We start from the raw sequence: 144,179 nt of genomic DNA, 5'->3' as shown, positions 1-144,179 counted from the left end.
GGCCTCCACTCTGAGATATTGGACTGCCCTGCAAATTGGTCAAAATGCAAACACAATTTGGGTTGGTCTTTCACAGTCCAATCTACTTCCCGTGTAGCTTGGGAGAATTTGGTAACATGTGCCTCTGAGCATATGGTGAGTGGTGGCAGCACCTGACCATCTCCAAAGATGGAGAATTACATTTTTGTATGTTTGTTGGCGTTCTTCTTACTTTGCTTCTTTCCTGTGTTACTACTGTTTCTACAGAGAATCTAACTTAGAAAATTATATTTCTCTCATTATTCATCCTAGAAATCTGTGTCAAATTTATTTTTATTAATTTCAAAGCCTTTTTATTGGTGAATGTCATATGATGGTGAAGGCACACAGAGAAGGGCTTCCTAAGTCTTTAAATCTCCCCCACTGAAATCAAAAGGAGCTAGAACTTGCTTAACTGTGGCTGGATCATGCTGTTGTAACGTAGCACTTGACCGATAATAGCGCTTGAAAAGTTAACTTTAAAAAGGAACTAGTTTTAGTTCAGGTTCAATATGTCCAAAAAGAAATGAATCCCAGTTCACATTCATCCCTTTGCAAAATGAACGAGTTCAGTTCTTGTTCAATTCACAGCTCAATTCAAGTTGAGCCAAATGATCTTTGGCAAAAACAAACAAATAAACCAACAAAGAAAACAGCATTCAGAATGCTATGCTCTCCTGTGCTGAAGTATAAACTATACTTAAGAAGGGTAAGAAAACACTAAACACACACGCAGTGGAATGTGAACTGATTATTTCCCTCAGCAATTATGATATTTAAGCTTAAAGGCCCAAAAGAGTCTAAAGAGTTAAATGCCCATGTAAGAGAATGAACCAAGATAAACTGGAAATCATTCAAATTCTACCCCCAAACGGAACTTAATTTACGTTCAGTTCACTCAGCAATTCAAGTGTAGTTCAGAAATTAACTAATTCGATGAACTTTGTTAACATGAACTAGTTCGTTCCAAGCACTGGTAATAGTGAAGCTACTTTTCTGAAAATTGGCCGTCTATCATCAACATGATGGTGACGTTAGAGCAGGAATAGGGAATCTCAAGCCTAGGCACCAAATATGACCCCCCAGGCCTCTTGGTTTGGCCTTTGGAACTCTGCCCCGGCCACACCCCTCAATGGCCCTACTTCACACCTCAAGTGCTTTTACCTAGCCGGAATGTGTCCTTGCACGCTGATCCTCTTGCTTGTCTGGATGGAGGACTGAGAGGGTGTGTGAGTGCATGGAGAAACTAGCTTACTGTCCAGAGGTAATATTTACATTCATTGCACCACCCCCTTTTGCCTTTGGCACTGCCCACCACAAGCATGTGGCCCCTGGAAGATTGTCCAGAAGGAAATGTGGCCCTTGGGCTGAAAATGTTTCCCCACCCCTGCGTTAGAGGATATTTGAACATTTGTCTCAAGCATGATGAGTTTTATGTTGTTTGTTTTTCTCTCTGCTACAAAGAAAAGGCAAATCGGCAGGAAACTGAGGAGCAACGAATTGAACTGAAAATACATAAAAGAAAAGAAAATGCTCCTTTTTTAAAAAACGAAAACAAAATCTGAACGGTAGACCAAGTGGCCAGTTTGACCAGGTGGTGTTTATTCAATCAGCATTCAAGAGCGGTTGAGGGAGACCTTTGGCAAGGGGTTCCATCTGTGTCATTTGCTCCTCTTCCATCTCTTGATATCACCTCCTGCTGTGTCTCTTTCACCCAGCCAGATGCTAACTCTGTTTATTTAGCAATAGTTAGAGAGCACAGGCACCGCTGGGCAGGAAGTTCCTACATCAGCAGTCTTCTTGGGAGGCAAAGTGCCACACAGAGAGAAAGCAGCACTGTAAAGCAAAAGATACACCATGCAACTGGATTCCCTTGACAAGCACAGGACACGAACGCAACAGGTAGCTCATCTCATTTGGAGTACAGGCAGCTGCTGCCCAGAGATATGGCGGTGGATTGGTGAACTCTTGCACCGAATCACCTTTTCTTCATGTTAAAGAGCATGCAAGCTTTGAAAGATAACAAAAACCTTTGGGCAGAGGCTGGCTGACGCAAACATCGGTGATGATTTGCATGTCTCCATAGGTCATTGGAGATACAATCCCACAGACAGAATTTTGACAGGGTCTACATATGTAGTGGGATAAGATGGCAGAGCAAACTGCTCCAGACTAAAGGTGAGGTTGACATTTTTGAACGCTGCCGCTGCAAGGGTGCCACCAGACGGTTACCATTTGGTTGAGGGATTCGAGCACATACAGAAATATAGGTTTGTGCAATTAAAGGACTCTGTCAGTTGCTCTAGTGCAACAAATCCACTTTTTTTAAAAAAAATGGATGTTTGTGGTTGGAAAAATAAGATAAATGAATGATTAGCAGGAAGCAGAGATGTAAGAAGGCAGCAATTTCCATTCTGACAAGTATTTATCACAGTCCGTGCTGTTTCCAATTCACTGCAGTTTGGCTTCCACTAAAATTTACATTATTTCTCTCGGTGTCTGCTATTGCCAAATTTAACATCATGAGTAGCATCATTAATGACGTCAGTTACGTAATTCCACACAATCCAATGCAAAGAAAATGTTAGAAAGGGTTAGAAAAATGGGTAGAGGGGATGTCATGAATTAGGTAACATTTGTGGACTAAAGAAACAGCACCGATCATGTTCATTTGTCTGATTTCCATTCCTGACCACAAACACACAAACTGCTGCAATTTCTACTCCCACGCCCGCCGAGAATGTAATTCTCCACCATCTCTAGCAGGACGACATGTAAATCTGGATGGATGCTGGATAAATGCTTGTTGTTGTATAATCTCCTCATAAACAAATCAGAACAACTACTCACTGAAGAGCGGACATAGTCTAATCTCCGTATAAGCTTTGTACAAGCAAAAACCATTAAAAACCTAATTTTAAAAAAAATTGTTTGGGTCCTAACAATATATGTGCCAGGTGTCAAAGACCAGGGTAAAGAGGTGTGTCTTCAGCCTTCATCAATAATTGTACAGGGAAGTTGCCAGAAACATCTCGGTAGGGAGGGAGTTCCACAACTCAGGGGCCACCACAGAGAATACCCTCTCCCAGGCCACCACCACCACCAAATCCCAAGGGTGGTGGAACTACCAAAACAGCCCCCTTAGGAGGGCCCATCCTATTCTCCTCCATGTAGAGTCCCAAAGTTTCCTATCTCTCAAGTCCCATTCAGGTGTTTAGGAACATAGGAAGGTGCCTATGGTCCATCTAGCTCCCTATTGTCTACACTGATGGGCAGTGGCTCTCCAGGGTTTATGGCCAGGAATCTTTCCCAACCCTACCTTGAGATGCCAGAGGTTGAACCTGAGACCACAGGCAGATGCTCTAGCACTGAGCTATGGCCCTTCACTAACATGGCCCAATCTCTGCACATGATTGAGATTGTTTGGGGAGACAGTAGATCTGCATGCACCTAGCCTGCCATTGCACCCCCTGACAATCCCTCTCCCTGACACTGTCTGCAGCTGGCTAGGGGAAACTTTGGCCACTCCAGATGTTGCTGAACTACATCTTCCATCATCCCTAGCCTGAGTGGCTTGTGCCCCGGTCCCATTATGACTGTAATACTTATCCACTAAATTATGGTGTGTGTGTGTCAGTGTACCTTTCACTCGGGAGAGGAAATTTTATTTGAAATTTAGTGCTGTTGTCCCGTTAGTAAGATCCTCCATGGCGCAGAGCGGTAAGCGGCGGTAACACAGCCGAAGCTCTGCTCACGGCTGGAGTTCGATTCCAACGGAAGGAGGAAGTCGAATCTCCAGTAAAAGGGGTCGAGGTCCACTCAGCCTTCCATCCATCTATGGTTGGTAAAATGACTACCCGGAATATGCTGGGGGGTAAAGAAAGGCCGGGGAAGGAACTGGCAATCCCACCCCATATATACGGTCTGTCTAGTAAACGTCGCAAGACGTCACCCTAAGAGTCAGAAACGACTTGCACTATAAGTGCGGGGACACCTTTACCTTTACCTCTTGTCCCTTTAGTGTATGCTATTGAACTGTGTTGTTGAAATATGAGTTGTATTTTAATATGATTTTTTTCCCTTTTGAAATGGAAATGGACTGCCTTCAAGTTGATCCTGACTTATGGCAGCCCTATGAATCGGGTTTTCATGGTAAGCAGTATTCAGAGGGGGTTTACCATTGCCTCCCTCTGAGGCTGAGAGGCAGTGACTGGCCCAAGGTGACCTTCATGGCTGTGTGGGGATTCGAACCCTGGCCTCCCAATTTGTAGTCCAACACCTTAACCACTACGGAATTGTGGTAGCCTATGGCTTTGAGCAATAAAGATTCATTTCATTTCATCCCTAGCCACCGGCCATGATTGCTGGGGCTGATGGGAATTCCAGTTCAGCACTATCTGGAGGGCCAAATGTTCCCCACTAAAAGTTGTGGGCAGCTCTGAAGGGGGAAGGCTGTCCCCTGAGTGTGAAGGGTTCCAGCTCACAGGGACAGCCTGTACACATTTGGCAGGCTTCCCCCAATTCAGGGACAGCACGGAAGTCAGCCCAGTGTCATCTGTGATGGTGTGCATGGGGCAAGTGTATGTGACCCCACTATCTCTCATCATGTGATCTCAATTGCATAAAGAGAAATCCTTGAAGAGGGCTTGAGCGTCACCTCTACAGTCAGGATTGCATTACCAGTAGATATGAATTCATTTTAGCTCTAGCCATCCTTCCCTTGCGTTTGAGTTTGTGTTTTCTCAGCAAAAGCCGCAGGCTTAGAAATGCTCTAGAGTGTTCAAAGTGCATCGCAAAAACATTTGAGCAGTTATTACAGGAGCCCTGAAAGAAAGGGTCAGTGTTAAAGGGAGGTGCTGAAATGTAATGGCTAAACATCTCTCTGCATTTGAACTAGGCAATTCCAGCCCACATGCTCAACTAGCCACTGTGCTTACACCAGCCATCAGGATGCATGCAAGGAAAACTATAATACCTAACAGGAGGAAAAACGCAGCCTTCAATCATTCATTTCCATTCTGTTTCTACGGAGTGAAGCAAGACTGCTGGATTTTTTTGTGTGAATCCATGATGATGGTGGTGGTGGTGATGATGGTTGGTGTTAGGGATGGGGGGGGAGAAATTCAATTCAGTTCACATTTAAAGCTGAATCTATCAAATTTGCTCTTCCACAACAACATGTGAACCAAAATACAGGAATCCTTCAAAATTCACACATATGTGAATTTTGTGATGCAGTTCACCAACCAACCAATGTTTTCAGAAATGCATATATTAGGGGGCAATGTGCATAAAATGAATATATTAGTGAAAACATATTTAAAAAGCACTATATTAGGAGAACGTGTTTGCAAAAATGTGTACATTAGTCAAAACTGCATAAAATATGTTTATTAGGAGAAATTTGTACTAAAATGTTGAAGATTTTTCATGAGGATTTTTTTTTAAAAAAATAACAAATTGCTACAGAACTGAATTTAAGACTGGAAAAAAGAGAATCTGAGAGGACAGAGAAAGAAAAAGCAGTTTTGACTATCTGATTTGCTCACTTTTTTCCTACTAAGATCATGAAGAGAACACACTGCCATGGGTATGCCTGGGTAAGCATGGAAGGATCTGTCAGCTTTGCTCCTCCCAGTTTCTCATTTTTCCAGTCTTCAATTCAGTCCCTCACATTTCTGCAGGAATTTGCATTTTGTTTCGTCTTTTTACAAAATCTTCATGAAAATCCTACAGCATTTTATGGGTTTCTCATCATAACCACATTTTTTCTCTGCAGTTTTAACTAATGTACACATTTCTGCAAGCAGTTTCTCCTGACATAATGCATTTTTGTATTTTATTTTCACTAATACATTCACTACGGCTATACTACCCTGAACATGCCCAATGTCATCTGATCTCGGAAGCAAGCTAAGCAGGGTCAGGCCTGGTTAGTACTTGGATGGGAGACCGCCTAGGAATACCGGGTGCCATAGACTTAGAGGAAGGCAAGGTAAACCACTTCTGAATACCTCTTACCATGAAAACCCTATGAATATATCCAAAAAAGATTCATAGGGTCGCCATAAGTCATAATCGACTTGAAGGCATATAACAACAATACATTTACCAATATATGCATTTTTTTTCCTTTTATGTTGAGGCAAGCATACCAACATTAACAATCAATTATGCGGTTTAAACAAAGTTGAGGCACAATCAAAAATAAAAAGAACACTTATAGATCACATCGCTCAAGACGTGTGTATGTAACTCGGCCATAGAGAGTTATGAGTAGCTGGAGGGCATTTCCCTGACCCCTGATCGTTGATATAACTAAAGAACGGAAACCATATTTCATCACAAGATCATTTTTAGAAGTCACAGCGACTACTCTCCTGTGCTGTGCCAGTTTTTCTGAAAGGGCTACACTGCACACCTTGTCAAGCAATCCTGCCTGAGTCGTTCGCTTCTCTATGTGAGCTGCTGCTAGAAGCAAAGCAATAAGATCTTTACGTGCCATTTTTTTATTTTTGTTGCTTTCAAGGGACAGCAACACCAATTCTGGGTCAAGAGTTAAAGATTGGGCCATCATGAGTGCCAGGGCGTCAAACACTTTCTGCCAGAAGTCCTGTATAGCTCCACATTCCCACCACATGTGGTAGAAAGTCCCTTTATTACTGCACCCCCTCCAACACCATGGTGAGAAATCCTTCAGCCCTCGCAATAATCATATTGGGGTCCAGTGCCACCTTAACTGGAATTTTAACATAGCCTCCTGGATCCTTGAGGAGATGGTTTTTGAAAACATTCTTTGGTTGGAGAACTGCATTGCAAAATTCGGATAAGTGCAAATTTCAAATGATGACTGTATTTTGGTTTTCATGTTGTTTCAGAAAGTGCCCATTTGATGAATTCAGGTTTCAGGTGAACTGAATTCAAATTTCTCCCACATCCTTAGTCCTGGGGCCAGAGGACCATGGATCACTGGGCAACTGCAACCCCTTCCTCCCAAGAAGAACATCATGGCAAGTGGGAGACCAACCTGGGCTCATTCATTGACCAGAAAAAAGGAGCAGCTTGCTTCCCTGATCTCTGCCAGAAAGAACACTCTGCGCCAGCTGCCAGTTGTCCTCATACTGCAGAAGCAAGGGGAAAGGACATTCTGGGTCCCATCTATCAGCCCATGGAACAAGAGCCAACACTTGCTGTTCAGACAATCACACCTGCAAAGGCAGATCAACCTTGCACAAATTGGATGTAAATGCTTGGATCTCACCACATTGTTCTGGCCTTTACAGACTGATCTCCCTCCTCCACCTTTTCTCACCCCTTTCCTTTTTTGTCTTTTTAGTTTGCAAGAGGATTAGGAAAATTCATGGAGGATACAGCTATCAATGTTTACTAGCCATGAGGACTATGCTCTCCCTCCACTGTAGGAACCTGTATGCCTCTGAATACTAGTTGCTAAGAATTTCTGGTGGGGAGGGTGCTGTTGCTCTCAAGTCCTGCTTGCAGGCTTTCCACTGGGTCATCTGGTTGTGTGAGAACAGGATGCTGAAATAGGATGTGGCCTGATCCATCAGGGCTGTTCTTATATTCTTAAGCTTGAGGTCACAGCCTCTCTTTCTCTCTCTCCCCCTGTCTCTTGATGTCAGCTGCTTTGGAAGACAACATTTGTCTGGAAAATGTGATAAAAATATTAGTAGCAGTAGTGGTAGTATTTAGTCGCTTTTTCACAAAAGTGACTCAAAGCAATTTACAGAAACAGACATTTTAATATGTTTTTAAAACCTTTTTTTTAAAAAAATATGGTTTTTTAAAGATGTTTTGTTTTAGTATGTTTTTAAGGATGTTTTGTTGTAAGAAATTTTAAAGTCTGTTTTTATGATGCTTTAGTGTGTTTTTATTTTGTTTGCCACCCTGGGTTCCTACTGGGAGGAATGGCAGGATATAAATCTAAGAAATAAATAGTAAATAATAATAATTAAAAACAAGTGTAAAACCAGGAGTGAACAAGAGCTAAAATCTAGTAAGTAAATATATTGACAGTTCCATGTTTATCACTATTGCTATTATCTTTTTCCTACATACATCTCATTTCAGATCCATGAAAAACTCCTATAACTTTCCGGAGTTAATTCTCCCAACACCAATATTTACATATATGATTGCAGATGCCTCGCAATATTAACTAGCCAGAACTAAATATTTTGTTCTGTGTTAGTGGACAAACCCAAGCCGTTTCCTTCTTCCTGAATACCCGGAACAGCTTGAATTCCCTAACAAGCAGCCAATGTTTGCATTCCCAGCTGAGTGCCTTGTTCTAAAGCTGAGAAGTGTTTGAAAAGAGAGAGGGTGAGAGAACCATTTGGCAAAGAGAAAGGAAAATATTATTTTCCTCCAGCAAGAATCTGTCTCGTGCCTGCAGTGCCCCCAACCCAAGTGTTCTTTAAAATGTTGGCGAACTCACATCTTCAGCTCAGCCAATTATGGGGGATGAGGCTGTTTTCAGGCTCTGCTGGGGCCATGAAAGCACACAACAGATCTCTCGTCTCACATTCCGAACAAAGGGTGTGCTCAGAAAGGTGACCCATTGGAAAGGTTACAAGGCCAAACAATCACAGCATCCCAGGCTTGCTTGCTGCTTCTCTCCCTCCTCCCCAAAAATGTCACGGAACCGAAAGCCAACAACTTTCCTTTCCCTTGCCAGCAAGATGCCACCAGCCCTGGTTTGATGAGCTCTGACGGTCTTTCAGCTTGGGAAGCAAATGATGCCCCAGCCTCTTGTTTGAGTTCCAAAATTACTGGATGCCTCTCCATCATAAACAGTGGATGGATATAATATTGTTCCTAGGACTGATCCAACAGAAGGCTGCACATATAACAAAACAACGCAGAAGCACTTGGGTGAACACAAGGCACATCTCCATATTGCAAATTGGCAGCCCTAAATTGGGCTGTTTTGCACAGGAAACAGAGCCAATCCTACCATTAGGCAAAGTGAGGCAGATGCTGGGGGCAGCAGCCGTTGGCTGTTCTTCCTGAGCCCCTCTCCCTCCCCAGCTATTCCCCGGTGCTGCCACAAAGCTTGTCCTAAATCTGTTAATCTGGCCTGCTGCCTCAGATGTGCTGGAAGAGGCTGTCCCATCATTAGTGCTGAAGTACTATTCAACTGCTGCTGTACCTGCAACAAGGAGGAGGCACCATTTTCTTCGTCACCTAAAGCAGTAATATAGTTTGGGCTGGCCCTGGCTGAAAGACTCAAGCCCCAGCTTGGACACACATACACACTAATGGGTGGTATTCAATGCTAGTCCTACTCAAAGAAGACCCACTGAAGTTACATGACATGAGTAACCAGTAGTGTAGCAGCAAATTCAGAAGTACAGGTCCCTTTATGTTAGTCACAGTCACACACACACACACACACACACACACACACACTTCTTTTGCTACTGGGTTGAGAATGAGATCTTTGTTAATGCCTTCTCCCACAGCAACAGATCTCCCTAGGAGCCAATCAGCATGAAAGGGGAGAGTATTAGCTACTGAGAAGAGTCTTCTCAGTGGTTGACTCACCTCCTTTCACTCTGATTGGCTCCAATCAGCAGGAAAGGACAAGGAAGCAAGGTAGAAGACTCTTCTCAGTGGCAAAACACTCCCTTTTCATGCTGATTGGCTCATAGGATGCTGGAGACATAGGGACCCTGCTCCTAAAAAAGTAAGACCAAACCCCTGTGAGCAACTTAGGCTCATTAATATAAATGGGTGTACCCTGAGTAGGACTTATACAAACCATGCACACAGAGAGAGAGAGAGAGAGTTGTATTCAACTAAGTACTACTCAGAGTAGACCTATTGAAATTAATGAATCTACATTTTTGTTATGTGCCTTCAACTTGATTACGACTTATGGCAACCCTATGAACAGAGCTTGGAAATGTTACTTTTTGAACTACAACTCCCATCAGCCCAATTCAGTGGCTATGCTGGCTGGGGCTGATGGGAGTTGTAGTTCAAAAAAGTGACTTTTCCAAGCTCTGCCTATGAAGTAGCAACCTCCAATAGCATCTGTCAAGAACCACCCTATTCAGATCTTGTAAGTTCAGGTCTGTGGCTTCCTTTATGGAATCAATCCATCTCTTGTTTGGCCTTCCTCTTTTTCTACTCCCTTCTGTTTTTCCCAGCATTATTGTCTTTTCTAGTGAATCATGTCTTCTCATGATGTGTCAGAAGTATGATAACCTCAGTTTCATCATTTTAGCTTCTAGTGACAGTTCTCTCCGAGTTTGGATGCATCTCAGTCTGGTGTCTCAGCTTTGACCATTCCGCCTTGGGTGACCCTGCTAGGAGTCTAGCCTCTTGGTCTAGACTCCTGACAGCATTACTCTCAGCTTCTTCAACACTCTCAAACCCCCTCATCACGTTAAGGTGTGCATCCTAAAAGGGGAGCAACAAAGGAGATAGCAGTAAAATCAGTTTTGGTGTGTGTGTGTGGTTTTAGTCCTGGTCCTTCCAGATTCCTTTTTTGTTGTACATTCATGTGATTTGTGCTCATATCTGGGTAGTTCTACCCGATTGTGCTTTCTATACTGTTTGTGCCTGCAGACAGGGTGGACATTCAGCTTTGCTTCCAGTCCATGCATGTTCCATAACTACTCCCTTCTGTTTTTCCCAGCATTATTGACTTTTCTAGTGAATCGTGTCTTCTCATGATGTGTCCAAAGTTTCATCATTCTAGCTTCTAGTGATGGTTCTGGTTTGATTTGTTCTAACACCTAATTATTTGTCTTTTTCACAGTCCATGGTATGCACAAAGCTCTCCTCCAACACCATATTTCAAATGAGTTGATTTTTCTCTTATCCGCTTTTTTCACTGTCCAACTTTCACATCCATACATAGAGATCGGGAATACCATGGTCAGAATGATCCTGACTTCAGTGTTCAGTGATACTTCTTTGCATTTGAGGACCTTTTCTAGTTCTCTCATAGCTGCCATCCCCAGTCCTAGCCTTCTTCTGTCATATCCATTCATTTCAATGGATCTACTGTAAGACCACACTAATACCAAATGCAAAGATATACATAATACAGAGATCATTCGCTTGTTTATCATTAGCACTTTCTTATGCAGTGAGGTCAGATGAGCTTCAGTCGACACAGCTTGAGAATGTGGACAAGGTGTTTGGTAAGGTTTGTGCCACTACATGTGTCTTGGATCCTTGCCTCTCTTGGTTTATAATATTGGTTAGGGAGCTAATCATCAACACCTTGGCACAGTCATTAACCAAAATGGAGACAATAGTCAAGAAATCAGAAGAAGGCTAGGAATGGCGACAGCAGCTATGAGAGAACTAGGAAAGGTCCTCAAATGCAATGATGTATCACTGAACACCAAAGTCAGGATCATTCAGACCATGGTATTTCCGATCTCTAGGTATGGATGTGAAAGTTGGACAGTGAAAAAGGCGGATAAGAGAAAAATCAACTCATTTGAAATGTGGTGCTGGAGGAGAGCTTTGCTCATACCATGGACTGCGAAAAAGACAAATAATTGGGTGTTAGAATAAATTAAACCAGAACTGTCACTAGAAGCTAAAATGATGAAACTGAGGTTATCATACTTTGGACACATAATGAAAAGACAGATTCACTAGAAAAGACAATAATGCTGGGAAAAACAGAAGGGAGTAGAAAAAGAGGAAGGCCAAACAAGAGATGGATTGATTCCATAAAGGAAGCCACAGACCTGAACTTAGAAGATTCATGACAGATGGTCTTGGGGGTTGCTGATTCATAGGGTCACCATAAGTTGAAGTTGACTTGAAGGCACATAACAACAACAACAAAAGGGAGCTAATCAATGTTTCACTTCAAGAGGGTGTAGCCCCAGGCCACCTGAAGGAAGATTACATAAGACAGTTCCTAAGGAAACCTACCCTGCACCTGAAAGACACTAATAATTGTAGACCAGTGGCTACAATTCCCAGAGTGATTAACAATTAATCCCTCTTCCCAGGGAACTCTGGGGAATGTAGCTCTGTGAAAGGAATAGGGTTCTCCTAACAACTCCCAGAATTCCTAAGAAATTACAAGTCCCAGGATTCTTTGGGGAAAGTCATTGCTGTTAAAGTGGTCTGAGAGTGCTTTAAATGTATAACGCAAATAGAGCCAGATACTATTATGCATTTAATCGGTTTCCTTTCCCTCCCCCCCGCTACACAGCTTTCCCATCATGCATAATAAAATTTCCCTTTATCCTTAAGACCTGTGCAAGACCAGCAGGGCACAAGACGTTGAGGTTCTCCCACTACAGATTCTCCCTCCCACTCCCTCATTGGATTGTTTTGTTAAAGGAATAAATTACGTTTCAGTGGAGGCTGGTTGCTCCATGTCAGTGGAACAGTGGAATCCACTCCGGGGTTTTATCCATACTTTCAAAGAGGTGTCCAAGGTGCTTTCAGCTTTCAGTACCTTGGACAGTTCCCTGAAAATTCAAGTTAAAACTGTTAAGTTTAGAACTGACAAGAAAATTAGCATTGCATATAATTATTTTTCTCCAAAACTTCCATGTATATCCATTTTAAATATGCATGTAATCTTTTTTTTAAGTATGTAAAAGTAAAATAAAGACATTTTATGTTTGCTTCTTTCCCATGGCTTCCAAATTGCTGGAACTTTTACATCTATGGTAATAACTTCTGAACACCATCCTCCTTCTGCTGAATTTATTAAGCTGTCTTTAGACTGATTCAGGTAGCACAGAATCATCTAAGAGTGGAGCTATACAACATAACAAACTTCTGTCTGCCACTGAAAAGGGCAGCCCTGTGCTGTGTTCCTCCTTTTGTCATGTGTTGACCAATGTGTGTTGTGTCCCGACATTAAAAGTGTTTCCTTGAATTCACTGCTAGCACCCAATTGCATGGAACAGAGCAGGGACATACATAAAGTCATTTGCCATGCTCACCATGGCAAGGATCTCCCCCACCCCCAAAAAGCATGTTAAGAATTTACAAGGTGAAGCCCAGATGCCCAGACCATTCCCTTACCTCAGGGTTTACCTGGTAGGTCCCTAATGCTCCAGGGAGATCGGAACCCCTTTCCTCGTCAGGCTTCTCAGTAAACAAAAGCAAACGTCTGGCTCACCACTGGGCATCCTGCCCCCGGACCTCCTATTCAGCTCCTTCTTCCCTCTCATGTAGCTTCTCCTGTTCTTTGTTACGGTGCAAACTCTTTTTAATTCTTTTTGTTGGAGGCTTCTAGCCAATCCCAAATCCTCAAATTTCCCATACCTCTTTCTAGCATCTGTATGGCAAGCTCTCTCTCTCTGTCTGTCTCTCTCTTCTTCTCCCCTCTGCAATGTCCACTGCCCAGCTTTTATGCAAGCACTGCGCCTCACAGAGCATCCCCCTACAAAACCAGCCATCACTACAGGGTTCTCCCAACCTGCCCATCTCAGTATCCAGGCATGTCTCAAAGAGAATGCCATGGGAGCCACCACTTGGCAACATCCATCTCAGATGAGCCAACAGTAGGATAGCAAATCAGCTATACATACCTGCCACCTTACCCTCAAGTTCTTCCCGACACATATGATGAGCACCTGCCCTCCTCCTGAGCTTGGAGGTGGGGAAGGAAGTGTGAGGATTGCTCCTGAAGCTATGCTGTGCTTTGGAGGGACTCCAAACTATGAACTATGTGAACAAACAACCTGACCAAACAAGTTTTTCATTGGTATCTCCTCTGTGTCAATCAATTCTCTTGATTGTTCCTTGCAAATATTGTTCTCCTGGCCAGATCCTCTCTTCTCCCTGTTTGATCTGGGGAAGGAAAGCTATTGAACTTTTAGGGGACTCTCCGCTATGGCAGGTGTTGTGGGGTGGGGACAGGGCTGGTGAAACCATTCCTGAGGGCAGGACAACATGTGTCGCACACCCTGCAACAATATAAGCTTGGGAAACAAATGAGATTCCACCCCATCTCCAAAAAATGCTCACCATCAAAGCTCATAAATAATAAGCCAATTCTGAGATGAGATGAGAAAACTGTGAATGTGCACATGCTGTAATTTTGCTGCTTTCAGCCCAAGCTGCCTGCATGTTGTAACAATCTTCCAAGACATTTTTCCCACACATACTGTTTGGGCCCCTCCGAACTGGTATTTTCTTGCAAGCATATTCTGCAATAAGTCCTTGACACAATAATAGTGTGTTTATAGTGGATTTAATTAGTTAATTAATTAATTAAATTTATATCCTGCCCTTCCTCCCAGAAGGAGCCCAGGGCAGCAAACAAAAACACTAAAAGCACTTTAAAACATCTTAAAAACAAAAGACTTAAAATATATTCAAACAAAACATTTTTAAAACATACCTTAAAAAAAACTTTAAAATCATCTTTAAAAACAGTTCCAACACAGATACAGACTGGGATAAGGTCCCTGCTTAAAAGGCTTGTTGAAAGAGGAAGGTCTGGTTTAGTTTGTTCTGTGATGGTGTCCACTGCTACCACATTGGCCCCATCTGCACTAAACATTTAAAGTAGTATCATACCACTTTAAACAGCTATGACTTTCCATAAAATATCCTGGGAACTGTAGTTTGTTAAGGGTGCTGACTGTTGTTTGGAAACCCCTGTTCTCTTCACTGAGCTACAATTCCTAGAGTGGTTTAACAATCAATCCTTCCCAGGGAATTGCTATCCAGAGGGGCTATAATGCAACAAAAGTGAGATAAAAATAAACCAGAACATTTGTGGCATAAACAGTTACAGGATTTCAGCAGGAATTCACGGAATATGCCCTGACTGAAAAGGAAGCAGTGTGTCCACCCCAGAACTTTTGCAGGTGCAAACAGTATTGAACGTGGGATTGCATGTGACCACCTCAATAGCGTCGTGAGCACAACTCGTCATGAATGCACAATAAAAAGGACATCCGGAGAGGGCTTTTCTTTCTTTGACTTGTACCTTGTCATTTTGGGTAACGGCTCCCTGTAGCCTGTCTGCCAAATCTGAGTTTTCTTCCTGCTAATGCTGCTGAGAAGAAGATGGTGTATGATAATGATGTGTTTAAGAAGGGAGAGACTGCAGGCAGTACAATTCTGGATGATTGTCGCACAGTTGGTAATAGCATCATTAGACATGACTCAGCCAGCATTAACTGTATTTGTCTGTTCAGGCAGATAAGGATGTTTTCGGCTGTCTTGTGATTTATTCATAAACAGCCTGTGTGTAGTTATTTCTTGCAGATCTGTATTTACTGTGTAGCAGTAATTGCAAGGAAATTCATTTGGAGGAAATTTCTACTCCAGGGCCTGTGTGCAGCATCAGGCCACTTCAGTAGAATGCAGCCCCTGTCCTCTTGGCCAGCCACACCCAGTGAGGTACTGATAAGCCCTGAAGCACAGCAGGACAGCTCCCTCAGCCATGCCCCCACGGAGAGTAAAAAAAATGCAGGTAGCTACGTTGAAACATTGGCTGTACATATTTAAGAGCATAGGATGCAGAGGGAGAACAGCAGCAGCACATAGCATGGTACCCAATTGTTAAGATCAAAATGGAAATGGGCTGCCTTCAAGTCGATCCCGACTTATGGCTATCCTATGAATAGGGTATTCATGGTAAACGGTACTCAGAGGGGGTTTACCATTGCCTCCCTCTGGGGCTAGTCCTCCCCAGCTGGCCAGGGCCTGCTCAGCTTGCCACAGCTGCACAAGCCAGCCCCTTCCTTGTCCGCAACTGCCAGCTGGGGGGCAACTGGGCTCCCTGGGACTATGCAGCTTACTCAAGGCTGCATAGGTGGCAAGGCAAGTAACCCCTGAGCCACTCGCTGTGGGGGTGATCTTTAGCTAGCCCTTTACACCCAGGAGACACGAGCGGCGATTTAAACTCACAGACTCTGGATTCCAAGCCAGGCTGTCCTCCCCACTGTGCCATACCAGCCGTTGTTAGGATCAACATGACTGCAAACCTTTGCATAGTTTCCTGGGAGTAACTTCTAACTCATTTGGAATGTGGTGTTGGAGGAGAGCTTTGCGCTTACCATGGACCGCGGAAAAGACAAATAATTGGGTGTTAGAACAAATTAAACTGGAACTACTAGAAGCTAAAATGATGAAACTGAGGTTATCGCACTTTGGACACATCATGAGAAGACATGATTCACTAGAAAAGACAATAATGCTGGAGAAAACAGAAGGGAGTAGAAAAAGAGGAAGACCAAACAAGAGATGGATTGATTCCATAAAGGAAGCCACAGACCTGAACTTACAAGATCTGAACAGGGTGGTTTAGTTGCTATTGGAGGTTTCTGATTCATAGGGTTGCTGTAAGTTGCAATCGACCTGAAGGCATATAACAACAACAACAACCTCTATCTAACTCAGTGGTCCTGGCTTCAGACTGCATAGGTTCCATCTGCAAAACCCATTGGGCTTCAACACATGCTTTTTGCATTGTATCTCCCACTGTTCTTCTACTCATGCAACAGACTTCTGCTTGTGCAACAGAACTTCTATCCTCTGCCACCTCTCAGAATCTGCTCCAGAGTGTTGGGGAACCCTCTGGATAAGATTTTCAGGGCAGCATGCAGGGAGAGGAAAGGAAGGGGAAGTCCTGTTGTATGAGTAGAATTCTACTCATGCAGCCTTGGATAGAACCCATTCGTTTTTCACAAGAAATGCAAGCAATATTGTAAAGAAGTGTTACCATTTATACTGCTAGCATGAAGTGGGAACCCCATTGAAGAAAAGGAAAGAAGTATCCAGCCTCTGCTTGATAATTTCTCTCATTCTCTGACTTGTTCTATGCTCATCTGTCAGAAAGAAATTTGAAAGGCTCATTATCACTTCATTCACTTGCCAAAGTATGGAGGGCCTGTCAATTATCCTGATGCTCCAGCAGATGATGCCATCGCTTCTCCTCTGGAAAAACTCCTGGAGTTGTGCTCCCTGCATTCCCCCTCCATTACATCACTGGCCACACCACTGACAGCCCAGTAGCAGAGCACAGGCTTTGCACAGAGAAGTTTCAGATTCAGCCATGGCATCTCCGTGTAAAGGGGCCCCAGAAAGCAAGGATGAAAATTATCTTTGCCAAAAAAGGCTGGAGAGTTTCTACCAGTCAAAAATGAGAGGGTGTATAGTGGCTAAGTGACTAAACATCCACCAGTGTCCATTTGAAATGCTCCCTCTACCATCAGCTCTAATGTAACCTCAGGGAAGCTACTTTATCTCAGCTTCCATCTGCAATATACTGTCCTCCTCTACAAAGCAGTTGTGTGAGGGTCACTGGAGACTGGGGGCTCTGATGTCAGTGGGGCAATGAATCCACCTTGGACAGCTCTTCAAAGTTCACATTAAAACCTGGACCAGATTCATTGCCCCACTGACATCCGAGCCAGCAGTCTCCACTAGTGAGGATTACTGAAGTGCTTTGAACACTCTGAAGTGCTATATAAATTGTATTAGAACAAGTTCTTCTGGCACTCCTCTGCAATCCCATGACTTGTTTTTCATTGTGCAGATGCAAGCGGATGCACTAAGCCACGGGTAACCAATGTAGTGCCCTCCAGATGCTGTTGGATTACAACTCTCATCATCCCTGACCATTGGTCATGCTGGCTGGGGCTGATGGAATTTGTAATCCAACAAGTTCCAAAAGGCATCATGTTGGCTACCCCTGGACTAGGTATCACTGTGCAATCATCTCAGAGGCTTCTTGCATCATGGCATGACACCTTGATAAAGCTTTCATGACATCATGTTAAAAAAATAAAACTACACTGGGATATATGGAGATGCCCAGCGCATTGCAGACACCAGTAAGTCTCTGGCCTTTTCTGGTAGCAGCTGGATTTTATCTAGGGCTGAATTTGGTGGCATCTGTATTCAATATGACAGCTGTTTCTCAGCCAAGAACAGTGATGAACAAAAGATATACTGTGCTGGGTTAAACTATCTGAACATGATGCATAATTTATGCCAATTATGGATATGACACATATATTTATTATTTGCATTACATTATAATTATTCGTATCCTGCCTTTCAGGATCCAGATCCGTCCAAGGCAGCAAGTAACATTCAACTACATTAAAAAATAAATAAATAAATAAAACAGTATCAACATATCAAACATAGTTTTGCAGCACCTACCCTTTGAAATGCCCTCCCCTTATATATTAGGGATCGTCTCTGTTGTCTTTTAGGTGCCTACTGAAGACCTTTCTCTTTCAACAAGCCTTTTAAGTAGAGTGTTATCCCAGTCTGCATCTGCATTAGAATTGTTTTAAAGATATTTTTATTGTTTATTGCTTGTCATTTGCCATGCTGGGCTCCTTTTTTGGAGGAAGGTTGGAATATAAATAAATAAAATAAAATATCAAATGTCCAAATCTTTCCCACAGTTTGTTTGTTTATAAACATGTTTGTATACTGCTATTTCATTTAAATCAAAGTTGTTTACAACAAATCAAAACCGTATAGTAAAAACCATTAAAAATGCAGTAAAAACAAAGTAAACTATTGCAAAGAGACCTCTTCTTAACTGCCTGCATTAAGCTTACTGGAATATAAAGGTTGTCAGCAGGCGTTTAAAGGTTAAAACAGATGGGAGAGGGTTCATCCACATGGCAATTTAGTGTGTGTTTGGTGCTACTTGCATCCTTTTGTAATTCACATGGTTCACATGACGTTGCAGGCAAGAAGAAGCTAGAAAGCAGTTTTCCCCTTTAAATCTGTATCAATCCAATCCTATTATAATGCGAAAAGAAAATGAAAAACCATCTCAGCTTTGCTGCACTCCTCCATGTAAGCACTTTGCTTTGATTTTTTTAGTGGGCAGGCTGTCTTATGCCCCATCGCCCACTCTCTCTCTCTCTCTGCCACCCACGAAAGCTGCCTACTTTACCTTTCATTCACTCCCCCCATAATCAGTTTCATATAGTTTCATGTCAATTGCACCCCAAGGTCTCCCAATTGAGCTGGGAGAGGCATGCAATTGACAAGAAACAATGAAACTGACAAAAAAAACCTCCACTTCTCCATTAGCAATATCTATACTCTGGAGGAAGTAAACATGTAAAATGAGGAGCGGGGACACACGGAAACAGTGATACTACACCTTTTCAGAGGAACACCTACTTGTGTGAAAGGAAAACAGCAGATTGGAACCTACCAGTGAGCAAGAAGTGTGGACCTTAAAAAGCTATTGTGATGGTAAAAGCAGCTACTTTAGTATGAAGTTAGGCTCCAGTGTGGATAAGTTCAGAGAATTCCAGAGAACTAGGCTGATTACAATGAAGGCTTGATTTCATATCAATGTTAAATGAGCCTCACCAACTCGGGAGACAATCAGCACTGCTACTGCAGATTACCTCCATGATCAAGCTGGGATGTAAGGATTCAGTCAATTCCTAAGATACCCTGGACGTAATTTGTTCAGGGCTTTGTAAATTAATACAAGGACCTTCAACCTGGCTCAGTAGTGAATGGGCAGCCAGTGCAGATGTTTTAAGAATGGTGTCACATGTTGTTGGCTATGTGCCCCCATCAGCAATCCGGCTGCAGCATTTTGCACCAGCTGGAACTTTTGAACCAGGCCCAAGGGCAGCCCCACATACAACACATTGCAGTAATCCATCCTCAAGGTTACCAATGCATGGACTACAGTGGTCAGGCTATCCCTGTCCAGGAATGGCCTTAGCTGGCAAACCAGACAGAACTGGTAAAAGGCACTCCTAGCCACAGTGGTTACTCGAGCTTCTAGTGACAAAGACAAATCAAGGAGAACCCCTAAGCTATGGACCTGTTCCTTCAAAGGAAGCACAACCCCATCCAGGATAGGTAACTTGCCCATCACTTGGACATGGGAACCACCTGCCCAAAGAGCTTCCATCTTCTCAGGATTCAAGCACAGTGTATTGGCCCCCATCCAGTCCACTACAGCATTCAGACGCCGATGCAGAACATTCACAGCCTTTCCTGTGGCTCCAGATGTTATGGAGAAATAGTACTGTGGGTCTTCAGTTGGTCATAGAATGCCATGTAGAAGGAAAAGCAAAATACATCTGGAGCAAGATCTGAGGTGATCTTCACCTGACACCCTCTCTCTGCTAAAATCCTTCCCTTATGAAAGTTGGTCCTGACAGATGGGAGAGGAGAAGGTCAGCTAGATCAGGCCCTGAGGTGGTCTTATTTCTGCAGGGCACGACTGCTATTCAGATCTACATTGCAAAAACAATATACTCATTTTAATAGGTCTGTGTCCCAAATAGATAGATATAGATATAGAAAAATGGCGGGGTATAAATAAAGGCAATAATAATAATAATATATTACTGTATGCTGCCCTGATATTTTGCAAGACAGCGGTATACAAATACTTATATAAATATATAAATAAATATTATTCCAAGATCCAAATTATGAAAATACCTCTGATGACGCCAACCAAAACGTTATAAAATAGTGTGCAAGCTTTTAAGTTCCACAGAACTCTTCATCAGTTTAGTTTGTTAAAAAATACCCTTCATCTAGCCCAGGGGTGGGGAACTTGGTTACAGGGGCCAGATCTTTGTTTGGCCCCACCCCAAAGGCAACCTTTGACAAGTGTGGACAACCTACCTGTCAATCACATGGCATCAAAATCCTTTATGCAGGGTTCCCAAGCACCCAACAACCATGGGGAACCACAATGCAAGGGACGTTGCCAGCCCTAGACTTGGTGATTCAAGCCTGATGAAGACTTCTAAGGGGCTCAACAGCTTGCATGCAATTTGGAGACATTTTGCTTGGCTTAAGAAATGTATTGCCCTAATATGGACTTTGGAATTTTTCTTATGGGCCAGAGCAGCAGCCTTGACTCTTTTAGTTATAGTTGTTAGGCATCTTGTAAAACGTCTCTGGGTGTCAAATAAGCAATGCTAGGATGAAGAAAGAGAGAATGGGACCACTTTCAATATCTCTACGCAGAAGGCAATCTGTGTTTTGAGTGGCCTCTTCCCAAACCCACCTGCTTTGCAGAGCAATTTGCAGGCTTCCCGTAGACATCTGGCTTGCCAGTGTGAGAACAGGCTGCCGAATTAGGTGAGCCGTAGGCTTGACCCAGCGGGGCTCTTCATATGCTCTTAATCAGAGCTTGGAAAAGTTACTTTTTTGAACTACAGCTCCCATCAGCCCCAGGCAGCATGGCCACTAGATTGGGCTGATGGGAGGTGTAGTTCAAAAAAGTAACTTTTCCAAGCTCTGCTCTTAATTCATCACTCTTTCTTGGTTTCTCTCCCAATTAGCAAGAAGGAGGACAAATTGCTAAGCTGTCAGCCTGCCAATTATTCCCCAGATGTAAACATTAATTTCTAATAGGCAAACCACTTAGAAACCTTCAGCACACGCACTTCTTTATGTGGAGTTGTTGAGTCACCTTCCCACAAGTCTGTAATTTGGAAGAGTGTGCCAGCCGGTAAAAATAGGCTTAGCTTTATCAGATTCAATCACCTTCCCACATTCACATTCAAAGTACAGGTTGCAAATTCATAAGAGGGATGAATGCAATGCTTCTCGACGGGGGGGGGAAATCCCCAAGCCTGGGAGATTATAGTTATCTGTCATGCTGATTGCCTCAAGCTTTATGATGATGATATTGGGGCATCTTTGGCTGTTTCTAGGAGACAACGCTCATCAGCGTAGATTTCATATCTCTGGAGGCAGCCCAAGGTTCTTTCCATGATAAAAGTTCCTTTGGGGATGAATAGTATTCTTGCAGAAAAAAAATGACAAAAGCACTGGAAAGAGAGCTAGGAAATCACATACAAACAGGAAATTGCCTTAAACTGAGTCAGACCATTGGTCCATCTTGCTTAGTATTGTCTACACTGACTGGCAGCGGCTCTACAGGGTTTCAGGCAGGGGTCTCTCCCAGCCCTACCTGGAGATGCTAGGGATTGAACCTGGAACCTTCTGCATGCAAAACAGATGCTCTACCACTGAGCTACGGCCCTTCAAGTACATCACATCTGCATTCTGTACATAGCCAAGTGTCAAGCGATGCAGGTCTGGAGGCAGGAGCCCAGACAAGGGGTTATTTTGGGATCAGTGCTCCTCATGCATGCAAGGGTGTGTTTTGCTTTGTTTTTGCAGCATTCACATGACACTTAGATGGCTTTAAAAGAGGAACAGGCAACGTCATGGAGAATAAATGGCTATTAGCCGCAATGGTTCCCCCTTTAGGATGCACACCTTAGCGTGGTGAGGGGGGTTAAGAGTGTCGAAGAAGCTGAGAGCAATGCCGTCAGGAGTCTAAACCAAGAGGCTAGACTCCTAGCAGGGGCACCCAAGGCGGAATGGTCAAAGCTGAGACACCAGGCTAAGGTGCATCCAGACTCAGAGGAAGGCAGTGGTAAACCACCTCTGAATACCTCTTACCACAAAAACCCTATGAACAGCGTACAGATGCTATTGGAGGTCGCTGATTCATAGGGTCGCCATAAGTCGTAATCGACTTGAAGGCACATAACAACAACAACAAAGCCTCAATGGCTATGTGCTACCTCCATCACAGAAGGCAGCGTGCCTATGAATACTAGTTGCTGGGAATCACAAGTGGGAAGAGCACTGTGGTGCTCAGAACCTGCCTGTGGGCTTCCCAATGGCATGTGGTTGGCCACTGTGAGAACAAAGACATCATGTGTCTGGAAGTGTATAGAAATCCACCAATTATTTCTCCAACGCCCTCCTGGGACTTGCAATGCCATAGGGAAGAGTGGTGTACCAGTTAGCTTAAGACTATGAAGCTGCAACCTGTACCACAGGAGGTCATGCATCTTTTCCCTAGTACAGTAGGGCCCACTCATATGGTGGGTTACGTTCCAGACCCCCACCTAAAAGCAAAACCCACCATAAAGAGGAACTCATTCAATAGAATGGTGCCTGATGCCCGAAAAACGCCATAAAAGCGGAACAAGCGCCGTATGAGTGGGGCCTTACTCTAAAAGAAAGCCGCCGTATTAGTGGAATGCCAAACAGCAGGGCCCTACTGTAAATCATTTCCCACAAGACAGGAGCAGATGAGTCATGTGAGAGGTATCCTTTGAAGCAGATCGTTTGAAGTAGTCTTATCTAGTAAACAAGTCAGGAGTCCTCCTTTGAAGTCATACAGAGGGAGGTCAGCTGACCTGGACCAGCTGTGGCCCTTGGTCAGCTGACCTGCTCACTGCTTCCTGGCCATAAGGACACAGCATAGAGACAGAGGATTTAAGGGAGTAGGTCCAGAGATTCATAGACACCTACCTACATATCAGCGATATAGACTCTATGAAGACCTGGGAAGGGCATCTATATTGGCTCACCTGAGCCCCCCTCCCAACCAGGTAATTATATGGCCACGAGAATGGCTGTATACTATAGCCAGTGTGCATTTTTCACATTCCACAATGTTACATTGAAAATACCTCCATGCCATTCTGCTGCTTCCCATAAGCTCATTTCAAAACAAAATCTTACAAAGCTGACAGTCCTGAACTCAGGAACGCTTGCTTAACAACCCTCTAAATTTTCATGGGGATAGACAAAACAGTCAGAGAGAAGTGAGAGTTCAAAGTGTAAAACAAGAGAAAATATCTAGACCCCTGTTGGACTTTTTTCTGTCAGAGTTCTCATAATTTGTTGAAATTAATTAAAATCAGCTATGTTCACAGAGTACCTGTAATCCTATTACTGACCTCAGAGTCTATGATAGCGCAGGCATGGTCAGTAAGAACCAACTGTCGGTGATCTAAAAGCCAGACTCACCGCTGTTTGACTTGGCTAATCAGGGGGCCAGACCCATGCCAGACATTTATTTCACTTTAGATAGTCATGGCTTCCCCACAAAAATCCTGGGAAATGTAGTTTGTGAAGGGTGCTGAGAGTTGTTAGGAGACTCCTATTCCCCTGATAGAGCTCCAGTGGCCAGAATGGTTTAACAGTCACCCTTCTTCCCAGCGAATTCTGGTGACTGTGGTACTGTGAGGGGAATAGGGTATCTTCTAGCAACTCTCAGCACCCTTCACAAATGACACTTCCCAGAATTCTTTGGAGGAAGCCGTGACAGTTTAAAGTGAAATAAATGTCTGATGTGGATGTGGCCAGGGATAGCTTTGGTTTAATTTGGCGTGGGAGACTACATGTGTCTGCTGTAGAATAAAAAGGTGGGGAACCCCCCCCCCCAAAATGATACTGTTAACAATGTTTGGAAAGGAAAGGAGCTTCCCCTCTGCCCAGTGTCTACCCACCCAATCTCCTCCCATCCTTATCCCTACTCTTCCCCCCCTCTCTCCTCCACCTTCCTCCCTACCTCTCCCCTTCCTCCTCTCCCCTCCCTGCCCCTCCCCCCAGGTCAGTTTCACCTATCCTAAGCATGATTACAGAGGAGTAATTCCCACAGAACTCAATAAGCATGCAAATGATCAATCCATTCTCAGCAAACCTGCTCAGAATCCTGTTTCTTACCTCTAAGATTAAAAGGCAGAGAAATTCACTAATAGGAAAAAAAAACACCCCTGAAGTTTAAGAACGTTCCTATAGCCAACAGATATTTCTATCAAACTTTTAAAAGCAGAGAAATTGGGCAGCTATAGTGTATGCACCAGGGGATCAGGAGACCTGACCTCCTCTCTGAGATATTGTACTATTGTATTGTTACAAAATTATTCCAAGCTACACAGGAAGTGAATTGGACTGTGAAAGACCAACCCAAATTGTGTTTGCATTTTTACAAATTGGTAGGGAAGTACAATATCTCAGAGAGGAGGTCAGGTCTCCTGCTCCTCTGGTGCATTCACTATAGCTTCCCAATTTCCCTGCTTTTAAAAGTTTGATAGAAATATCTGTGGTACATTTTTAAACCGCAAGGTTTTTTTTGCCTATTAGTGAATGTATTCTTTGCTGTGAAGGGTCTTACATTTTATGCTAACGGTCTGGTATCTAAATAAAAGCCACATTAATTAGCACAGTTGATGTCAAACATTATTGCATATCTGACTGCATCATCAAAGAATATCTGCCCCCCGCTGCTAGGCATACACAAGGGGGTGACAGAACAGACTCTTCTTATGATCTTATGACACTGTTGGCATCCAAATGTCACTGTATTTTCCCTAAATTAAATCCAGATTTCCTCTTTCCAAGGGAAATCTGATAAGTTAATAAAAGACCCTGTTGCTAACAACCTGTTCATAATATCTCAGTGATTGATTTGCAATATTAATCCCCCATTTGGAAGCAGCCTGAATCGTATTTAAAGTGACTATCCGAACTATATCAACCGGCTTGATATTGTTGCTTCCTCCCTGCTAAAACAAGATCACCACCGCACATGTCTTGCTTCTGTTATCCGGGCTGATTGCAGGTGCCTCCACTCCTTCTGGTGCCCAGAGGATGGAGCTGCAGATGCCAGAGCCCAGCATCCAGGGTGGGCAGAAGAGAGGGGCCTTGAAGGCAGGGGGAGATGAGCAGACATTTAGGAGGGAGTTGAAGTTTGGGGGAGGATTGGAGGAGAGGTCAGACTCTGTTGTACTCTTGATTAGTGTTGTGCTGAAAGCTGTCCTCCAATTTCATAACAATTTTCTTTAACTGCAAAAGGAGCTTCTTCTATCTGCCTCATGCTCAGGGTGCCTTACATTTCTTCCAGTGCTCTGCAGCCTTCCCAGCTGCCCCACTTCCTGATGTGAAAAAGGCCCATAAGAAGAGTTACCAAATAACATCGTCCCCTGGGTTTTAATTGAAGCATGGGAAGCCAGGGAAGTTGGCTGGCAAGTGCCTGAGATTGTTGCACTTGATGGTTTTGTTTTTAAGGGAAGACATAAACAAAATTCAAAATGCTAAGCTGGACCATTGGGCTGAAAAGAGCAGAATTAAGTTTAATAGGGATAAGTGCAAAGTTCTACATCTAGAAAAAAGAAACTAAATGCACGGTTATAAGATGGGGGGTACTTGGCTCACCAATTCTACATGGGAGAAGGATCTTGGGATTGTTGTTGATCACAAGCTGAATATGAGCCAACAGTGCAGTGTGGCTGCAAAAAAGGCAAATGCTATTTTAGGCTGCATTAACAGAAGTATAGTTTTCAAATCGCATGAAGTATTAGTTCCCGTCTATTTGGCACTTGTTAGGCCTCATCTTGAGTACTGTGTCTGGTTCTGGGCACCGCACTTTAAGAAGGATGCAGACAAACTTGAACAGGCTGAGAGGAAGGCAACAAGGATGATCAGGGGACTGGAAACAAAACCCTATGAGGAGAGACTGAAAGAAGTGGGTGCGTTTAGCCTTGAGGCTAGAAAGGTTGTCACACACAGGAGGGCGAGATCTCTTCTTGATCATCCCACAGTGCAGGACAAGGAATAATGGGGTCAAGTTGCAGGAAGCCAGATTTCAGCTGAACATCAGGAAAAACCTCCTAACTGTTAGAGCAGTGGAACAATGGAACCAATGACCTAGGGAGGTGGTGGGCTCTCCAACACCGGAGGTATTCAAGAGGCAGCTGGACAGCCACTTTTTCGGTATGTTTTAAATTGGATTCCTGCATTGAGCAGGGGGTTGGACTCTATGGCCTTATAGGCTCCTTCCAACTCTACTATTCTATGATTCCTCCCCTTTACTTTAAAAAAAATATTTCTATACTTTTAAAGAGTATTTTTACTTTTTAAGAAAAGAGGCTTCATTAAAAAAAATAGTGAGCACCTTTCAAATGCATACTAGACAGCTTCCCCATCTGTCTATGCTTGCAGAAAAACCCAACTGAAGACATCATTAGGTTTTCAGGAACCACAGGCAGCCAAGAATGCTGCAGAGTGCAGTCCACCAGAGAGATTATTTGTAGAATGAAAGAAAAGACATTCACAAATAGGGATGTCAGAGAATTCAGCTGAAAGCAGAGACAGGAGTGGAAATTGCTGATGTTTGCTTATTCATGCCATGTCCAGAATGGAAATCGGTCCAGCAAATATTATTGATATTTGCTGTTGTGGCTGCTTTCAGTTCTCAAATGATGCATAATTGATTATGTTTTTCTACAGTTTGCAGTGTGTTTCCTTCACACTGAAATGAACGGAGGGGAATAACATAATGAAAATGTAACTTACATAATTTATGTAATAAATTTTATGTAATTAATTAATTACATAAATTACACAAGTTACGTAATTTTGCCACAGTAAACAGCGAGAGTAGTTTGGGGGAGAAGCCAAATTGAATGGAACGGAAACAGTGCTGCATGTGATGAATGTCAGGCAGAATGTAAAATGAAATCTCCTTGCTTCCCTATTCACAAACGCCACTTGGCCACTTGGAAAGTAAGGTACTCTCAACAAAATCCCTGCATCCCCCCCCCATGAAAATTTCAATCAAAGTTTCTCTTTGACAATTTTCGAATGCAATTTCTCGCTAATGGATGAAGAATGATTTTTAAAAAAAATGTAGAAATGTTCAGCAAGACTCTAATTTGGATCACCCATTCACCATGTTCCTGGTTCAATCCTAGCTAAAAAGCCCAGGCAACCATCCATGCAGAAGTGACCAATTCAGACATGCATGTAAATCACTCTACTCAATAACACTATCTAGTGGGGCACCATTCCTGCCAAATTTCCAACAGGTAGGAGAAAAAGTACCAGGTGTACAGTCAATCTAAAAGGGGCACATTCTATGGGCTTCCTATTGCTTTTCTTTTGGAAAATCGGCAGCGCTGTTCTGAAAACACTGTCCAATTGGCCCCAAATTCTCAAGTATTCCACAACATCTGGACTGGGTGACCTCCAGCCTTGTCTGGGATGGAGGCTAAAGAAGTTGTGAATGTGTGTAGAAACTAGCCTATGATACAAATATAAAATGTACTTCCATTACTTTGCCACCACCACTATGTGCCCATCTGTAAAATTGCCCAGAAGGGAATGTGGGCCTCAGGATGGAAAAAGGTTCCTCATCTCTGCCGCCTCCACCTCTAAATATCAGATCTACCAAATATCAGGCAGGTAAGGTAAAGGGTCCCCATTTTAAAGGCAAATTTTAAAAGGTGCAAAGATATAGCCTAATTGCTAATTGCTGAAGCACCTTGGATAGCTCCTTGAATGTTTGGACTAAACCCTGAAGTGGATTCTACCACCACAGACATGGAGCCACCAGCCACCAGTGCATCACACCAATCCTGCAGCTGCTGCACTGGTTACCATTAGGGATGGGTGAGCATTTCGATTCAGTCCGCATTTCAAGCAGAATTGATCAAATTCACAATTTCCTAAACAGTATGAGAACCGAAACACAGCCATCCTTCGAAATTCACATTTATTACAATTTTGGAAAGCAGTCCGCCAACTAGACAACATTTACAAAAATGCATATATTAGGGGAAAGGGTACATAAAAATGAATACGTGAGTGAAAATAACATGCAAAAAGGCATGATGTGATGAGAAATGGCTTGCAAAAACGTGTCCCTTTGTCAAAACTGCCTACAAAAATGTGTGTATTTGGAGAAGTTCACACTAAACTGGTGCAGAATTTTCGTGAGATTTTTTTAAAAAATAAAAATTCTCAGATCGCTGTAGAAATGTGTAGAACTGAATTTAACACTGGAAAAATGAAAAACTGAGAGAACTGAGACAGATCTTTTCACCCCTAGTTACCACTTTGCTTCCAGGCAAAATTCAAAGTATTGGTGATGATATTTAAAGCCGGTGTGGGGAGCATATTTCAGCATTCTCTTCTGGGCAACCTTTCTAAGGACCACGTGCCAGCGATAGGCAGGGACAGAGGCAAAAGTAACTTTTACACACTCACCCACCCCTCTCTATCTTCCATCCAGACAAGCATTATCAGGACCCATTCCATCCAGGCAAAATCACTCATGTGTGAAGCTGGGCTTTCAGTGTATAGCATTCTTGCTCTTAGTTTTGGAATAACACGAACAGTCGTGGACCCTGATGCCCTCCTCAATTTCCTTGCCTGCAACCCTGATGCTCTGAGTCAACAAATCAGTTTCTCCTTCCACTGCTGGCGATGGCTATGTTTCTCTTTCCCGGGTAATCCATGGATCCCGCCTGCAACGACTTTACAAGGGCCATTGATGCGTAAGGCCTCCTCCTTGCAACCTCCAGCAGCACCACGGCAACAGCCGATGTGAAGATCCAAACGAAACAAAACAAAATGCCTGTATGAAGAAGTTGATTCCTTTGCACCAGGATGCGTGGATGGCCAAGCAGCAGTGGACAGACATGAGAAAACTTTCCCCCACAGCAAACAAACTGAATCATCCACAAGCCCACCACCATCAAATGACAAAGCAAGCCTGAATGGTTTCTAACATCTCTGCCTTGCCTTCTGCTGAGTGGGCACAATTTTTTCACTTCAATTAGGAATATGGGAAGATGCCTTATACATTAGGACAGTCCCCCTAATCTTCCCGGGATCCAGATAGGAGTAGAGCCTGCCCCAGATTGGGGCCAATCCGAAGTGTCAGACTGGATCGGGGGAACATTCCTTATATACCGAGTCAGGTCACTGGTCCTACTATCTCAGTATTGTCTTCTGGCATAATCTCTCCAGGGTTTCAGGCACGCGACTCCCAGCCCTACCTGGAGATGCTGGGGACTGAACTTAGGCCTTCTGCATGCAAAGTGCCTGCTCTGCCACTGAACGCTAGCCGTCATGTCCCTAATGTAAGTGGCCCACGGATGGAGAAAGAGTAAAGATAATCATCATATGTATTTCTATTTATTTAAAAGGTTTCCATGCCACTTTCCAGCCAAAGTTTCCAAGACACTCACAATAAAAATGTAGGGTGATCATCAACTAAGCCCTACTCAGGGTAGACCCATTGAAATTAATAAACCTAAGTTAGTCATGTCTATTCAATGGGTCTACTCTGATTAGTATTAACACAGAATACCACTCATTGAAGCCAACGCTTAACACAACGTTAAAATAAACACAATGGAATATAATGAAACATTAACGTTATACAAAACAACAGACAAGAGACACCAACAGACCCACCCTAATTGGCGGTTTGCTTTTTTTCAAGGAGTGCTGTTGTTATGTGCCTTCAAGTCAATTTCGACTTATGGCGACCCTATGAATCAGTGACCTCCAAGAGCATCTGTCATGAACCACCCTGTTCAGATCTTGTAAGTTCAGGGCTGTGGCTTCCTTTATGGAATCAATCCATCTCTTCTTTGGCCTTCCTCTTTTTCTACTCCCTTCTGTTTTTCCCAGCATTATTGTCTTTTCTAGTGAATCAGGTCTTCTCATGATGTGTCCAAAGTATGATAACCTCAGTTTCATCATTTTTGCTTCTAGTGACAGTTCTGGTTTAATTTGTTCTAACACCCAATTATTTGTCTTTTTCACAGTCCATGGCAGAGCTTGGAAAAGTTACTTTTTTGAACTACAACTCCCATCAGCCCAATCCAGTGGCCATGCTGGCTGGGCTGATGGGAGTTGTAGTTCAAAAAAGTAACTTTTCCGAGCTCTAGTCCATGGTATGTGCAAGGCTCTCCTCCAGCACCACATTTCAAATGAGTTGATTTTCTCTTATCCACTTTTTTCACTGTCCAACTTTCACATCCATACATAGAGATTGGGAATACCATAGTCTGAATGATCCTGACTTTGGTGTTCAGTGATACATCATTGCATTTGAGGACATTTCCTAGTTCTCTCGCAGCTGCCCTCCCCAGTCCTAGCCTTCTTCTGATTTCTTGACTACGCTGAACAATTCTCCCACATACAGCGGGGAGGAGAGCCTGGTTGGGAGTCCAGAGTCTGTGAGTTCAAATCCCTGCCTGTGTCTCCTGGGTGTCAAGGGCCAGCTAAACATCACCCCCACAGTGAGTAGCTCAGGGGTTATGTGCCCTGCCACCTGTGCAGCCATGGGCAAGCTGCAGAGTCCCAAGGAGCCCATTTCCCCCCAGCTGGCAGTTGTGCACAAGGAAGGGGCTGGCTTGTGCAGCTGTGGCAAGCTGAGCAGGCCCTAGCCAGCTGGGGAGGACTAGCCTCAGAGGGAGGCAATGGTAAACCCCCTCTGAATACCACTTGCCATGAAAACCCTATTCATAGGGTCGCCATAAGTTGGGATCAACTTGAACGCAGTCCATTTTTCCATTCTCCTGATTAACGAGAGAAGAAACTGCATTCAAAAATGTTCAGAGGGGAGAAAAAATGTCAGTGAAATTCTCATGGATGGGGTACAGAGTGTGCCTTAATTTAGAGGGTCAAGGGATGTTTGTGAGTCTTTCACTCTGCAAATCAAGTCCCTGGTGGTCTGCACTCTGCAGCCTCCGGGATGCCTGGGGATCAATATCAGATCCCCTGTCATTACTCCTTCCATGGCACTTTTTCAGATCAGGAAGCATCGAAAGCCAGGAAGGTGGCATAGCAACAGAGAAATGTGAAATGGAAAGACAGGCAGACACACACACAACATTTGGGCCACTTTGCAATGATAAGGTAAACTCAAAACATCCTCTGGAGGAGGAGAAATGAGGAAGCCAGCTATTACCCACCTAGCCTGGTGCCCTCTCCCATCTGAACTGTATTCGGGCTACTGAAACTCTGTGGGCCAGCACCGGAAGCGGAAACGTTATCATTTGTTGACCTTTGTGGTTTCTTGTACTAATATATCTGAGACTAGATTATTTCTTTTGTAATATTGAATTTATTCTATGTTTGCTCAGTTTCTGATTTTTGTCTGAATTGTTTGTTTTTGTCCTACTTGAATTTACTGACATGCATTGGACACTGATTTCTCCTACCACCACCAACACACACACACCCCTCACTGTTTTTTAATAAGTGGATATCTGTTAGTAAGCCACTTTCGGCACAGCTCACTGTGGAAGGGTGGCATATGGACTACATCAAGCGATACCCCCACCCATCAAAATTCCAAAGACAGTCTAAAGTGCTTGCACGGGTCAGAATCCCCATTTTTCATTGAATATCTTAGCCACTTAAGCACCTCCTCCTACCCAAGCTGCTACTGAGGATTGGGGTCCCTCTGGAACAGAGGGTTACATCCAATGCTAGCCATACTCAGAGAAGACCCATTGAAGCTAATGAACATGATCAACTTAGGTGCCAAAGGTAACATTTCCATTCATTGCACCACCCATTTCAGCCTCTGCCCTCTCCCACCACTGGCACATGGCCCTCAGAAAGTTGCCCAGAAGGGAATGTGGCCCTTCGGCTGAAAAAGTTTCCCCACCCCTGTTGTAAAGGGAAGAAGGAAGGGAGGAGTTGGTGCTGCAAGGAAAATAAGTTCTTGAGGCGGAGACAGCTTAAGCAGCCTGTCCCAAACGGGCACAATAGCTGAGGTGATCCTCAGCAACCCCATCCTTGGGTGAATCCATTTGGGGGGGGGGTTTCTAGCAAGGAGTGTGTGGCAAGTTCACCTCCATTCAAAACTTGGAGTGGCATTGTGTGAAGTTGAACTTTCTCTGGTTTTATCTTAACTTTCTGCCTACCCATTTCAGATGTGAGTAACTTCTGGGTAAGGGAGATTTATCACAGCTCAATTTCCACCTTAATAAAGACTACATCTCTCCTTTCCCCCCCCCCTTTCCTTCTTTAACCTGACATTTGGACAGTTGCCTGCCTGCCTGAGACCAAGGAAGGAGCAGAAATAAACAGTGTATCAATCACAGCCACAATTCACCTTCTACATTTCATTTGCAGTTTCCCCCTGGTCCCTGTTCAACAGGACACTTTTGCTCCCTGATTTACTGGTGACTGTGTGGCTGAGTTATTTTCCCCAAGTGGGCAGAGTGCCAATTGCTAAAAAAGAAAGAAAGAATGGTAGATCTGCACTACTTAGGTGATTCACTGCTGCAAAAGATGTTGGGTTGAAATCATGTCCGCTGCAGCCCTCCAGAATCTGCATTTTTGCACAATTTCTCAGACAGCTGGAGATGTTGATCTCAGTCTTATCCATCATTTGGTTCAGCAGTTATACAGCATTGCTGTCACTTGTGCAGTTTAGTAAATATCCAGTTTTCTTTTTCTTGAGTTACCTCATGTGATGCAGCACAGGAAAGGGTTGCTGGCAAAATGCAGGCAGGAAAGTAAATAGCCCCTTTGGAAAAGATGCAGGCAGGTGGAAGCCTTGGAACACCCGGTCCGGACCATCAAGGCAAATGCTAAAGATCAAATGTTCTGCTTTCAGGGCAGAAAAATACAGCTATTGCTTCATGTCCCAATCATTGTCTTCACAGGAAGTGTATCAGGGAAAATGTACACAATCTGCAGGAAAAAAGGACAATGTTTTTCCACTGGACTGTCCTACCGCAGGTGAGACAGAGAGTTGAATGTTTGAATGCTCTCCCACAACACTGTCAGAAAGCAATCCTGTTCACAGAAAGATAGCGTGTCAGGGAACATTCTTTGCCTAAACATGTTACTTTTCTGGATGCAGGCACGAAGGGTTTTCTGTGGGAGAGCATTCAAGACATGAAACTATCCATCTGCACCCTGACATGATGGTTTCAGGACCAAGGACAGATCACACACACACAAATCTGACTTCCAGAATATTGTCTGGAGTTAGGGATGCTCTAGGAGTGCTCAAGGGTCACATGAACTTTGAGATGAATTTGTGGATTCTGACACACTCGAGCTTTGTCTCAAGTCAGATTGCCTCTTGCACAGAGCACCCACTTCTGTTTGAACTGCTCATTTAGCACTTCAGAAAAAGAAGTCTGGGAATCATATGAAAAAAATAGACGTAAATAACATATAAACACACAACACAAATCATGTGTGTGTTGTGAACATAAGAACAGAAGGAGAGCCTGCTGGATCACATCTAGTCCAGCATCCTGGTCTTACAGTGGCCAACCAGATGCCCATGGGAAGCCCACAAGCAGGACCTGAGCACAAGAGCACTCTCCTCACCTGAAGTTCCCAACAACTGATATTTAGAAGCCTGGTGGCTCTGATGGGGGTGGGTGGGTCAGAGCATAGCCATCATGACTAGTAGCCACTGATAGCCTTATCCTCCATGTATGTATGTAATCCTCTTTTAAAGTCATCCAAGTTGGTACCCATCACTGCCATAATGCATACATCAATAATCATAGGGACAATGCTTGGGATTTCATTGCTTATATGACCACCTACATTTGGTCCTGCTCCAATGTGACTCACCACCACCATTCCCTCTGTTTGTCCCCAGGTAACGTGATCTATTATGCATGTAACATATCTAACAATTTCAAAGGGTGGAGGGAAATGTAGCTTATTGCTAAGTTAGTGTTTTTTGATCCAAGCTCAAAACATTATTTTGCATACACACCTCATCAATAAGTTTATAATTCTGGAATTCTAACTCCCTTGCTCTGATCTACTTTCTGAGTTCAAAAATCCAAAACCAACTCTTCATTTCCTAAATGAAATTAGAGGGACTGGGCAGGGGTGAGGGAAGGGAGGAGATGTCACTGCCTGAGTCTGAAGTGGACAGGAGGAGGCAGGGAGGGAATTAAAAGGTTCTTGTGGTCAGTAAAACAAAAGTTAGAATGCTTACATTGCACTATGTACAGAAATGGGCACATTGCATTATGCACATATTGCATGCATATAATGCATGAGTATACAATTGTAATTATGGGGGTAAACATGCATTTTAACAGATACCCCCCTAACCCCCCCCTCCAGAAAACACTCAAGTCAAACTGAGATGGAGGAGCAACATGGGAATTAGAAACAAAAAATTCTCAAGGATTAGCCCAACACTGAGATTTTTATTGTTATGTATTTGATTTCTTACTGTCCTTCACCGTAAGGTCCCAGGGCAGAGCACAATAATTTGGAATTCATTATTAAAAACAGTTTAAAAACAAATCACACTTACAAGAATAGGTTGGGTCCTGAAAACGTATATCTCAGGTGTCAAAGGCCAAGGTAAAGAGGTTTATTCAGCATTCACCAAAAAACTGTCTAATGAAGGTACCAGAGAGTTCCACAGCTTAGGGGCTGCCACAGAGAATGCCCTCTCCCAGGCCACACACACCCCAAACCTATGAGGGCAGTGGAGTGACCCAGAGGGCCTCCTGAGGGTCTGCAGGGAAGGAGGCGGTCTTTCAGATATTTGGGTCCATCTCTACCTGGAGTGTTGCTTCAATACTGATCAGGAACGGGAAAGAACAAGAGAGAGGCTACCCTTCTACATTCTTTTTACAGTTCCCATATGAACAGGGTTCAATAACCCTGTTTTCCCATGCACTTCCCCTCGAGAGCTTCCCCTGTTGTGTTGGAGATTAGAATCCATTTAGGCAGAGTCGTTGAGCCCCTCCCAGGTAAAATCACACATTTGCACTAGAATCAAATGCAATTATCTTAATTAGATTCTCTTAATTCTCACTCATGTGGTCTCTTTCTCCCTGCTGAGGACCAAGGCAACAAGGCAGACTTGCATATCTGGCTTTGAATGTGTGTGTGTGTGCAGGGGGAGAGAGAGAGAGAGAGAGAGAGAGAGAGAGAGAGAGAACTGGGGAGGCTCTGATCTAAGAGAGAGGTGCAGGGGGAACAGGGCTGCTGAATGTCTTCACTGTGGGCTGTGTATCTGGTCAAAATCCCACCCACCCCCAGCAGTGGGGATGAGCACGGTACCATCTCTCTTCCTTCACAGGAGATAAACCAACCGGGAGGGGGGAGATTTTGAGTGGGGAAATTGTCAGCAGGGAAAGGGTTAAACACCCCCTTCTCTTCCCCCCCCAATTCTCATCCTCCCTCTACACTTGGTAATAGCATCCTGCATCTACTCCTCATTAAAAATTAACATTAGGAGGTAGTTACATGCATCTGCTATGTTGCATCTGTTTGGTCCTGAGTATATGGCAATGCATAAATGGGGGAAAGCATTAGGGTATTTGGAACATACAGAGCTGCCTTATACTGAATCAGACCATTGTTCCATCTAGCTCACTATTGTCTACACTGACTGGCAGCAGCACTCCAGGGTTTCAGGCAGCTGTACCTGGAGAGGCCATTGAGGATTGAACCAGGGACCTTCTGCATGCAAAGCAGATGCGCTATTGCTGAGCTATGGCCCTTCCCTCTTGAAAGATTTGGAAGGTCATCTACCACCGTTGGAATCTGTCCTGCCTATTAAAGCCTTCATCTGAGGCCCTGATTAAAGTGCTCCCCCAATCTTTTGAGATGGGATGGGATGACAATCAGAGGCAGGGCCTTCTTGCTGGTGGCTCTTCATTTGAGGGGCCTTCATGTGCCTTCATCTAAGCACCCTCTTTCAGAGTCAGTTGTTGTTGTTGTTGCTATTGTTATTTGTATTTATGAATCGCTCCCCATAAAACAAGGGTGAGGAACCTTCCTGACAGCAAGGGCCTCATTCCCTCATTTTATTTCTTTTTATTTATTTTAACAATATGTTGTTGCTGTATGCCTTCAAGTCGATTACGACTTATGGCAACCCTATGAATCGGTGACCTCCAGTAGCATCTATTGTGAACCACCCTGTTCAGATCTTGTAAGTTCAGGTCTGTGGCTTCCTTTATGGAATCAGTCCATCTCTGTTTGGCCTTCCTCTTTATCTACTCCCTTCTGTTTTTCCCAGCATTATTGTCTTTTCTAGTCAGTTTCAGCAATTTTGTTATTGTTATATGCCTTCAAGTCAATTATGACTTATGGCAATCCTATGAATCTTTTCTTATATATTCATGGGTTTTCCTGGTAAGAGGTATTCAGAAATGGCTTACATTGCCTTTCTCTAAGCCTACGGTACCTGGTATTCCCAGGCGGTCTCACATCCAAGTACTAACCAGGCCTGACCCTACTTAGCTTCCAAGATCAGATGAGATCGGGTGTGCTAAGGGTAGTATGGCCGTAGGCTTCAACAATTTACATACCACTTAATATTGTGGTTTCTAAACAATAAAGTTACAAAGCAGAAACAAAGGATGAACTCAATAAAATTAACTAGAAAATCAGAAAAGCTTACTTAGAATGTCAGCTGATTTTATTTTATTTTTTAACAACGTCTTCATTGGGCTCCTGAAGTTCGACAGGGAGGGAGTTTCACAGAGGTGGTCCCACAATACTGAATGCACAGCACCTGGTCAACGCAAGCCACGCATCTGAACCTGGGGGAACACTACCAATGACTCCCCAAAGAACTCAGTCACTGGGCAAGGACATACGGCATCAAGCTGCTGTTCAGGTATCCTGAGCCACCTTTCGAGGGCCACATACCAGCAGTGGAGGGGGCCAAAGGCAAGAGTGGGTAGAGCAATAGATTTGACAGTAAGCAACATTCCAGGAATACACAAGCCTGACGTCTCCACATAAACACACACCTCCTCAGGCAACATCCCCTCTCCACATGTCACACTACCTCACTGGCCCTGGCTTGTACCCTAAATGACTGGAATGTGTCTTTGAACTCCAGCAATGCTTCATGCTTGCCTGCAAAGAAAGGGATGTGCAAGTGTATGTAAAAACTAGCCGGTGGTGGCTCCATGTCAGTGGGACTGTGGAATCTCCATGTTTTAGTCCAAACCGTCAAGGAAGCACCTTGGACAACTCCTTGAAAGTTTGGACTAAAACCCGGAGCGGATTCCACTGCCCCACCGACATGGAGCTGACAGCTGCCACTGAAACTAGCCTACTGTACAAAAGTAAAGTTTACATTTATTGCTCTGCCCACTTTTGTCTCCGGCCTGACCCACCACTGGCATGTGACCCCCTGAAGGTTGACCGGAAGGAAATGTGGCCCTCAAACTGGAAAAGGTGTGTGTGTGTGTGTGTGTGCGTGTGTGCGTGCGTGCGTGCGTGTGTGTGTGTGTGTGTGTGTGTGTGTGTGTGTGTGTGTGTGTGTGTGTGTGAGAGAGAGAGAGAGAGAGAGAGAGAGAGAGAGAGAGAGAGAGAGAGAAACTTATATAGATGCTAGGCTGGTGGTAGATGAAAGCAAGAGCGATACATTATGCCTGGTGGCCACCAAAGCACATCCCGCTGGTGGGTGGGCAATCATATCTGGGCAGGCATAATATACAACTACCCGAATCATCTCCCCATAACTCAGGCATCCTCTTGAGGGCCTGAAATGTGGAGGCTGGCAGGCCTGAGCTAGTGGTGTCTTCTCCTAAGTATGCTCTTTCCCATTTTAAAAAGAGTGAACTTCTGATCCATTTTGAAGAGGCAGATTGAAGCACTGCCATTTAATTGGCAGGAAGTTGCTTAACATAGCAAAGCATGTTTGCACTCACTAGTCTTGTGGGACATTTTTGTAAATCCCCAAGAGGCTGCCAGGCTTCTGGGAAGATGATCCCAATTATCTTTTGTTATGCTGTCTTGCCTTGTCTGGCTCTAAGACCTTCGATGCATGTGATTAAAACTGGGTGCAGTTGCTTCTGCCAGACAGTGAATGGGGAGCATACGTGTGCAGCCTCATTGAAAGGTGGGCGGGAAAGTACTAAAATTCTTCCTCCACTGTCAAAGGTACTATGCCTATGAATATGTTAGCAGATGGCATAGTGTGGGGTTGTTGTTGTTGTTATGTGCCTTCAGGTTAATTACAACTTATGGTGACCCTATGAATCAACGACCCTATGAATCACCCTGCTCATATCTTGTAAGTTCAGGTCTGTGGCTTCCTTTATGGAATCAATCCATCTCTTGTTTGGCCTTCCTCTTTTTCTACTCTTTTTCCCAGTGTTATTGTCTTTTCTAGTGAATCAGGTCTTCTCATTATGTGTCCAAAGTATGATAACCTCAGTTTCATCATTTTAGCTTCTAGTGACAGTTCTGGTTTAATTTGTTCTAACACCCAATTATTTGTCTTTTTTGTGGTCCATGGTATCCACAAAGCTCTCCTCCAGCACCACATTCCAAATGAGTTGATTTTTCTCTTATCCGCCTTTTTCACTGTCCAACATTCCATCCATACAAAGAGATTGGAAATACCATGGTCTGAATGATCCTGACTTTGGTGTTCAGTGATACATCTTTGCATTTGAGGACCTTTTCTAGTTCTCTCACAGCTGTCCTAGCCTCCTTCTGATTTCTTGACTATTGTCTCCATTTTGGTTAATGACTGTGCCGAGGTATTGATAATCCTTGACAAGTTCAATGTCCTCATTGTCAACTGTAAAGTTACACAAATCTTCTGTTGTCATTACTTTAGTCTTCTTCACGTTCAGCTGTAGTCCTGCTTTTGTGCTTTCCTCTTTAACTTTCATCAGCATTCGTTTCAAATCATTACTGCTTTCTGCTAAGAGTATGGTATCATCTGTATATCTTAAATTATTGATGTTTCTCCCTCCAATTTTCACACCTCCTTCATCTTGGTCCAATCCCACTTTCTGTATGATATGTTCTGCGTACAGATTAAACAAATAGGGTGATAAAATAAACCCGTCTCACACCCTTTCCGATGGGGAACCAATCGGTTTCTCCATATTCTGTCCTTACAGTAGCCTCTTGTGCAGAGTATAGGTTGCACATCAGGATAATCAGATGCTGTGGCACCCCCATTTCTTTTAAAGCATTCCATAGTTTTTTATGATCTACACAGTCAAAGGCTTTGCTGTAGTCTATAAAGCACAGGGTGATTTTCTTCTGAAATTCCTTGGTCCATTCCATTATCCAACGTATGTTTGCGATATGATCTCTAGTGCCTCTTCCCTTTCTAAATCCAGCTTGGATGTCTGGCATTTCTCGCTCCATATATGGTAAGAGCCTTTGTTATAGAATCTTGACCATTACTTTACTTGCATGGGATATTAAGGCAATAGTTCGGTAATTACTGCATTCTCTGGGATCCTCTTTCTTTGGAAGTGGGATATATATTGACAGCTTCCAGTCTGTGGGTGATTGTTTAGTTTTCCATATTTCTTGACAAATTTTTGTCAAAATCTGGACAGATTCAGTCTCAGTAGCTTGTAGCAAATCTATTGGTATGCCATCTGTTCCTGGTGATTTGTTTCTTCCAAGAATTTTAAGAGCAGGTTTCACCTCACATTCTAAAATTTCTGTTTCTTCATCATATGGTTCCTCCGTGAATGAATCTGTCATCCTTGCATCTCTTTTGTAGAGTTCTTCAGTGTATTGCTTCCATCTTCCTTTTATTTCATCTCGGTCGGTCAGTGTGTTTTCCTGTTGATTATTCAACATCCCTACTCGTGGTTTAAATTTCCCTTTCATTTCTCTAATCTTTTGGAATAGGGCTCTTGTTCTTCCCATTTTGTTATCCTTTTCTATCTATACAATAACTATAGTTTTCTTTGTCCCTACGTACTAGCCGTTGTATAGTTGCATTTAGGGTTCTTACTGTGTTTCTATCTCCTTTTGCTTTTGCTTTCCTTCTCTCTTTAACCATTTTAAGAGTTTCTTCAGTCATCCATTGAGGTCTTTCTCTCTTTTTAACAAGAGGTATTGTCTTTTTGCATTCTTCCCTGATAATGTCCCTGACTTCAGTCCATAGTTCTTCTGGTTCTCTGTCAACAAAGTTTAAAGCCTCAAACTATTTGATCTTTATATTCTTCTGGGATGTTCTTTAAATTGTATTTTGGCATTATGAGTGCTTTGTTCTTCTTCTTTAGCTTTACTCTGATTTTCAATACGATCAGTTCATGATCTGTACCGCAGTCTGCTCCTGGTCTTGTTTTTGCAGAAAGTATGGAACTTCTCCATCTTCTGCTACCAATTATATAATCCATTTGATTCCTATATAGATTCCTAGATACATCTGGTGATGTCCACATGTATAGTCGTCTTTTTGGTTGCTCAAAAAATGTGCTGACGAGAAACAAATCATTGGCTTCACAGAATTCAATAAGTCTTTCTCCTGCTTCATTTCTGTCACCTAAGCCCCATTTCCCCACAATTCCTAGTTCTTCTCTGTTCCCTACGTTTGCATTCCACTCCCCCATGATTATCATCATATCTTGTTTTGGTGTGTGATCAATTTCCTCCTGTACTTCTGCGTAAAATGTCTCAAATTCTTCTGCATTTGACATTGGAGCATAGACTTAGATGATGGTTATGTTAATAGGTTTCCCATTTAATCTCAGTGATATCACTCACTCAGACCTTGCGTTGTAGCTCCTAATTGCTTTTGCTACATCACTTCTCACTATTAAAGCAACCCCGTTTCTTCTTGATTTCTCATTTCCTGCATAAAATATTTTGTAGTTGCCTGATTGAAAATGTCCCATTCCAGTCCATTTTAATTCACTCACGCCAAGTATTGTAATGTTGATACACTCCATTTCTTGCTTGACAATTTCTAACTTTCCCTGGTTCATGCTTCTCACATTCCATGTTCCTATTGTGTGCGTCGTACAACTCCGGACTCTCCTTTCACATCTGTGCGCATCAGCCTCTGGGCTTCCTTTCGGCTTTGACCCAGCTGCATCATTAGTCACAGCGCTACTCGTACTTGTCCTTTGCTCTTCCCCAGTAGCTCAGTGAGTGCCTTCTGACCTTGGGGTCTCATCTTCCGTCACTATCTCGTGTTGCATTTTGGATACTCTGTTCATACTCTGTTCATAGGGTTTTCGTGGTAAGAGGTATTCAGAGGTGGTTTACCATTGCCTTCCTCTGAGTTTGGATGCATCTTAGTCTGGTGTCTCAGCTTTGACCATTCCGCCATGGGTGCCCCTGCTAGGAGTCTAGCCTCTTGGTCTAGACTCCTGACGACATTGCTCTCAGCTTCTTCAACATTCTCAAACCCCCTCACCACGTTAAGGTGTGCATCCTAAAGGGGGATGGTGTAGGGACGGGTGAGTAATTCTATTTGGTTTGCATTTCAAGCTGAATCTATCAAATTCGCACTTCTGAAGCAGATTTCAGACATGAGGAGAGGAGAGGAAGGAGAAGCCCTACTGCACGAATGGAACATTGCTCATGCAGCATTGGCTACAACCCTATAACTTTGAGATATTGTGCTTGAGCTTCCTTTTCCTCCTCCCTCACGTTCTTTTTTCCTTGAATGGCGTGTAATAATGAGCTAATAATAAGTTTTTCCTGATGTTCAGCCAACGTCTGGCTTCCTGTAACTTAAGCCAGACATCGGCTGAACATCAGGAAAAACTTCCTAACTGTTAGAGCGGTACGACAATGGAACCAATGAGCTAGGGGTGAGCTCTCCAACATTGGAGGCATTCAAGAGGCAGCTGGACAGCCACCTATTGGGCATGCTTTAATTTGGATTCCTGCATTGAGCAAGGGGTTGGACTCAATGGCCTTATGGGCCCCTTCCAACTCTCTACTATTTATGATTCTATGTCTTATATTGTAGGCCTAAGGGCAGGACCAGTTCTAATATTGATTTTTGTAAGCCATTCTGAGAACCTTCCTGGCCAAAGGGTGGGGTATAAATGCATAAATAAAAAAAATGAACTAAGTAGAACAAGAACAGTGATTTGCTCCCTTGTTTCATAGAGCTCAGAAGTGCTTTAGACACCAGATCTTCAGCACACCACTGATGGTTTGACTCATTGCTTTTCCCCTGTGATGACTGCTGAGATGCAGGATGCCACAGCAGATGTGCCACATAGTCCTTCATCTGGGCATTTGAGGCTCCCATGTTCTTGAGGCATCCGCAGAGGAACTCCGCAGAGTCAGCCAAGCTGCACTTATTCAGCTATGGTTTAGAGTCGCATCATGTGTACTTGTCTATCCCCCACTGATACCTCGGAGCTGCCAGGGTATCTGAAAAAGCAGTGACTCATCTTTTGGGGAAAAGACATGGACATTCAGACATGACTTCCTGAATGCCCCTGAACTAGTTTCATTTCTCAAGCACTGCAAAAGGCCTGAGAACCGTCGAAAGCTGACCTGCAGTTGCTAACTGTGTGCCTGGAATGGAATGTCAAATCTCCTTTTAAAGAGTGTTTTCACTTCTGCCTTTTCAAACGGCCGTTGCCTAATCCCACGTTAACTTAACTTTGAAGGTAAAGTACTTAATTTCTGCAGTGTTCGCACTGCCTCTTCAGGAGGGATTAAAGCTCTGCTGTTCCATTTTGGCTTGCCTCCATGCAGAGGAGGAAAGAAGCAGCGTTCCTCACACCGAGAACAGCCTTCTATGTCATGGCCCCCTTCCTATGGAGCTCCGACAACAATGATGATGATTTTTTGATTTTTTGTGAAAAACATACCTGTGCACTCAAACCTTTTCTGGTGATTAATGTCAGAAATGAATTAATATGCTCTTGGGTAATCAGTTGCACTTTATGCTATTATTATTGTTGTTGTTGTTGTTGTTATTATACCACTTAATGCCAAGTAAGTGCCTAAGCGGTTTACAAAATACAAAAACCAATTACACAACATTGTTAAAACATACAATAATTAAAAATACACCACGACTAAAACACACAGTAGAACAATCCCATTCAAACAACACAGCATCCTTCATCCTGACTTCTGGGTTACTTTTCATTGTGTAATTAACACATAAGTAGACCTACAGGGGTATCACTCTAGGACATTGTCACAAATTATAACCTGTACAATGTTCTCAAATTTTAGCCTGTTGTCACCTACCATTTCCTTCTGGAAGAAAAAAACCCACAGGGGACCAAAAATACCGTAGCAAAAAGCCCTGGGAACAAATTTCTGTTTGGTATTTTAAAAATACAAACTGAAATATGAACTAAGTTTGGTGGTCCTATTTCTTAGCAGAGATATAAAAAATACAAGCAGCAGAGTGAGATAAAACCAGTCCCACATTTCTAGACAAATAACAGACACAATCTTCTTAGGTAAAATATAAAGTATATTTACTACGACCTTTTCATATGTTCAGAAACATAGGCTTTAGCTTAGATGAAAATAGAAGTCTCAGTCCATCTTAGTCTTTACAGTGATGCTCCCAGCAAAGAGCATCTGCCATGCGGCCTCATCCCAGTGGTAGATCAGTAATGGAGATTATTCAAAAAATCCCCAGGACAAAGGAAGGAGGAAGTCAGGTAACTAATCCCACCCATAAGGAAATTACATCATGGTAAACAGGTACATGGGATATTTCCCCAAATATCCCTTAAAGTGAACATGCAATATTTGCCTATTCCAACAATTGCTGCCTTTTATTGTGTAATTTGCACATGAGTAGACCTACAGGGTTGTCCTTCCAAGACATCGTCACAAACCGTCACCCGTACAACGTCCCCAAGTTTCAGAAAGTTATCACTTACTGTTTTCTTTTTGGAAACAAACGAAAAGAACCCCACTGGTGTCAAAAAATGCCCCTGTTTACTCAATATGTATGGAGAAGGAACTAACAACCTACAAAGTCATGGCTTCTCCCAAAGAATCCTGGGAAGTGTAGTTAGTGAAGGGTGCTGAAAGTTGCTAGGAGACACCCTGTTCCCCTCAGAGCAGCTGACTGGCCACTGGAGCTCTCTCACGGAAATAGGAGTCTCCTCTCAGCACCATTCACAAACTACACTTTCCAGGATTCTTTGGGGGAAGCCATGACTGTCTTATGTGAAATAAAGGTCTGGTGTGGCTGTGGCCCCCTGACTAGGCAAGCCCAGCAGCTGTGAGTCTGGCTTTTAGAACACTGACAGTTGGTTCTTACTGAGCATGCCCAACATTATCATTAAGTAAAAGCCAAAATTTCTTAAATTAATTAAACATCAGCCAGGCATTTTTTAACTTTTAAACTACAGAAGATGAAGGTCAGAGTATGGGACAATGTCAAAATAGGGTTACAGGTACTCAGTGAACACAGCCGATTTTTAATGAATTTCAACAAATTGTGAGAACTCTGACAGAAAAGAGTCCAAAAGGGGTCTGGTTTTTTTCTCTCTCTCTTTTTACACTTTGAACTCTCAATTCTCTCGGACTGTTATGTGTATTGCCATGAAAATTTAGAGGGTTATTAAGCAAGCTTTTCTGTTTAGAATGATAAGTTTTGTAAGCTTTTATTTTGAAATGAGCTTATGGGAAGTATCAGAACGGCATGGGGGTATTTTCAATTTAACATTGCGGAATGCAAGAAATCCATGCTGGCTATAGTATACAGCCACTCTTGTGGCTGTATCATTATTGTGATTTTACTGATTTAACATTTTATCATTTTTAATTTGTATTTCAAGTTTGATGGGACTTGAATGGTTGTTGGCCCAACTCAAAATAAGGTACCCCTTTTCAAGCTGTGGGAGGTTGTTTTTCAAGCCCTCCCACACACACACGCTCAGTAGTTGTTGGCAACCCTATTAGTGTTATCCAAAATAGGCCTAATTCTACATCAATGTTCCCCTTTTGAAAGTGCAGACATTACCGTAAGACAGCTTTCCCCAACCTGCAGCCCTCCATATGCTGCCGGACTACAATTCCCATCATCCCTTACCAGTGGCCACCCTGGCTGAGGCTGTTGGGAGCTGGAGTCCAACAACATCCAGAGGGTCCCAGAGTTGTGAGGTTCCATATTTCTGGGCAAATAATTGTTGTGGATTTATTTCACTGGTTATGGAAAGTGAGGTTTTAATAGTTTGGGTATGGTAAGTAGTAAGAGTTGGGAGGGGAGAATGAGAGTGTTGAATGTTGGTGAACGCTGCACGTGATTGGCTGGGAGAATGTGGAATGACTGATATATATTTGGAAGGTTTAAAAGTTGACAGGTGGATAGAGACTGAAGTTGGAGAGGGAAATGGGTTGACGTTTGGAGACGATTGAACCAGCTGAACGGCACAAACTTTGGGGGAAATGGCCATTAAACTCTGTATCAGCAAAAGTTAAAGGAAATAGCATAAAGTCGCTATATAGATGGCATTACACAGCACTCAGATGTCATAAAATAAATCCAAAGCCAAACCCACTTTGTTGGAGAGGTTGCCAGCACCTGGGATCTTATTTTCACTTGTGGTGGACCTCTGAGAAGGCTCAACGATTCTGGAGCTTAATAACAGATGAAGTAAGTCCTATTACAGGTCAAAGGGTTCCTTGTGATCCCAGGCTAACATTACTGAACTTGTTTACTGAAGATTTAAAGGACTTATTGTTTAAAAGAATTATTAACCCTTTTTATGGTAGCTGCCAGACAGGTCTTAACTTAAAATTGGAAGACAGCTACTAATCTGACACTGTAGGCTTGGTAAGAGAAAATATGGACCATTGCACTTATGGAAAAACTCTCTACGCAACTTAAGGCTCTAAAAGACACATCAAACAAAGATGACTTTGAGGAAACGTGGTACATTTTTATTCAACATACTAGAGGCAACCTGTAGAGGACACCTCCATCAACTCATGGCAATCTCTGGAGTAACCTGCTGAGACAATGAACATGACATTAACTAAAGCCTGCAACTGACCACAATACTTACACATAGCTTGTTAAATAACTTACCTCTTTGCGAGTAATATATATACATTTCATCATCATCATCATCTTCTTCATCATTTTATTTGTATGCCGCCTTTCCACATAAAATTGTGCTCAAGGCGGCTTACAGCAAGATGAACAGAAATACATCTCAAAAACAATTACAAAAACAATTTCCTAATAACAGAAAACAGTGACATAACAAATATAATAAGCAAAAACAACTTTTCAACATTATGAACATAGTAAAACAATCTTTAAAAACAAAGAAGTAACCAAGTATACATGGACTGTCTTGGGGGAGGGGAGGAGTTAGGGGTTCTTTTGAGTAAGATTGTGTTACTATTGAAAATGCACAAATAAAACTATTTTTAAAAAAGGAGAGGGAGGGCTGGGGGTGTGTGTTAGAGGGTTGCAGTGGGTTATGTAGGCAGGTTAATATTAATTGACAATACAGTCAAGACTGTTGGAACTGTATAAATAAAGAACATATTTAGAAACCACATGCTTGAGTACTTGCAACATCAACAGTTTTGCTTATGAAACAACTGTTAAACAAATAAACTTATTTGTTCTTTCTAAACACACCTGGTTCTTGGCCAGCAGTCACAAGAATACAAGGGTGGCAAAACAGAGAAAGAGGGGAACAGTATCAATGGTGGCAGCAGAATACCTGAGAAGGGAACTAGCTGTAGCAGGTTACAGAGGACCAACCCAGAGCCGTTATCTTTGAGAGTCTTAAAGATAAGCAGGGGGAGTTGAGGCTTGACTGGAAACCTGGGTGCTTATAACAAGGGCTGGGGGAAATAGGCAGAGTTCCTAATAGCAGCTTTGTTATAAAGGGTGGTGGGAGAACACACGTCTCCCTCTGCTAAAGATGGAGTGTTGGCAGGGTGGTGACGTGACAGAAGGCTGCTCAAAGAAGTATAATGCAGATAATGGCATCGTCGTAGGAATCATATGTGCAGTTGGCTTATCATTGCTCATTGTAATCTGCATGCTATAGCCTCATTCCTCGCCCCATGCTAAAATTATGAAAACTGCTGCCTGTTCAGGACACTAACCATCTGGCTGTCCTGAACATGTTTTGCAACAGGTTCTGCTTGGAGGCTTCCTATAGACATCTGGTAGGCCACTATGAGAATGAGATGATAAATTGGATGGCCTGATCCCGAAGGATTCTTTTTACATTCTAATCCTCATGCGCGACCTGTTCCCTACCCCTTTCCTCCCCTTCCATTTGCCTATATAGTCACATGGGGACTAATTTTGCTTTGCAGTGATAATACTGACCGTCCGATCACATGTCCCATACCCTGTGCAGAGCTTGGAAACGTTACTTTTTTGAACTACAACTCCCATGAGCCCAATCCAGTGGCCATGCTGGCTGGGGTTGATGGGACCTGTAGTTCAAAAAAGTAACTTTTCCAAGCTCTGCCTGTATGGTTCCACCATCTTTCCATCTTAATTATTTATTTATTTATTATTTATATCCCACCCTTTCTCCCAGCAGGAATCTTCCACACACCACCTGTCTAATCCCCAGCCTCTGTAGTTTAGGTCACATTTGCACCTTGTATTTAATGCACCATTATACCACTTTCAAAGTCATGATTTCCCCCAAAGCATCCTGGGAACTGGAGCTTGTGAAGAGTGCTGAGAGTTGTTAGGAGACTCCAATTCCTCTCACAGAGCCACATTTTCCAGAGTTCCCTGGGAAGAGGGATTGATTGTTAAATCACTCTGAGAATTGTAAATCTGTGAGGAGAATAGGGAGTCTCCTAACAACTCTCAGCACCCTTCACAAATGACAGTTCCCAGAATTCTTTGGGGGAAGCCATGACTGTTAGTGGTATAATAGTACTTTAAATGTAAGGTATGAATGTGTCCACACTGTGGAACATTAGGGGATACTATTGTGCCTCTTATTCATTTTCTACTTTGAGGTTTAAGCCAAGTTGTCACAAAAATAGTAAACTTGTGTCTGGACTGAACCACTTCAGATTACAGGTGGAGGCTCACAAAACTGAATTCTTCTCTAGATAAGTTAAGGGAACACTTTTTGTTACACACACACAAAAACCCAGCATATCAGGAAAAAGTCTGAACTAAAACCCTTCTGCCTGACATGCTGGCTTTCTATGTAGAGGGATTTCTTGATACAGAGAAGCATTCATTCATGCAAGCCCACTCCTGGAGTCCTAAATGATGCAGGGAAAACACAGGTTTACCACCACAGCAGAAACTCAGATCCTGTGAATAAACAAGTTGTTTACAAGCCTGGGTTGATGCATTCAAATAAGTGAAGATGATCTGATAATGTTGCTGCTTGTGTTTGCTCTCCAAAGAACAGCTCTACTGAATAGTTTATGAGGCTGGTCTCATTTGGAGTGTTTCCTCTTAAGGCAAAATAAAAGCCTCTGGCCCTGTGCACAATCATCATTTAGAAAAAAGAAAGTAACATGAATAGTGCATACCAGGGTAACATGTCAATATTTGATCATCAAGGTACATCATTTGGATGCACAGAGGGCAGACTGAGGTTATGAAGACATGAACAACTGTTCAAATCTAACACCAACTTTCCTTAACCAGGTAGAATTAGATGAAAGGGTCTCCTGTCCTGTTCCATTTTGTGCTTCCCGGGTCTGACTGAGGTGACAGGGCACTCCAGAACCATGGAACTACATGAAGAGGTTAACCGAGGGTATGGCAGCTGTTTAGAAAAAGGCAAATTCCGTGCTAGGGATCATTTGGAAAGGTACTGAAAATAAAACTGCCACTGTCACAATGCCATTATACAAATCTATGGTGTGACCGCATTTGGAACATGGTGTGTAGTTCTGTTTGCCTCACCTCAAAACGGATGTTGTAGAGATGGAAAGGGTTCAGAAAAGGGCAACCAAAATGATCAAGGGATGGAGCAGCTCCCCTGTGAGGAAAGGCTGCAGCATTTGAGACTTTTTAGTTTAAAGAAAAGGCAAGTATAGTGCAACATGATAGAAGTGTATAAAATGATGCATGATATGGAGAAATGGGTAGAGAGAGAAAAAATCTCCCTTTCTCATAAAGCTACAACTCGTGGACATCCAACAAAGCTGAATGCTGGAAGATTCAGGACAGACAAAAGCCATGCATGGTGAAATGATGGCATTTGCTCCCACAAGAGGCAGTGATGGCCACCAACTTGGATGGCTTTAAAAGAGGATTACACAAATTCATGGAGGATAAAGCTACTAGCCACAGTGGTTATGCTCTGACTTCACGGTCACAGGCAACATACTTCTGAATGACAGTTCTTGGAAACTGTTGGAGGGGAGCGTGCTGTTGCCTTCATGTTCTGCTTGTGGGCTTCCCATAAGCACCTGGTTGGCCACTGTGAGAACAGGACTCTGGACTCAATGGGCCATTGACCTGATCCAGCAAGGCCCTTATGTTCTTATGTTGTGTTTCCAGGATACAAACAGGGTGATGGGACACTTCAAGACCAGGAAACTCAGGCTGAATCTGAAATGACATCCTAAAGTCATCTAAGATGATTTTATCAGCACAGTGCGAGGGGGCCAAGCTCAGTGGCTCGGTCACAGAAGGTTCAGAGGGCACACCAAACAGGAAACTAGAAAAGAGCTTTATTGTTCTGCTTTTTGAGATCTACACAAATGTGTATTTTCTTATTTTTCTTGATGTCTGGAGACAATGGCACATACCATAAGGCAAACTTGATAGTTTCCTTGATTATTGCATGTGCCTTCATCCAGCTCTGTTTGCTCTGTGAAAGACCAACCCAAATTGTGTTCGCATTTTGACAAATTTGTAGGGCAGTGCAATATCTCAAAGAGGAGGTCAGGTCTCCTGTTCCCCAGTTTCCCTGCTTTTTAAAATTTGATAGAAATATCTGTGGGCTATAGGTACGTTCTTAATCCACAAAGTGTTTTGGTTTTTTTGCCTATTAGTGAATTTCCCTGCTTTTTAATCCGGGAGGTAAGAAATGGGATCCTATACAAGTTTGCTGAGAATTGATTGATTATTTGCATGCTTATTGAGTTCAATGGGATTTACTCCCCTGCAATAATGCTTAAGATAGGCAAAAATGCTGACCACAGGGGGATTGGAAGGGAGGAGGAAGGGCAGAGGGGAGATGGGGAATGGGAGCAGGTACCAGAGAGAGGGGGGAGGATGGCAGGCTTGATCATTTGCATGTTTATGAAGTTCAGTGGAATTTACTTCCGTGCAATCAGGAGGAGAGAGGGAGGGAGGGCTGGAGTGGGCAGGGGAGGAAGAAGAAGAAAGAGGGGAGGGGAGGAGGAAGGGAGGAGGAAGGGAGAGGGGAGCGGAAGGAGAGAGGGAGAAGGAGAGGTGAGAGAGGGAGGAAGAGAAGGGGGGCATGTCTGATCATTTGCATGCTTATTGAGTTCAGTGGGATTTACTCCCATGCAATCATGCTTAGAATAGGTAAACTGACCATGGAGGAGTGGGGAGGGGACAGGAGAGGAAAGGGAGTAGAAGGAGGGGGAGGGGATTGGAAGGGGAGGGGGAAGGAGGGGGAAAGGGAAAGGAGAGGAGCAAGGAGGAGAGGAGGGCAGGTTTGATCATTTGCATGCTTTTTTAATTCAGTGGGATTTACTCCTGAGCAATGATGCTTAGGATAGGTGAAACTGACTTGGGGGAGGGGCTGGGAGGGGGGAGGAGATTGGGTGGGTGGGCATTGGGCAGAGGGGAAGCTCCTGTACATTCCAAAAGGAAAACATTGTGAACAGAATCATTGCTTTTCAGCATTTCTCCCACCTTTATATTCTACAGCAGGCACATGTAGCCTGCCACCCAAATTTAAACCAAAACTGTCACTGGCCACATCCACACCAGATCTTTATTTCACTTTGGACAGTCATGGCTTCCCCCAAAGAATCCTGGGAAGTGTAGTTAGTGAAGGGTGCTGAGAGTTGCTAGGAGACACCCTGTTCCCCTCAAAGAACTTCAATCAGAGCAGCTGACTGTTAAACCCCTCTGGCCACTGGAGCTCTGTCAGGGGAGTCATCATCATTGGCGATCACTCGTGGCCGAGTAAGATTGTCTTCCAATATAAGGTCTTTAACAGTGGGTTCGTAAGTGACTGTGGAGGCCAATTCTGGATCCACACAGCCTCCCACAGTGAGGACATAGGTTACCAGATGGAAGATGGTCGCGATGAGGATTTGTTTGACATGCCTTAGCTTGTTTGTCCCGTTCGCCCTGTAGAATCATAGAATGATGGAATCATAGAGTTGGAAGGGGCCTTGTAGGCCATCGAGTCCAACCCCCTGCTCACAGCAGGAAATCCACAGCTAGGGCATCTCCCGCAGATAGCTGTCCAGCCTCTGCTTGAAGACATCCAGCGAAGGGGATCCCACCACCTCCCTAGGCAGTCGGTTCCATTGCCGAACTGCCCTTACTGTCAAGAAGTTCCTTCTAATGTCCAATCTGAATCTACGCTCCTGCAACTTAAAACCATTAGACCTAGTCCTACCCTCTGGGGCAGCAGAGAACAAATCTGTACCCTCCTCTGTGACAGCCCTTCAGGTACTTAGAGTGCAATCATGTCACCCCTCAGCCTTCTCTTCACCAGACTGAACATGCCAAGTTCCTTCAACCTTTCCTCATAAGACTTGCTCTCCATACCAGCTATCATCCTCGTCGCCCTCTTCTGAACCCACTCTAACTTGTCTATATCTTTCTTAAAATGAGGCACCCAGAACTGAACGCAGTATTCCAGATGAGGCCTGACTAATGCAGAATATAGTGGGACTATTACTTCCCTCGACCTGGAAGCTCTGTTTATGCAGCCCAAAACCGTGTTTGCCTTTTTTGCCGCAGCATCACACTGCTGGGTCATGTTCAACTTGCGATCCACTACATTTCCAAGGTCCTTCTCACATGCACTACTGCTAAGCCGGGTATTTCCCATCCTGTACCCGTGCATTTTGTTTTTGTGGCCTAAATGCAGAATCTTGCATTTGTCTTTATTGAATGTCATTTTATTAATTTCAGCCCAATTTCATAGTCTATCCAGGTCCCTTTGGATTTTATTCCTGTCTTCCATTGTGTTAGCAATCCCTTCCAGTTTCATATCATCTGCAAACTTCATGTATTCGTGCTTCTTCGAAGTCCACAGCACCTTTGATAATAGCCAACTATTGAGATATTCATGGGCCAAGACTTCCCAGTTCTTCATGTTCATGTTACATTTTTTTAGATTAATAATAATAAACTTTAATTTATAGGCCGCCTATCTAGCCAGTGGCCACTCTAGGCGGCGTACAATAAAACATGATAAAATACAATAAACAATATAGCCAGTACAGTACAATGCAAAAATTACAGTATTTAGTAGATTGCTCATATTACAGTCCTAGAACTAGTTCACCTTGGAAGTCTCAAAGGTCGTAAAGACCTGATGGAAAAGCCAAGTTTTCAGGCCCCGGCGAAATATATCTAGGGAAGGGGCATGACGAAGATCCATTGGGAGGGAGTTCCAGATCGTGGGGGCCGCCACAGAAAAAGCCCTCTCTCGAGTCCTCACCAACCTAGCCACTTTAGTCGGCGGAACCGAGAGAAGGCCCTGAGTGGCCGATCTTGTAGGGCGGCACACTTTATGACGGTGGAGGCGCTCCTTCAGGTATACTGGGCCGAAACCGTATAGGGATTTAAAGGTTAATACCAACACCTTGAATTGAGCCCGGAAAACAACTGGAAGCCAGTGAAGATTGTATAACACTGGGGTAATATGATCATAACGGCGGCTATTCGTAAGTAAACGAGCCGCCGTGTTTTGTACCAGTTGTAATTTCCGGACTGTTTTCAAGGGTAACCCCACGTAGAGCGCATTGCAGTAGTCTAAACGAGAAGTGACCAGAGCATGTACTACGAGTAGGAGCTGGTGGACAGGAAGGTAGGGTTGCAGCCTTCGGATGAGACGTAATTGACCCCAAGCTGCCCGGCATACCGATGAAACCTGAGCCTCCATGGTCAGCCTGGAATCAAGGATCACCCCGAGGCTGCGGACCTGGTCCTTCAGGGGCAGTTTTACCCCATTAAACACCAGGTCAATATTTCCCAACCCTCCTTTGTCTCCCACGAGCAGTACCTCCGTTTTATCAGGATTCAGCTTTAGCCTGTTTTTTCCCATCCATCCACTCATGGAGTCCAGGCACTTGGACATGGTCTCCACAGCCAACTCTGGTGAGGACTTAAATGAGAGGTAGAGCTGAGTGTCATCCGCATATTGGTGGCACTGCAGCCCAAACCTCCTGATGATAGCTCCCAGCGGTTTTACATAAATGTTAAATAGCATGGGAGAAAGGATAGAGCCCTTTCACTTTAAGAAGATCTTTAAACCTCTTTTGCTGTCCACCGATATTCCGTTTTCCATCCTTAAGTTGGGAGTATAGTAGCTGCTTTGGAAGACGGTGATCAGGCATTCGAACAACATGTCAGGGGAGTAGGAGTCTTCTCTCAGCACCCTTCACAAACTACACTTCCCAGGATTCTTTGGGGGAAGCCATGACTGTCTAAAGTGAAAGAACGGTCTGGTGTGGGTGTGGCCCACTGATTAGCCAAGCAGCTGTGAGTCTGGCTTTTAGAACACTGACAGCTGGTTCTTACTGAGCATGCCCAAAATTTTAATAGGCTTCAATGTTAAATTTCTTAAATTATAGTCAGCCAGGCATTTCTTAAACTTTTAAACTGCAGAAGACGAAGGTCAGAGTATGGTGCAAGCAGGGCCGGTTCTAAAGGGCGGCCAGGTGGGGCACTGGCCTGACGGCCCCTGGAGCTACATGGGGCCCCTCAGCCACCCCTCCACTCCCCTTCTGTGATCTGCACCCTCCACATCCCCCCACGTCCCCCACCTACCTGTCTGCTGTCTTTTACCATTGCCCTTAATGAAGGTGGCAACTGCGGTTTCCCGACGGTACTGAAGCCCCTGCCGCCATCTTAGTTGATGGCAGAGATGCACGTGCATAGCACGCACGCGTGCCATCAACAAAGATGGTGGCGGAGGCATCATCCCCTTAGGGAAACCGTGGCTGCCAACTTCGTTAAGGGCAATGGTAAAAGACAGCAGACAGGTAGGTGGGGGGACATGGGGGCACACATACACACACACACACTGGGGCCCAGAGCAAGCTGATGCCCAAGGGCCCTGGCATTCCTGGAGCCAGCCCTGGGTGCAAGGTCAGTAATAGGGTTACAGGTACTCTGTGAACATGGCTGATTTTTAATTAATTTCAATAAATTATGCCACTGACAGAAAAAAATCCAACAGGGGTTTGGATTTTTTCCCTCTTGTTTTACACTTTGAACTCTCAGTTCTCTCTTACTGTTGTGTAAGAGAAACACAACATGAAAACTTAGAGGGTTGTTAGGCAAGCATTTCTTAGTTCAGGACTACAAGTTTTATAAGGTTTTGTTTTGAAATGTACTTATGGGAAGCATGTGAATGGCATGGGGGGTATTTTCAATTTAACATTGCGGAATGCAAAAAATCCATGCTGGCTATAGTATACAGCCACTCCTGTGGTTGTATAATATGAACAATGCAATCTGGAATGCAGTGCATGTTAAGAAATCATAGTATAAGCATTCCCAGTTTTATCTGACAACTTTGTGATTTTCCATCTAGGCTTAACTAGCTGAATTATTTATTGCTGAGTTATTTTTACTTCCTCATCCCAACCCACACTAACTAATGAGTTTTCATTTGGAGAGGTGGGTTACTAATCTTCAGAGCCCAATAAAAACATCCGAGATCTCTTATGCGGTGTGCAATGCTCCACTCCACTAGTTCTGTAATTGAAAAGAGACTTCTTAATTTACTCGAATGGCAGGATACAAGATTAATATGTTCTCCCTCATATTAAACCTGGGTGCCAAGAGACTCGCCAAGTAATGATGATGAAAGATGCCTCTGGAAGTCAGATAGACAATAACCTGGACAAAATAACTTACTAAACCATCACAAATGTCTACATCAGATTTACTCAGAGAGTTAAAGGGGTTAATGGAGGTGACGGGCAGATGCAAAATGTGTTGAAGAACTTGTTCATCATTGCCTTGAAGCTAATTGTTCTGTCTCACATAGGCTGTAGGAAACAGCCCTCTACTCAGGAAGGGCCATAGCCCAGTGGCAGAACATCTGCTTTGCATGCAGAAGGTCCCAGGCTCAGTCCCCGGCATCTCCACATAGGGAGCAAAACCCTGGAAAGCCATTGACAGTCAGTGTAGACAGACCAAGATAGACCAATAGCCTGACTCAGGACAAGGCGCTTCCTTTTTTCCAATGATGATTGGTCCATCTAGCCCAATACTGTCTGCTGTGACTGGCAGCTGCTCTCCAGTGCCTTAAGCAGAGAAAGGCCTTTCCCATCACCACTCACCTGAACCTGTTTAATTGGAGATGCCAGGAACTGAACTTACAGCCATCCACATGCAAAACATACATCTCAGCAGTGAACCAGGACCCCTTTCATATCCATAAGAGTGTTCTGCAGAAATCAAAGCGATTAGGGCTGTGTTGGGTTTGATGGGAAGCCTGGCCCCCCCGCAGAGATATTCCAGACCCCTCCCTGAATTTTCAGCTGTTGTTGTTGTTAACATGGATATCCTACCTTTTTTCTAACAAACTCAGGGCAGCATGCCCAGTTCTTCACACTCACACCATTTTATCCTCACAGCCACCCTGTGAGCTGGATTAGTGACTTACCAAAAGTCTCCCATCAGTATTCTAAGCAATTACTCTCTGGGTCTGCAATTCAAACCCCAGATCCCTCTCTGCCCTCCATACAGGCAAGCAAGAGGCATTCCCAGGGCACATGCCAGCCAGGAAAAAATACATTCAAGTAGTAGAGTGTGAAGGAGGGCCAGTGAGGGGTGTGGCCTGGGGATAGGGGTGTGGTTAGAAAGGGGGTGTGGCCTTGGGAGAGCCCTGGGGAGCAAACAGGGAGGCCTGGCAGAGCCACCTTCAGCCCCTAGTCTGAGATTTCCCACAACTGGGGCATATAAAGAAGCGTAAGAGATGCAGCTGAGCATTAGGTCTTCTGTCTGGAACAACAACAACAACATAACAATAGTAATACTAATACTACTAATAACAACATAACAATACTAATAAATACTAATACTAATAACAACAGCATACTACTACTACTACTACTATTATTATTATTGTTGTTGTTGTTGTTGTTGTTGTTGTTATTATTATTCAATGTCCCCTTCTAAACCTCTGGAATTCTCAGACCAGAGGCAAGGGTGGTTTCTCACTGGAACAATCCTTGCATCAGGATGCCAATATTGCCGCCATCTCTCTCTCTCTCTCTCTCTCTCTCTCTCTCTCTCTCTCTGTCCACCCCCTCTCTCTTTTCTGGGATCCAATATCCTGGAAGCAAAATACAGCATTAATCAAACAGAACTATTGTAAATCAAAAAGAATATAAGGCCTCGATGACTGTACTCTGCTGGAGTAAAGCAAAGCAACGGTAACAGAGACTGGGTTTGCATTCCTCAGTCTGATTAACCAGACAACCCTTTTGAGTAAGAAATCTTGAAACAGTCGCGGTTGCTGTCAAGGCAAGGTTGAGGCTCTGCATTGCCTCTACAGAGACTATGAAGTCTTACCCAGACAGGGTGACTATGTGGGAAAATGTGTCAATCTCTTACAACCTCTGGTAAGGCCATCAGGAACCAGACAGAATTGTTTCATGGGCTGCATCTGTTTGGCCGTCCCTAGCCTAGAGGGAGCTCCAAAAATAAGTATTACCTCTCATTTATCTCCCTCTCCTCCAATGTAGTCCAGGCTGAAACTTGCATAAGAATATGGGAACCTGCTAGATCTGGCCAGTGGCCCATCTAGTCCAGCATCCTGTTCTCACAGTGGCCATCCAGATGTCTAAGGGAAGCATGATTCATCAGAAGATGAGGGGGGCATGTATATACCTGTAACTTCTCCATACACTGTTTGCAATAGGCAGATACTGGCGGGACCCATAAGTCATAGGAACGTAGAAAGCAGTCTTATACTGAGTCAGACCATTGGCCCATCTAGCTCAGTACTGTCTACCCTGACAGGCAGCAGATCTCCAGGGTTTCAAACAGGGGTCTCTCCCAGCTCTACCTAGAGATGCCAGAGATTGAACCAGGCACCTTCTGCATGCAAAGCAGTTGTTTAACCACTGAGCTCGGCCATGCTCCTAACCACATTGACCACACACTTTGCCTCCAAGTGGCTTTAGGTTCATTCCCCACCACCTCCACTGAAAGCTTCTCAGCAGGGACAGAAAGGTCTGTCCGTTGCAGTTCTCTCCATTTCTCATTTTCCCAATCTTAAATTCAGTTCCCCACAGTTCTGCAGCAATTTGCAATTTTTTAAAAAAAATTCTCATGAAAATTCTTCAGCATTTTAGTGCAAATTTCTTCTAATAAACACATTTTTGTAGGCAGTTTTGACTACTGTACCCATTTTTACCAGTGACTTCTCTTAATATAATGCAAATTTGTATATTATTTTCATTAATGCATTCATTTTTATGCACGCACATTGTTTGGTTGGAGAACTACACTGCAAAATTTGAATAAGTGCAAATTCCGAGGTCTTGAGGGGTGCTGTCAATCAGGAGCAGATAACACTGAGCTAAATAGCTTCTCTGACTTCTCTGACTTTGAAAACCAGTTGCCGGAAGCCTCAGGAGGGGAGAGTGTTCTTGCACTCGGGTCCTGCTTGCGGGCTTCCCCCAGGCACCTGGTTGGCCACTGTGAGAACAGGATGCTAGACTAGATGGGCCACTGGCCTGATCCAGCAGGCTCTTCTTATGTTCTTATATATATATATATAAAACAATGCAAAAAGGTTTCACACAGCAATATAACAATGCATAACAATGCAAATTTGCTTTGGCGTGGACAGGCGGTACTTCAATTTACAGCATGATGAGAAGCTTTGGTGCCACACAGGTGAAGCGCAGAGCAATCAAGACCGCCATGCAGTGAGCGAGCGAGGAAAGTGGGCAGGCAAGTGACTGGCCAACCAGGTAGTGTGAGCAGCCATGAGGCAGCCCAGCATTAGGCAAGTGAGATGGTGGCAGGTAACACCTGATGACACTGGGGGCTTTGGAGAGGGGATGAGGGTACCTGGGGATCCTGGGATTAGGTGGTAGGATTGGTTGTGAAGCATGCTGGGGTACCAGCCCCTACTTAAGCATACATCTACATAACCAGATTTCATCTATTAAGCCTGAGAGCTCATGATCCAGATAGTGACGCTCTTTTTGCTAACTAGCACTGACTTTATTAGGGGGGTGAATATTCCTTGCCCTCTCCCAGCCGACTGCATGGAGAAGGGAATGTCCCCCTCCTCTCCTCCCTGAATATGACAGCTATAAGCCATGGTGACCTCTACTAAAGTCTGGTAAGAACCAGTGTGATCTGTGGCAAAATGTTGCAGTGTGGAATGTTCCTTTTCAGGTTTCAGCCAGATAGCCATGCCCTTCTTCAGGTTGCTCCATTCCATCCCCTGTCTGGTTTTCCATTCCCTCCCGAGCATTCTGTGGCCACTGAGCTTGCTCAGCCCTCTTTGGACTATTCTGGAGTACCTCTCTCCCCGTAGGGTATTTTCCTCATTTGTTTTTTGTTCTTCTGGTGACCCTTTGGGTTCTCCCAAGGTTGCTGAAATCTCCCTCTCATGTGTGCACAGTAAGGATGGGTGAGAATTTCGATTCAGTTCGCATTTCAAGCAGAATTTATCAAATTCACACTTTCCGAAGCAATATGAGAACCGAAACACAGCCATCCTTTGAAATTCACATTTGTTAGAATTTTGGGATGCAGTTCGCCAACTAAACAATATTTACAAAAATGCATATATTAGGGGAAAGTATGCATAAAAATGAATACATGAGTGAAAATAATGTGCAAAAAGGCACGATGTGATGAGAAATGGCTTTCAAAAATGCGTACCTTTCTCAAAACTGCCTACAAAAATGTGTTTATTTGGAGAAAATTAAAATGGACTGCTTCCAAGTCGATTCTGACTTATGCGACCCTATGAATAAGGTTTTCATGGTAAGCGGTATTCAGAGGGGGGTTACCATTGCCTTCCTCCTTATTTGGAGAAATTCGCACTAAAATGGAAATGGTGGAGAATTTTCATGAGGATTTTTTTTTTAAAAAAAAATCGCAGATAGCTGCAGAAATGTAGAATCATAGAATAGTAGAGTTGGAAGGGGCCTATAAGGCCATCCAGTCCAACCCCCTGCTCAATGCAGGAATCCAAATCAAAGCATTTCCGACAGGTGGCTGTCCAGCTGCCTTTTGAATGCCTCCAGTGTCGGAGAGCCCACTACCTCTCTAGGTAATTGGTTCCATTGTCGTATGGCTCTTAACAGGAACTTTTTTCTGATGTCCAGTCGAAATCTGGCTTCCTGCAACTTGAGCCCATTATTCAGTGTCCTGCACTCTGGGACGATCGAGAAGAGATCCCGGTCCTCCTCTATGTGACAACCTTTCATGTACTTGAAGAGTGGTATCATATCTCCCCTCAGTCTTCTCTTCTCCAGGCTAAACATGCCCAGTTCTTGTAGGCTACTGGACTGCTGGACTGTGCAGTGTTTCCAGAAAGACAAGCAACGGGTTAAAACTGTGCAGCAGCTCAAGGACAGACTGCAGCTGGCACAAAACCAAAAGTCTATAAAACCTTGAAAGAGAAACTGCAAGGTGTGGGGGAGTTAGGAGAGTTAAGAGAGAAAAGTCTTTGTGTCTGTATCTGTACAAGAAACTTCTGTCAGTAAATGACTCTTAAACATATATCGGCCTCTGTGTGAGTATCTTTAGGCTTGCTTTAATTTGCTGGGCACACGCTGGGCACACGCTAACAATACACCGCTGCCAACAGGGGTTATGGGCCCAGCCTAGAGGCCCAACCTAGAGGCCCAGCCTGGACGCACAGCCTAAAAGCCAGCTAGCAGACGAGAGGCTTAGGAAGTGCAGCTGGTTCTCAGTGACGAGGAGGAGAAAAGAGAGCGCTTGATCGTGGAACAGTCGGGAGAAGAAATAGTGTGCAGACGTGTGCAGAAGTGTGAAGAAGACATGGCAGTCTCACTCTCAGCCAGGATGCCTCTGGAAAGGCTCACTGAATGAAATTATTCCAGTTGGCGATTAAGGATGCAAGCATTCCTGATTAAGGAAGATTTATGGCAGGTGATTGTGACCGACCCACCGGCGACTCTGCAACCGGCTCCGTGGATTCGAATGGATGAAAGAGCAAGGGTGTATATCATCCTGGCAGTTGATGATTCCCAGTTGCTGAATATACAAGATAAGCCAAGGGCGAGGCTTATATGGACTGCATTCAACGAAGTGCACGTGAAACAAACAGCTAGCAGCAAAATCCATTTAGCACGCAGATTATATCAGATGAAGCTGGCTGATGATGGGACAATGTCTGCTCATTTGTTGGAGATAAAGAAATTGTTCGCAGAGCTGCAAGAAAGGAACGTGGTGCACACACAGTTGCAACAAGTGTACATCATCCTATCTTCACTGAATTCGTCATGGGATCCGATCGTGAGCTCCTTGGAAGCTATGCCAGACGCGGGTGTGACAGTTGAATACATGTCGGGCAAACTGCAACAGGAGTGGGAGAGACGAAAGGACACAGGCGAAAGAGAGTGTGAGGAGAAAGGCAACAGAAAGGAAAGCAGAACTGTCTTGAATGACGCAGGTACAAGAGCATTTGGGATAAAGGTCTGCTATTTTTGTGGATCGCACACGTATCTTGAAAGGAACTGTGAGTTTAGAAGAACTGTGGCTTTTTCAGCCGATATACCAGCATTCCACCCAAATTTCTGCAGTGAACAACATCTCGCATTTGTCCCTTACCCATTAGACAAACATGCACCATAGTTCCCCACCGTGTAGGAGGTCTAAGGTCTTGTCTCATTGCCCTGAGACTCCTCTCCTTTTAGCATCTGACATTATTTTTGTGGGGTGTCTGGACACAGGGGTATGTGTGAGAAGAGGAGGAAGGGGAAGCGGCTACCAACACCGGCGCCAAAATTTTCATCAGGCAAAAAAATCTGACGCACGCCTAAAGAGCAGGAATGCATTACGCGCTGGGACACCTGTCATGTGTGTAGCTGCAGCTAGCGCAAAACTCCCACGATTGTCTAGCTTCCCAAGTTTGCAAATGGATTATTTCTGGAATCATTTATCATGTAAATGAGCACTAAACTTTCACAATATTCCAGTAGATTTTCAGAACTACCTTTCAGGTCGCACAAACGATCAAATAAAAAGCGCAGATTATCAGGTAAGAAATTGTCAGAATAACGGAATAAAGTGCAGTGTGAAAGCACCTGGTGATCAGTGGCAGCATGGACAGAGCTCGGAAAAGTTACTTTTTTGAACTACAACTCCCATCAGCCCAATCCAGTGGCCATGCTAGCTGGGGCTGAAGGGAGTTGTAGTTTAAAAAAGTAACTTTTCCAAGCTCTGGCCATGGAATACCAGTTGCTGGAGAACAACAGTGAAGAAGGACTGTCGCTTCCATGCCTTGCTTGTGAGCTTCCCAAATCCTGGCTGGCAACTGCTGGAAACAGGCTGGTCTGATCCAGCAGAGCTCTGTTTAAGTTGTGAGCAGGAGAAGAAAGGAGCAGAGAGAGAGTCAAGCCTCCATTCTGCTTTACTGAGCAGGCAGCATCCATTTAATTATTTGATTCAGATGGACGCTGTGACAGAGTCCTGCTCAAGTCCTCCATTCTGGTCTTGACATCAGTTATTACACATCTGTAACCCTGTTGACTTCAAGGGGATACACCGGTAGCCAGACTAATTGGTTGATAATGAAGTGGCAGATTTAAGTGATGAGACCTCTTAACGGGCCTTCTGTCAAGCTCTGACTTCTTTAAGAGAAGCAGCTGAAATTCATGGATTTCTAGCTGTAGTCACAGCAAATGTCTGTGGCAGTCTTGTGAGTACAGCCAAGAACTCTCTAGTAGCTGCTGCTGTTCCTCCAGGTGACTGGCTCTGAGCCACAAACCACAACAAGAGCTTATATAACGATTAGCCTTGCAAATAATTCCCCCAAAGTTGCTAGCTGTTACATGTGTGGAAAATGATTTTAATTTTGTTATAAGTTGTAGGCGCCCACATCACCCTGACAGAAATTCCTTGAAGCAGCCCTTGTGGAGAATTCTGCAGTGTCAGGGAAAATGTGTGATGAGGTTCATGTAGCAAAGATCAAGGTTTAACTTACTTAGGCATTGCATTCCTATGTTAGAGTAATGGCGCTTACACCCCCACCAACGCCCTGACCTGAAGGAGAAAAACAACACCATATAAGGAAAATGGAAACTGGACAGGGGTCTTCCGTGAGGGGAGAACGAAACCACACGTATGGGATTTCTTGTAAATGGGCTGATTTCGGGGAAATGGGCATGTGTTTATGTCATACTTTCTATACGTAACTTTCCTGTGAGTAAAAAGGCTGGCTGCGTCCAGCAGAATCAGAATCAGTCTGGCTGTTTCTCCACTTATAAGTGCACTAATAAACTTTGGCATATTTTACTATATACTTGTTTCGGCGCCTCCAGGTTTATTGGAATCCTTGTGATCTGGGAGCGAGCCTTAGCCTTTCAATATTCAAAATATTGGGGCGTTATTGTTAACAATTTGGCGAGCCAAAGCCAGGAGGATATCTCGCGACTCTCTGCGCTCCAAGCGTGGTCCACAGGGGCTCGGGGGGGAGCACTCCGGGCTTTCTTTTGAGCCCGCCCCGAGGCTGTGAGAGCGACTGGGAGCGTGGAGGTATTGCTATGATATCTCCCTTTGCAATCGAAACAAGTTAGCAGTTCTGGTAAATACGGAGAGGTGCGTCGCCTTAGGGCTGAAGAAACGGTGTGAGAGTGCGTGACTGTGCGTGAACGAGACGGGACATAGTCCCACCGCGCGAAGGGCTGAGCCGGGAGAGCAGGGAAGCGTGTGCCGTACGTCACTGACCTGTGTTCGTCTCAGACATCTCCCCGGTAAGGAAGGGAATAGGGCTTACCGCAACATGGGGAAGGATGCATCGACGCAGAAGGGAGTCAGGGGGACTGGGCACAAGGTTAAGGAAAAATAGAAAGAAAAGAGAAGGAAGATGGTGTTTTGAGCACAGGATGTAGGCGGAATAGGAATCCTAAGGAACGGAGTCGGCTGTCAGGCTCCCAGGTGTGTAAGGCTTGTGTTTTCCCGGGAAGTAAGAACGTAAGAACGGTATTAGGAAGGATTTTGCATAAATAAAATGTGTATGAGTTGGGTACCCAAGTGTGAGGTTGTATGTGTGTAGTTTTTTCTGTGGGTTTGTTTTCAAGGGAACTTTCCTTCCATTACTGTCGCTTTTAAATCGGGTTGATTTTATTTTTTCCTCTTTTAGCTGCTTGGATTGGCTGCGCTGCCCATCTGTTCTTTTAGTAGTTCTAGTTTTTTTTAAGAGAGTATAGGATTTGAACTAAGCGATTCTTTTTAGAATGTCAGGGTTTCTTTTCTTTTCGTTCCTGTACTGGGTTTGTTTTCAAGGCTGCAGTCTGTTTTCTGTGTATGTGTGTGAACCTGAGGGTCGGCAAACGCGCTTACGAAAACCTTCTTCACAAAAGGGGGACGCCCCCATCCAGATCTCATTCAGATCTCATGCCCTTTCTTCCTTCTTTCAACAGCAACGCTTCAACAGCAGCAAGTCACGGCAGAAAAAAAAAAGGAAAAAAAGGGAGGGGAAAATGGGATGCTCGTGCTGTTGTCTTTGGCGGGCGAATTTCTTTTGCGTTAATGATTTTGAAAGTTTCTTTGAGTGTTTAATGTGAAGGGTTTTTGTGGGAATGCTAAATGGGAACTTTCTTCCCTTTACTTTCACTTCTTAAAACAGTTTTGCTTTGTTAGGAGCCTTAGTTTTCAGGGTAAGTTAGAGACACACACACACACACAATATCACCAGACTTTCATACCCTCCTTGGCAGGAGGGGGAGAGAGGAAAAAGTATTTTTTAAACCGAGGCTTGAAGAAAGAGGAGGGGGGCTGAGGGATATCAGAACTCACACACACATGTAATACGCTCTCAAGAAATGCAGGGAAGGACAGCAGGGACAAAACATTGAGACGAAGAGATTCCTTCCTGGTTTTGAATCAGAGCTCTTTCACATGGCCTCAGCTGTATCCACTAGGTAATCTCTCTTATCTTTCACCTCTTATAGTAACAGGGTCCTTTGATTTGTTTAAGTTTAAAGTTATGAATGGGTGAGGATATTAATGATTAATGCTGTCATGCACCCAAGTAATCCTGTAATGATCTCCTACCCTTTCCTACGTAGTCCTGCAATCCAGGGAAAGGGAGTAGCCAAGTTTCTTTTCTTTTTATTGTGTTTTGTTGTCTCTTGTTTTAAATGCTGCGTTTCTGTGCTGAAGCATTTTCTCCCCAAGGAACGTTTTTCTTTCTGAGTGTGTATCACAGAAGATTTTTATTTTTAAGATTTTTTAGCCAAATCTTTGAATTGCTCCAGGACCAGGACACGGATATTTTCCTGTATTGCTGCAATAACGCATGGCCTACTAAAGATCCAAAACTTACAATGAGAATGAGGGGGGGAATAAAGATTCTTTCATTGTTCCAGTTTCTTTGCATAACTGTAACATTGAATGTAATTATTTATGCATTGTCCTTTAAGGATGTGTTGTTGTTATTGTTTCCTTTCATAATTTATATGTTATGGCTGTTTTGTTCTTTAGATGTTTTTATTTTTCAAATCCTTCTGAGTGATTTCTAACAGAATCTGGCTATTTCAGATGTGGGATTCATCAGTGTATAGTTTGGAATCCCATCAAGATTGTTTTTCTCTCAAAATGATTGCTGTATCTTATTGCTCTTTCATGCTAAGAAATGAATCAAGTTCAACTATTGTATATTCTGATGGGTATGCGTGCCTTAGAACATTTTCTGGTTATGTTGTTATTGATAAGTGTTATATACAACCTATGCTAAGATATATCAATGGATGCTTTGTAGTATTAAGGAAATAGTAGGATGTGATTTTTATTTAAAGTCCCTGTATGAACCATCCAAAGAATATTAGTTAATCCAGATTTGTTTCAAATCCTCAAACCCATTGCATTGGGTTATGGCTTAGCTGATCTCCAGAAGTTACTTTCTCACAGAAACAATTAGAAGCAGTTAAACAAATGGGAGAGCAAGCTACACTCTAGATAATATATGATTGCCATACAGTCACTTACATTATAGATAAGCATTCACAGATATAGGCACATAGATGGTTTTGAATTCTCTGTTTGGCTGGGGTAAGGACGCCAAAGGAGTTTTAACCTTTATAAGGCACCCCATTGTGGTGATTTTTATGTTTTAAATAATTCTGATCTTTGTCTAATAAACCCTTGTAATGTGTATCCATCTCATATGGCACAGTTACACCCTGGAAGTCAGCATTGGAGTCTGGGGGCAGATCTGTGAAAGGACGGCTGTGTATATCTGCCTTCCAGCTATAAATGGGGGGGAGTGATACAGCTTGGCTAACCCCATTTTGGTTCAAGCGGAATCTAGGAGGTGCAAAAGCCAAGAGCTATAACTCCCACCCCCACTTTCACATGCCCCCACCTGATGGTATGGCTGGTGATGCATTCTAGAGGTTCTGTGCGCAGGAAAAGCAAGGGCAGAGTTTAAATGCTGTTGCATAAATGTTATCTTGTTCCTTGGCGTGTACTCCCCACCTACAGTGAATCCCATTGTTCGTTAGAAAGAGCCTTAGTTGTTTTTAGTGCCAATTAAAAGCATACATGAAGATATACTCGCACAAATATGAAGTTTTCTGGCCTAAATTAATGGAAAAAGCATTTAGGACAGTGAAACAACCCAGAAGTAACCTTTTTGTGTTAGCCATTTAAGCTAAAAGGTGGTTCAAGCATTTAGTGTAGCAAAGCTCTCCACAAGAGGAAATTAACGGTTTCACTGCCCTAAACACAGCAGGATGTATTATTTTACCGTGTGTGATACCAATATTCATGAGGGGGAAAAAAAGGCCATACAGGCCTATGGGAAAATAATGTATCAATAAGTACATCAAGGAGAAGAAGCCATATGAAAGTAAACTTTCAAAGGCTTCTGAGGGGGGAATTGTGGAAAATGATTTTAATTTTGTTATAAGTTGTAGGCGCCCACATCACCCTGACAGAAATTCCTTGAAGCAGCCCTTGTGGAGAATTCTGCAGTGTCAGGGAAAATGTGTGATGAGGTTCATGTAGCAAAGATCAAGGTTTAACTTACTTAGGCATTGCATTCCTATGTTAGAGTAATGGCGCTTACACCCCCACCAACGCCCTAACCTGAAGGAGAAAAACAACACCATATAAGGAAAATGGAAACTGGACAGGGGTCTTCCGTGAGGGGAGAACGAAACCACACGTATGGGATTTCTTGTAAATGGGCTGATTTCGGGGAAATGGGCATGTGTTTATGTCATACTTTCTATACGTAACTTTCCTGTGAGTAAAAAGGCTGGCTGCGTCCAGCAGAATCAGAATCAGTCTGGCTGTTTCTCCACTCATAAGTGCACTAATAAACTTTGGCATATTTTACTATATACTTGTTTCGGCGCCTCCAGGTTTATTGGAATCCTTGTGATCTGGGAGCGAGCCTTAGCCTTTCAATATTCAAAATATTGGGGCGTTATTGTTAACACATGTGTGCTCAGTTGCACCCCACTTGTTCTCCCAAGAGAAGTTGAGGAGAGTGCAAGAGATGGAGGGGGGGGGAAATAAGTCCGATTCATGTTTTAAGGTGAACCTTTCTAATTTGCACTGGCATCCAACCCCTGGAGAGCTGCCAACAATGAAATATGGCCCTTGGACTGAAAAACGTTTCCCACCTCTCTTTGAGCTCATTACTGTATCACTCACTTCCTGCAGATAATTCAGGGTGGTGCCCACAGGGGGGGGAGTTGCCATTTTCCTCTCATTATACTGTATAACAGGGGTGGGGAACCTGTAGCCCTCCAGGTGTTGTTGGGCCCCAACTCCCATCAGCCCCAGCCAGCATGGCCAATGGTCAAGGGTGAGAGTTGTAATCCAGGAACATCTGGAGAGGCAGAGATCCCCCACTCCTGCCCAATAAAATAGATTACTGCAGGCTTCTAGCCAGAGGCCATTAAACGAGCTGCTTGGAAATTTGAACCTGAGACTCGGGCCCAGGAGAGCAAACACTATACTACCCTGTGGCAAGCTGAGCAGGCCCAAGCCAGCTGGGGAGGACTAGCCTCAGAGGGAGGCAATGGTAAACCCCCTCTGAATAGCACTTACCATGAACATCCTATTCATAGGGTAGCCATAAGTCAGGATCGACTTGAAGGCAGTCCATTTCCATTTCTTCTTCTTTTTTGCCACTTAATGACCGGCAATGCATTTTTTGTGGTTTTTCAAGCTGATTTTATGATGCTGTTCACATTGTTTTGTTTGAATGTTTGTGCTACTCTTAATGTGGACCCCAGACAAAAGGGTCCTCATTAAAGTTGATGTTAATGCTAAGTTTTGTAAGACTGATCACAAGATATTTCATATCAGGAAAACAAATAAAGATGCAATTACTGCTCTGAAGAGTCAGACAAAAATAGCCCCTATTATTATCCAGTCCACCAAAACAGCGGTTGCATCCTTATTTATTTTCTTGGTATGAAAAATGAAGGAAAAAGCTGTGAACCATGTATATTCATACATGGTTAATGGAAAGAAGAAGCTCAACTCCCACGATTAAAAGAATGGAAAAGGAAACATGGTAGAGGACATTTAATATACAAAATGACTTACTGCGGAAGACTATGAAATGGAACCAAAAGACGCAAAGACGTTTTTGAAGCTGGTCTTTTATTTCTGTATGTATGTATGTATGCATTCATTTCCGTTATAGGCAAACCTGTTTACAGAGGAAATCAAACAAAATTAAACACAGTGTATAAAATAAAAATTAAAGACAGTAAATAGAACTTTTTTCAGGGAAGGGCTGAAGCTCAGTGGTAGAGAATCTGCCTTACATGAAGAAGGTCCTAAGTTCAATCCTCGGCATCTCTGGGTAGGGCTGCGAGACATCCCTGCCTGAAACCCTGGAGAGCAGCTGCCAGTCAGTGTAGACAATACTGAGCTAGATGGAGCAATGGTCTGACTCAGAATAAGGCAGCTTCCCAACTATGAGATAGATAAAACAGCCATCAACATCCACAAAATAGGACTCCACTCACTCAATACACCTCCATTCACTCAACACCCACATAAATTCCACACCCACTGGACTTGCCTTCAAGTCGATCCTGACTTATGGCTACCCTATGAGTAGGGTTTTCATGGTAAGCGGTATTCAGAAGGGGTTTCCCATTGCCTCCCTCTGAGGCTAGTCCTCCCCAGCTGGCCAGGGCCTGCTCAGCTTGCCACAGCTGTACAAGCCAGCCCCTTCCTTGTCCGCAACTGCCAGCTGGGGGGCAACTGGGCTCCTTGGGACTCTGCAGCTTGCCCACGGCTGCACAGGTGGCAGGGCACGTAACCCCTGAGCCACTCCCTGTGGGGGTGATCTTTAGCTGGCCTTTGACACCCAGGAGACACAAGCGGGGATTTGAACTCACAGACTCTGGATTCCCAGCCAGGCTCTCCTTCCCACTGTGCTATAGCACACTCATACCCCAACCAGCTCCACCTACATGCACTCACCCACACCCACCCATCCACCCCCTCACTCTCCACAATTACCAGTCCCAATGGTCCCCTGGTACACATACAAACAGACGGCACAACAACACAAGGCTCCTTCTGGGAGGAAGGGCGGGATAGAAATTTAATAAATGGCAACAACAACACTGGCAGCCTCACACTATGAGGCTGAAAACCCAATTTAGGCTGCAATCCTAATGTCTACTCAGGAATAAGCCCCTTTGAATTCAGTGGGCCTTATTTTCAGGTAAATAGGGTTAGGATTGTGGCCTTTCATGAGAGCTCAGGGACTTCCTGAATGTTGGAAGACTCGGGACAGACAAAAGAAAATATTTCTTCATGCAGCACATACTTAAACTAGGGAATTTGCTCCAACAAGAGGCAGTGATGGCCACCAATTTGGATGGCTTTTAAAGAGGATTAGACAAATTAATAGAGAATAAGGCTATCAGTGGCTACTAATCCTGATAGCTATGTTCTACCTCCACTGACGGAGGCAGTATGCTTCTGTATACAGGCTGCCAGAAACCACAGTAGAGGAGAGTGCTGTTGCACTCAGGTCCTGCTTATGGGCTTCCAGAAGCATTTGGTTGGCCACTGTCAGTACAGGATACTGGACTAGATGGTCCATTGGCTGGATCCAGCAGGCTCTTGTGCTCTTAATCTAGTATTCCACCAACCCCAACAGAAACCTCACACTGTGTACCCAACACTCATTCACATAGGACATGGATGGACAGCCTTTGCCCCCACCCCCAGAAGCTGTTGGACTACAACTCCATTCAGCCCCAGCCAGCCTGGCCAAAGGTCAGGGATGATGGGAGTTGCAGTTCAGCAGCCTCTGGAAGACCAAAGATTATCCACCCTTACGAAGAGCAATTGTCAATGGCTGAGGAACTACACGCTCATTTCAGTCATCAGCCACCAATTCCCAGCTCCCACCTGAGAAGGGCTCAGACTCCAGTCTCACCCCCATCTATTTCATGCTTTCACCTGAGACAGCACCACATATCCCCACACTCAGCCCAAATACAATTGTATTTATTTCATGCTGAAACAGAACCAGCCCCATATGAGACAAGAGGATCTGGATGTTCTTTAATGCTGCAGTCCTCTACACATTTACTTGAAAGTATGTCTCATTATTCAGGATTGCATAATTAAGAGCAAGAAGCAGATAGGAATTACGGTGTTGTAATAATAACCTGACGTGTTTTGCTGCCAATTTATTTATATCGATCAAATGTTAATTTTAAAAAAGAAATAAGCAACATCCGTGCCCATCCTGCTCTGATGTTATCTTTGCTGGCAAAGATGGCTTTTTTTTCTTTTTAGAAAAGGAACAATCTTCATCCAACTCAGCCTTTTGAAATATGTAAGAACCATGTTTTTGTGAAATTTTCCCTGTAGGGAAGGAGCCCATGCTGGTTTTCTATATGTGGAAAGGTTAAGAGCTATCTGGCCAATTTATCTTCTCCTCTGCAAGTTATTTCTCAGGTCGAAATGTTCAAACAACTCTCAGCCAAAGCGGTATTGACATTTCTAATAGCAGGGACTCACATGTCCACCCCACATGAGACTTAAAGTTACCCCCAAGAGCACAGCAGACCATTTTGCTGCAGTTAAAACACACAGATTGCTATAATGTATGTGATCTAACCCTTAAAATCCCAATAAAACACACACACAAGTTATAATAAAGGTTGGTTTATTAAAAAGAGGGAAAGTCAAGTATAGCATTCAATTTACAGTTAAATGTGGCCAGCGCCTAGCTAATACAATCACACACTAGAGCTATGAGATTATAGAGATGTCCTGCACTTATTCACAACCAGGATGCCGAGCACATAGATTCATACCAGAAAATGAAGAAAAGACAGAATGATTGGGGGGGTATACTTTTCCTGAAGACTGTTTGTTTATTTATTTATTATTTGATTTATATCCCGCCCTTCCTCCCAGCAGCAGATCAAGACTGTTGAGACACAAAGTCAGGAACAAGATTTCCTTGTCTGATGACAGTTAAGCTCTCCCCTCTGAAAAAACCAGCAACCAAACACAAAAGATCCCACCCTTCCTTTGGTCTGAGGTCCAGGACAATGAGTTGGTATTCCTAGAGAGTGATATGAAATTTCTAGAGCTTGGAAGTAATTAGTTACAAAAACGAATTACTTGTAATTTATTACTTTTTGAGGAACAAGTGGGTAATTTCTTTACATTTTGATTGTAATAGAAGCAAGTTTTGAGGAGTAACTGTAATGTTTCCAGCATTACTTTTGGGCGTTACTAGGGGGAGAGCAGGGGAAGTCTTCTGCTCCTCTGATTCGTGGATGAAAATCATGTGCCTCAAACTGGGCTTCTGCGCAGCATCTCTCTTCGCTCGTGCTCTGTGGGTGGGTAGGAGGCGACGAGGGAGGAGGTGGCGAGCGAGACAGGGATGGAGTGGAGAAAACAATTGTTTAAAAAAATGGACTGTGGTGGAGAAGAATGGAGTGGAGGGAGAAAGAAGCCGGAGGGCAAGGACCTGGTTGAAGGAGGAGAAAGAGGCAGCAGTGGAAGTGAGGGACAATGACGTGTCTATGTGTGTGTGTTGCACTTGGCACGCAAAGCAGCCTCCACCGCCCTCCCTCGGCTACTTTGCTGCATTTGCAGTGTTTAAAATTATTTGCACCCCAGGGGAAAATGTTTGCTTGGGAGGGTGTGCCTTAGTTAGTGGCAGGGCAAGGTCTGGGAGGTGGTTGGGTGAGAGAGATGACGCTTGCTGGCTGAGTGGGGGGGTGCACTTGGTTTGGCATGCAAAGATCTGAGTGGTGACCTCTGCCTCTCTCCACACCTCCCTTACCAGCAGAGAGGGCAACACTGCTATCTTATGGATAAAAAGAATTCTTCTACTACCTCTGTGTGTGTGTTTATTTTTAATGTTTTTTACGTTACTTAGGTCACAATCCAACTCACCTTTCTGCCGGGCTGGGGTGAGTTGGATACCGCAGAGCCTGGGATGTGTTTGCAGGCTCCGGGCTGTGCCGGGCTGCACAAGCCTTTGCCAGCAGCAGCCCTCCACTGTGGCCAAGCCATAGCACTGCCAGGAGGCTGCCGCCGCTGTTGGAGCTCTGCCGAGGACAGCCAACCCAGTAGACGGAGGGCTGACAGAAGTTGGCGGAACCCCCTAGAAAAGGCGTTCCAGGGGCATGGTGGGGGAGGACTTATGTGAAATCCTCCTCACATTCAGGCCCCTCCCTGGGTCCTGATCCCCCCACAAACTCCACCAGCCAAAAGGCCGGCGCAGTAATATAATTTTAATGATGTCCGATTGTGGCCTGTTTTTTGGAGCCAGCACTTCCCGGCCAGCTCATGGGTGTGCCTCCTGATAGAGGTGGCGTTCAGCTGGGCTTGCAGCTCCTGAGTGGGAGAAGGATCCTGCGGAGTTTTTTGCTGGGTCCTCCTCTGACCCGCCCCCCGTTGGCTTCCAGACATTGGAATTGCTTTCTTAGGTGTGCAGCAGCCAAGGCCAGCATCTTGTAGGCACTCTATGGGTTTTTTTTAAAGTAACTTAACTGTAATTGTAGTGATTACTTTTGAGTAACGGTAATCATTTCCTTTCAGAACCATTGTAATTGTAATGGTAATTTATTCATTTTGGGGGCAATGTAACAGTCATTGTAATTTATTCCTTTTTAAAAGTAATCTTCCAAGCTCTGGAAATGTTCAGAAAACTGTTGGAACCATGAGAAATGATTTGCCCTGGGCAAAACTTTTACCTTAAACGTATTTTGGATCCTATTAAACTACATGTAAATTGAGAGGGAGTACAAGTGAGTGATCTAGGGACATGAAAGGATTTCCTTCAGAATATTTGCCTTGCCTAGGTCAGGTTAAAGATTATCCCTCCTGTCTCCTGTGCCATGCATTAGTGCAAATTCCTGTTTCTGGGAAGAACTTGCTCATTGTGCGTGTATTATGTTAACCTGAACTCTAAATCAGCCCATAAATAACCTGAGCTCAGTTAAAGAGATTATTCCTTAGGTAAATATTCAATTTGGGACTTTCCATGTTATTCACTAACTCATCAATAGTCAGTGAATAATCTTCCTGAATTCTGGCCATCCTGAAGTTTGGGATCCTCATGAGGGCTATCTCCCAGAGTTCCCTACAGCTGAGCTCCTATGCTCTGATCCATTGTTGTTGTTATGTGCCTTCAAGTCGATTACGACTTATGGCGACTCTATGAATCAGCGACCTCCAAGAGCATCTGTCATGAACCACCCTGTTCAGATCTTGTAAGTTCAGGTCTGTGGCTTCCTTTATGGAATCAATCCATCTCTTGTTTGGTTTTCCTCTTTTTCTACTCCCTTCTGTTTTTCCCAGCATTATTGTCTTTCCTAGTGAATCCTGTCTTCTCATGATGTGTCCAAAGTATGATAACCTCAGTTTCATCATTTTAGCTTCTAGTGATAGTTCTATTTAATTTGTTCTAACACCCAATTATTTGTCTTTTTTGTGGTCCATGGTATGCGCAAAGCTCTCCTCCAGCACCACATTTCAAATGAGTTGATTTTTCTCTTATCTGCCTTTTTCACTGTCCAACTTTCACATCCATACATAGAGATCGGGAATACCATGGTCTGAATGATCCTGACTTTAGTGTCCAGTGATACATCTTTGCATTTGAGGATCTTTTCTACCAGTTTGTGGGTTACGTAGGCACGTAGGAAGCTGCCCATCTAGCTCAGTAATGTCTGCACTGAGAGGCAGCAGCTCTCCAGGATTTCTCTCCCAGCCCTACCTGGAGATGCCGGGGATTGAACCTGGGACCTTCCTCATGCAGGGCACATGCTCTCCTGGTAAACTATTTTGCTATCTGGCCTGTATCAGTTTTTCAGTTGCCTCTGCAGGGAAGAGAGGAAGCTTGTAGCCATTATTGAATTACGAAAGGGTGAAGGAAAATGCCTCAGTGCTGCTGTTTGAAAAGCAGGCCAGAGGTGTGAGCACTGACATCTGATGGCCATGAGGTTAACTGGCTTTTCAGCAATTTGCTGTCTTTTAATTATCCAGTGGAGCCATCCATGTCAATATTTCAACAGTTACATTCTGCAGCTCACACTCTACAGGACAGGGCTGAGATGCATGCCTTGAGATGTAGATTCGGGTTTGAACTTTTAAGTGACCCTTAAATTTCGAAGAAGCAGAATGTCCATTCCCCCAACAACATCCTCCGCCTTCTTAAGGTTATTGAATGCTAGCAAAGATCTACTTGTCGCATTGGCTGCTGTGAAGTGCAGGACTGTGTCTCAGACATGGACAACCAAATGCACAAATTAGTAAAGCTGAAACACTTGGACTTAAGCCTTTTACAGTGCAACCTTACCCTGCCTACTGAGAAGTAAATCCCATGGAGTTCAGGGAGGCTTTCTCCCAGGTAAGTAAGAATAGGATTTCGAGTAGCACTGGGTGACTTTTCTCTCTTCCCACCCCCAAACACACACTTCATTTACGTTTCAAATTGGAGTTGAGATAAATCAAACTATTTTCCTCTCCAAAAAAAACCCCAAACAACCTACTAAATTGAAATAGTTTGGTTCATTCTGAGCCCAATTTGGAATCTGTTCTGCTCCTAGCAATGTTGTTGGGAGTGTAATGGGATCAAAATCCTTCCCGCAGTCTCCCCCATAAGTTTCCACACCTATGAGGCCCCTGGCTGCTGTCTGATGGTGGCTAGGAGGAAGATCTCTGCCTTCGTCCCTAGAAACATAGGAAGCTGGCTTATACAGAGTCAGACCATTGGTCCATCTAGCTCAATAATGTCTACTCTACAGATTGCAGAGTCTACAAGAGTATTTTCCAGCCCTGCCTGGCGATGCCAGGATCGAACCTGCGGCTTGCTGCATACAAAGCATGTGCTCTACCACTAAGCTATGGCTATTCCCCAACAACAGTGTCCAGACACCAGGGGCCTTGGGAAATGTAAGTCCCCCCTCTCTCCCTGCTGCCAGAGTTGCAGGAGACATAAAAGTGGACAATTGCATGAGTGCGTTGGAGGGGAAGAGTTCTCCAGATCAAACTGCAATCCAAGCCAGAGAAGAACTATTGAGAGAGAAGATCCAGTTGAAAATATGGGCATGCTTTTACTATCTGTTTACTAACAGATACTTCAGCTTAACAAACTCACTGCATAATTTATCAAATTTATGTAGCCACCCAGCCATAAATATTCCCTCTAAGTCCTGAATGCTCTTTATCACCTCTGTTGTTCACTCATGCATGCCCGTAATGGGTTGATTTGACCCTGTGAATATTATTGAGTTTGAAAAGGTCAGAAATGGGCCACCAAAATGATCAAGGGAGTGAAACACCATACCTGGTAGCCTCTGGATGTTCAGGACTATAACTCCCATCAGCCCCAACCAACATTGTTATGAGGAATCAAATATTGGGAATTTTTAATCTTTGATTCATCTCAGTGAACCAGAGTTTGGATAGCCGGCAACAGCAAGGATTCCTGGGAGACAGCCCCTCTGTGAAAAGAGTACATATCTTGCAACCCTGAAGGTGTAGACTTCCTGACTCCTATGGAAATTTTGGATTTGTCACCCAGTAAGAATAGGCGCTCCTTTCAAACAAAGGAAATGTTTATGATCATCTAAGTCTTTGGAGGAGACAGGATTGCAGTCGTTATCTGGGAATCCCTCAGGGAATGGTTTCTGGAAAAGCAACACATTCCCTGACAGGGAATTCTTTCATTGTTCTTATTTATCATGTCCACATCCTCCTGGAGACATTTACTTTGGGTTTACTTTGGGGTCAGTTTAGTTTAGGTATAAAACATGGGGAGTGAGAAGGGGAGAGGAGTTCCTCTTCTGGAGGGCTCCAACCGCTGCTTTTCTTACCAACGCACGCTAGCATCTTTGGGACAACTTCAGAGCTATGGATTTGGGTGAGAACTTTCAAATCTGGCGCTGGTTACAAAGGGCGGAGCTTTTGCGCATTGGGCTAGATACGACAGTCTCTCTCTCTCAGCCTTAGTCTTGCAGCAACTCTCCAGGAAAGGTATATGCAACTATCTGGGCCTTTTTCTTTCCTTTTTCTTTCTTTCTGTGTGGGTGAGCTTAATGTGAAAGTGTTCATAGGGTCAGTCTCTTTGCTTTAGTCTATCCAGTGTTGCTGAATGAATGAATCATAGTTAGAAAGCTGCTCATTGTTAACTGCAATTGTAAACTGCAATATTTTTCCTTGTTTCTTCTCTTAATAAAACCACTCTTTATTTTACTTTCAGTGTGTGTGTCATTGGGTTAAGGGTAAATTTATACATGCTCTGGGGGTGACGTGCGGGTAACTCCAGCAAAAGATCCTACTGCTCTTGCTTAATAGAGGAACTTGCATTTCTAGTGAGCTCTGCTCATGAGGAAGTTCAAGGTCCCTTCGTAACAACATCTCTGGGGTTGATGGGAGTTGTAGTCCAAAACATCTAAAGTGCACCGGGTTGTGAAAGTCTGGGCTAAAGCATTTGGGGGCTTTTTTGTTTACAAATAAGACACTTGACACAGATTTATATGTGTATGCATGGTTTGGAGCAAGTAGATCTCTCTCTCATTACTAGATTTCAGGTAGGGCAGGGCAAATCTGTTTGTCTCCATTTGTCAGTTTTCCAGCCTTCAGTTCAGTTCTCCACATTTCAACATCAGTTTGTGGGGGGAAGGAATTGTTCTCATGAAAATTCATCCGCATTTTAGGGCAAATGTCTCCTAATATACATATTTTTGTATGTAGTTTTAGCTAGGGTTCAAATCCCCCACTCAGCCATGAAGCTCACTGGATAACCTTGGGACAGTCTGTCTCTCAGCCTAACCAACCTCACAGGGTTGTTCTGGGGATAAAATGGGGGAAGGGAGAACCATGTGCACCACTTTGAGCTCCTTGGAGGAATGGTCGGATATAAATTAAATAAGTAAATAAAAATACACATTTTTGCAAAGCGTATTTTCCCTAACATAATCCTTTTTGTATGTTGTTGTTGTTAATTAAATTTATATTCCGCCCCTCCCAGTAGGAGCCCAGGGTGGCAATTTTCACAAATATGTACATTTTATGCACACTTTAATATATGCATTTTATACAGATTACTTGTCTAGAAAACTGCATTGCAAAATTCAGAGAAGTACACATTTCAAAAGATGGCTGTGTGTGAAGTAGATTCACCTTTAAATGCAGATGGACTCGAATTTCTTGCCCTTCCCTAATCTCAGATTCCCTGAATGTCATCATTTCATTGGTTTTAATATATTTGTCGCCCCAGGAGGAGATTGTCCAACTTTTCCCACCAAGTAAAGGATCTTAAGAGGAAAAAAGGTCAAATCTTCCCTTCCTACTTCAGCACATGGAGGAGGCAATGCAGTCCCAATTACCATAATGACAGACTCACAAATCCCTCTGAATTGCATCGCATTTATCTTAATTGATCCATTTCACTGCCACAGCTTTCTGAGCTCCAAAGAAAGGGAAAGGATAAAGAAAGCAAATAGCCAGAGGAAACTCGCTGTGTCCAAGCCAATGGGTGGTGAATTTGGCTGCACTGGGGCTCAGCAGCCTAGTGTCGGATAGATTTGTCCCTTTCACTTTCTTACTGTTAAGATCCTAAGTGCCACTTTTCCACATTTCTGTATCAGTTTGTGATTCTCTTTTTTTATGTCCTCATGAAAAATTGTCAGCATTTTAGTGTGCATTTCCTGCAACATACATATTTTTGCAAGCAATTTCCCCTATATAATGCATCTGCCAAATGCATATGGAGGAGGATCTCCCACATATTCTCCTCTACTGTCCAATTTATAAGAATCCTAGAATTAGATTCCTTAAGGAATGGTTAGACACTCACACGTTGGGCACAGATGATGAGAAAACTATCTTTTTAATGTCTGATTCCAATCCAGAGGTGACTCGTAAAGTATCTCTGTTCGCGATTGCTGCTCGGAAATTACGACTTAATTTTGTTTCTGAAAGTCAAATGAAGTAGACGGCCTGTAAATTTGCACCAGTTATGATATAGAAACTGTTTTAAAACTATTGGTAACTTTGTTGTATTTGTTTAATTTGTTTTATTCTTGCGTTGGCCATAGGGCCCTGCAACTTTTAATAAAGTACAAAGACCTATATAATATGTTTTTGTATGTAATTTTCAAAAATATGTGCATTTTGCACACTTCCCTTGAATAAACAAATTTTGAACACATTTTTTCACTGGAGAACTCTACTGCAAAACTTGAAGAAGTGCAAATTTCAAAGGATAGTGGCGATTCGGTTTACATTAGGGATGGGATCCATTAGCAGGTGCTGGTTAGAAAGTATTCTGTCGAACTAACAGGCCAGGATTTATTTGAGTTTGTTCTTTGTCCGCTAGCTGCTGTTTCTACTGATCTTTTTTCCTCACAAAAATATTGATACGTACCAATAATTATTAAAGGAAATAGCAAATTTTTAAAGGAAATAATGTTTTGAAAGGAAATATCAATACATGAAATATAGATAGAATTATCATTCTTAAAATTGATATTTTAGAGGCAGTTTCTTTTAAAAAATATCAATTTTTTTAAAATAGCTGCCGAGAATCTGAACTGCAACAATAGAGAATAAGCAAATTAATGGAACATTTGGTACCAAATCCTAATTGGACAGAATTCTAGCAAATCCCTAGTTTGCATACTGTTTCAAGAAATGTGAATTTCCCTTACCTCAGTGTATCCATAGAAATCCCTTTGCTTTGACCCTTGCTTCCGCCCTTATATGAGCCTCCAAGTGCCTTAAAATCTAACAGTGACAGAGGGGTGGGGAAACGTTTTAAGCCTCAGAGCTGTTTTATTTCATTTATTTGTTTGTTTATTTATTTAACAGAATTTATATACCACTTGATTGTAAAAAAGACCCTCTAACTGGGCTACAGAAAATTATCGATAAAACAGTTAAAAACAAGTAATTAAAATGTTTAAAAAACAATTAAAATAGCAACAGACCAAAAAGATTAAAGCACATCAACAGCTAAATATCTGGATAGGCTTGCCTAAACAAAAAAGTTTTAAGCAGGCACCAAAAAGTAAACAGCGAAAAGGGCCTGCCTGACATCAATAGGCAGGGAGTTCCAAAGTATAGAGGCTGCCACACTAAAAGAACTATTTCTTACAGTTGCAGGATGAGGATTATGCAGCTCCTGTAACAGTGCCTGTTCTGCAAATCGAAGTGCTCGAGTGGGCACATATGGGGTGAGGGGGTCCCGCAAATAAACTGGTCCCAAGCTGTTAAGGGCTTTATATACCAGTAGTAACATTTTGAAATTGGCCTGATAGCAAATCGACAAGCAGTGCAGATCCCCAAACAGAGGTGTTATATGCCGATGAGGCCTTACTCCTGTCAGCAATCTGGCTGCAGCATTCTGCACTAACTGCAGTGTCTGGGTCAAGTACAAGGGAAGCCCCACATAGAGTGCATCACAGTAATCCAGTCTTGAAGTCACCAGCGCTTGAACTATTGTGGCTAGGTTCTCCTGGTCCAGGAACTGTCATAGTTGTCTTACCAGGCGCTGCTGATCAAAGGCTTTTCTAGCCACTGAGACTACCTGGGCCTCCAGTGACTGAGCTGGATCCAGAAGCATCTCCAGACTGCGTACCTGCACCTTTATCGTGTGGGTAAGATAGCAGTGACCACATAAACAAGTGAGCAGAGCTATGGACGTGACTCTTCCCTTTGTACAGAAGTTTACATTTCTGCCATGCAAAAGTCAGAGATTTCTATATACAAACATACAACACACATTTCTCCATCCCTCTTCCGGGCAAGCAAGAGGCACTATCACAGTTACACAACACATTCCAGCCAGGCAAAAGCACTCAAGGAGGCTGCTGCCTGTGACAGGGAGTGTCGCCTGGGGAGAGTCTTGGGGTCCAAATAAAGAGGCTAGGAGGGCCGCATTTGGCTCTCAGGACTGAGGTTCTCCACCCCATTCAAGAAAATTAAACTTTACTTCCAGTACCTGAGATCCTGCCTGCCTTAGGATTTTACACTTCAAATATTCCAATGTGCTGTTTTATAAATTTTATTCCAGCAGTATTTTAGAGCTGGTTTTAATGTGTTGACTTCAATGTGCTGTGGCCCCTCTTTAAGGTAAGAAACGACAAGAATAAAGCACACTCCCACATAATCTGGAGTCACGAACTCGTCTCAGGCTAACAAGGCAGACGGTGGCGCTCACTTTTAAGCTGGGCTCGATTGGCTTCCCGCAGAGGGCACCCCAAGTTCAAGAAGGTGGGTGGGACTTGGAGTGTCATTTCCGAGAACAGTTTAAGAGAAACTGAAGTTCTCTGAAGTGCTAACCACTGAGATATAAACTCTTGCACGACAGTAATTTTTGTAATCATTTTGAATACGCAGGGGAGGGGGAGAGAATACACACATACATGCACACAAACACCCACTCACACATCCAACTTCACCGTTGGTGAGGAGCTGAGAAATGCTGCAAAAGTGCAATAAGAAGTTGGAAGGAGAAGCTTTGAAAAAGGGGAGCAGCAGGAGGCCAACGGGACCCAATCATAAAAATTCACATTGACTTCGCAACTTGTATTTGTTAGCTAATAGAATTATTTAAGAGGGACAGTGTGGTGTAGTGGTTAAGGTGCTGGACTATGACCTGGGAGACCTGGGTTTGAATCCCCACATAGCCATGAAGCGCACTGAGTGACCTTGGGCCAGTCACTGCCTCTCAGCCTCATGAAATCCCTATTCATAGGGTCGCCATAAGTTGGGATTGACTTGAAGGCAGTACATTTTTTAATAGAATCATTTTCTTGCGGAAGGACCATAGCCCAGTAGTAGAGCATCTGCTTTGCATGCAGAAGGTCCCAGGTTCAACCCCTGGTGTCTCCAGGTAGGGCTGGAAAACCCTGGACAGCCAGTGCCAGTCAGTGTAGACAATACTGATATAGATGGGCCAACTGTCTGATTCAATATAAAGCTGTTTCCTAGGATGCGATGCTTCTAGTTCAGATACTAGCTGGGATGTGGGTGGCTTACACTCAGTGCAATTTATTCCACGGCTTTCAAGAGAACTTAAAGCAAAACTAACATTTGTTGGGTTGTGGCCTGTAGCAGGGATGAGGAACCTGTGGCCCTCCAGACAGCAACCACTTCAGCTCCCATCAGCCCCAGCCAGAACGGCCAATGGTCAGGGATGATGGGAGTTGTAGTCTAGGAACATCTGGAAGGCCACAGGTTACCCATCCTGGCCTATAGTTTAAACTACTAAACCAACATGTCCCCCCCTTTTCCTTAATGGTAACTGGTGAAAATGTTTTGGAACAAAAACTAATGAACGGGGTGAACTCATGGGTCTCTCTGAATAAATTATTCCAAAGTGTGTGTGTGGGGGGGGGTCACTGTTAGAAACTGCTAGATCTGTGTGCAGATCCCCATGTGGTAAACCATTGAACTGCCACTGGTAGCCTTCTCAGTAAAGTACCTTCAGGCCCTGGAGTGACTCCACCCAGCCAAGCTGGTCATAGAATCCTCCTGAGCAGGCACAAATGTAATGGCGTATGGTTCCAGTTGAGATTTGCCCTCAGAAGGGGCAACCTTGCCTGCAAATCTTATCCAATTATTTCCAAAAATAAAAACGTTCTTGCGGGGAATCACATTATCATAATTCCCTGGACCTATTTGCCTTAATTTGACAGGCTTTGTCCACTATGGAGAGACTGCTATGCCTGCAAATTTCATCCACTTCTGTCAAAAAAGGGGTTCATAGCTGTTTTTAGTTTCCCAATAGTGAATGGGGCTGGGGGTGGGGGTACACAATGGGCTCAGACTCCCCAAGCCAAATTGGGCAGCCTCAAAATTGGTCCAAGCCAAACTGAGCTGTTTTACGAGGTCCTAAATTGGGGTCTGAACTGAATCTTGTGGTTGATGCACACTCCTAGCATAGATCTCTTAAAACTGACAAGGTAGGTTCCCAGACAGCCATCCCACTTAAAATCCTGAGTGCTGCATTTTGAACTAATCACAGCTTCATTTCAAGCATCTTCAAGGACAGACCTGCATACAATGCATTATGATTTTTTACCTGAGTACATAGATCACTGCTGCCAGCCAGGGCCGGTTCTAAAGGGTGGCCAGTGGGGCCCTGGCTGAGGGCCCCTGAGGCTACAGGGGCCCCTTCTCCACTCCCTTTCCACAATCTGTGGCAAGATTGCTGCCGTGGATTGCAGGGCAGGAGCTTCCGTCTGCCCGCCATTCCCTCACCTCGCCCCACCTACCTGTCTCCTGCCTTTTAGCATTGCCCTTAATGAAGACGGTGGCCGAGGTTTCCCTAAGGGGATGAAGTCTCCACCACCATCTTGATTAGGGAAACCGTAGCCGCCATATTGGTTAATGGCAATGCTAAAAGACAGGAGATAGGTAGGTGGGTGGGTGTGCGGGGGGTGGACGTGTGTGTGCATGTGCTCACACACCAGAGCCCAGGGCAAGCTGATGCCCAAGGGCCCGGCATGCCTGGGACTGGCCCTGTTCCCAGCCTCTCCCTGTCTAGGAGATGCTGCAGCCACAGCTGTGGGGGGAAAGCACTCCACAACACTAAGGACACATGTGTCAAGTGAAAGAGCCCAATCCAGGACTACTCTCACGCAATGAGCGTAATGTTTCAAAGGGGTGGCAATCCCATCCCAAACAGATAGAATCCCTCCTCTTCCTAGGCCACGAGACCATTCAGCCACAATGCCTTCATCTTCTTGGGACTGAACTTCTAGCCCATTCCTGCGCTCAGGCAACTTACAGGGTTTTTATTTTTAAAATCTGCTTCAGCTTCAGATATCTTGGGCCTGGTGCTGCTTCTAAAACTGACAGTTATTCATAGGCGACATTGAGATTAAAAGCCTACCAGGAATTCTTTTCATCATCCTCCCCTTCTGCTGATTCATAATTCATTTTTTTAAAGAAAAGAAAAACAGAAATACATCAAAGGTAAGAGGTGCTATATCAGTCTTGAGTAGCAGAGACACAAAGGAATGAAATAATTTGCCATTACTTGGATGCATTCCTTCTGAGAAACCATCACTAATTATTTGTTCCTAGGCTCTTATGTGCAAATGACGTCCAATCTGCACTAGACATTTAAAGTAGTATCACACCACTTCAAACAGTCACGGCCTCTCCCAAAGAATCCTGGGAACGGCAGTTTGTTAAGGGTCCTGAGAGTTGTTAGGACGACCCCCATTCTCCTCACAGAGCTACCATTTCCAGAGAGAACGTAAGAATATAGGAACAGCCTGCTGGATCAGGCCAGTGGCCCATCTGGTCCAGCATCCTGTTCTCACAGTGGTCAACCAGATGCCCATGGGAAGCAGGACCTGAGTGCAACAGCACTCTCCCCTCCTGTGGCTACCAGCAACTGGTTTTCAGAAGCTTCCTGCCTCTGACTGTGGTGACAGACCACAAACATCGTGGCTAGTAGCCACCGATAGCCTTACCCGCCATGAATTTGCCTAATCTTCTTTTAAACCCATCCAAGTTGGTGGCCATCACTCTTGCAGGAGCAAATTCCACAGTTTAACCATGCACTGCGTGAAGAAGTCTTTTCTTTTGTCTGTCCTGAATCTGGTTTAACAATCAATCCCTCTTCCCAAGGAATTCTGGGAATTGTAGCTTTCCAAGCTCGTTCAGAAGACAGCAACCAGAATACGTTTGACAAGGTACCTCACCAAAGGCTTCTGAGGAAGCTTAGCAGTCATGGAATAAGAGGAGAGGTCCTCTTGTGGATAAGGAATTGGTTAAGAAGCAGAAAGCAGAGAGTAGGAATAAACGGACAGTTCTCCCAATGGAGGGCTGTAGAAAGTGGAGTCCCTCAAGGATCGGTATTGGGACCTGTACTTTTCAACTTGTTCATTAATGACCTAGAATTAGGAGTGAGCAGTGAAGTGGCCAAGTTTGCTGATGACACTAAATTGTTCAGGGTTGTTAAAACAAAAAGGGATTGCGAAGAGCTCCAAAAAGACCTCTCCAAACTGAGTGAATGGGCGGAAAAATGGCAAATGCAATTCAATATAAACAAGTGTAAAATTATGCATATTGGAGCAAAAAATCTGAATTTCACATATACGCTCATGGGGTCTGCACTGGCGGTGACCGACCAGGAGAGAGACCTCGGGGTTGTAGTGGACAGCACGATGAAAATGTCGACCCAGTGTGCGGCAGCTGTGAAAAAGGCAAATTCCATGCTAACGATAATTAGGAAAGGTATTGAAAATAAAACAGCCGATATCATAATGCCTTTGTATACATCTATGGTGCGGCCGCATTTGGAATACTGTGTACAGTTCTGGTCGCCTCATCTCAAAAAGGATATTATAGAGTTGGAAAAGGTTCAGAAGAGGGCAACCAGAATGATCAGGGGGATGGAGCGACTCTCTTACGAGGAAAGGTTGCAGCATTTGGGGCTTTTTAGTTTAGAGGAAAGGCGGGTCAGAGGAGACATGATAGAAGTGTATAAAATTATGCATGGCATTGAGAAAGTGGATAGAGAAAAGTTCTTCTCCCTCTCTCATAATACTAGAACTCGTGGACATTCAAAGAAGCTGAATGTTGGAAGATTCAGGACAGACAAAAGGAAGTACTTCTTTACTCAGCGCATAGTTAAACTATGGAATTTGCTCCCACAAGATGCAGTAATGGCCACCAGCTTGGATGGCTTTAAAAGAAGATTAGACAAATTCATGGAGGACAGGGCTATCAATGGCTACTAGCCGTGATGGCTGTGCTCTGCCACCCTAGTCAGAGGCAGCATGCTTCTGAAAACCAGTTGCCGGAAGCCTCAGGAGGGGAGAGTGTTCTTGCACTCAGGTCCTGCTTGCGAGCTTCCCCCAGGCACCTGGTTGGCCACTGTGAGAACAGGATGCTGGACTAGATGGGCCACTGGCCTGATCCAGCAGGCTCTTCTTATGTTCTTAAGGGGAATAAGGGCCTCCAAAACAACTCCCAGCACTTTTAACAAGCAACAGTTCCCAGGATTTTTTTGGGGGGGGGGGAAGCCATGTCAATTTAAACTGGTATATTACCGCTTTATATGTATGGTGCAGATGGAGCCTGGCTGTGTGAGAGGTAGGAGAATCTTCATTGGCATTCTTTGTGGGGCCACCACTTTTCCTAGCAGCAGACCGTTCAGTGTGAGTATAGCATCAGTCTGGCGTAGTACAGGGGTTAGGGACCTCAATCCCGGGGGCCAAATGTGGCCCAATAGCCCTCTCTATTTGGCCCTCAGGACTCTCCTTAGACCATGTGCCCTGCCCACACTCCTAGCTGCCCCTGCTCTCCACCCTCCTTGAGTGTTTTCCCCAGCTGGAACATCCCCTTGAACTGGGACCGCGCCTCTTGCTTCCACACTGCCAGTTTGTACCAGCAGAGCACTGGATTTCTCCAGGGTCCCTCTAGCAGTAGGATCCCTCATTTAGTGTAGAAGGGCAGCTTTGTGTGAGAGAAGGCATTTCTCCAGGCCTCTAGACAGGTACTCGTGCACAGGCATTTGTTTGTGTGCATAAGAACAGAAGTTGCATTCCAGTTGCGAACGCAATTTGTTTTAAACCATTTTAAATAATGTGTTTTATATTGATGTTACCCGCCATGGGGCATACTGGTGAAGGGCAAGCAATAAATTTAGTAGTAGTAGTAGTAGCAGTAGTAGTAGCAGTAGTAGTCATCGTAGTAGTAACAACAGGAGGAGGAGGAGTCCTGCTGGACTGAGCCAAAAGCCCATCTAGTCTGGGCTTGGAATATCCTCTTAAGAAGGGGGAAGGTTATAAAACAAAAGCACTGAAGTGACTGGAGGATATCAATAAAGCAATGCATAATCTCGGGTTTGATTAATGAGAAAATGGCATTCAAGCCACGATGTAACTCCTTAGCTGTACTGCAAGTGATACATGGGAAATGAGAACGTGAGAACGTAAGAAGAGCCTGCTGGGACAGGCCAAAGGCCCACCTGATCCTGCATCCTGTTCTCACAGTAACCAAAAAGATGCCCGTGGGAAGCCTGCAAACAGGATCTGAGCGCAAGGGCACTCTCCCCCTGGAATTCCCAGCAACTAGTATTCAGAAGCATATCACGTCTGGCAGTGGTGGAGCATAGCCATTGTAGCCTAGTAGCCCTTGATAGCCTTTCCCTTCATGAACTTGTCTAATCCTCTTTTAAAGCCATCCAAGTTGGTGCCCACCACTGCCTGTTGTGGGAGCAAATTCCATAGTTTAACTATGCATGGAGAAGTACTTTCTTTTCTCTGTCCTGAATCTTCCAATGTTCAGCTTTGTTGGACGTCCACAAGTTCTAGCGTTAGGAGGCAAGGAGAAAATCTCTCTCTGTCCGCTTTCTCTACCCCGTGTATAGTTTTATCCGTGCCTGGCACATCCCCCTCTTGCATTGTCAGCATGCTCAGAAAGGATCTGAAAAGATTTTGCTCGGTGCCTCAGAGGCAAGCCAGATGTAGGACCATTTACATGAATGGCATATTAAAAAGTAAATTGCCGAGGGAGAGGTCAGTTAGAACCGGACCACAGTGGGATAAAGCCCCCAGCCCACTTCCATGCAGGGTCCCAGTCTTGATCAGGGAGTCTGCACCTGCAATTTTATTTTAAAAAGCAATTCATCAAGTACAAATTGCACGAGTGGCATCTCATTCTCTTTGGCTGCCACAGCCAAGGGAGTTTTTGTATAAAAGTATAATAGGAACAAACCCCAAATCACACTGAATACCAGTCCTGACTGAAGTCCTTTTCAGCTTCCATAAAAATTCCTACAATTTGAAATATACTGCTTTACTTACTTAGGCAGCAGTCCAAACCCTGCTTATGCAAGGCTGGGGAGGCTGGATTGAGCAGAGGCATCCCTCTCCTCAGCACTCACAGCTGAACTGGACTCTCACTGGCCACTGAGCATGCAGGTGGGAGGCCCAGTGGTGGGATCCTCACCACGAGAAAGGCCTGAAACAGTGTTCTGAGGGTGGGAAGGGAGCAGGGACAAGACAGGGCCTGGTCAGTCCAGGATCTGCTGGATCCTGCACTGGCCTCAATGCCATTGCACAGCAGCACTGGACCTGATCCACACCAGATCACTGCATCAACCTGGGGCAGGGATTGGACCCAATCTTGCTAAAAAAAAAAAACCCGTTCTGTTCCAGCGACCATTAGCAGCTGGGCTATCAGTGCCTCGGTGGCTTTGCCACTCCACCAAGCCCCACCAGTGGGGGTGAGTGGACGTTTGGACTGTGCCTGTGCTTATATCTAATATTTCTTGCCTTCCTTTATGTCCCAGGGCAGGTTACAACAAGATAATCCTACAGTAAACAATTTATACAATGATCAAAACAAGCGGAATAAATAAAGCTATTCCAACTGCACGAGGCATCCTGTGTTCTGCCTTAGCCGATCTCCAGAGGCCAATGGTGTGTCTTTTTATTCATGCAGTGCCTATTTCTTCAGTGGTATGTTGCTGGCATTGCATAGCCTCGTAATATCACTTCCAAACAGAACTAGAGATTTGGCTGGCTTCCTAGCAACAGCCAGGCGGGCGGCAGATAATGAATTATCTTCCTCTCCTTTCATTGTGGTTCACCTGCAGTGTCTTCTTTGTATTTAAATTAGAGCTGTGTGCAAATGGGCTCTCCAAATTCTGTACTTGATTTGCATGCAGAGGAAGTCATGGGGAGGGGACCATTTCACTTAATCTTTCTGGGAGGAGGCCAGGATCTTGTAGATGGGGCTCAGACATCCACAGGTGCAGGCACGAGTACAGGAGGAAATTGATCACATACCAAAACAAGATATGATGATAACCATGGGGGACTGGAATGCAAAAGTAGGGAACAGAGAAGAACTGGTGGGGAAATGGGGCTTAGGAGACAGAAATGAAGCAGGAGAAAGACTTATTGAATTCTGTTGAGCCAATAATTTGTTTCTTGCAAACACATTTTTTGAGCAACAGAAAAGACTGTACACGTGGACATCACCAAATGGTCAGTATAGGAATCAATTATATAATTAGCAACAGAAGATGAAGTTCCATATTTTCTGCAAAAACAAGACCAGGAGCAGACTGCGGTACAGATCATGAACTGGTCGTGTCGAAAATCAGAGTAAAGCTAAAGAAGAACAAGAAAGCAATCATAATGCCAAAATACAATTTAAATAACATCCCAGAAGAATATAAAGACCAAATAAGGAACAGATTTGAGGCTTTAAATTTAGTAGACAGAGAACCAGAAGAACTATGGACTGAAGTCAGAGACATTATCAAATGCAAAAAGACAATACCTCTAGTTAAGAAGAGAGAAAGACCTCAATGGATGACTGAAGAAACTCTTAAAGAGGGAAGGAAAGCAAAAGCAAAAGGAGATAGAAACATGATCAGAACCCTAAATGCAACAATACAGCGACTAGTACATAGGGACAAAGAGAACTATTACAATAGTTAATGTATAGAAATAGAAGAGGACAACAAAAAGGGTAGAACAAGAGCCCTGTTCCAAAAGATTAGAGAAATGAAAGGGAAATTTAAACCAAGAGTAGGGATGTTAATTAATCAACAGGGGAACACACTGACTGACTGAGATGAAATAAAAGGAAGCTGGAAGCAATACAATGAAGAACTCTATAAAAGAGATGCAAGAATGACAGATTTATTCGTGGAGGAATGATATGATGAAGAACCAGAAATTTTTAGAATGTGAGGTAAAAGCTGCTCTTAAAATACTTGGAAAAAACAAATCACCAGGAACAGATGGCATACCAATAGAGTTGCTACAAGCTACTGAGATGGAATCTGTCCAAAGTTTGACTAAAATCTGTCAAGAAATATGGAAAACTAAACAATGGCCCACAGACTGGAAGTGTGCAATATATATCCCAAATGCAAAGAAAGGGGATCCCAGGGAATGCAGTAATTATCGAACAATTGCCTTAATATCCCATGCAAGTAAAGTAATGCTCAAGATTCTACAACAAAGGCACTTACCATATATGGAGTGAAAAATGCCAGACGTCCAAGCTGGATTTAGAAAGGGAAGAGGCACCAGAGATCATATCGCAAACATACGTTGGATAATGGAATGGAGCAAGGAATTTCAGAAGGAAATCACCCTGTGCTTTATAGATTACAGCAAAGCCTTTGACTGTGTAGATCATGAAAAACTAAGGAATGCTTTAAAAGAAATGGGGGTGCCACAGCATCTGATTGTCCTGATGCGCAACCTATACTCTGCACAAGAGGCTACTGTGAGGACAGAATATGGAGAAACCGATTGGTTCCCCATCGGAAAGGGTGTGAGACAGGGGTGTATTTTATCAACCTATTTGTTTAATCTGTACACAGAACATATAATACAGAAAGCGGGATTGGACCAAGATGAAGGAGGTGTGAAAATTGGAGGGAGAAACATCAATAATTTAAGATATGCAGATGATACCATACTACTAGCAGAAACTAGTAATGATTTGAAACGAATGCTGATGAAAGTTAAAGAGGAAAGCACAAAAGCAGGACTACAGCTGAACATCTAAAAGACTAAAATAATGACAACAGAAAATTTATGTAACTTTAAAGTTGACAATGAGGACATTGAACTTGTCAAGGATTATCAATACCTCGGCACAGTCATTAACCAAATGGAGACAATAGTCAAGAAATCAGAAGAAGGCTAGGACTGGGAAGGGTAGCTATGAGAGAACTAGAAAAGGTCCTCAAATGCAAAGATGTATCACTGAACACCAAAGTCAGGATCATTCAGAGCATGGTATTCCCGATCTCTATGTATGGATGTGAAAGTTGGACAGTGAAAAAGGCAGATAAGAGAAAAATCAACTCATTTGAAATGTGGTGCTGGAGGAGAGCTTTGTGGATACCATGCACTGTGAAAAAGACAAATAATTGGGTGTTAGAACAAATTAAACCAGAACTGTCACTAGAAGCTAAAATGATGAAACTGAGGTTATCATACTTTGGACACATCATGAGAAGACATGATTCACTAGAAAAGACAATAATGCTGGGAAAAACAGAAGGGAGTAGAAAAAGAGGAAGGCAAAACAAGAGATGGATTGATTCCATAAAGGAAGCCACAGACCTGAACTTACAAGATCTGAACAGGGTGGTTCATGACAGATGTTATTGGAGGTCACTGATTCATAGGGTCGCCATAAGTCATAATCAACTTGAAGGCACATAACAACAACAACAAAGCCCCTCTCCAGCTGGAGAAATTTCTGTGGATGCCCAGGGACTCACCATTAGCAGTGAAGTAGCCCTACTTCCTTTCCTAAGAGGGTTTTTTTAAAATCTTCCTCTACAGCACCTGGGAAATTTCCAGGATGGAAGAAGCATTCTTCCAGCTGCAAATCATTCATGAGTCTTGAAAGGCCTGTATACTCCATCCACATGGAGATTCTGGTTCTCCTGAGTGGCACCTCCCCTATGCACATCACCTGGTGGTGGCCCTATACCCCTTGCACTTCAGTGATGACTACTTTAATGTGTGCAAACTGCCCTTAACACAAAACCTTGCTTCCAAATATGAAAGCCTGTAGCTCTTTGTGGTTCATACTCAGCCTCCAACTTGATCACCACATTTTTTTTAGACCAGGAATGGGGGACTCGGGCCGTGGAGCCAAATGTGGCCCTCAGACATTGATACAGGGCCTTGGGAACTCTTCCCAGGCCACACCCCTGGCTGTTTCCTGCCCGAAGTCAGGAGTTCCAGACTCAGGCACAGCTGTGAGTTTTTCTCTTTTTATTAAAGTTACATCAAAAGCTGTGCACCTCATTAACCTAACTACGCTTTCTAGGAACTTTTCCCTGACTAACTCTGATTAAGCATGACTCTGCAGCACTATGACGTTGACTCAGCAACGAACCCCTCCTCTGTGTCCCTTAAGATCAGAGCTTGGAAAAGTTACTTTTTTGGAACTACAACTCCCATCAGCCCCAGCCAGCATGGCCACTGGATTGGGCTGATGGGAGTTGTAGTTCAAAAAAGTAACTTTTCCAAGCTCTGCTTAAGATGGCTTGGCTTTCGTGCAAAGCCATTGGCTCCTCCTCAAGTCTGTTGAATCTCATGCTTCTGCCTCCGGCGCTCACGGGGCAACGAGGGCTAGTTCTCACCTTCCCCTCCAAGAGTGGTGGGCGGTCTGCTTGCTCGGCCATGGGAACCTGCAGGGCATCAGGTGAAGCAGGAGGCATTGCTGCTGCAGGCGCAGATGAGGAGGGTGTGTCTAACTGAACAGTCACCAAAGGGGCAGCCTCTGACAGTTCTGGTTGTACTTCAGCGGGAGGGGGCAGGATCGGGGGGAGTCGACGTGTCAGTGACTGGGAGTTGCACGCTCTGTGTACTGTCTCTGCTGCTTGTCTCCTCCCCCGGCTCATCCTCACAGTCCTCAATGTCAGAGTCTGGCACCTCAAAACCTCCCCTCCCAACCTGGGTCACATCAGACTGGACCTGCTTAATACATCCCAAATGTTTTCATCTGGCTCAGATGTATCCTTGAACTCTGATAGTGCCTCTTGCTTGCCTACATAAATTAATAAATTAATCTAATTAATGATGATGATAGATGGAGGTTAGAGAGGAGCATATGAGCATATGTAGACTCTAGTGTACTGTGAAAATAGAAATGGACTGCCTTCAAGTCGATCCCGACTTATGGCAACCCTACGATTAGGGTTTGCATGGTAAGCGGTATTCAGAGGTGGTTTACCATTGCCTTCCTCTGAGACGGAGAGGCAGTGACTGGCCCAAGGTCACCCAGTGAGCTTCGTGACTGTGTGGGGATTTGAACCCTGGTCTCCCAGGTCATAGTCCAACACCTTAACCACTACACCTCACTGGCTCTCTAGTGTACTGTACAAAGGTAAATTTCATATTACAGTAGGGCCCCACTTATACGGTGGGTTATGTTCCGGACCCCCGCCGAAAAGCAAAAACCGCTGAAAAGCGGAACTCATTGAATAGAATGGCGCGCGATGCCCCAAACCCGCCATAAAAGCAGAGCAAGTGCCGTATGAGTGGGGCTTTATTCTAATTGTGTCTAACTGAGACAGCTGCATTAGCAAAGGGCCATAAAGTGAAGCGCCATAAAGTGGGGCCCTACTGTAATTGTTCCAGCCACCTTCGACTCTGGCATGTGGCCCTCGGAAGGTTACCCAGAAGGGAATGTGGCCCTCAGGATGAAAAAGATTGCCCATCCCTGATTTTGACAAATTCCAAATGGCTAGATGCGTTAGTCCCTTACACTCAAAACTACTTAACCAATAGATCACAGCTTTCATAGACTAGCTCCTAATTCATAAGATGTGTATGTTGACAGGAAGATATTCAGTCCAAGTGGGGGGGGGGAATGTGTTTATTATCTCTTCTATCACTTTATTTCAGGATCCAAAGCAGCTGTCTCTGTGGCATTCTCTCACCTGCAGTCCCGAGAGGGTTGATCCTGCCAACATTCCTGTTCAGCACCTGGACAGCTGCCCATTTGCTGATTGCAACAGGGAATCAAAAGAGGAACATCTACCTCGGTCAGGAGTTCAGTGATAGTAATTGCATAAGGAAAAGGGGTGCTGGTGTGCAAACTGTCCACCCTGCTGTTCTGATTATCTGCAGATGCCTTGGGCCATGTGGAGGCCCAGCATAGCTAACAAACAGGAGCCCACCTGCTCCAAACTGATGCAGGATGCCAAAAGCTCTCTGTTATTTATCTTTCTGTTTCGGTTTCCTTGCTGGCTCTTTCTTACCCTTTTTTTTTTTTTTAAGAAAATGCCAACAAACATGATCAAAACATTATCAAAAAGAGATCTGGTGCTGAAGATGAAGTACAATTCAAATTGATTTTAATTGCGATGGGTTCATTATTTGTGGGTTTTTGCTCCAATTTATGTTATTACATGATTCCATTATTTGTCATTTAAATTGCTTTGTAATAATGAACTGGAAATAGTTATTAATTAAAGATACGTCATTGCAAAGTAATGACAAGCATGACAATAAGTAAATGTCTGGAGGTGGGAGGGTGGTTCTTCATTAGAAGATCTGAAGTGGGGGGGAAATAACGGCAAAATAATGAACTGGTTTTTCAAAACTATTTTGTTAACCGATCTATGAAATACATGATACATAATTTTAATGATGATTAAGTGCTTGTGGATGAAATCCTATAGGGCAGTATCCAGCTAACTCATTCCATCAGTGCCAGGCTTTATGCTGGTGCAATGGAATTTCCCCCTTCCTTTCCACATGCGCACCACATGCCCTCCTCAAATTTGAACTGGAGGGTTGGGGAAAACCCCAGAACATATTTAGAGGGGTTCACGGGGGAGGAGAGGGGAAGTTTCATTGCACCACTATAAATCCTTGCACTGATGGAACAAGTTAGTCAGTTACTGCCCATGGTCTCTGGGAGGTTGTCCTAGAGACTATAGGATTTGGCCTATGGTGCAGGTGGTCAGACCACGGAGACCACCTCCTTGCAGCCATGGAAATCTCTGTGACTGTTCTGCCTCTGCTGTTTCTTCACAGAAGGCCAAAGGGAAGCATTCTGGAGGGGGGGACTAGGGATGGATCAGAAGATGCTTTGAGTCAAAGCCCAACCATTCCCCCAACACACACACATGGAACAGGGGTGGGGAGTGCACAGATCCTGGAGCTGGTGCACTGGTTTTGTTTCCCATTGGAATCAATGGGAAGGGAAATTGATCTTTTTTAATCATTTGATTTATGACATTTGTATGCTGCCCCATGCCATAAAGTTCCCTGGGTGGCTTAAAACAAATAAGCAAAACAGCCACTGAAATACAAAGTAAAATATGGAGCCATTAAAAGGGGGTGGGGACTACATAAATACAACAAAAGAGACCCTTGCAACACCCCCAAAATGAAAAACAGATTTATGAAGAGATACATAAGAAGCCAGATGCTTCTTTGGAAACCTGCAGCAGGACCTGAGTGTAACAGCACTCTCTCCACATGTGACTCCTAGGAACTGGTATTGAGATAAGTGACCTCTGGACGGTGCAGCCATTTTTTTCTGCTTTTCTACCAGTTCTTCCTTGCAGATACTGTGGAACACTTAAGTAATGCAATAGTACAATTACTTAGCATCTAACTGAATTCAACCCTGTGAGGTAGGTTAAGCGCTGAGAGGTTCCTCCTCCTACAATTCCAACCCCACCCCCCACACTGCAAGATGAGGGTAAATGGTGGGACCTGGTGGCCATAGCGATGTTTATGATTGCCAGTGCTGTTCACAGCTATGATTGACCAGCAGAAGAGATGGACAGAAAAGACTCTGAGGAGTCTCTAAATGATAGGAAATTTATGAATATAACTCTGGGGGATATAGGACCACTAGGCTACAGCTTTGGGTTTTGGGGTGCAGAAGAAAAATATTGGCAGGGCTCTGCCCCACTTTGCCCTAGTGCAGCCTTTCCCAACCATGGGATACGCAGATGTTGCTGGACTACAACTCCCATCAGTCCCAGCCAGCAGGGCCAATGGACAAGAACCATGGGAACTGTAGTCCCCAGACATCTAGGGACCCAAAGGTTGGGAAAGGCTGCCCTAGCGACTAGCCTCTGGTGACTGGGAGGCATGCAGCCTCCAAATCAGAGGACCAGATTACCTAAGTTATTGAGAAAGCCTTGGTGAATGGCAAGATTATCACCTGGTTCTGAAAAGACCACAACGATGGTGCCAAACAAGCCTCCCTGGGAAGGTTAGTCAAGAACTGGGGTGCTACCACTGGGAAGGCCCTCTCCCTGGTAGTTTTGTCAAAAAATAATTTTAAACCTCAATGCAAAAAGCCAGTGAAAGGGAAAACCCAGCTTCTGACCTCAGCAAGGCTTTGGGTGTTGTTTTTCTGCCCCAAAGATTCCTTCTCCTGACACAGTAGGATTGCTCTCTGTGGCTACACTCCTCTTATGCACACTTGTCAGGGAGTAAGTCCCATTGGCTTACTTATTAGGAGACTATATGGGAGTGTATTGTAAGTTACAGGTGGCTAACCAGTGGCCCTCCAGATGTTGCTGGGCCCCAGCTCCCGTCAGCCCCAGCCAGCATGACCAATGGTCAGAGATGGGAGTTGTAGTCCAATAGCATCTGGTCCAACAGTTTAGCCACCCCTGCTGTAAGTTAACAGTTCTCTGAATTCCAGTAAAATCAATCCATTCCAAACTGGCCATAATATCCTACAATCGATTTTAAAATGCATTCAATCATTCATAAACTTAGTTCAATTCATTCCAGCAAATCGCATTGTAGTAATTAAAATTGTAGAAATTTCTTTCATCCAAGAAGTCAGCCTGACATATTTAATTAAGGGCTAGCTCTTGGTTTGCCATCCAATAATCATAAGTGCAGCTGCTGCTTCCTCAGTGTTGAGCTGACATATACAGTCAGAGCACCCTAGCGAGGGAGCCTGCTCCATGAGCTAGAGGGAGCCCCAGCTGACAAAGCGTCAAGGCCCCAGCTGACAAAGCGTCAAGGTGAGTTAAGCAGCAGAGCGAGCTCGGCAGCAGGGCGAGGAGGCCAGGGCCCCCCACTCTGCCCGTCTGCTCCCTGACCTCAACAAAACCGCAGTCCCCAACCCATTAACGTAATAAACCTTAAACAAAACTATGCAGGTAAGAAGCCAGCAGGGGTGTGGGGGCTTTCCAGTGTTTTGCACTGCCTGCAGCATGTAAGACTATCTGCCTGTTGGACAGAAGTCGTGGGTGTGCTCTCGGTGCAATGAGCTCCTGGCTCTCCGGGAACGACTTCATTTCCTTGAGGCCAAGGTGACTGACCTGGAAACGCTGAGAGAGGCAGAGAGGTGTGTGGAGGAGGCCTTCAGGGACGTTATAGCTGTGTCCCACTCCAACGATGATAGCTCTCCTGCTATCATGGAGAACGATGGTCTCGGGGAAGGAGAGCATCCAGCTGAGGAAGAGGGAAACGATCCCTTAGAAGGGACCCATTCCTTGGGGGATGAGCAGCTATCCTCTCGTGCCGAGGATATATCTCCAGGGGGTGGAGGGATCCTTGTAGTGGGTGATTCGACCATTAGGAACATAGACAGTGGGGTGTGTGATGGGCATGTAGACTGCAAGGTGTTTTGCCTTCCTGGTGTGAAGGTTGCAGATATCGCCCGTCGTTTAGATAGTTTGGTAGACAGTGCTGGGGGGGAGTCAGTGGTCGTGGTGCACGTTGGCACCAACGACATGGGGAAATGCAGCCGTGAGGTCCTGGAAGCAAAATTTAGGTTGCTAGGTAGGATGCTGAAAGCCAGGACCTCCAAGGTGGCTTTCTCTGAAATGCTACCGGTTCCACGCGCAGGACCAGCCAGACAGGCCCAGCTTTGCAGTCTCAATGCATGGATGAGACGATGGTGTCGGGTGGAAGGGTTTGGATTTGTTAGGCACTGGGGAACATTTTGGGACAAGCCGGGCCTGTACAAAAGGGACGGGCTCCACTTGAACCAGAATGGAACCAGACTGCTGGCACTTAACATTAAAAAGGTAGCAGAGCAGCTTTTAAACTGACTGAGGGGGGAAACCCGACAGGAGCTGAAAAAGGTCCGGTTCAGAATAAACCTCCCCCCTGGGATAAAAACCAAAGAAATGATGAAATTTTAAAAGGGGTAGGCCTAGAAGTAGGCATTGTGAGAGCAGGGGCACAGGATATAAATTCAGAAGAGCAAAATTACCACAGGCCAAACCACAAGTGCCAAAGACATTTGAAGAGAGACACTGCTTACAAGTGCCTGTACACTAATGCTAGGAGCCTCCAAACCAAGATGGGAGAACTGGAGTGCTTGGTCTTAGAGGAGAGCATTGATATAGTGAGCATAACGGAGACCTGGTGGAATGGAGAAAACCAGTGGGATACGGTTATCCCTGGATATAAACTATATCGGAAGGATAGGGAAGGATGTATTGGTGGCGGAGTCGCTCTATACGTGAAAGAAGGCATTGAATCCAGCAAGCTCGAAACCCCAAAAGAGGCGGACTCCTCCACAGAATCGTTGTGGGTGGTGATACCATGCCCCAGGAGGGACTTAATACTGGGAACGATCTATCGTCCCCCTGATCAAAATGCTCAGGAAGACCTTGAGATGAGATATGAAATTGAGGAAGCATCCAAACTAGGAAATGTGGTAGTAATGGGTGACTTCAACTACCCGGACATAGACTGGCCGCATATGTGTTCCAGTCATGACAAAGAAGCAAAGTTACTAGATATTCTAAATGACTATTCCCTAGACCAGTTGGTCATGGAACCGACCAGAGGGACGGCAACCCTGGACTTAATCCTCAGTGGGGACCGGGACCTGGTGTGAGATGTAAGTGTTGTTGAACCGATTGGGAGCAGTGACCACAGTGCTATTAAATTAAACATACATGTAAACGGCCAATTGCCAAGAAAATCCAACATGGTCACATTTGACTTCAAAAGAGGAAACTTCACAAAAATGAGGGGATTGGTAAAAAGAAAGCTGAAAAACAAAGTCCAGAGGGTCACATCACTCGAAATGCTTGGAAGTTGTTTAAAAACACTATATTAGAGGCTCAACTGGAGTGCATACCGCAGATCAGAAAAGGTACTGCCAGGGCCAAGAAGATGCCAGCATGGTTAACGAGCAAAGTCAAGGAAGCTCTTAGAGGCAAAAAGTCTTCCTTCAGAAAATGGAAGTCTTGTCCGAATGAAGAAAATAAAAAAGAACACAAACTCTGGCAAAAGAAATGCAAGAAGACAATAAGGGATGCTAAAAAAGAATTTGAGGAGCACATTGCTAAGAACATAAAAACCAACAACAAAAAAATCTATAAATACATTCAAAGCAGGAGACCATGTAGGGAGGCGATTGGACCCTTGGATGATAAGGGAGTCAAAGGTGTACTAAAGAACAATAAGGAGATTGCAGAGAAGCTAAATGAATTCCTTGCATCTGTTCTTCACAGTGGAAGATATAGGGCAGATCCCTGAACCTGAACTAACATTTGCAGGAAGGGATTCTGAGGAACTGAGACAAATAGTGGTAACGAGAGAGGAAGTTCTAGGCTTAATGGACAATATAAAAACTGACAAATCACCGGGCCCGGATGGCATCCACCCGAGAGTTCTCAAAGAACTCAAAGGTGAAATTGCTGATCTGCTAACTAAAATATGTAATTTGTCCCTCGGGTCCTCCTCCGTGCCTGAGGACTGGAAAGTGGCAAATGTAATGCCAATATTCAAAAAGGGATCCAGAGGGGATCCCAGAAATTACAGGCCGGTTAGCTTAACTTCTGTCCCTGGAAAACTGGTAGAAAGTATTATTAAAGCTAGATTAACTAAGCACATAGAAGAACAAGCCTTGCTGAAGCAGAGCCAGCATGGCTTCTGCAAGGGAAAGTCCTGTCTCAGTAACCTATTAGAATTCTTTGAGAGTGTCAACAAGCATATAGATAGAGGTGATCCAGTGGACATAGTGTACTTAGACTTTCAAAAAGCGTTTGACAAGGTACCTCACCAAAGACTTCTGAGGAAGCTTAGCAGTCATGGAATAAGAGGAGAGGTCCTCTTGTGGATAAGGAATTGGTTAAGAAGCAGAAAGCAGAGAGTAGGAATAAATGGACAGTTCTCCCAATGGAGGGCTGTAGAAAGTGGAGTCCCTCAAGGATCGGTATTGGGACCTGTACTTTTCAACTTGTTCATTAATGACCTAGAATTAGGAGTGAGCAGTGAAGTGGCCAAGTTTGCTGACGACACTATATTGTTCAGGGTTGTTAAAACAAAAAGGGATTGCGAAGAGCTCCAAAAAGACCTCTCCAAACTGAGTGAATGGGCAGAAAAATGGCAAATGCAATTCAATATAAACAAGTGTAAAATTATGCATATTGGAGCAAAAAATCTTAATTTCACATATACGCTCATGGGGTCTGAACTGGCAGTGACCGACCAGGAGAGAGACCTCGGGGTTGTAGTGGACAGCACGATGAAAATGTCGACCCAGTGTGCGGCAGCTGTGAAAAAGGCAAATTCCATGCTAGCGATAATTAGGAAAGGTATTGAAAATAAAACAGCCGATATCATAATGCCGTTGTATAAATCTATGGTGCGGCCGCATTTGGAAAACTGTGTACAGTTCTGGTCGCCTCATCTCAAAAAGGATATTCTAGAGTTGGAAAAGGTTCAGAAGAGGGCAACCAGAATGATCAAGGGGATGGAGCGACTCCCTTACGAGGAAAGGTTGCAGCATTTGGGGCTTTTTAGTTTAGAGAAAAGGCGGGTCAGAGGAGACATGATAGAAGTGTATAAAATTATGCATGGCATTGAGAAAGTGGATAGAGAAAAGTTCTTCTCCCTCTCTCATAATACTAGAACTCTTGGACATTCAAAGAAGCTGAATGTTGGAAGATTCAGGACAGACAAAAGGAAGTACTTCTTTACTCAGTGCATAGGATGACACTCAGCTCTATCTCTCATTTAAGTCTTCACGAGAGATGGCTGTGGTTACCATTTCCAAGTGCCTGGAGGCCGTAAGTGAATGGATGGGAGGAAACAGGCTGAAGCTGAACCCCGACAAGACCGAGGTACTGCTTGTGGGAGATAGGAGGAAGTTGGGTGATTTTGACCTGGTGTTTAATGGGGTAAGATTGCCCCTGAAGGACCAGGTTCGCAGCCTCGGTGTTGTTCTTGATTCCCAGCTGTCCATGGAGGCTCAGGTCGTGGCAGTGAGCCGGGCAGCTTGGTATCAATTACATTTGATACAAAGGCTGCGACCCTACCTCCCTGTCCATCTGCTCCCACGGGTGGTACATGCCCTGGTCTCCTCTCGCTTAGACTATTGTAATGCGCTCTACGTGGGGCTACCCTTGAAGACGGTCCGGAAATTACAGCTGGTACAGAACGTGGCGGCACGTCTGATCAAGAACAGCCGCCGCCGAGACCATATCACTCCAGTACTTAAAGATCTGCACTGGCTCCAAGTTGTTTACCGGGCCCAATTCAAGGTGTTGGTTTTAACCTTTAAAGACCTACACGGTTTTGGTCCAGTTTATCTAAAGGAACGCCTTCAGCATCACCAGATAGGCCGCCAAAAGAGATCAGCCTCCCAAGACCTTCTCTCGGTCCCACCAGTCAAAACAGCTAAGCTGGTGCGGACCAGAGAGAGGGCATTTTCAATTGTGGCCCCCGCCCTCTGGAACTCTCTGCCTTATGATCTCTGCCATGCCCCCTCCCTGACAGGCTTCCGCCAAGAACTGAAAACATGGTTTTTTAGGCAGGCATTCGAGACCTCTGTCTAATTTAGTTTAAATTTTTGTATGATGGGGGTAGGTTTGGATTGAGTATACTTATTGTTGTTTTGTATTATATGTTATATTTTACTCTATGTTATATTTTAGTCTATGTACGCCGCCTAGAGTGGCCGTTAATTTGGCCAGATAGGCGGCCTAGAAATAAAATTTTATTATTATTATTATTATTATTATAGTTAAACTATGGAATTTGCTCCCACAAGACGCAGTAATGGCCACCAGCTTGGATGGCTTTAAAAGAAGATTAGACAAATTCATGGAGGATAGGGCTATCAATGGCTACTACCCATGATGGCTGTCTCTGCCACCCTAGTCAGAGGCAGCATGCTTCTGAAAACCAGTTGCTGTCGTGTCCAGGATGGGACTCAGGAACCAGACCAGTTGGTGAAAGCAAATCAGTTCTTATTAAAGTAATATCCAGACAAAAACTACGCCGTCTCATGAAGTTTCACTATAAAACATATCCTGCGACACAGAAGAGAGTTGTCAGAACAATGAACCACTATTCCCCCCGTCCCTTAAGAAGGGGGCAATCGAGCACGAATTCTCTCACTCCGCCTCAAAGTGCTCTCATCCACACCCCTCCTCTCTCCCCACCTTTGCCGCCTCTTTTGCTGTCTCCTTGTACGTGATGAAGGGGGAAGCACTGCCCCCTCCCCTTCTGAAGACTCTGACTCAGGTATGGGGGAAAGTGGGGGGGCAATGCTTAAACCATCAGGCTGTTTCTCCTTGCTTTTCCCTGGATCAGGAGGGAGTTGGATTCCCCCATGTCCTCCCTCCTTCTCCAACTGCTCGGAGCTTGAAGGAGGAGGAGGCGTGGGAAGCTCACAGGAAGGATCTGTGTCTGTTGGACTTTCAAGGTCTTTGCTGCCAGACAGTTCTATCTCTGGGATTCTCTCCCCCTCCTCTGCTTCTTCTTCACACGGCTCTGGCCAAATGATCCCCTCCCTCTCCTCATCTTCTGAAACATCAGGGCCCCAATCCTGCATCCTGACAGTTGCCAGAAGCCTCAGGAGGGGAGAGTGTTCTTGCACTCAGGTCCTGCTTGCAGGCTTCCCTCAGGCACCTGGTTGGCCACTGTGAGAACAGGATGCTGGACTAGATGGGCCACTGGCCTGATCCAGCAGGCTGTTCTTATGTTCTCATGTTCTTATGAGCTACCAACATTGTTGCTGGCATTAATAAATAATAAATTGGTTCAATATCACAATGGAACAATGGGCTTCAGTTACAGGAAGCCAGATTTCAACTGAACATCAGGAAAAACTTCCTAACTGTTAGAGCGGGTACGGCAATGGAACCAATGATCTAGGGAGATGGTGAACTCTCCAATATTGGAGGCATTCAAGAGGCAGCTGGAGAGCCACCTGTCAGGTGTGCTTTAAGTTGGATTCCTGCATTGAGTATGGGGTTGGATTCAATAGCCTTATAGGCCTCTCCCAATTCTGCTATTCAATGATTCTAGCTACATGAGGCTATGTGTCTTATGAGATTACTCAGGAAGGGGTAGAGATGTGAAGGCCTGGGAAAAAAACATAAAAATTGGGGGAACTTTTCCCCATTTTTTCTGGGTTTTGTGGGGGCCTTTACATCTCTAGGAAAGGGCAATGTCTCCAGCTTCTATAATAGTTTTCAGTCTGAGCCAGGCCAGTGCTGATGCAACATTTTCCTTGGCTCTCTGACAAACCCTCCACTCCTGTTTTGGACCAGCCAGTTGTCAGGTTTATCTCTCTCCAGAGCCAGTGCAGACATCTCCAGTTTAAACATCTTGAGTCACAGCACTAGAAAATATGTGTTTCTGATTCGTTACAGAGCCACTGCCAATCAGCATTAAGTGAAGTGGGCTAGAGGGCTGAATGATCGCTGATTCAGTGTAAGGCAGGTTCATATGTTAGGCACAGTGCAGACCACAGATGGTGCTGCAGAATCCCAGCAGTATTAGATAATTATTTACACTACATGAACAATACTGGGATGGCAAGGAGAGAATATCTTGTTCGTGAGTCGGGGGGGACTGAAAAGGAAGACAATGTCTGGTTAAAATGGATTTGGAAAAACCAGTTTCCATCTTATCCTCTATTTCAATATGTATAAACATGTTTTTTCTTCCTTTTTGGTTGCAGAGAAGAGAAGGGAGCATGGTCCTCGCCTCTTCCTTCACCATTAGTGCCTTCCAGCTGAGCTGAGCACCAATGGTGGGAAGAAGGAGGAAGGGCACATTCCAGCTAAAAATAATATCAACTTAAAAACAATGTAGAAAACATGCCTCTTAGTTACTATGGACTCCCTGAAGTGCAACCTTCCTTTTAGCGCCAGGTAACCCGGTGATGAAAAAGAGGGAAGCTGCTACCAGAGGGGGGGAAAGATGTTGTCCCTGGGTAAATGTGTCCTAATGGTGCCATTTAAGAAGATAAGTCTTCATTATCATGCACAATTAGTATGGTTAGGAACACAGCAGCTCAAAGGAGCAAAGTGGTCTCCCTTGAACTCTCAGGAAAATTGGATCTCTTGTGCTGAGTGGTATAGTCCTTCGCACATTGACTGTACCACTGCAGGCAGGCACTTTGCCATTTTGGGATGTTCTGCCTCATCAAAGCCCAGGGTTCAAAGATCAGGCTGGCAGCTAGACTGATTTAAAAGGTACAGTACATGAACTATGATGTAATATACTAGTGGCTGGGTGGCATGTTACAGAGCTGGATGCTACAGCTGAGTTGCAAGACTTACAGAGAACTGATAAATATGTAGTTAATTGGTTGGTTAGTTAAAGTGTGTATATATCCCTCTTTTCCATCTCAGTTTTGAAGGAGACTTACAACATGATTAAAACACAAGAATAATGAGGCAAAAACACTGTTTAAACTTTTTTAAATGGTAGAAGGACTGCAGCAGCAAAAATCAAAATGCTCATTGAGAGAATTGAAATGCAGTTAGACTCTAATTTTTAGAGCTAGTAACAGACGACACTCCTAGACCCCATTGAAGGCTGCTTAAATAACAGAGTTTTCCCTTGTCGAGTGTGCATGTTCTGGGCTCGCCCTTCCATTAATCGCATGCTACAGGGTCAGTAAACGGGGATGCCGATATGCACATGTCAGAGGTTGATGGAAGGGTTCGAGGGGAGAGCTAGTCAGATCGCCCCCTCAGTAATTTGCAACTCTTTGCAGAAGCTGCAAGCTTCTCTGATCCCTCTTTTAAACTATATCAGGTATGTCAATGTAGCTCTCACACAGCAATCACAAGGGCATGGAAATTAAAGGGTGTTAAGAAAGAATAGCCTGGTGGGAAGGGATTACAGTTATTCTCAGGAGAATGATCTGCACCTGGAAATCCTGATTTCTAAGAACCTTGCTGTACTTTAAACGGTAAAACCATCTTTGGTTAAAGGTCTTCCGTCTTAATCTGCACCAGGAATCTTGATTTCTAGGAGCCTTCCTGTACTTTGTTATCAAAGTGCTACGTGGGTGGCCTCGCTCTTATTAACACCATGTAGGATTAAACAGCTTGGTAAAATTGTTCTGTTTTCTTTTACTACTGCTGCTTTGTCCTTTGTCCTATATTTCCTTGCGTTGAAAAGGGACTGGGTGAAATTCAACATTTTCTTTCCCTTTCATACTAGAACCACCTGAGAGATGCTTTGCAGCAAGGTCCCCAGGCCCATTCACGAACACAGTGGGTGTTTCTTGGATCTGATGCCTGGGACGTGATTTCCTCCAGGAATCATACAAACTAGGGTTGCCAGGCTCAGGGCCTGAGACTGATCCTGTATCTTTAGGAGAAGAGAAAGTCAGCCAAGTGCAGATGTTCTTGCAACACTGTAATGAGAAAAACCACAAGGTGGAATTCTCCCTTCGCCCTCCACAACCTTTAAAGATACAGAAGACCTCTTGGTTGCCAGGCATTGTCCCACCCACCTGTCAAAGTTTTCCTGTGGCGGTGGGGGGAGGTAGGGACCAACAGAATTGAACTTCCTGCACATCAGCTGATGCATGGGGAGTTCAGTCCTGCTTTCTGCAGGGACTGGCTCTGTCAGCAGCCAATCCATCCACATCTCTTCTTGACCCACACCTAGCATCTCATGTGACTTCAGATGTAGGGCAGGTAGGCATGATTTTAGGAAATCTGTTATTATTTGTTTATTTAATTTTATTTTTTGCATTTATAGCCCACCTTTCCTCCAAGGAGCTCAAAGTGGCCTACATGTTGATCCTTCTCTCCATTTTATTCTAACAACCCTGTGAGGTAGGTTAGGTTGAGAGATAGTGACTGGCCCAAGGTCACCCAGTGGGCTTCATGCCCAAGTAAGGATTTGAACCCTGGTCTCCCAGGTCCTAGTACGCTACTCTAACCATTACACCACACTGGCCTCAAGGGCTAAATGGGGAGGACTGGTGGGCCAGATTTGACCCACAGGCTGTAGATTCCTCATCCCTGCTCTAAGCCTTTCCTCTCTGAAAGAGTTCTTTCTTGAAAAACTGCTTCCATATGAAGGTAACTTTCAGCATGCTGGAAAGCAAAGGAGCCCTCGATTAGAAAACCAATCCAACATCATTAACAAACCGCAGTTCTTTTCAAGACAGCTAATTACTCAGCTAATTATCACTTGAACGAATCATAAAAAGCCATCATAATAAAATGACCACTAATAAACAATGTGCCTGTAACATGGTTCCAAAGTGAGCATTTGAATGGAAGAAGCTGTAGCGTCTTTGGAGAGGGAGGTGATAGAGTAGGACATGAGTCATATTTCATATTTGGGTCTGTGCTCTGAAGCTAATTTTGCAAGAGATGCTTTGAAGTTGCATCTGTCTTACAACTGTCTCAGCTCCATTGACCTGGCTTCCTCGAAAGGATCCTGGGGCTTGTAATTTAGAATAGGTGCTGATGGCAATAGAGTGGAGGGGGAGGCATTAGGGTCATTGCACCTCAGAAAAGTATAGATCAGTGACAGAGGGAGATCCCAAAGATGATTTGAAAGGAGAGCTGAGACAACATTTCTTAGAAGAGATTTTCCTGAGCAAATGTCTGTGATTTTTCTTTTGCTCAACCCCCCCTTCCAAAGACCACCTTGCAAAATTTTCTCCAAATATTTTCCAACATTTTTGGTGGCGGCTACCATTCCACACCCTCCCCCAATTTACACAATGCCCCAGAATAATGCCAAATCCAGGGTAAAGAAGGGAGAAAAAATCAAGTTAGTTCACATTTAAAGATGAATACCTAACTTGTACTTCCTGACACAATATGTGAAACAACACAGTCATCTTCAAAATTTGTACTTCTCTGAATTTTGTGATGCAGTTCTCCAATCAAATAATGTGTACAAAAAATGCATATCCTAGGGGAAAGTGTGCATCAATGTGTATATCAGTGAAAATAACATACAAAAATTCATTACATTAGAGGAAATTGCTTGCAAGAATGTGCAAATTGGGCACAATTGAATTAAAACTGTGTATATTAGGAGAAACGTACACTAAAAATGCTGGTGAATTTGCATTTATTTATCAATGTATTTATATACCGCCCTTCTGCAAACCATCAGGGTGGTCTACAGCAACATAAAAACATTTAAAACAATGCAAAACAATCATTGAAATGACTGGCTACTCAAAAACATTTTGAACGGCTCTATAGGCCTGTTGTCACAAAAAGATCTTCAAGAGGCTCCTGAAAGTTTAAATTGAGGGTGCCTGTCGAATCTCTGCTGGAAGAGCGTTCCACAGCATGGGGCCAGCGACACAAAATGCCTGACTTCTAGTTGAGGCCAATCAGGCCTCTGTAACATGGGGAAAAACTAACAGCACTTCTCCAGATAATCTGAGTGACTGGATGTGATATATGGGCTCAGGTAGTCCTTAAAATATGCTAAACCCAAGTTGCTCAGGGCTTTGTGTTTCAAAACAAGAACCTTGAACCTCACCCTGGGCCTGGCAACCAAGAGGTCTTCTGTATCTTTAAAAGTTGTGCAGGGGAAAGGGAGAATTCCACCTTGTGGTTTTTCCCATTACAGGGTTGCACTTGGCTGACTTTCTCTTCCCTTAAAGATACAGGATCAGTCTCAGGCCCTGAACCTGGCAACCCTAATATGGGCAGAAGTTTTAGCAGAGGTATCACATACTGTCAGTCATCTGCTCCCATCAGCAGTGGAGCTTCTGGACCAGGCTCAAGGGCAGCCCCATGCAGAGCACATTGCAGTAATCCAGCCATGAGGTTTTAAAAAGCAAAGCACAAACTGATATGGAAATGTGCAGAAATGAATCTAAGACTGGAAAAATGAGAAACTGTGTGAAACCAAAATTGACAAATTGACCTATACCTAGCTCAGGGTGTTGTGAAGGATGCAGAATGGTGTCAAGGCTGCCAGCACAATTTTGCAAAGCAGTTCTCCAGCCAAATAATATGTACAAAAATTCACATATTACGGGAAAGTGTGCATATAAATGCACATATTAGTGAAGATAACATTCAATCGTACATTTTATTAAGGAAAATCGTTTTTCAAAAATGTGTATATTGGGCAAAATTGTGTACATGTGTATATTGCGAGAAATTTGCGTGAAAATGCTGGTGAATTTTCATGAGGCCTTTTTTTAAAAAAATGCAAACTGATATGGAAATGCAGAGAACTGAATTTCAGATTGGAAAAATGAAACCCTTGAGAGACACTGCAGCTGACAGATTTGCCCATCCATGGGACCAGCCGCCGCCCCCTACACATGCGGTTGGACTCCATCATCCCTGACCATTGGCCATGTTGGCTAGGGCTGATGGAAATGGGAGTCCAGCAACGTCTGGAAGGCATTGTGTTGGCTGCCCCTGATATAACACAATATTGATTATTTATATTCTTGTAAGATGAGGTTGATATGTTTGTTGATAATCATATTTATTTTATTTGCATTACTTTCAAATATTCAGATCTTTAAAAAAGAGACTCTAAGTTGGTGTCATTACAGTTCTTTCTCCCTTCTCTTCCCTCTCACACCCTGCATTCTTGAGGCACCAGAAATCTTCTGCTTGGGCCTTTGCATTGGACAGAGATGCTAATGGCAGCAAATTATGAGGTTTCGTCTTCTGCACAGGAGAAGCTTCCCCGCAGTGCTTCTCATTTCCCGCTCCCCCCCTCCGCACTATTCTGACCTGTTCCATTAGGGACAGGCTCCAGGCAGTGATTTGACGCAGAAGGGGTGCCAGAAGGAAATGAGATGAAACACGACTCAAGGCATTAATTTAGCAGCCTGCTTGCTACTTGCCTTGTGCAATCACAGTAATCATGAACAGCAATGAGAGACACTATGCCCGGGAAAGGAGTTCTGGCCTCGTCCTTTGTAAAATGTTTATTTATTTGCCAATGTACAATTGCTCAGGAGCAACAGGTGTGCAGAAGCAAGTGCATAGGGTCAACCATCTAAAAAATCCAGGTAGAAACCCACCCACAAGCACATCCATCATGGGCCCTCTTGGCACTTGGTGGGCCTTTTTCAACACCCCCAACAGGAAGTGACACGTGATTGCTGTAAACCACAGTAACCCTTGAGAAAAAAAATAAGTCCCTTAAGTTCCCTTTGCTACCACCACTTCTGATTTTGCTCTGGCTCACCTCTTTCCTAAATAGAAACAGCTGTTCTCCATGCTAATTTACTATTTGATGACAGCAAATTACCCTGAGTAAAGTTCAGGATAATGATTACATTTCCTCCCAGGTCTCTTGATACTGGCCTTCTGACATTCTCTGGGCCTGCAAAAGAATTCTTTTGACATTCCAACAATAAGGGAACTAGAACTCACAACTTTGACTCTCTGGGGTCATTTGTTTCCCAATGAATAATCGGGGAATGTTGACACCTATAATTTCTTAGAGAAGTAGTTTTCTCTCACATTTATTTCAATACAGAACACTGCCTTATATCAGGTGAGATTGTTGATCCATCTACCAAATTTATACAGCCACAAGAGTGGCTCTTCCCTTATTGTTTTAAGACAAGGGAGGATGGCATGTCTGTTTTTCTTTCCACTGAAAGAGGTCAGCCGTGCGACATAGGAAGCAACAATGAGAAGAAGAATGGATCTGAACATGCACAAAGTGCTTTTCTCTTACCCCTGATTAACCCAAATAAAGCCTCTACATCACGGGTTTTCACGGTGGTCCATGAGCTCCATTCAGGTGGTCCTTGGTGTGTCTGTGGAGATGTGGTTGAAGACGGGAGGTGGCACCTCCTTCACGTTAAAAGATTCACATTGATTTTTCACTGTACCTGCATTGTTTCTTATCTTTCTTGTACTATACTGCAATAAAATTGCATTATAATTTGAATTCAATGGAATACAATAAAATATGCAAGAAATAAAAGCAGTAAAAGATGGAATTAAAAATCATACAGCATCTAGCATAGCACATTGCAGTTGCTACAACAGGCAGGGGAAGTCATTAAGTGGTCTGACAAGATCCTCTGCAATTTTCAAGAGGTCCATGGGGAGAAATGTTTGGAGACCACTGCTCTACAAATTTGGCATTAGGAATAATCCATGTGAAAAAGGCACAAATTCTAAAGAGGACTGAGCCCCAGAACCTCTTAAACTCTGCAAAGCAGCCAGGGAGAGACCGCCTCTTAAGATAAGGAACACAGGATTCCTGGCAGTGTAGCATCTGACCCAGGATAGATGTGCTGAGAGTCTGGTGAAGATTACTTAGCAGATCAGGGAAGGCAGTGAGTGAGGTGGGGAGAGTACTGCTTGAATAGAAAAAAACAGTGACAATATCCCACCAGAAAGGATTTGGATCAGCCCGGGAATGATGAGCAGATTCGAATGCATTCCAGGTTATGGTACAAAGTTTCTTAATATAGTTAGAAGGAGGGGCTGTAGGGCCCCAGATCACTGACCACCAAAAATAAAACTAATTCACTGAAAGGTTGAGAGTAGGGATGGGTGAGAAATTCAATTCAGTTCGCATTTAAAGCCAAATTTATCAAATCCGCACTTTTCGAAATAACATGACAACCAAAACACAGCCATCCTGCGAAATTTGCCCTTATCCGAATTTTGCAGTGCAGTTCTCCTGCTAAGCAGTGTTTGTGAAAATACATATCTTAGGGGAAAGTGTGCATAAAAATGAATATATTTCTGAAAGTAATATGCAAAAATGCATTACATTCAAATGTTCTTAGTAGGAAAAGAATGTGTTCAATAGGAGAAATGAGTTTAGTAGGAGAAATTCTCACTAAAATGCTGGAGAATTTTCATGAGCAAATTCTTGCAGAAATGTGGAGAACTGAATTTAAAATGGGATAGAATGAGAAACTAAGAGAACCGAAATGGACAGACCCTTCCATCCCTAGTTGAAAGAAGCCCTGTATTGAATCTCACCACTAGGGGGCAGGCTATATGCAGTTATAAAGGACTATTTTCTAAAAGGGCTCCCCCAACGTAAAGTAATGACATTGGCTATTTATATTGCCTCCCAGTCACACCGGGCCATTATTTATTTATTATTTTATTTTTGCCTGGAGAAGGCATGAAGAGGTGCAGTTTTCTGCACATTTCAGAACAGACATCCCAAGAACTCGGGATCTTGACAAGCCAGGAGCCACAAATACAGGTTCAATTGCTAAGAAGAGAGCCCCAAATCAGCCTGGAAATACACCGCATCCTCTGAACTAGAAAGCCCTGATACCTTTTCTAAGGACTGTAGTCGATCACAAGCAAAGCACCAGTCAGCAAAAAAGGCTAATGCAATTTGAGGCTCCATTAATAGAACCACATTCTCCAAAACACAACAAGTAATCATTGCACGTTATATGGAACTAGTCAGGCATCATTTGGTGTCCAGTTCTGGGAATCACACTTTCAGAAGGGGTTTGGACAAACTGGAACAGGTTCATAGGAGGGCAGCAAAGATGGTGAATAGCATGGAAAACAAAGTCCTGCAAAGAACGGTTGGAGGAACTAGATATGTTTAGCCTAAAGATGAGAAGACTGGGGGAGAATTACTATTAGTAGTAGTAGTAACAACAACCATTATTATTATTATTAACAACAACAACAATAATATACTGCTTAATGCCAAAATAGGCTTCTAAACAGTTTATAAAGTATAAAAACCAGTTACACAAATATTAAAATCAGTTCTCTACATTGGATTTGAAATTGTATTTTATATGTAATTGTTTTAATTGTTTTATATATGCAGTTGTTTTATATATGATTCTGTTGCATAGTGAAATTGCTTTGAGATGCTTCATAGAAAGTGAAACATATAATCTAGAAAATGAATCCACAATTAAAATAGACGATAAAACAATCCTGTTAGAATAGGGCAATATTCCTGAGCCCATCAGCGCAAGGTTTACTGCTGTGCAACAGGACTCCCCACATCTCCTCTCTGCTTGCACCCCCTGCACCCTCCCCAAATCTGCTCCGTAGGGTTAGAGTAACTCCTAGAACAGCTTTGGGGGGAGGGCAGGGGGAGGAGAGGAGGGCAAGTCCCACAGCACTAGCAATAATCCTTGCACTGATGGGACCCTGACTTAGCACTCCCTTGGATACAACCCTCAGGAGGCTCAAATCAGGTGATGGAGAGAATGCCCACAAGGCTGTCATACAGATGAGGTCAAAGGTTCTCTTTTGCCTCCGAGAGCAGGGCCGGATGAGGTTTATTCGTAGGAGGGTAGATTTCAGTTCAACATTAAGAGAACATTCTTGATGGCAAGAACTGCTTGACAACGGAACCAATGGCCTGGAATGAGTGGTGGGCTCTCTCTCACTGGAGATCTTCCAGCAGAAGTAGGGAAGACATCTCCACAAGCCGTGGAGACTGGTGGCTCCGGTCAGTGGGGTTTTAGTTCAAACTTTCAAGAAGCTGTCCAAGGTTCAACCCTGTTCTCAATACCTCACCTCTGGAATGGATGAAACAATTCAAAACTCGGTTGCATTCTAGGATGTACAGAGTTTTTTCTCCACCATCGCTACCACTAACTACAACCATCTCAGCACATCACTGGGGGGGGGGAGTGTTGGGGGGGGTTCTTCCAGGTCTAGCAAACGGTCGCTTCCAGTCCGGACTGAGTCCTTCCAGCCTTCATTTTAGAATGGAATCTTGCCCCTGGCATTGAAAAAGAGATACATCCAGCAGGCTGTTTCCCTGTTACCCCTTTCATCCAATGGTTCCAAAATGGCAGCATGGAAAGCGAGGGCAGATGATGCTTGTCAGTCAAGCTGCTCTAGTGTGCAAGGTGGCTCTCCTTTTAAGCACTGGGGTAAGACAACGGGCAGCAGGCACCTCCAAGTATTTAAGAACATGAGAAGAGCCTGGCTGCTGGATCAGACCAAAGACCCATCTGGTCCAGCACCCAGCAGCAGCCAGTGGGGCAGGGCAGGTGGGGTGGCGTTGCTCATCTGCCTTCCAAATGCCAAGCATCACTGCCAGTCCCTAAGAAGGAAGGGGGTGGAGAGTGAGGCACAGTGTGATGCGGTGGTAGGCCAAGTCAACGCTCCTGCCGCCGACTGCATTGTTCCTTGTTCCCCACACTTTGCCTCTCCCCCTCCCCGGAACCCACAGTGATGTTCAGTAAGTAGATGGCAGTATCATGTCTTCCTTGGCCTTTAGAAATTAATGGATTATCACAAAGGCATCTTAAATGTCCAGTTCTTTCTTGCCCTTCTCATTCCCTCGGGGAAAGATCCTGTGTGAAACCCTCCTGCTCTGAAACTGGAGAGCCCATTGCCTACATCAGAGGTGGGCAACCTCCAGCCTGTGAGCCAAATATGGCCCACCACAGGTTCAAATTTGACCCGCAAGGCTGTTTTCCCCAAACCACACCCACTTGCACGAAACATAAGGTGTTGAGCAGGCAGAAGCCTGCTCATTTGGAACTTGATTGTGCAGACAATGCAAGCACAAAGCAGGCTTGGGTCCTACTGAGCCCGAGAGCCCAAGTCTGCTGGATCAGATGTGAAGGGCTTGCAAAGTGCTTTGTGCAGGGGTTCCCAAGCACCTGACAGCCAACCGGCTTTCAGGCACTTGAGAACCACTGCCCAAGGGATTTCGACAACTGGGCAGATCACCTGACATCATAACGTCACTATGTGATTGACAGGTGAGATCCCATCTCCCTCTCAAAATTGGTTGGAGGGGGCAGATAAGGAGCAGATAAGGATCTGGCCGTCGGAGCCAAAATGTTTCCCCACCTCTGGCCTCCTTGCATGACTGTTGTGAAATTGGGGCATGTTTACTACTAGTCTGATGTTCCAGGACCATGTGGCAGATCAGCAGATCCCTGGCTGATGCATTCTGCATTTGAGATCATCCCCTAGAATCTTTGGGTCCCAGATAAGACAGTTTGCGAAATCTGCAACTGGTCAGGAAGCTAAAATTAGCCGTTGTTTTGGCTTCCCAGTTGCAAGAAGTTGGCTCTCTGCTCAAAAACGTTTTGACCCAATATGGAGTTGTATATTTATTTTTGCTCTCCTCTTTAAGAACATAAACTTGGCATTGCTGGATCAGGCCAAAGCTCCAGCTCATCCAGCATTCTGTTTCCAACAGCAGGTGGGCCAAACCTTCTTTAGCAGTGAGAGCCACCTTCTTGGTAAAGGGCAGGGCTGGAACCACAGTTCGGCATTGGTGGGCATCCGCCAAGGCCCTTTCCATAGCAGGTCCCCAGAGCCAAGTCCTAGAGCTCTGGCCCTGCTCCTGCACTTCTTTGCTGTTGCTGCCTCTTCACTTGCCCAGTCTGAGCATGCAAGCAGCGACAAGAGCGAGATGAAGAAGCATCCACCTGTCATGCCTGTCCCAAGGGGCACTCATGAAAATGAGGGCCAATGAATGGGGTGGTGGTGACAGTGGCAAGGAGGAGAAGGATCCACTCAGAGATGAGAGGTCCATGGAGGGCATCTTGCCCAGGGACTCACCAAAATGTGGAGACAACACTCCTCAAGGATGGTCCATTTGTTTTCAACTGGATCCCCGCTTCTCCCTAAGTGATGGTAAGACAAACGGTGACTTATCTTATGAAGCTGGATTGTTTTCTCTTACTGTTGTTAAGATTACCCATGGTTTGGGGTTCCAACAGCATGCTAAACAATGGTTAATATACAACCGAAGCAAAAGCTTTCACTCTCCTCCCAGCTGCACCGGAGGAAGAGCAAGAAGTGGGCGGAAGCCTTGGGAGGGAGGCTAGGCTCAGTGTCACAAGGCTAACCTAACCTTCCCCATCCTGGTGCCCTCCAGACCTTTTAGACTACAACTCCCACCAACCCCTGCTAGCATGGCCAATGGTCAGTGATGATGGGAATTGCAGTCCAAAAATCACCAGAGGGCATCAGGTTGGGGGAGGCTGCACTAAACCTCCCAACACAATCTGTGTCTCTGCACACTCTGCGGATGGAGATATCCTGAATAGAAACCCTTTGCAAGATCCTCTTGATATAGACTGGGCCACCCAATATCTGTTGGAGGACTTGGCTGACTTTCACAACAATAAAGTCCCCTAAGTGCTTTTCCTTTGAGGGGCAATTACATGGAGGAAAAAGTGAAGGAGTGTAGAGAATCCCACTGCGCTGGGAAATAAACCTTCTCTTTGCCCCTGATGACCCCGGCCAGTGAGAATCAAGCTGGCTCCTATTTGAACAACCTGTCTTTACACCTCAGTGTCCCAGCCTGGGCCACAGAATGTTGAGCATGGCAGAATGTTGGAAGGTGGCTTTTAGTCTGAGAGCAAGAGAGTAATATGAATGGTGTCATTAATGGTAATGCTGATGAACTACAGAGGTATCTTTGGATTCTTTTGACGAGTTTTCAGGTTTTAATGTATGTCTCATCTGCAGATCCTCCAAAATCTTTTAAGTTCATGAGGGAATTGTTCATCAGTCAGTCGTGTTTGACTTGAGTTCTGCTGCTGCTAAATACTGTGAATTAACAGAACTCATCAGTGTCAATATTTGGGATAAATCAGCTGAAGCTGTTAAGCTGACTTGGAAGGTTGAACAACAGACTCATATGGTGAAATCCAATATGAAAACAGTAACTGGAGCTTGACTCATCTCACATTGCAGTAAATTTCAGATCCAGAGGATTTAGCTGATTTGAATGAGACTGATCAATGAAACAGGAAATTTGCCCACTTCCAATCTCACTAGTCCCATGAACGTACTTGGTGGCCAAGTCACTCTCTCTTTCTCAACCTCAGTTTCCCAGCTCTTATTTGAGGATAATAAAACTGGCCTAATGTGATCGCATGGGCTTGTTGCAAGGATTCCAAGAGGATTATCGAAGGTACTTTGACCACATCGAAGAACTATATGCAGGGCCGGTTCTAAAGGGCGGCCAGGTGGGGCACTGGCCCGACGGCCCCTGGAGCTACATGGGGCCCCTCGGCCGTCCCTCCGCTCCCCTTCTGTGATCCTCACCCTCCACATCCCCCCACGTCCCCCACCTACCTGTCTGCTGTCTTTTACCATTGCCCTTAATGAAGATGGCAGCTGCGGTTTCCCGATGGTACTGAAGCCCCTGCCGCCATCTTAGTTGATGGCAGAGATGCACGTGCATAGCACGCACGCGTGCCATCAACAAAGATGGTGGCGGAGGCATCATCCCCTTAGGGAAACCGCGGCCGCCATCTTCGTTAAGGGCAATAGTAAAAGACAGCAGACAGGTAGGTGGGGGGACATGGGGGCACACACACACACACACACACCGGGGCCCTGGGCAAGCTGATGCCCAACGGCCCTAGCATTCCTGGAGCCAGCCCAAATGAGAATAAAAAAGAACACAGCATTTGGTGAGAAAGACAAGCATGCAGAAAATAAAAGATGCAGAGAGAGAGAGAGAGAGAGAGAGAGAGAGAGAGAGGAACTTGAGGAGCATGTCACAAAAAAGACCAAGAGCTGACTAGGGAGTAGTCAATACATCAACTGAAACATGCCCATCCTTCAAAATTCACACTTCTCCAAATTTTGCAGGCAATTCCCCAGCCAAGTAACATTTACAAAAGTGCATTTGCTAGAGTACAGTGTGCATAACAATGCACATACTAATGAAAGTAACATAACAAAAATGAATTACATTAGGGGAAATTGTTTTGCAAAAATATGTAGATGAGGCAAAAATTGCTTACAAAAATGTATATATTAGGACAAAGTAGCACTAGATTGCTGATGAGGACATTAAAAAAACACCCCAAATTGAAGTGGAAATGTGAAGAATTGAACAGAAAGCCGATTCACCCATCCCTACTAGGGAGGCAATTCATCCATTGAACTAGGAGGTTAAAGGTGGGTGAAATAAGGAGACTGTAGAGAAGCTGAATGAAATCTTATTTATTTATTTATTTAAAGAGTTTCTATCCTGCCCTTCCTCCCAAAGGAGCCCAGGGCAGCAAACATAAACAAAACAACAAGAAAAAGAAAAGCACACAGTTAAAAACATTCTAAAACACAGTTAAGAACATTCTTTCATCAGTTATCTCTGGGTTGACAGGAACAGCCCTCTTCAGCCATTAAATGCCTGGGTGAACAGGAATGTTTTCGAATTCCTCCTGAAAGTCCATAGTGATGGAGACAGACACAACTCACGGGGAGGGCATTCTACGCATGGGGTGCCACCACTGAAAAGACTCTGTCACAGGTCAGTGCCAACCAAGCAGCAGAGAGTAGGAATAAAAGGACTGTCCTCGCAATGTAAGGGATGTAAAAAGTGGGGTCCCCCAAGGATCTGCATTGGGACTGGTGCTTTTTAACATGAGAAGAGCCCTATAGCTGGATCAGGCCAATGGCCCATCTAGTCCAGCATCCAGTTCTCAGAGTGACCAACCAGATGCCCATGGGAAGCTCACAAGCAGGACAAGAAGAAGCAGATTGTGGAATTCACTGACAGAAGATGTAGGGATGCCAGCAGCAATATGAGAATGGGCCTTTTTAGTGGTAGCCTCCCATTGTGGAACACTCTCCCCAGGGAGGCACACCTGATGCTATCTTTATCTATCTTTAGGCACCAGGCAAAGACCTTCCTCTTTACCCAGGCTTTGGCCCTCAATGTGTAGTCGCATGGCTCTGTTACTGGGGTGGAATCAGCAGACCTGTCCATCAGAATTCTATTTGTATCGGATGTGTTTTCTAGGCTTTTACTGATTGAACGTGTTTGTTTTTACTTGGTTTTAATGTAAGTCGCATTGGGTCACTTTGGTGGGAAAAGTGACTAAAAGAAATAGTCACCATCATCATCATGAGCTCAGCCAGTGTGGTGCCATTGAGGGGCAGATCTGCCCTCCGAACACCAACATTGCTGCCTCTTATCTGGATGGGGTTGCAGCAGACATGCCGGCAGCACTCTGGCTGGGCACTCTTGCTGGTGAGTCTGCACATCCCTGCCGCCACCATGCTCCACCCCAGCTCTGTCCAATGTTGGCATCAGAAGACTGGCCACTGCCAGGTGATGGCTATCAACTCTGAAGGCTGTAAAGGGGGATTAGACAAATTCATGAAGGATAAGTTCTATCAATGGCTGCTAGGCATGGCAGCTATTTACATGATGGCTCTGAATACCGGCCGATGGGGAAAGACAGCAGGAGAGGCCTATGGCGCTGATGCCCTGCTTGTGGGCCTCCCATTGGGACCTCTGTTGGCCACTGTGCAAACAAGGTTGCTGGACTAGGTAAGCTTTTGACCTGATCCAGCAGGACTCTCCTTCTGTTCTTCTAGCCTGCTTTTCCTCCAAGGCAAGGCATGTTCTGTCACCTCCTTGTGGGGGAAGGGACAGATGTTCTTTTATGATAAAGTCAGATACTCAGTAAGGTTTGGCACCAGCTGTGCTAATTAATGTGGCTCTTATTCAGATACCAGTCTATTAGCACAATACATAAGACCTTTTACAGCAAAGAATACGTTACCCATCTCAGTTAGTGGGGAGAGGGAGGTCACCTGGCTGGGAGAAGAAAGGCTCAGGTGAGCCAATCTAGATGCCCTTCCTAGGCCTTCACAGAATCTGTATCACTGATGTATATTGGTTGGTGTCTATGGATCTCTGGACCCGTAGAACCCATGTCTCTGTCTCTGTGCGCGTCTTTATAGCTAGGCAAGCAGTGAGTAGGTCAGCTGACCAAGGGCCACAACTGGTCCAGGTCAGCCAACCTTCCTCTGTCATGTCCTAGACACAACATCCTCTCTACTACAAAGGAGGACTCTTCAGCTGTTTACTAGATGAATCTACTTCAAAGGATCCTGACTCATCTGCTGTAGGAAATAACCTGACAGGGAAAGGATGTGTGACCTCCTGTGGGACAGGTCACAGTTTCATAGCCTTAAAAACTGGATTCCTGCATTGAGCAGGGGGTTGGACTCAATGGCCTTATAGGCCCCTTCCAACTCTATGATTTACACATAGTGTCATAGAGTCGTAGAGTACTCATACACAGCTCTTAACTATGGCATAATGCAGTCTTCAAGAAGGCGTTGGAGGGATGATTGTTGGATTTCTATAAACTTCCAGACACAGAATGTCTTTGACAATACCAGGCACATGGTTCTTCTCTCTGTCATTTTATCCTCACAACAACCCTGTGAGGCAGGTGAGAAAAGGAGAGATAGAGGTTCAAAATCTTCCGATCAGTTCCATAGCTGAATAGGAATTTGAAGCTGGGTCTCCCATGGCACAGTCCAAAATTCTAACAACATTTCTCTGCACCCCACACCCACCCACCCAAAAATGGGGGAGTGTTATAGCTCAGTAGCCACCAGGCATCAGCGGGTACCCAGAGGATTAATTCCCCCTCTTTAGCTTTTATAAGCCATTTGATCTGCATCAAGCAGCACATGGTGAATTATCTCCAAACTGTGAAAAGCTTCAGCTGATGATTTCTGCATTTGAATTGCCTGTGAAAGGCACAACAGCCGTCAAAGACTTGGTTGTTGAGGCCTTTTCCTCACCTTCTTGTTAATGCTCATTGGAGAGGGGAGGAACCATTTATCCATCAAAGGCCATTCTGAAAGAATCTGCTTCTGTTCCATTAATCCTCATTGACAAGCAAATTAAACAAACAATAGCCATCTCTTTACCTGACCCACAACAAACAGAGTATTTCCTGTGTCGTATGATTGTGTTTTCATAGTTTGGCTTCCTATCCCAAACCCCTTTGGGGCAGGCAATTTGGTTTCTTGTAAACAATAGGACATTGACCTCTGCTGCTATGACACAAATGAATGAAATCATTCAAGAGTAAGGCAGCAGGATCTGTCAATTTCAGTTCTCCCAGTTTCTCATTTTTCCAATCTTAAATTCAGTTCTGCAGCCATTTGTAATTTAAGGGGGGGGGAAATCCTCATGAAAATTCTTCAGCATTCAAGTGCAAATTTCTCCTAATAAATGCATTTTTATATGCAGTTTTGACTAATGTACACATTTTTGCAAGCAATTTTTCCTAACATAATGCATTTTTGTATGTTATTTTCACTGATATATTCATTTCTGTGCACACTTACACGCATGTTTTAAAAAATTGGTTGGTTGGAGAACTGCATCGTAAAATTTGGATAACTGCAAATTTTGAAGAATGGCTGTGTTTCTGTTCTCAAATTGTTTTGCAAAATGCAAATTTGATAGGTTTGGCTTGAAATGTAAACTGAACTGAATTTCTCCCCATCCCTTCTTAAAAGTCTTACACGAAATCTAGCTAACAGGATGGCAGCAGTACCCAAGAGTGTTCTCAGTAGATACACTTCTTCCAATGTTTTAAAGTGCAGATTGTATCAATGGCAATTATTTGATTAGCAAAGTCAAAGCCAGGTAGCTCAGCTCCCATGAGTGCTGACTTGATAAGGGCAAGGTTGTGGGTCTGGGTCGCTTGGGGAATGAACAGGAGAATTGGAGTTCTCCATCCAATCAGTTGTAGATAGCATGATAAGGTGGCAGTGCTGACCTGACCTGCTGTCGGCTGTGTCACTGCTGCTTAGTGGGAGGTAGAAGGGGGAGGGAGGTGGTGGTGAAGGTGTGGTGGAAACACACCAGGAGAGCCTATTCGGCTCTCCCACTGGTGAGTTTGCACCATGTTGACCTTACCACCACCTAGCTCCTCCCCTTCTACCTCCTGGTAAGCAGCAGCAATGCAGAGGACTAGAGGTTAGGTGAGCACTGCCACCCTATGATGCTATCTGCCATTGCTTCCAATGGGAGTTTTTCTTAGGATTTATTTTTAAAAGGCTATGTGGTTCAGTCTCTAGCAGAGCAAAATGGTAAAAATAGAAATGACCAATAACCAGTCCCACTTTCCCCCTTTTGTCTCGGCTCACACAGTCTAGCAGAATAAGGCAATCAACGGTCTCCAGTAAAGTATATTTAAAAATCGTTTACTCACAAATGCTTAATGCAGCCTTTCCCAACCAGTGTGCCTCCAGATGTTGTTGGACCACAATTCCCATCTTTCCTGACCATTGGCAATGCTGGCTGAGGCTGATGGGAGTAGTGGTCCAACAACATCTGGAGGCACACTGGTTGGGAAAGGCTGGCTTAATGTATCCGCTGATACAGGCACAGTTTAGGAAACCAGAAAGAAGAATGGTCTCTTTCAGTCCATAGCTTTTCAGCTTCTGACAAGCAGCCCCCCCCCTCCTGCTTGCCTCGTGTGGTAATGGAGGATTCAAAAAGGACACATGCAACATGAGGGAAGGAGGAGGAAAGAGAGGGGGGAAACAACCAAGAAAACTATCACAGGAAACTATAGAGGTTTTCCTGAGTCTGGCTAGGAACAGCATTTCTTTAACTCTACTAAAGCATGTATAACCCTGCTCCCTAGTAGTAGCATGTGAAGTGGCCTATTTCCAACAGTTTCCCCCCGAAGGTGGGGACAAAGAGGTGCATGTCTGTGTGTGTGAATTAGTCGGTGTGTATGAGAGAGAGAGAGAGGATGAAAATAATAATCAATGGATGGACAGATGATGGATGAATGGGGTGTGTCCTTGTGCATGTCTGTGAATGGGAAGAGGGGGGAGAGAGGAGATGGATTAGGGTCTCACTCCCCCTTTTGGATCTAGCTCTGCCTATCATGTGCTCCCCCCAACACAGCACTCCCAAAGGAGTTATGTCCCTCTCAGGGAAGATTCCCTACCTTTGATAGTTGTATAAAAGGATGCATAGTGTGAAGAAAGTGAACAGATTATTTTTCTCCCTCACTTGTATAATACCAGAACCTAAAGACTGTGCAATGGGGTTGAATGGCAGAAGATTCGGTGCAGACAAAAGGAAGCACTTTTTCATTTTGTGAACATCTTAACTATGGAATTCTCCTTCCACAAGATGTGCTGATGGCCACCAACTTAGATGGCTTTAAAGGGGGTTAGACGAATTCATGGAGGGTAAGGCTATCAGTGGCTATAAATCAGGACGGCTCTATAGGTGGCATGCTGCCTCTGAATGCCAGTTGCTGGGGATCACCAAGTGGACAGAGTCCTGTTGGTCTCATGTCCTGCTCATGGGCTTCCCATTGGGGCATCTGGTTGGCCGCTGTGGGGAACAGGAAGCAGGACTAGATTGGCCATTGGTCTGATGCAGCATGGCACAAGATGTGGGTGTGATTTCTTCCTCTCCACATTTCCACTCTCACTTATGGATTTATCTAGCCTTTGGTATTTTGGAGCAGTGCTCTAAGCAGAATGGAAGAGGTGTTTGAAGCAGCAGGAGCAGAAATGGGAGTTTTCAGGGTGTATTTTGTCTTTACAGGACCTCTCTGATAGCCTCTGAAAAACAGTTTTTCATTCTCTACTTCTTTTCACCGAGTCATCCTTCCTATTATGGAAATGCACTTAGCTGATCTTCAATTTACTTGTTTCTCTTCAGAGCAAATTTCAAGGGGGAGGAACAAAACCCTGGCATTCAACAGCTTTAAAAAAAATTTTCTGAAGGCAAACACTAATGGTTTAGGAGTCACAAGTGCCAGGTCTAAGCACTCTTCAGCTGTGGTCCTGTGAAACAGCTAAAAATGGAGGCGGGAGAAGGGGTGCTCCTTCTTCCTTCCTTGATCTTCAGCCCCTGATCTGCAACTCTTCTGCTGTTCTCTGTATTGCCCGCCCCTCCCTCCGGTGTGGAATCCACTGTCATTTAGAAACTTTAGCAAGCTTTTGATTTCCCTTCCACTTCAGCATTCAGGTTTTGCTGTGTTTTAATCCAGCTTCTTTCTTACGGCGTTTTGATTGCTGCTTGTGCGTATTATTTGGATTTGATACCGTGCTTGAATTATCGTTGATGCTGTGACGAGGTTTTATATTTGTCGTTAGCCACACGGGCATCTCCATTTTGAAGGGGAGAGCAGGTTTCAATTATTTAAAAATTATTATTATAAATAAAAATCCACAAATAAATATGAGCAGCTGTAACTCTGCCCAAGAAGACCGCAGCTTCTAGCCGCAGTCCTTGACGTATCTCCCCATTCTCTCTCTAACCTTCAATTCAGCAGGGCCTGCAGGCAGCCAGGTTGCTGGTCAGCATGTGTGTGTGTGTGTGTGCATGTGTGTGGTGGGTGGTTGGGCTGCCTGGGAGGCTGTGGGAGCCTCCTTGGCATTGTCTGAGTTGCCTGGCAGCCTGGTTACTATGGAGACGTTTGTACACTTAAGGCCTTTGGACCAAAAGGACAGGCAGGACAAGGCCCTGAGAGTTGCAGCAGAGGATGTTCGCTGGCAGGTGAGAGAGGCGGGAGAAATGGAAAAGGGGGAAGGGGGGATTTTTAGGGAAGGGAGAGCTTGGAAAAGTTACTTTTTTGAACTACAATTCCCATCAGCCCAATCCAGTGGCCATGCTGGCTGGGGCTGATGGGAGTTGTAGTTTTAAAAAGTAACTTTTCCAAGCTCTGCCTCTGTCTAGCCCCCATATCATCATCTTATTCCTGCCATTCCCCCCCCCCCCCGGATGCATTTGTCTCAATGCTAGGGTTAGGGGAGAAATTCGATCAAGTTCACATTTGAAGGCGAAGCTACCTTCAAATTAGTGCTTTAATTTGGATTCCTGCACTGAGCAGGGAGTGGACTCGATGGCCTTATAGGCCCCATCTAACTCTACGATTCGATGGTTCTATCTAATTTGCACTTTCCCTAACAATACACAAACTGAAACACAGCAGCCCTCCAAAATCTGTACTCCTCTGGTTTTGCTGTGCACCTCTGCAGCCCAAGTAATTTGTACAAAAAATGCATATACTTGTGTTAGGGATGGGGAAGAAATTCGATTCGGTGCCCATTTAAAGCCAAATTTATACAATTTTAACTTTCCCAAACAACATGAGAACCGAAACACAAGCATCCTTTGAAATTCATACCTTATGCCGAATTTTGCAATGCAGTTCTCCAACCAAAGTTTACAAAAATAAATGTATTCGGGGGAAATGTGCTTGAAAATTAATATGTTAGTGACAATGCCATACAAAAATTGATTATATTAGGAGAGATTGTTTGCAACAATGTGGACATTAGTCTGCCTTCCAAGACTCCAGCCTGCTGAGATTGCTGCTTCAGATTACATCACAGTGCAAACCACTTTGACAGGGGCCTCAATACCTCAGTCTAGGTATTGAGGCAGCCTAGTGACCTTATACTGGGGCAAATTAGGAATGATTACAGAATATGGAGATATAGGTCTGGAATTTTGCAAGATATTAAAAAGCATTCAAGTTTCTTCACTTTTCAAAAATGATCATTGTTTTGTGGGGATTTAGTGTTATATATATATATATATATATAAATGTGCATCCTTTTAAATATCAGAAATGCTTTTTAAATTGTTTTTTTAATTATTAGTTTCCTAATTTTTTAATCCCTGTGTGTGGGGATGGGTGAGAAAGATTTTTGGGTTTTAAAAATGATTTTAGGGAGGGAACAGATGCAAAATCTGCTGTTCCAGCCAGAATTCAACCCAAATGGAACACAAGGAATATCAGAATGTCTGGGCAATAATGGAGTAGAACTGAAAGAATGTTGGCCGGTGGAGGGGGAGGGGAGATCTTTCCAAGCTCATTATCTCAACTCAAACCATGCTTGGTGAGAGGGATGGAATTTCAGTTCAGTTCGCATTTGAAGCCGAGTCTATTAAAATTCATGGTTTCCTAAACAATATGAGAACCAGAACACAGCCAGCCTTCGAAATTCTCATTTATTTGAATTTTGCAAAGCAGTTCGCCAACCAAACCATGTTTACAAAAATGCATGTTAGGGGTAAGTGTGCATGAAAATGAACATATTAGTAAAATAGCATACAGAAATGCATTATGCGATGAGAAATGTCTTGCAAAAATGTGTACATCGGTCAAAACTGCCTACAAAATTGTGTTTGTTAGGAGAAATTCGTGCTAACATGCTGGAGAATTTCATGAGAGTTTAGAAAAGGATTTCACAAATTGCTGCAAAAATGTGGAGAAGTGAATTTAAGATTAGAAAAATGAGAAAATGAAAGAACTGAAATTAACAGAAATTTCCACTTGGCGGTGACATCTAGGAACAGGGGTGGTGCCAGACTTCAGAGGGTCTTCAGCGCAGTATCCCCCATGAGTCCCCAAACCCACCAACCCCCATGGCCACATGGTATTCTTTTTTTCCCCAATTGTTGTTGCAGCAGCAGCATCAACATCCCTTACAGGCAGCTCTCCTTGCTGTCGCCCCCATGGCATTATAATGGTGGGTGGCTGGCAGTTTTGCTTTTGGATGGGAGGAAAGCTTAGCTTCCATCCACGGTAGCTGCCTGCCATCTTAATTTATCCAGAAATGCAATGCCCTGGCATATAGATGCATTCCTGCATTGAGCAGGGGGTTGGACTCTATGGCCTGATAGGCCCCTTCCAACTATTCTATAATTCTAAGTCTATAGGCTGAGGTGTATAGATTTCATAGATCTTTAGGCCAGGGTATTGCATTTTGGATAAATTAAGATGGCAGGCAGCTCCCTTTCAGAAATGGCACTGCCAACCCCCCTCTGCTAAAATGGCTGTTTTTGGGCATGGCGAACAGGGGGGTGAGTGGGGCGCAGCTGTGTCAGTGAGGGGCCCTTCTGAGCCCCTGGGTCCCTTGGCCAGTGCCCAGCTTGGCCGACCTAGGAAATTCACCATGCCCCTTTACATGGACTGTCGCTGCCACAGAGAAGCTTTCCTGCCCTGCTTTGTCCTGATGCTGCCTCTAGGAAGCAATGTGTGACTTGGTGTCCCTGTCTTTATGATCAACAGGGAAACCATTGTCTTATCTTAGATCCTAAAGACCTGCTGAGACTGAAGCTGTTTCTGAACAAAGTGGCTTTTTTAAAAAAACACCACCCATTGAATTTCCCCAAAGGTAGGTGGCATTAAACAGTGTGTGTCTGTGTGTGCGTGCGTGCATGCACTAACAATACATACCCTACATACATGCAGAAAAGACCTACCTTACAGAGTTGCAGTGAGGATTAATAAGGTGATGCCTGTGAAGTGCTTAGTGAACTCTTTGGAAAAGCGCTATACAAGTGCTACATATAATGATGCACTTCCCATTTCCCAGAACAAGGTTACAGGGTTGTTGTTGTTTTCCTTTGGAAGAGTGAGCACTGGAGGCTAGTGGGGTGCCTTTGCCATTTTTGCTTTATTTGCAAATGAACAAGCAGAGCATAAGTGAAGGCACTCTCTGGAGGTCAACTTGCACAGCCACACACCCCAAACCTACACACCCCCATGTGCAGGACCCAGAAACTCTCAGTTTGTTTATTCTCTCGCCTCTTTCATTCAAAGTATTTTCTTGTCTACCCCCGTCCCTCAGTCATCTTCTCCAATTTCTGATGGGTCTTTTGGAGAGTGATTCTCAGCTATCAGGAGACCATTTCCAGCCTGTATCTCCTATGGCGAAGTGTCAGCCGGCGATCCTGGGCTCTTAGCCACCAGGCAGCCTCCCAAGTGGTCAGCTAGCAGCTGAAACAGTCATGGTTGTTAGAGGCTGTTGCAATAGCTAAGGTCTTCTTAACAGGAATAATGGTTCTTGGAAGCTTGACTTCTTTAACTCTGATTATATTCACAAATAGGCAAAAATCCTTGCGGTTTAAGAACATACCTATAGCCAAGAGATATTTCTATCAAACTTTAAAAAGCAGGGAAATTGGGCAGCTATAGTGAATGCACCAGGGGAGCAGGAGACCTGACCGCCTCCCTGAGATATTGGACTGCCCTACAAATTTGTCAAAATGAAAACACAATTTGGGTTGGTCTTTCACAGTTCAATCCACTTGCTGTGTAGCTTAGAAGAATTTGGTAACATGTGCCTCTGAGCATATGGTGACTGGTGGCAACACTTGCCATCTCCAAAGATAGAGAATTATGTTTTTGTATGTTTGTTGGTGTTCTTCTTACTTTGCTTCTTTCCTGTGTTACTATACTAATGTTTCTACAGAGAATCTAAACTAGAAAATTTTATTTCCCTCATTATTCATCCTAGAAATCTGTGTCAAATTTATTTTTTATTAATTTCAAAGCCATTTTATTGGTCATTGTCATATGATGGTGAAGGCAGCCTTTTGTGTTTCAAATTGGAGGTTATGTTCTATTTCTATTTTGGGTGCATTAACAGTTGGACCTGAAACTGCAGTTTAATGTAAAATCAGACTGATTACAATATGTTGCTACTTCAGCAATGACTCTAGCTGCTGGAAAAAAGAGGATGCATGTTTTCAGCCTCCTACGTTTAAACCACTTTATTTAAGGCAAGGTAGGCACATAGAACACACCTGGAATTTTGCTAGAATATATTTCACCTCCCACTGTTTTATCTTGTGCAAATTGAGACACTCCTGTCCACTGGAGACTATTCTGCAGAAGTCAGTGCCATTATTTGTTGTAAACCGCCCAGAGAGCTTCGGCTATGGGGCGGTATACAAATGTAATAAATAAATAAATAATTCCACAATTATGTTTGGAGTTTTTTTAGTGTAAATTTTCCAAAGTGTTGCTGTACTTCACATCTTCACAGAAACAGAAACAAAAGAAAATGATTTCCTATAGGAAACTTCACTAAAATTGCAAAGTAAATCAGACATATTTAAAGTGACCATCTGAACTATATCAACTGTCTCAATAATGTTGCTTCCTCCCTGCTAAAACAAAATCAGCACAGCACATGTCTTCTTTCTATTATTTGGGCTGGTTGCAGGAGTTGCCACCACTCACCATATGCTCAGAGGCACATGTTACCAAATTCTTCCAAGCTACACAGCAAGTGGATTGGACTGTGAAAGACCAGCCCAAATTGTGTTTGCATTTTGACAAATTTGTAGGGCAGTCCAATATCTCAGAGAGGAGGTCAGGTCTCCTGCTACCCTGGTGCATTCACTATAGCTGTGCAATTTCCCTGCTTTTTAAAGTTTGATAGAAATATCTCTTGGCTACAGGTATGTTCTTAAACTGCAAGGTTTATTGCCTAATAGTGAATTTCCCTGCTTTTTAATCCAGGAGGTAAGAAATGGGATCCTGTGCAAGTTTGCTGAGAGTAGATCGATCATTTGCATGCTTATTGAGTTCAGTGGGATTTACTCCCCTGCAATCATGCTTAGGATAGGTGAAACTGACCACAAGGGATGGGGAGGGGAGGAGGAAGGAGCGGAGGAAATGCAGAGGGGAGGACTGGGATGGGAGCAGACAGGAGGGGGAGGGGAGGAGAAGGACAGGTTTGATCATTTGCATGTTTATTGAATTCAGTGCGATTTACTCCCGTGCAACCATGTTTAGGATAGGTAAAAGTGACCAGGGGGGAAAGAGGGAGGGCTGGAGTGGGCAGGGGAGGAGAAAGAAGGAAGAGGGGAGGGGAGGAGGAAGGGAGAGGAGAGGGGAAGGAGGGGGAAAGGAGGTCTGATCATTTGCATGCTTATTGAGTTTAATGGGATTTACTCCTATGCAATGATGGTTAAGATAGGAAAAACTGACCATGGGGGAGGAGGAGGGGGAAGGGAAGGAGTGTATTGGAGGGGGACAAAGGAAGGGGGAGGGGAGGGCAGGTTTGATCATTTGCAGGCTTGTAGAGTTCAATGGCATTTACTTCCCTGCAATCATGCTTAAGATAGATAAAACTGACCATGGGGATGAGGAAGGAGAGCGGGAGGAGGGGGAAAGGGGGGATTGGAAGGGGATGGGTAGGGAGGGGCAAAGGAAGGAGGAGGGAAGGGGCAAGAGGGGGTTATGAGAAAGGAGAAGGGAGGGTGGGTTTGATCATTTGCACTTTTTGAGTTCAATGGGATTTATTTCTGTGCAATCATGTTTGAAAATGGAAATGGACTGCCTTCAAGTCAATCCCGACTTATGTTGACCCTATGAATAGGGTTTTCATGGTAAACGGTATTCAGAGGTAGTTTTACCATTGCCTTCCTCTGAGGTCGAGAGGCAGTGAATGGCCCAAAGTCACCCAGTGTGCTTCATGGCTGTGTGGGAATTCAAACCCTGGTCTCCCAGGTCATAGTCCAACACTGAGCTGGGGGAGGGGCAGGGAGGGAAGGGGAGGATATTGGGTGGGTGGGCATTGGGCAGAAGGGAAGCCCCTTTCCTTTCCAAAAGGAAAACATTGTGAACAGTATCTTTGCTTATCAGCGTTTTCCCCACCTTTTTATTCTACAGCAGGCACATGTAGCCTCCCACCCAAATTTAAACCAAAGCTGTCCCTGGCCACATCCACACCAGGCCTTTATTTCACTTTGGACAGTCATAGCTTCTCCCAAAGAATCCTGGGAAGTGTAGTTAGTGAAGGGTGCTGAGAGTTGCTAGGATACACCCTGTTCCCCTCACAGACTTCAATCAGAGTGGCTGACTGTTAAACCAGTCTGGCCACTGAAGCTCTCTCAGTGGAAGATGAGTCTCCTCTCAACACCCTTCACAAACTTCACTTCCCAGGATTCTCTGAGGGAAGCCATGACTGTCTCACATGAAATCAAAATCTGGTATGGGTGTGGCCCCCTGATAAGCCCAGCCCAGCCGCTGTGAGGCTTTTAGAACTCTGACAGTTGGTCCTTACTGAGCATGCCTGCCCTTATCATTGGCTTCCAGCCAAAATTTCTTAAATTAATTAAAAATCAGCCAGGCATTTTTTAAACCTTTAAACTGCAGAAGACAAAGGTCAGAGTATGGGGCAAGGTCAGTATTAGGGTTACAGGTACTCTGTGAACATGGCTGATTTTTAATGAATTTCAACAGATTATGAGAACTCTCAGAGAAAAAAGTCCAAAAGGGCTCTGAGGTTTTTCTCTCTCTTTTTAGACTTTGAACTCTCGATTCTCTCTGACTGTTTTGTGTATCGCCATGAAAATTGACAGGGTTGTTAAGCAAGCATTTCTGAGTTCAGGACTACAAGTTTTGTAAGGTTTTGTTTTGAAATGAGCTTATGGGAAGCATCAGGATGGCATGCGGGGGTATTTTCCATTTAACATTGCGGAATGTGAAAACTCCACGCTGGCTATAGTATACAGCCACTCTCACGGCTGTATAATTTATGAATTGACAAACTTGGCTTACAACAAAACTAAACTCTGCTTCTACAAACTGTGAGGAAAAGGAAGGGGGGGAAACAGAAAAAGGGCGGGAAAAGTAGTTGCTTTCACTTCTCACAATATTCAACAGGAGTTACATAAAAAGATATGCCTTTAGGCCTCTCTGTGTGTTACACCCAAACCATTCCCCTTAAAGAGACAACAAACAGTTTCAACATTGGCATTCAAGAGATTTATAAACATGGCAGTGAGAACAGGTAGGCACATTTGTTTTGCCTGCAGGTAGATGTCCCAACAGAGGAGTATTGAGGGAGATTAACAGGTGGAGAGGTCAAAAAGAAAATGAGAATGGAAACATGTGAGGAGAGGAAGAAAGGCAAGAATGGAGGATGGAACAACAGTTATATTTTTTCTGACTTTCCCCCAAGAAGCTGAAAGCAGCATACACGGAACAAGGGAAGTGTTGGTCTATCTGGCTCAGTATTGTCTACATTGACTGGAAGCAGCTCTCCATGTTTTCAGACAGAGTCTTTCCTAGTCCTACCTGAAGATGCTAGGGATTGAACCTGGGGCTTTCTGCATGGAGAGCAGAGGCTCTACAAGTGAGCTGTGTTGTCCCAGTTCATAGTTCTCCTTTACCCCCATTTTATTCTCACAACACCCTTATGAGGTAGGCTAGGCCTTTACAAATCATGCTCTTTTGTTTTAGTCTCTCTGGTACTAGCTGGCACTCTCATTATGCAGTTTTCATCAGATGCTGGGGAAAGGGAGCCAGTTTGGTGTAGTGGACTAGGACCTGGGAGGCCAGAGTTCAAGTAGCCACTCAGCCATGAAACGCACTGAGTGACCCTGGGCCAATCATTGTCTCTTTGACGCCTGAGATATATGTTCAGGATCTACCTTTATTTTCTGCTTGAAATTTCGGTTTTAGATGTTGTATTGAGTATTGGTTTTATTTTATTTTAAACGGAATTGTTTTGTTGCAACCTGCCCTGCAACCTTACAGTGGAGGCAAGATAAGTATTCTTGCAGACAGTTCATTCAGTCAATTGATCCATCAGTCAATCTATCAATAGAACTGTGGCCAATCAATGCTTATCATACGGCGGTAGGTGGGCCAATGATCTGACTCACCATAAAGCAGTGTTTTGTGCTCATATCGTGTTCAGAATATTCATGCGTCTCTTAGCAGCCAGCAGGAATGTGCCGTGGGGCGTGTGGGAAGCGTCGGTGTGAAGAATGCAAATGCCTCCAACAGGGCGTCATGTCGTGGATGCACAACTGAGGCCACAGAGCCTGATGGTTGCTAATTGCAGTCTGGTAACATGCAAGCATCCATATGGGATGCATGCTTTCCTGTGCAGACTGAGGCATGCTCTGAACCTTCTAATTCGGAAGGCTACATAGAAGTATCTCCATGGGTGGCTTCCTCCAATCAAATGTTTTAGCAAGAAGTTTCAGTTCCTGGGCAGGATTTTGTGAGAGCAACAACCCCTGCAGCCAAATCTAAGACTGTGTCTGTCTCCTTAGCTTTTGGTCGCAAGCCAATGAATCTTCCAGCAACAGAAGCCCATAAGCTGTTTCTTGGGTGATACATTGTTCATCAGAAGCCACGAAACGTATTGCACTTGCTGACTTGGCACTGATGAGTTCTGCTCTACTAGCTTGTGGCTGAAATTCTAGTTTAAGACTCTTGTGTCACCCAAAAAACCACTTCCTCTTTCTTATCTGAGACGTCCTGTGTAATTTCCTGCTACAAGGCTGCAGCAGACATCAGTGACAGAGAGCATTTTCCTCTTTGAAAGGTCTGCTTTCTTTTTCTTTCCTTTCTTTTTAATTATTATTGAGCACACACAACAAGATTTTAGGATTGCCAACTTTTCAGCCAGCCTCCGTAACTGTGCCTTTTTTCTTTTTCTTTTTTTTGCAGCTTGATCTACAGCCATTAGTGGGGGATACTGTTTGCCTCAATGCCATGAAAAAATCAGCTGCTAATGGCTGCAGGGGTCTGTTGAAGAGCCAGCAACCCTAGACCTTACTCTTTCTTCCTTTATCTCAGGGGTGGGGAATTAAGGACCAAGGACCAAATGTGGCCCTCCAGGCCTCTCTATCTGGCCCTCAGAACTGTCTGCAAGCCACACACCCTCTCCCTGTGTCACAACCGACCGGCCTCTTCCTTGCCTGAACAGAGGATGGAAGGGGGTGTGGGAGTGTGTATAGAAACTAGCCAACTGTACAGTGGAAATATTTACATTCATTGAGCCACCTACATTTGCTTCTGGCCTTGCCCACTGCGGGCATGTGGCCCTCAGAAGGGCTGTGGCCCTCAGACTGGAAATGTTCCCCACCCCTGCTTTATCTAACATTTTTATGCCCCCCCCAACAATGCTGTAACCTCAAGGTGGCTTGTGGCAATTTTACCAAAGTTGTATCTGCCACCATCCCTGATCTGAGCAATGGGTCTGAACGGTTTGAAGGAACAAAGGAGAGCAACCCATAATAAAGGGAGCACGAGGATTTGTTTCAGTGGAGCCGGTGCAGGAAGACTCTGCCATAGATTTTCAGAATTTGGCTTAGAATCATAGAATCACAGAACAGTAGAGTTGGAAGGGGCCTATAAGGCCATCAAGTCCAACCCCCTGCTCAATGCAGGAATCCAAATCAAAGCATTCCCAACAGGTGGCTGTCCAGCTGCCTCTTGAAGGCCTCCAGTGTCAGAGAGCCCACTACCTCTCTAGGTCATTGGTTCCATTGTCGTATGGCTCTAACAGTTAGGAAGTTTTTCCTGATGTTCAGTCGAAATCTGGCTTCCTGCAACTTGAGCCCATTATTCTGTGTCCTGCACTCTGGGACGATCGAGAAGAGATCCTGGCCCACCTCTGTGTGACAACCTTTCATGTACTTGAAGAGTGCTATCATATCTCCCCTCAGTCTTCTCTTCTCCAGGCTAAACATGCCCAGTTCTTTCAGTCTCTCCTCATAGGGCTTTGTTTCCAATCCCCTGATCATCCTTGTTGCCGTCCTCTGAACCTCTAAACCTGCTTGGCTTGATACAGAATTAATCTGTGCAGTGTTTGTACAAAGAATCTTAAGTGTCACTTTGGCCTAAGCCAGGGGTAACCAACATGGTGTCCTCTAGGTGTTGTTGGACAACGGCTATGTTCTATCTCCACTGTCGGAGGCAGTATGCCTCCGAGTCCCAGTTGCTGGGAATCGCAACTGGGGAGACTGCTGTTGTGCTCAGGCCCTGCTCGTAGGCTTCCCGTAGGCATCTGGCTGGCCATTATGAGAACAGAGTGCTGGACTAGATGGCCCAGCAGGGGGCCTTTCTTATGTTCTTAGGACTACATTCCATCATTCCTGACCACTGGCCTTGCTGGCTGTTGCTGATGGGATTTGTAGTCCATCAACATCTGGAATAGGGTTGCCAGGCTCAGGGCCTGAAACTGATCCTGTATCTTTAGGAGAAGAGAAAGTCAGCCAAGTGCAGGTGTTCTTGCAACACTGTAATGGGAAAAACCACAAGGTGGAATTCTTCCTTCCCCCTGCAAAACCTTTAAAGATACAGAAGACCTCTTGGAGGCCGGGCCTGGCAACCAAGAGGTCTTCTGTATCTTTAAAAGTTGTTCAGAGGGAAGGGAGAATTCCACCTTGTGTTTTTTCCCATTACGGTGTTGCAAGAACACCTGCACTTGGCTGACTTTCTCTTCTCCTAAAGATACAGGATCAGCCTCAGGCCCTGAGCCTGGTAACCCTAATCTGGAGGGCACCACAGTGGCTGTCCCTGGACTAAACTATGGGATGGCTACAGTGCTCTGTCTGGAAAGGTGCAGCACAGCAATGGAAAGAAAGCTCTTGGCTGGCCCTGTCCTTTTTTAATTTATTTTTATTCATTTATTATTTGATTTATATCCTGCCCTTCCTCCCAGCAGCAGCCCAAGGCAGCAAACAAAAGCACCATAAACGTGTTTTTGATTGCATACCTGCTCAATAACTACCCGTTCACTGCGCTTGACGTCGAAGGCCCTTCTCCGGGTTCCAACGGATAGGGAGGCCCGGAGAGTAATAACTAGAGCTAGGGCCTTCTCAGTGGCGGCCCGCGAGTTATGGAACGCCCTCCCTGACGAGATACGCCTGGCGCCTTCTTTGTTATCTTTTCGGCGCCAGGTAAAGACCTACCTCTTTGCCCAGACATTTTAGAATTTAAAATTTTAATTTTAATCTATTTTTGGTTTAATCTTGTTTTATATATCTTTTATAGTCTATTGTACCCATGCTCATTTGTATGTTAACTTGTTTTTATACTGTTGTACACCGCCCTGAGAGCTTGTTGCTATAGGGCGGTTTAAAAATGTAATAAAATAAATAAATAAATAAATAAATAATAACTGGAGTTAAAAATAGCAGACCCTCAGAAAGAGAGCAAGCCAGCCCAGCTGCACAATAATGGGCTGCTGCATATTTATGGGCAGCACTCAGGTTTCCAGAATCACCCAAGGAATTGAAAAGATGCTTTAGATTACTCTCCTGTGCCTATCCTGAATGTTCCGGCCTGAGCAGAACCCAGCAACGTTTTAAGCATGATCCAGCATACATTGGAATGATACTCTCTCTCCCACCTCTTACCTATTTCATTGAGGTGTGTGCAGAACGTCCCAATAGGTCAAACCTAAATATAAGTATTTTGAAGTTCCACTGATCAAGGAGAGACTATGCTTTGGTCCAGTAGGTCCCAAACCTTTCCCTCCACAGACCACTTGAAAACTGCTGATGGCCTTGGTGGACCACTTCATGATTTTTCTTCCTGTTGTAGCAATAGTAATTTCATAGAATTCAAATTGTAATACAATAAAATGCAATATAAGAAATTAAAGAGGCAGTAACAATGCAATTATAATCAATATGAATATTCAGTGCGATGGTTGTGCCATCTCCCATCTTCAACCACAAATCCACAGACATACTGTGGACCACCTGAATAAAGCACAGGCACCACTGGTGGTCCATGGACCACAGTTTGGGAACCCCTGCTTTGGTGGCAGATTGCAAGTTTTGCATAAAGAAGGCCCAAGCATCTCCCCTCACCGTCCGTGTTAGAATAGGCAAACTTGCATGTTCACTTTTTATCATGATGTAACTTCCTAATGGGTGGGACTAGTTACCTGGCTTCCTCTTCCTTTGTCCTGGAGATTCCTGTATATTCTCCATTGTTGATCTTTTTACTTCTGGGGGAGGCCACATGGCAGATGCTCTCCTCTGAGAGCATCACTACCAAAGACTAAGATGGACTAAGACTTCTACTTTTATCTTTCATCTAAGCTATGAAAGGTTGTGAGTAAATATTTTTTATTTTTTACCTAGGAAGATTGTGTCTGTTGTTATTTGTGCCTAGGGAAAGGTGTGGACTGGTTTTATCTCTGCTGCTTGCATTTTCATACCTCTGCTAAGAAATAGGACCACGAAACTTAGTTCCTATTTCATTTTATATTTTTAAAATACCAGACACGAAGAGGCAGGTACCAGGTGATATGAAAGACCTTTGTCTGGGACTTTAGAGAATGACTGTCAGTCAGGGTAGAACTAGAATTCCCTAACTTGGTGCCCTCCACATATTGTTGGACTACATCTCCCATTAGCTCCAGTCAGCATGGCCAATGGACGGGAATGCAGGGAGTAGGTATCCAAGAACATCTAGATGGCACAAGGTTGAGGAAGACTGGAATAGACAGGACTGGGTTATATGGATGAATAGTTTGACCCAAAGTGGCATGCTGGCTGGGGTAAAGTTGCTACACAATTTCCTGGCAGGAGGGTTGCCTATCAGGCACTCCTGCTGGTTTGACTTGATATAAGACAGCTTCCTCTTTTTCTATTGTCATGCCATCATACATCCTGCTTCACTGTGATATAGACAGACAAACAGACGGAGAGAGAGAGTTGGGAGGATGATAAATTTAATAAATTACTCTAAGGCAGGGATCACCAACATGGCACCTGTCTCCACAATCATGTCCTTGACATGGTGGCTTCCTATGGTGCCCTCAAAGACTCTGAGCCCCCCCTTATTCACTGTCCCCTTAGCCATGTGGTGGCTAGGGTGGTTACCTTTTTCTGTCCAGGAAAGTACACAGGACAGAAGGAGGAAATTGGAAGAGTGATGCTCTTTCCCGCTTCCTCTTTCTGCTCTATGTGCTTTTCAAAGCTCAGATTATTTCTACTGAACCTAACTTTTACCCAGATCCCTTGAAAAAAGCAATATTTGTGCACACAAACTTTTTCTATTACCTGGGGGTGGAGGTGGAGTCTGATCCAGAGGAGAGAAGCGACCAGAGGGGACATGGTGCCCACAGCACTCACTCAAAAACCCAAATGTGCCCATAAGCCTGAAAAGGTTGGTGGTCCTAAAAAGCCTCCTGGAAGATTTACTGTAATAGCATATGTGAAATGCTTCAGCTCACCTGTTTTGGACCAAGGGCCACATTCAGCCTTGGCCAACTCTAGGGCTGCATGCCAACTGTGGGTGTGGCCAAAAGTGGGTGTGGCTACCCCATACTCTTGCATGCACACACGCATTCATTCATTCATTCATTTCATTTCATTGGCGATCACTCATGACCAGGTAAGATTGTCTTCCAAGATAAGGTCTTTAACAGTGCAATTCTGGATCCACACAGCCTCCCACGGTGAGGACATAGGTTTCCAGATGGAAGATGGTCGCAATGAGGATTTGTTTGACGTGCCTTCCACTTAGCTCGTTTGTCCTGTTCACCCTGTATTTGTGCTTCTTCAAAGTCCATAGCACCTTTGATATTAGCACGCACAGACACACACACCTTTCTCCTCAGTTGATCCATGCAGATCACCTCTCTCTCTGCTCAAATGATCAATTTGATAACCTGAAAAGGGGGGCCATTTGAACACCATCTGGGAACTAGGCTCTTCCCACCCAAGTGCTGAATCTACTTTATTTTTTTTCTTTTCTGCCATTGCTGCCAAAATTGTAGGACCTTGAAGTGGGGAGCAAGAAAAAAATGCTTGTGGAGGCTGGATCAAGGCCCTGAACTTGGGATTAGCCACCTCTACTTTAGAGAGTCAAAAGACATTATGCATATTCAAAGTGGTATTAGTCAGTGTTTTAAATAGCCTTGCATTTTTCCCATTTTGAAGCTGTTTGGTCTCTGTCCTGCCCCCCCCCCCCAATAGATTCCACTCCAAGTCTGTGAGATAAGCAAAGATGTCTAAAGGTGAAGCTATTCAGAGAAAAAAGGCGACCATGCGATTCAAGAAGCCTTCCATCTTGTGCGAAACAAACAAAATGACTCCAGAACAGACAGCACGCTATTTGGCTTTTGCTGATCCAAGTGACCCTAAGGTGAAAGCCATGTTGGCTGCGGTCCTCATGAAGGACAGGGTGCTCGTCAAGGAGCAGGAAAAAGAGACAGAACAGAAAAATCTCGTTGGGGTCCTCAAGGCCGCCGAGGCTCGGAACCGCCTTCGGAACGCAAGGCTCCAGTATCAGAATCTGAGGGTGAGTTTACGGGTTATTGGGCATGGCCAAAACAGCTGGCTTGGAAAGCAATGGGACCCCATAGATTCCCCATCATGTTTAGTCAAAGGTTGCCTGCTATTTTTCACTCGGAAGCACTTTTCACTAGGGATGGGGGAGAAATTCAATGCAGTTTGCTATTAAAGGCAAACTTACCTAATTCATACTTTGCAAAACAATATGAAACACACACACACACAGAGCCATCCTTTGAAATTCAAACTCATCCAAATTTTGCAATGCATTTTTCCCAGGTAGTATACAAAATCCCGTAAAACATCATTTAAAAAAATGGTAACATACGTCATAATATTGTCTGCCTCAAGTGCTGTCAGTATAATCTGACCAGTCATGTTCTTTATTTATTTATTTATTTACTTATATCCCACCCTTCTTCCTAAAGGAAACCCAGGGCTGCAAACAGATGACAAAGCACTAAAAAAAATGTTTAAAACAAAACATCTTGAAAAACAATTCCAATACAGATTATTTTTTTTCTTTTTTAAAAATTATTTATACGCCACATTTCCTCTAAGGAGCTCAAGGTGGTGGATATGTTTCTCCCCCCCCTTCCCCATTTTATCCTCACAACAACCCTGTGAGGTAGATTAGGCTGAGAGACAGTGACTGGCTCAAGGTCATGTAGCAAGCTGCATGGTTGCTTGGGGATTTGAACACTGGTCTCCCAGGCTAGTCCAACACTCTAACCACTACACTAAAGTGGCACATAGTACCATAGAGTACTCTGCGCCTCGACTTCACTGAGATGAGGACATTTTCTGCTCCGCTTCATGCAGCGACGTGTCTTTGGCCCGCCCTGTTTGTCTGTGGCTTCTAGCCACCACCTCCTTTTTATCCCACTCTGTTGGCATCCACTTTCCCCTGAGAACTGCAAAGAGGCGGGTAAATTGAAGCACTCTTTAGGGGAATGGGGGCCAGAGTCAGCAAGGGTGTGTGGCAGAAACATTATGGAATTCCTGGTTTAAGAGAGCCAGTGTGGCCTAGTGGTTAGAGTGTTGGACTACAACCTGGGAGATCAGGGCACAAATCCCCACATAGCCATGAAGCTCACTGGGTGACCTTGGGCCAGTCACTCCCTCTCAGCCTCAGTGGGAGGTAATGGCAAACCCCCTCTGAGTACCACTTACCACAAAAACCCTATTTGTAGGGTCGCCATAAATCGGGATTGACTTGAAGGCAGTCCATTTCATTTTTGGGTGGTGGGGGAAGGGCATTGCATGTCAATCCTGAATGCCTGTCCTTTGAAAGCTGCTTCCAGATCTACGGAGTAACCTGCCAGACAGCCCTTCCTGTATAAATGCCACTCCAGCTTTCTCTGCATAATCCCCGTGAGAAAGCCAGTTCTGGAAAAGTTGCTTATTTTAGACCAGACCGCCTCAAGGAAGATATTTTCTTTCCTGAATCCCAAACAACATGATATCATAACTTGGCTCCTGTTGTAACTATGGGGCTGTCGTTATTTACAGCTCTTGCCATGAAATATGCTATAGTTAGCAACCTTGGAACAGGATCTTGCTGCTTCTGCTGCTACTGTCCAAACAAACCCTTCCGTCTCCCTCCAAGGTTGGGGCTGTTCTGGCCAGCGAGACAAAGCAACTCTGGAGGGTCTTTAATCGGCAATAAACAATGGCTGGCCTTTGCAGGCTCCCCAAACTTGGTAACAAGGAGCTTCATATGTACACAAAGATGCGTCGCTCAAGCCAAACAGAACGGCTTTTCAGGGATTGCAAATGCGTTGGCGTTGGCTCTTAGGCAAAATAAAGAGATGCTGCTGAGGTCTTGAAAGACGGGGGTTAGTTGCACTTGAGTCCAATGAAATCGTTTGGGGCTTAGATTAGTTGTGATTCAGGAAATGGGAAGAATTTGAATCGGTTTATGTTTAAAGGTGAATTTATCTCATTTGCACTTTCCAAAACAATATGGAAACTGAAACAAGCCATTGGTGGCAATGGGAGCTTTTCCCTCTAAGGTTAATTGTAGTACAGGGTGGATTTCATTGGTGTCACAGTGGGGGAGGGCAGGATTAGCCATTCCTCTCTATGCATTGTGGTCCTGATGAAAATTCCCACCACCACCAAACCTACTTGTATTATTATTTTTAAACACAGATGTGGTCGCTAACCATGCATTGGGGAGCAGCCTTCCCCAACCAGGTGCCCTCCAGATGTTCTGGACTACAGCTCCCATCAGCCCCAGCCAGCCCAAAAGTAGTAGTCCAAAACATCTGGAGAGCACTAGGTTGGGGAAGGCTGAACTAGAATAACATCTCCTTTGGACGTCATTCACAGTAGCTAGCACTGGGGCAGAGGGACCAATGGTCTGATTCATTTCATTTCATTTCCTTTTGATCCCAGGCACAAGAGATCAACTTCCTGATATCCTTCCAGAGGAATGCTAAAGGTGCTGTTAGACTGGAGGTCTTCCTTCCGCCCAGGAAGAACCTTAGAAAATTAGCAGACTGCATGAACACAGTTCAGGTATGTTGAGTGCTCAGATGGTTCCTCCCGACTGGCTTATCTCTCTGTTTCCTTGCTCCAAAAAGAGAAAGGGAGGGACCTTCAGCAGGCAAGGAAACAGCATTCAGAAATATGCGGCTGTCACAGGGACAGGGCTGCAAGACTCCCGGGGGGGGGGGTTGCTTTGTTTGCTGGACCATTTCCTGGGTGGACGGATCGATTGGTAGTTAACTAGCAGTAATATGTACAGAGGTAGTTAGCTAGACCTCCGAGTAGAGATGTTGGGGGGCAAACGAACAGGGAAAGAGCAATCACCTTTGTGGTTTGCTTTTGTGGTCTGGCAGGTGCCTGCTGGAGCCAGAGCACTGAGCTAAATGCATCCTTAGTTTCCACCAATAAGGCGCTTCTTTTTTCTTTCTTCCTGTGGTACTCTAACTGGTTTGAAAAGCCACTAGATGTCAGGGTTCAAGCTCTGTCCAGACCTTGAAACTGACGTCTTTGCAGAGGAGGAGCAAGAGGAGCAGGTCTCTCCAGCCAGTGACCCTAGAAAGCCGGTGGCTCCAGACATCCCAGCTCCAGGATTGGAGGTGCCCACAACAGCTCTCAGGATGTCCCCATCTCTCCCAAGGCCACAGCGAGCCAGGCGGGAACTTTAGTGCCACCCCTGAAGTGCCCAGCTAGCAGTATGTGAGGCTACTGGAGACAAGGAGGGGAGAAGCACCTGGTCAGAGATCAGGTCTTGGCTGAGAAGCAGGAAAGGCTGCAGCATCCATCTCCTATATAAGCTCCCCGTCCGAATCGCTTAATTGCAGACATTCCAAACCCTCATCCAAGCTCCAGTCTTCCTTACCTGGGGAAATGGACACTGCTAGACAACTTCAGTGGGAGCAAACAGAGCACTTACGTACATTGACCCTAATCACTTTTACACTAAAAACACAGCAGGAAAAAATCCTGAAGAAAGGACCCTTGGGTTTCTCTGGTAGCACTTCTACGGCAGGGATAGCCAGCCTGGTGCCCTCCAGATGTTGTTGGACTCCAACTCCCAGCAAACATGGCCACCGGTCAGGGATAATGGGAGTTGTGGTCCAACAACACCCAAAGGGCACCAGGCTGCAATGGGGACTGGTGGCTCCGATGTCAGTGGGGCAGTGAATCCGCTCTGGGTTTTACTCTGAACTTTCAAGGAGTTGTCCAAGGTGGTGAACCTATTTGGGGAACTTCAGAGTAAAACCTGGAGCAGATTCGCTGTCCCACTGACATCGGAGCTACCAGTTTTCACTGCTATGCTGGTTCTTCTGCCTGGGGTGATCATGGGTTCAAAGACATATACTGTGTGGTTTGTAAAGATGTGGTATACTGTCTTTAGAATCTGAACAGAGGTACTGAAGTTCAGCGCTGGTGGTAAGCCATACTCTGTCCCAAAAGCTCATAATCTGAGATCTGTGGCTCCCGTTAACCGGTGCTGTAGGAGATGTCCTTTGCACATGCCCAGAGAAACCCCTCTTTTCATTATTATTACATTATCCTGTGTGTCAGGGCTAAACTCTAGCATTGCAGTCAAGTTTCCAAGGCTCAGATTAAGCCCTGTATGTATACCTGATATGAGTAAGGACATATTTGTCTAGTCAGACCACTGTTTAAAACAGTTTTGAGGTCTCGGGAAACATTTTGAAGGCCTGAACAGCTGAAGTAGCAATGATATTTGAAAGACTATCCTAACTGTTATTCACCCTCAGACCAAACAATGAAAGCAGCCTTTGGCCCAGTGCTTAAGATGCCTATTTTAGTATCGACTGCTACTCCAGCCTTTGGAATGCTTTGTATAACAATTTAAAAATCTTTAAAACTTGTTAACTACATTTAAAATATGTTACATGTTCTGTATGTAAATATGTTAACTAATAATATGACTAGACAAATTCATTCCTCCTTATTTCAGCTAAACATCAAAATGATTCCTCTACCATCACCCCCCACCCCCAGGGAACCTCTTTCCACAGCCCAGTGAAGATTCAGGAAAAATATTTCCCCCTATTTATTTCATGTTATTAATTACAATTATATCTTGCCTCTTCTCTAAAGAGCTCAAGGTAGCATATGCAGTGTCCTCCCTCCATTTAATCCTCACATCAACCCTGTGAGGTAGGTCAGGATGACAGAGAATGACTGGCGCAAGATTGCTCAGTGGGTGTCATGGCTGAAAAGAGATTTGAACCAGCTGGTTCAAATCAAATATTGGCCAGCCGTGCACTGATTCCTTGTGGTCCTGCCACCGGGTTTGGTTTATATAGTGATTACACAAGACAGGGCCTTCTCAGTGGGGGCCCCAGACTGGAACACCCTGCCTTGAGAGATACAGTTATCCCTTTCATTGTTGGCTTTAAAGACTCAGGTTTGTATCTGAAGTAGCATTAAGGAACGCAACCAGTTAGTCAGTTGCGGCTGGGAACTCTCAGGTCAGTGGGGCAGTGGAATCTGCTCTGGGTTTTAGTCTGATCTTTCAGCTGAAAGCATCTCAGGCAGCTCCTTGAAAGTTCGAAGTAAAATCTGGAGCAGATTCCACTGCCCCACTGACATGGAGCCACCATCGGCCATTGCTGTCAGTGCAAAGATTGCCGCTTGCACAACAAGACTTTTGCCTCTCCTTCCTCTGCAGCACCCCTTCATCTGTTCTAGGAGTATCCCCAACGCTCTAGAGTAGATTTGGTAAGATCGTGGGGGAAGAGAGGCGGTAAAGTCCCATTGTTCACGTGGAAATCCTTGTGCTGATGGAAAACCTTAACAAGATGCTGCCTTCCTTTCCTCACCCAGGCCTTTGGGACTGAAGCACCCAGAGACTCAGCCGTTGTCCATATTAGGCTGTAGTTTTAATAGTCTTGAGTTTGTCTGGGTCTCCGATGCTCTGACTGCGTTACACTCCCTCTCTGAATCCTGAGCTGCCCTCAGATGTCTTCCTATTTCCTTTGTTTTCCAGAGGGGCCGGATTGAAGAGATACTGGCGGATGAGACTGGTGAGATATTTATCCGAAGGCCCTGAACCCCACGTAGGACAATGCAGTATAAGAGCTGCAGGATATGGATGGATGGATGGATGGATGGAAGCCAACCAGAGCCTAAAGCTCTGGAGGGCTACAACGTAGCAAAGCTGCTGCTGTTCAATAAACAATGTGGATTATTATCCATGGCTGCAAACCCCATAGTGAGGGACCGAGCAGATCAGCCTGTTTCTGGTCCATGACAGTTTTGTATGTCTTCACCCAAAAGTCTGTTCCATTCCATTTCTCCGTTAATCTGCAATTTTAAAAAAAAAGCTGTAAAAAGAAAAGAGCACCACAGAACCATCCCGTCAACACAGAGATTTATGCTTTCACAACAGGACTTCCCCCTCATCCTGCCCTGTGCACCCATTAAATCTGTTCTGGGGGTTCTCCCACCCTTCTGGAGCAGATTTGGGGAGGAGAGGTGCGAGGGGGAGAGAAAGGGCAAGAGTCCCGTTTCACAAGTATAAATCCTTGTGCTGATGGTGCAGTTACATTGGATCAAGCAGCTGTATTTAAATATGCATTTTTAGGCTGCAAGGGGATTGCACTGTTAAAATGCTATTTTCTTTTAAAAAATGCATTTTTACATGTGTTTGGTGTGGGGATTTTTTAATCAGTGTCTGAACATTCAGGAAGTATGAAATCTAGTCCCTAACTAACTAACCAATCTGCGTAGTAGCCAGGGAGGTCTGGATCAGCAAAGATGGGAGTTGTTCCAGCATCCCAACCCACAGTGCAGCTCTCCCTTTCAGATCAATGTGTGGCACAATAGCCAGAGCATCCCTCACCCATCTGACCCTAGTGGCTGGGTGATGGGAGCTCATCTGGAGGGCACCAGGTTCGCAAAGGCTGGACTAGAATGTTCCATCTAGGGATGGGAGGTGCAGCTTGGAGGAACACCGAACTTGGGATTAGTCATCTTTCAGCCTTTAACGAGACAAGTGCTGTTCAGTCCTAAACCTTTTAGCACTGACAACCTGTCTCTTGGAAATCATCTTTTAAGCAGCAGAGTGCAATCTTGTGCATGGCTGACCGACTTAGCAAAAGAACTATCCAAGCTTATCCAAACATCAAGCTTGCAGACTTGCTGTGCTGTGCTTGTCAGTTCCAAAGACTGAATTCCTTCCATTTAAACCCCATGCAAGAACCAGTCCTATCCTTGCTTGCGTAGCACCTGCAACCGCCTACTCTCACATGGTAGCTTGTGTGAAACCTCATGGTAAGCAGACAAGGGCCCCAATACCCGTCTGCCATCAGCCTTGTGTCCATCCCAGCCTCCTCCTCCTCCATCTCTCAAGTCATCTCCTCCCCACCCCACAACCATATTGCCCATTGTGTGTGATCCAAAACAAAGCATTTACAGAAAGCAAGAGGGTCAGTGTGCAGCCAGGTGGTCACTGCCCTAAAGCATAGCGTTCCACCATCTGCAGGGCTGGGGCTAAAAAGAAAATTTGGAGTGTACGGAGGCTAAGTCGTAAGCAAGGCTGTGGCACAGAATATGCAAGGCTGAGTTAAGCCCAGGTGCCTTAATTAACAGCTTCCATAATTTTGGGGCATACATGCAGCTGAACTCTTTGAGTGAAAAACGTTTAATCTTAGAACTGTGCCCAATCAAGCCATCTCATTCGCCCAAGGACTTCCGCTTTTGCAATGGAACTTCCTCTCCCCACACACCCTCAGCGCCGCCCCCCACCCCCCCGGAACCTGCAGAACAGATTTATTTATTTGTTATTTGATTTATATCCTGCCCTTCCTCCCAGCAGGAGCTGGAGGAGTGGGGCAAGGAGAGGGAGTTGTACAAGTGGAAGTCCTTGCATGAATGGGACGTCGGATACAACTCTCAGAACACGCTGCTGCGCACGCCTGGTCTAATGATCCATGCTAAGAAAGCAGATGATGGTCATTACTCCAGGCTCATGAAAAACATAAGGTTCCATTCAAATAAGCCCTACTCAGAGTAGACACATTGAAATTAATGAACCTAAGATAGTCATGTTAACTTCAAAAAGTCTACTCTATGTAGGAGTAGCATCAGTGGCAGCTGGTGGCTCCATGTCAGTGGGGCAGTGGAATCCACTCCGCGTTTTAGTCTGAACTTTCAAGGGGCTGGCCAAGGTGCTTCAGCTCCTTGAAAGTTTGGACTAAAACCCGGAGCGGATTCCACTGCCCCACTGACATGAAGCCATCTGCTACCACTGACTAGCATTGACTACCAACCATAGGGTATATCTACACTGCACAAGTCCATTGGCTTTATATATAGTTTAA

General features: G+C 44.4%; 1 protein-coding gene, 1 non-coding gene and 1 pseudogene across 6 annotated transcripts; 2 read left to right on the top strand and 1 right to left on the bottom strand.

The window, feature by feature from the left end:
• The first annotated feature begins 5,876 nt into the window (after window positions 1-5,876).
• On the top strand, window positions 5,877-5,999 carry LOC133388167 (5S ribosomal RNA; annotated as a pseudogene).
• Window positions 6,000-36,757: 30,758 nt separating this feature from the next.
• On the bottom strand, window positions 36,758-36,876 carry LOC133388152 (5S ribosomal RNA). The gene has a single exon (XR_009763664.1). It is a non-coding gene; the product is annotated as a 5S ribosomal RNA (ribosomal RNA).
• Window positions 36,877-64,442: 27,566 nt separating this feature from the next.
• On the top strand, window positions 64,443-143,831 carry LKAAEAR1 (LKAAEAR motif containing 1). 5 transcript variants are annotated; one of them, XM_061630234.1, is made up of 5 exons: window positions 113,115-113,381; window positions 124,583-124,688; window positions 136,048-136,372; window positions 138,766-138,888; window positions 141,845-143,831. In XM_061630234.1, the coding sequence occupies exons 3-5, from the start codon at window positions 136,079-136,081 to the stop codon at window positions 141,905-141,907; spliced, it is 480 nt and encodes a 159-aa protein (XP_061486218.1). In that variant the 5' UTR covers window positions 113,115-113,381; window positions 124,583-124,688; window positions 136,048-136,078; the 3' UTR covers window positions 141,908-143,831. The 5 variants fall into 5 exon arrangements, with proteins under 5 accessions (XP_061486221.1, XP_061486218.1, XP_061486219.1 ...); XM_061630237.1 differs by lacking the exons at window positions 113,115-113,381; window positions 124,583-124,688 and adding an exon at window positions 64,443-64,530; XM_061630235.1 differs by lacking the exon at window positions 124,583-124,688.
• Window positions 143,832-144,179: the final 348 nt, after the last annotated feature.

This window comes from Rhineura floridana, chromosome 6, assembly GCF_030035675.1.
Source record: "Rhineura floridana isolate rRhiFlo1 chromosome 6, rRhiFlo1.hap2, whole genome shotgun sequence".
NCBI classification, from domain to species: domain Eukaryota; kingdom Metazoa; phylum Chordata; class Lepidosauria; order Squamata; family Rhineuridae; genus Rhineura; species Rhineura floridana.
The sequence above is the reverse complement of the archived record's forward strand: the minus strand, read 5'-3'. Positions and strand labels throughout refer to the sequence as shown.

Excerpts from the sequence above, each read along its gene's own strand:
- LKAAEAR1 (XM_061630237.1), top strand. The coding sequence starts at position 136,079 with ATGTCTAAAGGTGAAGCTATTCAGAGAAAAAAGGCGACCATGCGATTC. Across the intron at positions 136,373-138,765 it reads TCCAGTATCAGAATCTGAGG|GCACAAGAGATCAACTTCCT; the intron begins GTGAGTTTACGG and ends TTTTGATCCCAG. Across the intron at positions 138,889-141,844 it reads ACTGCATGAACACAGTTCAG|AGGGGCCGGATTGAAGAGAT; the intron begins GTATGTTGAGTG and ends TTTGTTTTCCAG.